We start from the raw sequence: 144,179 nt of genomic DNA, 5'->3' as shown, positions 1-144,179 counted from the left end.
CTGTTTGTCCCGGCTAAAGTCTGGCAATAAAAGATTTAAAACAATTTTTAAATAAAAGAGCTCTATGCTTAGAAGTTAGTTAATTAAAAGATGCTATCTAAGCTATACATATACTTAAAAGGCTGTTATGTTTTTTCTCTTCTTGGATCTTTTTTGAAAAAGAAAGTATATATATATATATATATGTAGATATATATTTTTTTATTCTCAGTTGACTGAATTGTTTATCCATTTACTTCTGTCCATCTTCTTGTCTCCCTCAAGTCTACATGAGAGGAACGAAGGTAATTTTTACAGCCTTGGGAAAAACAGAGGAGGTCCCCAAAGCCCAATTTTGGGAGAAAACTCTGTTTTCCTCATGGAACACAAATAATTTTAAGTCGACAGATCCCTTTTAAAATCGAAGGCTCTGCTCTGTCTTGCATTGTGTTACCTAACCTCTTTGACTTTTGTGGGCATCAGAAATTACTTTGCAAAATTAAAAAAAGAAACATTAATGTGTAATAGCTAAATAAGAGATATACTTTTAAAAATGTGTAATGGCAACCATTTATAGTGAGTAGCTACTACTACAAGTTGGTACTCCTTTCTTTGTGCATTGAGATAAGAAAAACATGCTCTTGAGCTAGAAGGTATGGAATGGGGAATGGGCTGATTACAGTGTGGCCAGATTGGAGCTGGGTTGCCCACCAGCCTTGAAGAAATGTCATTACAATAAAACACTGAAAGTGTTGCACTGTCTTGTCGTATAGTATTTCCCTTTTTGGGGACCCAAGATTTGGTGTAAAAACGGGATTCTTAAAAATCTCCATGCATAGGGGTATGTGCTTTTCCTGGCTATCTCATCTGAACTTTTACTCACACCGTATTTTCTTGGCTTAAAATAGAAATACTCTATTTCACCTAAGAGTTGTCCCTTTAGATGTACAAATTGAAGTTGCCTCTCTGACAATTTTTTAGGACAGGGAACAGGTGGTCAAGAGACCAATCATCCTACATGGAAAGCAAATAAAAGATTTTTGTTTGTCTTTTAAATAGCTACAGAAAAAAGGGAGAGAGGAAAATGGTCTCATGCTGTCTTTATTGGGTCTTACTGTTTGGAAAGCTGAGTATCCCCTCTATCAATGAGTAAAGGATTTGCCTTACGTTTCTTTTAGAATTATCATTTTGTCCAAATAAATGGCTTATAGTAGCCTGGGATTCTATTTTGTTTTATCAAGTGTTTTAAACCTTTTGATATCCAACAAACCTTTCAAAATCAAATTAAACATTTGGGCTTTTAGGTCCAAAAGAGATATATTTGACTCATTTGGTATGTTACACCCATACAAGAAACATGTGTTAACATGTATTTGAAAATTATATGAGATTCCTATAATTCTGATATGCCTTAGTATATGTTATCAATAATTGTAATTGTTATGTTAAATTATTGTGTGCCACAGAGATTACCAGATTTTTTTGTTGATTATGTTGTTAGTTATGTCTATCATAAGACTTTTCTGATCCACGGTCAAGTGTTATCTTGTTTTGATTATTTTCAAAAGGCAGTTTGGGACTCTGACAGGTGGTCTTGAAAGCAGGTCTCTGATAACTTTGGAGGTTGGACTATTAGAGGAAAAAACTTCTAAGATTTGCCTGGAGATGTTATGTGTTAATAAGTATTGAGTGGAACAAGAACTGCATGAACTAAACTAATAGAAAATTGAAATAATCTTTTTATAAATTTCTGAAATTCTGCTGATCTTTTTTTCCTGTTGAACTAGTTATAGCTTTTAACAATTGAGTACAATATACTCCTATAAGTAAAATTTGGAGCATGTTTCTTTCCTTCTGCCTGATTTCTCCATAATTTGGAAAGTATTTGTGTCTATTCTTAACTTATAGCAATGTAGTTATTCGCATACGTTCAATAAGAATCTGTTTTCTTTTGTAACAGAACACAACTGGGGACACTGGTTATTTTACTAGTGTTTTGACTGAAATAGCGTGCTTTCAAAAACTGAGGTTGACTTGTAAAGCTGATAAAAAACCCCTTGGAGAAACTGACCTCATACTTTTTCTATGCAGTCCCTGTATAGGGTTTCTGACCTGTGCTAAGTAAAAAAATGTCACTTTCCAACAGGTTCTGGAACTCCAAGTTATGTTGGGACCTTGAGAGGGGAGGAATTTACAAAATTCAGCAAGTATTTGTAGGCACAGGTAAATCAGTGGCTAGGCTCAAGGCTTTAAAATGTCTAAGCTAAGGTTCCTTATAGAACCAAGTTGCAACAAAGCCAAAAACAACAACAAATGAGTCTATATGACAAATAATTATTCTTGCTATAGTTTATGCAAATAAGTAAGGCTAAAACTTATTTGCAAACAAATCAGTATTACCATGATTTGTCTTTGATAAAAATGAGAGACTGGAGACAAAAGAACTATAACACATCTGTTGTTAGATTCTAGTCTTGTCCATTTTTACTGAGTTTTTAACTATTACTTTCCATAATATTTTTTATAAAAAGTATCCAAACTAACATTTAAAAAATTTTTTTCTACTTTTCTGAACTAAACACAATAAAATTGCTAGTCTCTCTTTTCTAAGGCCCTGCAGACTGAAGTTTATTTTTTACAACACAGGCAAGAAAAATGTGTCAGATTGCCAGCATCTTCCTTCTCTGTAACTAACAATGCTTTGAGTCTAACATCTGCATAGATAATGCCCATGATTAATGTTTGGTTTTCTTCTGTTTCCATATAAATGTCTCTTATTTAGTCTGTCTTATATTCTGACAACAGGAGGGTGGTTTTCCAGCCTATTCACTTACATTTAAAATGGCATCTGATCTTTCTTATAAGCACTGTTAAACTGAATTTAAGCATTTTATTAATCATTGGGTGTTATTTGATTTTTAAAATCATTGTTTTATTAAACAGGGATGCAGATAATTAAAGTTTATGTGTTCAGGCTTTAACAATTCCAAGTCATGCTTCTGAACATCCAAGGAGTCCAACCCTTACCATTGCAGGAGGATCCTAGTCCCTATTGATCTTTAGAACAGTCAGTGAAAAATTTCCATACCCTCCAAGGTTAGGCAGGGATGACAATCCTATTCAGTAGGAAGTAGCTTCAGAAGATGAGATCTTTGACCCTAAGAATAAGGAGAATAAAATCTCTCCGGGGGTTATTGAGATAGAATAGGAGTTGGATGTGGCTCCCTCTTTCACATATTTTTTCTTTTTTATTCTCTTTACAAAATCCACAGCACTATCTTGCTGATGTTATATCCATGAATCCTGAGGTTCTAGTCACATATAGAAAATAGCCATTCTTCTGTGCTCTCATAATGTTTAACCATGCTTTTTATTTAAAAAATTCTAAAAGTTGGCCTTAGAAAATCTTAACACTGAACCACAGTTGCAGCGTGTCCCACCTCAGGAAAGAATGCTGAACAGTTGATTTATAGCCTTGTTGTTGCTAGTCAGACCATCAGGTGACCCATTACTCAAGATAACCATAGCAACAAGATGTACTGACCTGCATACCTTACCCATCATGTGCTTTGCCCAGCTCAGCTTGCATACCTTACCCCTGATGTCAATTCCTCTGATTTGCCTAATCAAGCAAACAAAAAACACTACTGGCTTTTGTTAAGGAGGCAGACAGAAAATTCTTATACCTCACTTCTGCTGTCTCCCTTGCACTTGAGCACAAGTCCCAAAATAAAAGGTTTGTCTGGGAATCTGCTTGGCTTCATGTTAATTTCCATTACAGGGGAAGCCAAAGATCCTGGGATCTATAACTCCATGATAAACAAATAAATAAAACTGGAATGCATCCAATGCCACTGAGAAATTAGTAATCATTTCACTTAATCATTTAATTAGTCTCACCACACCTTATTTCTTCAGCCATAAAATAGGGTTACATTATGTATCTACTTTGTAGGGCTGTTGAAGGCAGTAAAAATATGTATAAGATGCCTAGATTTGTGCTCACACGCAGTAAATGCTTAATAAATGTTGACATTAAACATATGAAGAATGTTTTGATTTTCATTTTTTTAAAATACTTTTTACTTCTTCAGTTTTCTACAATGAGAAGAATTACATTATAATCAGTCAGCAAAACAAAGCATAAAGAGCTTTAGAAAAATCTCTGGATAATATTAATATAATATTGAGCTCCAGACAAATATAAAGTTCTATAGAACGGAAGTTGAGTTTCAAACTTTTTTGTAGCTTAGAATAAGGGCCTGTCAGGCTGGGCATGGTGGCTCATGCTTGTAATCTCAGCACTCTGGGAGGCTGAGGCAGACGGATCAGCTGAGGTCAGGAGTCCAAGACTAGGCTGACCAATATGGTGAAACCCCGTTCCTACTGAAAATACAAAAAATTAGCCAGGTGTGGCATGCATCTGGGATCCCAGCTACTCGAGAGGCTGAGGCAGGAGAATTGCTTGAACCTGGGAGGCAGCAAGCTGAGATTGATCACACCACTGTACTCCAGCCTGGGTGACAGAATGAGACTACATCCCCGCCGCCCCCCACCAAAAAAAAGAGAAAGAAATAGGGTCTGTCAGAATAACTTTATATACAACTTGAAATATTTTATCAATATTCTTTAAATATTTTGTTTAATATTAAATATTAATAGCAATAATGGATCTTCATGGTAAAATGTATCTTTGTGCTCATCTACATATCCTTGACTAAATTTATGTACCTTAAAATTGCCACAAAACCCCACCTCCTAAAGGCTACAGTGTTTCTGGATGGGTGGTTCACGAAATATCCAGTTGAACTTGTCTAAGATTTTTCTGAGCATATGGTGAAGAGGTGGGAGATGATGCTTTCAGTTACTTATACTCACTGGCTTTGCCTGGGCTGACATATTTCTGGAACTTTAATATTATTCAAAATAAAGTAGAGAATTCAGCACAAGGTATTTGATTATTTCTGACTGTTGGTCTCCGGTGTTGATAGGAGTCTGGCAATAATAACATAGCAATACAGTCTGATGGCTTTGGATTCTTGTTTTAAGTCGTTTTGTAACTCGAAGATGGATGTTCCAGTTTCAGTTTCACTACTGACTACCTGTCTATTATTATCACATGGTCCTGTTTTTCTGAAGCATAAAATGGGATTTTAATGCTGACCTTTTGTTTCTCTTTCAGTGTTTTTGTTTCAAAATTATTTAAGGCATAGTGTCAGAATGCATATAATATGTCCAGATAAATTAAAAATATATAACCAAGAAAATAATGGAGGAGATGTCTTGAAATGAGAAAAATAAAATAAACCTAGAAGTGAGTAGCAAATTGCCTGCCAAGAGAGAACATGTGCTTATTGGATATAGGCCATGATTTCAACTCAGTTTGCTTTAGCATACACAACTCAGAGGGTCAATAAGATTAAATTGACCATGTCAATAGGCACAAAATCAAAACAAAGAAGTTAGTCCAGAGAAACTATGTTACTGGTAATTTCTCCACAGTAAATATATTGGTACTTTTCATAGGGCAATTTCTTGTATTATTCTTTAAATTGGACCAATAAATGAACACTAAAACATAATTTTGTAAAACATAATTAATCTGTATGGGACCTGAACACTACATAATCACGTGCAAGATTTTTGATAATCTGGCTTATCCCATGCATTCACGCTGAAGCTCCTAGAGAGACTTAGAAGGTTTGGATATCTTTTAGGCAGTCCTCAATTGATTATGCATCTTTAAAGTGCACCTTGTTAAGAGGTAGATTGCAACTATAATGTGTTGCCAGTTAGATTTCAAGTTAACTCACAGTTAAGTTTCAATGGACTGAAAAGGAAAATTGAATTCTTGTGAAAAATTGAGTTTAAGAAGAACAGAAAGCTATTCAATCTCTTCATTCAGATGGCGTAGAAGTCACTGGTGGGCAGGGCAGGGCAGGGCCAGGAATCTCATCTTGACTATTAGTCATGGAATCAGGTTGTTCAACAAAAGAGGAAACTAACAATAATCATCTGGACACCGTGGCTTATGCCTACAATCCCAGCACCATGAGAACCTAGGAATCATAGTGAGATCCCTGTGTCTACAACAACACAAAAATTAGCTGGGTGTAGTTACTTTTGGGAGGCTGAGGTAGGAGAATCACTTGAGTTCAAGAAGTCAAGGGCAACAGAACAAGAAACTGTCAAAATATAATAAAACCAAACAGAAACTAAAAATATTAAATTGAAAACAGACATTTAAAGAGATGAGTCTAAAGAGAAAACAGAAATAAAATATAATTTAAGGTAAAGTTTATTCTAAAAATAAAATATTAATTTTAAAATACATAAAAAGCAATTAAGTTTAGAAAATAAGTTTGAAAATACACAGGTGCAATATAAAAAGCTAGATCTAAAAAGTAAAGTTATAAATGAGATTATTAAGACTAAAAGTAATTTCTAAGAATGTACAAATAAAATTAAATACTTTTTTATTAAAAATGTAGGAGACAGCATTTAAGTTACAGAAAAATAAGAAAGGCAGAAAATCCAGAATATAAGAATAAAATTAGAATAAAAATTAGGAGTACATGTTATGTAAGTTAATAATAAATTTTAAGTCAATGTTGAGGTGATGAACCATAGAAATCAATGTTTAATAAAGACAGAAAACTTAACCACAGTGTAGGTAGGCTATTGGGAGACCTTAAGAAAGATTTTGGTTGGAGGTGGCTTGAAGGTACATTCTTCCTTAAGGAGCAGAACTATGGAAATCCTCTAGCCTGTGTCTTAAGTAAAGGCCCTCACTCTTCTCAAAATGTTCACAATTATAAGTAAAACTGTGATTAAACACTTATATTCTTATATCTTTGCAATTCTTTAAAGAAAATAGTTCTGAAAGTGTAGTTGGCTAAATTATATACATATTTTTAAAAGATTTTTGATGCTGTATAAAGCCAATTTGTCCTTCTGTAACTAGTAACAATTTATATTTAAACCAAAAGTGCACGAAATGTCTATTTCACTTCCCCCTTGTCTAACCTGGGTATTGAGGGACTGTGTTAACTTCTCTTCCCACAAGGAGCCATACCTCTAGCCACCTCTCCATCCAGGAGCCTTTGTCTAACTTTCCCATGCACAAAGGTAGACAGCCCAGGTGAGCTTCTTTTGTTTAAAAAGACCACCAAAAGCCTTGGAAGGAGGGGCTCTATTGCAAGCCAGGCAACCAATCCAGCCTCAGAGTTGAAGATCAATCACTCCAGAGGAAGTTTGGAAAAGCTCCTCTCATTGGACGAGAACTTGAATGGGGTGGGAGTAACTATGGGGTTAAATTCCCCCTACTCCCTTACCTATACGATTTTCCTCTCTCGGATCCCCTCCCATGGCAGCGTGGGTGCCTTTCTCTCTCTCTCTCTCCCTCTCTCTCTCTCTCCCTCTCTCTCTCTCTCTCCCTCTCTCTCTCTCTCTCTCTCTCTCTCTCTCTCTCTCTCCATATAGATATACATATATATAAATATATATCTCTCTCCATATATATATATATATATATATATCCATCCACAGAGGCAGGGTATACACACACACACACACACACACACACACACACACACACACTCCTCTGTGGACTCCATTGCTGAATCGCCTCCCACAACAGTGTGGGAGCTCTCTCTCTTTTTCTTTCTCTCTGCCTAATAATTCACTTTTCTGCAAAGCTCTTTGGGTCCCATATTTACTCAAACAATATCACTGCATTGCCTGGGTCTCCTCCCCATTCTTGGGTGAGTAAGAGCCCAAGGACCTGGAAAAAACATATCCGATAGGGGAAGAGTGAGCATCATTGGAATGCCCCCCGCAGCCCTGCTCCTGTCCTCCAGTTACAGTATTATACCATTTTCTTTGCTAATGATAATTGAAAAATATCTTATTTCAAATTGTTTCTTTGATTGGTATTGGGATTGAACCAATACTCATTAAAGAAATATTTGTTTATTCAGAACTCTTCCTCTTTTCTTTGTTAATCTTCATATAAACAGACAAGAATAATTCTCACAAGGCAGATATATATGTCATTGGAAAATGACTTTGGTCTAGTCATCACATACAAAACATGTTTGTCCATATCTCTTTTGTTAAGCAGGCCTTTTCTAAGCCTCCTGATTACTAGCTAGCTTTCAAACCTGTCTTGATTACTAAGACAATGGAAACATGATGAATTAATGATAGTTATTTAAATTACCAAGTTTATTTGGTGACATAAAACATGCTAAGATGACTCACAAACTTCCAGTTTAACTAAAATTAAAATGAAGTAAGTTAAACTCAAACTGATCTAATGAATAATCAAGAACAGATGTTAGGTGGGTACAGTGGTTCATACCTGCAAACCCAGCACTGTGGGAGACAACTGCTTGAGCCCAGGAGTTTGAGACCAGCCTGGGCAACATGGAGACTCTTTGTCTCAAAAAAAAAAAAGAAAAAAATCAAAAAATTAGCTGGGCATGGTGGTGTGTGTCTGTGGTCTCAGCTACGTGAGATGCTGAGGTGGGAGAATTGCGTGAGCTTAGAAAGTCAAGGCTGCAGTGACCAATGATGTACCAATCTGTGGGTAACAAAGTGAGAATCCGTTTTAAAAAAAAGTCTACATAGCAATGGATGGTTTAGAATTGTAGAATTATCTAATTATTGTTTCTTTTTGTACATCAGAACTCAAAAATGAAAGCAAAGTGATATAAAATTAATATTATATTTAAATTGTAACATTCTATGCAATTCAAATTTTATTTTCTGATACAATTTATGGACTACACATTTATGTTCTTGTCTAATGCATAGTAAGTCTTCTTTGGCTGGCGTTTAAAATGATTTTTTTACTGTCCATTTACAGCATATTCTGAAGATAGGGTCAATGGCTTCTATGCTCTAAATCAGTGAACTATAAAATAACGTCTGTACATTAAGAAATATTCACATCCTCACAAATATAGTTTAAATACTGAAAAGGGAAGAGTGATATTCTCACATTTTAACATTAGATTTCAGATTATAACAGGAAAGTTTTAAAATTTCTTAGAAATCAAAAATATAAAGCATTTAGTCACAAATCTTAAGTAATTTGTACTTTAATGGCAATTGTTCAAAATGTATAAAACTGTCTGAAAGCTAGAAAATCTAAGACAGACATTTCTTTAGATACTATTTTAGGATTGTTTTTCTTGCTTTTAATAGAGTTAATTAAGGATAATTTTTCAACAAGCAAAGAGACATTAAACATGTAAATGTAAAACTTATATTTTAGGAAAATGGTTGACTAGCTGAGTAGATAAACCCATCCCAGCATTCGATGTCTGAAGTAATAGATTAAAAATGAAAACCTTTTCAAAAGTCATGGTAAATATGGTAAATCAAGAAAAACCATCAGAGGACAGAACTGACAAGAAAACACAAATCCAAAATAGATGAGGTTGAAGTCAGTGTTTGCTGTTTACCTGGAGGGCATCTGCCAATAGTTGGCTCAAAGTTATACCTGAGCCTGAATTTTAATGTTGCCTGCATCCATGGAAGCTGGAAGGAAAGCACCTATAGTATGAGCCTGAGTTCCATAGAAGGCTGGATTAGAGATAACCTCAATAATATGAGAGTGCTCTTCCTGGAGAACAAACACTCTTAGTGACTGAACTTGTGGGAAAACCCTCTTGCAGAGGAAATGTTAATACTTGTCTGTCTTCTTGCAATATTATGCATTTTTGTATTTTATTATGCTTTGACATCTTGGGGTCTTGCTGATCTTGGACAGACTGTCCCTTCAAAGGCTAGCTAATTGCTAGAGATAACAAACAACTTGCCTATGAGCACACCTTTCATATACAAGCCAAACAATCCTGAGTCTACCTTCAGCCACCTCCTTTATTAACTCTCACAAATTATAACAGTATTCTTCCTGCTCTAAATCACCAACCAGGTATCAGGTAACTAGAGTCCACTGCTATAGGCCAAGGCCTGCTGAAATTTAGTAATTTTTATTTATTAATTTTGAAACAGACTCTTACTCGGGCACCAGGCTAGAGTCAGTGGTGCGATCTTGGCTCACTGTACCTCCACCTCCCAGGTTCAAGCAATTCTCCTGCTTCAGCCTCCCGAGTAGCTGGGACTACAGGCACACGCCACCATGCCCAGCTAATTTTTGTATTTTAGTAGAGATGGGGTTTCACTATGTTGGCCAGGATGGTCTCGATCACTTGACTTCATGATCCACCTGCCTCAGCCTCCCAAAGTGCTGGGATTACAAGCATGAGCCACCACAACCAGCTGGCCTGCTGACATTTTAAAAACAATTTTGATCGTATACTTGCTCAACTTGCCTAACCTGCCTCTCCCTTTGTTCCTGAAAACAAACAAATAACACAATCACAGCTTTTGCCCATGATTTCTCTTTGTCCCTTTTGTCCCCTAATTGACCCTGGTGCTTCCCCAAGTGGCTTTGCATGGTGTGGCATACTCCATCCTCTGGAGTAACGTGAGCAACAAACTCTTCTTTCAGGCAGTTATCTCCATGTCTGTCATCTTGCCATATCTGATTAAAACAAATCCCAGGTATATATTAAAACATCTTGGCTTTGGGTGAAACACAATGTAAAATTAAAAACAAGTACAAAAACAATGAAAATCCTTTAAATTCCTAACCAGAAGCACTTACATACTTAGCTACGAGCCAAGAATCACATTGCCATGGGACTTCAAAACCTAAGTCAATAATTAAGTTAAAGTGATTCTGGATTGGTAATGGCCCCAAGAGCTTGGCAAAAGGAGACACAAATCTGCTATGGGGGAAATAACTTAAAAACTATTTCCAGGAAATTTTTAGAGTTCCAATGAATATCATCTCACAACAAAATACTATTAAAAACATGAAGAAATAAGTCATAAACAAAGTTAGCAGGAACAAAACATTAAGAACTGTATCTGTAAAACCTATAGAAATTATAATTAGAAAAAATATGAATCCTTCTTAAATCTTTAAGGAAAGAAAACAGAGAATCAAAAACACAAAGGCCAAGATATTACTGGTTAAGGACCAAAGAGTAGTTCTAAAAATTAAAATATAAAATTAAGCTAAAAAATCTGATTGGTAAATAAAATAGCCTGTTTCACAGTTGAAGAAAGCATTACTAAATGTAAGATGGAAGAAAAGAAATTATCCAGGATGTAGCAAACAGAGAAGGAAATAAAATTTCTAAAGGGAAGACAGAGGGAAGACTTTCCAGATATACCAAATGATGATTCCAGAACAATAAAACAGAAGAGATGGTGAAAAGGATATTCAAAGAGGTAATTGCCATTTAAAATGTTATGAAAGCACCAATATCAAATTTAAAAAACTTAGTGGATCCCAAAGAGGTAAAAAAAAAAAAACAAATATGTACCTATAGATAGTTGAAGTAAGACATTAAAGAGGAGATATGTAAGACATCAGACAGTAAAAGCAGATTAATCATCACAGAAGAACAATGAGATTAACAGTTGAATTCTCAACAGCAGCAACTGAAGCCAGAAAACAGTAGAATAATATATCCTAAGTATTAACAGAAAACAACTGTTATCATATAATTATAAATTAAGCAGAATCTTTCAAAACATTTCATTTTGAAATGCCTATTTATGAAATGTAAATAAGTATTTCTCACATAAAAATACCAGTAGCTGCTAGTTAATATGCAGTCGTGTCTTTTTTAGAATTTAAGTCTTGAAATCAAATTAAATTCTCCTTTCCTCAGGTTCCAGTGGCCTGGAACTTCTGCTTATGGTGGGGGTAGAGAAACAATGGATCACAACATTGTTCCTTTTCCGGGACTTAGTTCTCTGGTGTTGGGGTGGAAAGGGAGAAGGGTCAAAAAGGTGTTTCCATACGCAACTGCCCATAGTGATTAGCTGATGTTTATTTTGTTCGTTGAAACTGCTCTTCTATTACTTAAGCAAATCCACCATGAGGTGGATTACTCATCCTTTTCCGTTTTTTGCAGCCACACTTCTATGGTAAGCATTCAACTGCTGGTTTCTAAAGAGTAGATGTTCGTTGGTTCTCTGAAGGGTTCTAAGGGAGCCTTACCCTTTATAGTTCTCTAGCTTGGGAGAGTCAGCTGAGGCTTAGCCACTTACTGAACCCACTCATTTCTGCTATGGGAGGAGTATTCTATTACCTCGTGTTAGGGAATTTTCTGTTCTAGTAACTCTTGGGGTGAATTAATTTATCTTACTGATTAATTTCTAACCAACCCCAAGGTGATTGTCAGAAATATCTGTATCCTTGCCATACAACAGAGCAAGGATACAGGTTACCTCCCCACCTTCTCCTTTCGGTTTTTTCTCTTCATCACCTTTCTTTTCTCTCGTCAGCAGCTATAAGTCTAGGGCACCAGATATACTGCCGGCTAGGTAGTTCAGAAATTTTCACACAAGGGATGATCAGCAGTCATAACTTAGTGAAAGGGGTAATGGTTTTGGCATCCTCCATCTTCTAGGATGAAAGAGAATATATTGAATGCTTGATACCAATGGGAGGAATAAGAGAAGCTTCTCCACAAATTTTCATTCCTGTTAATAATGACTTCCAGCCTGCCTTTATTTTACATAGTCTAGAGAAAGTCAGGAAGTAAAGGATTGGAATGATGAAGAGCTTCAGCTGTGCTGAAATAGTGCCCCTTAGCAAGCCTCTCTTGAATGTGATTGAGCCCACAGCTGGTAGTTTTTTGACTTTAGAATTTGACATTACTTAACATTAGACTGTGGATTCTTGGCATCAACTTGGGGACAGTAAGAAAATACATTTGCATTATTTGACTTTAGACTGTGGATTTCAGGCATTAATTCTGGGACAATAAGAAAGTTTTCTACCAGAATTCTACAACAATGCTATAGTGACATAACCAAAGAACAAAAATTTTCATTTGCATAAATATTAGCATATAACTAACATCATTGAATTCTCTGTACCATATTAAAACTAATGTTCGTAATGAAACAATTTAAGTTTCATAATATGGGAAACTGGTTGTTGGAGATATATCAAAATATAAATAATATTAGAAATAAACCATAAAGGTTAAGCTTGTGCAGTTAAATATGGGTATATTAGTCTGTTCTTATGCTGCTAATAAAGACATACCCAAGGTTGGGTAATTTATAAAGGAAAAAGGTTTAATTGACTCACAATCATGGCAAAAAGAAAACAAGATACATCTTACATGGCAGTAGACAAAGGAGCTTTTGCAGGGAAACTCCCCCTTATAAACCCATCAACTCTCGTGAAACTCCTTCACTACCACGAGAAATGTATGGAGGAAATGGCCCTCATGATTCAATTATCTCCACTTGGCCCTGCCCTTGACAAGTGGAATTATTACAATCAAGGTGAGATTTACTCTTACCCATACAAATGGGTAAGAGCATTATTCTAGCTGCACAATTGTTCTGAATGAGTTGTTAAGAGAGTTATTCAACCTGAAAGATTCTGAGGTGTTAATTTCCTTTATAAACTCAATTTTATGCTTCTGAGATGTATCCTATTCTAAACTACATTGAACTTAGAGGAAAAATTCTTTTTAATTTTTCATTTCTAGTATATTTCTTAACCAGATTAGTATAATAATACAAATTTTGGGTAGCTATGCAAAGTATTGTAATCTAGTCTTTCTATATATTAGTGTAAGAAAATGGCAAGTTACTTCCACATAGAATATTGATCCAAAAGTATAATTAAGTAAAAAAATCAATTTCAGTTCTTGCTTTCTCATCTGATGACCAAAATTTAGTAAGATTTGTTTTTACTTAATGTTTATTTGTTCATGATTCTTACTGATTTCATACTAAATTAATTTCAGACTTTTGTCTTTTAAGATTGATGTATAGATGAACTACTCAAACTCATGTCAAGCCCTGTATCTTTTGAAACAATTATATTTCTTTAGAAAACAGAAAGAAATTGAGAAATTCTACTTTAAAATTATGAAAACAGCCTTATCCATTGACAAAATTCTCAATTATTGAAAAGCAAAGAGTAGTTAGAACAAAGTGAAGATTGACTTTGATGTAATGCTCAGTATATATCTATGAATGAATTTACTAAATATGTAGTTGCTGTAATTGGGAAAAACAATAGCTCTTGAAAACACAGCTAAGGTTTATGAATGACTCTTGCCTGATGCAACATCTTAATGAGCTCTCTGGGAAAGGTTTTTCACAAACATCTGTATCATATAAATTGCTTCCAGCTGGATTAGTAATATTTGGTCTGTCCCTGAAGTTTCCAGATGAAGTTAAAACAAAAGGCAATACTTTTCACAATTTCCCAAAGCCACACCCTGAAAAAGAGAAATCATTTTTAAAAGTTTTAGTTTGTGGAAGAAATGTGTCTTCCGGATATATTCCCAGAACTTTATTTTGAAAATACCTGTTATTTTATGTATTATTCAGAAGCAAACATTCATGAAACTCTTTTCAAATTACTTTGACCTTTTACTTTTCCCCTGGCTATTTGGCCAGATAATTGATGTGACAGAGGCTTAGATTTTAACTGTTGTGTAGTGATAAAACACAAGGGATATTAATTATGACCACAGAATTTTAGATTGTCACCTAAGATCTTGGCTCCCTCAATTATTAGTTTTGTGTTTTTTTCTAAAGTAATTAACTGATTAAAATGCATAGGAAATAATAGACTCCCTGACCTCTTTCTTAACCCACCTATTTAAAAACCTATCATTCATGGAAAGAAACAAATCTTAAAGTTCCTCAAGCTGCATTATTCAGGTTTGAATATATAAAAGAAGAATGCAGAATTCTTTTTTGGCAAACACTATTGTTAACCGATTTTCTATTCTTTTTTTCCAGAAAACTCTAGTGAATATGTATGATTTATATCAATATGCTAAAAAACATTACTGTCCTAAAATTTTACTTTTGTTCATTTTTATTGTTTTGGAAAAGCTAAAATATTGTACATCATTATGTTATTTGTGAACATACTTTCCTATTCCAGTGTTCAACATGCTTTAACAATTGAAGCAGACACTTCTTTGATCATCTGCTGTCCCTCTTCCTGCCATCTGTAGTCACATGGACCAGTTTAATGTATGAGCTAATGTCAATATCATGGTTTCTCGTATTCTTCATTCCTAAAACACCAGGGTTTCTTGAAGTATAGCTGACTTCATGTTTTAAGATCAGGCTTGAAATATCTTGACATTATCAAAACCAAGAAAACCTTCAGAAATATCTGAGATGATATAGAAAAGGGCAAGGCATGGGGAGAGGCCCTAGTCTGTGAGAAGGCTTCTCAGGGACCAGTGTATAATGTAACATCAAAAAAGAAAATAAAAATGCTTAGGTTAAATTCTAACAACTTTTCTGTTAAAGCAGACATGATTCCTTTATAAAACTGTATTAGTCAAGGCACTGGGGCTTACGCCTGTAATCCTAACACTTTGGGAGGCTGAGGCAGGTGGATCACCTGAGGTCAGGAGTTCGAGACCAGCCTGGCCAACATGGTGAAAACCTGTCTCTACTAAAAATACAAAAAATTAGCTGGCGGCTGGTGGGTGCCTGCAAACCCTACTTGAGAGGCTGACACAAGAGGATTCCTTGAACATGGGAGGCAGAGGTTGCAGTAGCCGAGATTGTACCATTGCACTCTGGTGTGGGCAAAAAGAGCAAAACTTCATCTCAAAAAAAACCAAAAAAACAAACTGTATTGGTTTGCCCTTTATACTGCTATGAAGAATTACCCCAAACTGGATAATATATTAAGGTAAGAGGTTTAATTGAGTCACAGTTCTGTAGGCCTGGGAGGCCTCAGGAAACTTACAATCATGGAGGAAGGGAAAGCAAATAGTCCTTCTTCACATGGCAGCAGTAAGGAGAAGTGCAGAGCCTTTTATAAAGCTATCAGATCTCATGAGAATTCACTCACTATCATGAGAATGGCATGGAGGGAACTGTCCCCATGATTCAGTTACTTCCCACTTGGTTCCTTCCACAACATATGGGGATTATGGGAACTATAAGATGAGATTTAGGTGGAGACCCAGGCAAACCATATAAAAAACGGAAAAAGCTCAAGTTAAAAAGTGGTTGGAATGCTCATGTATGTTTCCAGTGTTGATATATAAATGCAACATACTGACCAATCTAAATTATTTGAGATAAACCCTGAGGTTTTGATCAATTATAGATATTTTAAATTATAGAAGTTGATTTATCTTTTTTAATGGAAATGATAATTTTGACATAGGCATATGTAAATGATGAGAAAAAAATATGACTTTCAAGTGAGAGATATATCTGAATTAGTTAAGAAAAATAAAATGTCAGCAAACCAAAGTAAAAGAGGATAGATTTACAATATCTCATAAAAAAAAGGCAAAATAAGATGAGAGAAACTGCAGAATGTTTACGTTTTCATAACACAAAAGTGAGATTATCTGAGACGATAGAGTAAATCTGACCAGGTAGTGTTAGGTTTTTAGGAAGTGAATTGTGCATTTAGATTTTCCTGGCAACAAGGGTATCTTCTTATGCTGACATCATAATTGGAAAAACTACTTGAAAATTAAGTAAACTGTAATTAGAGGTGGCTCAATCTCCCTTGTAGATAGGATTGAAAAAGGTTTGGGGCAGGTTTATGCCATCCACAAAAAAGAAGTCATGAGATACAACATTTGAGTTGTGCTTAAAAGAGATAAGTTGGGCCTTATACTCAAGGGTGTCTGAATATGGGACAAATCTTTTGCTTTTTCTCCCACTGATTTCAGTTGAAGTTGGGAAAAATAGATTGCGTAGATGTATGTTTATATTGTCTCAACTGCTGTATATCAGTTAGACTCACGGCTGGGATGGAACCTTGGAAATGGAGACAGTGGGAGCTCACTTTTTTCTGGTTGCTTGTGTAAGGTGACGTTTGACTCAACATCTCACAGCAGTCTGTGCTGTCACTGCTTTCCCAGCTATTATTAGTACGTGGAGACTGTATATGTTCCAGGCATACAATGATTCTACTTCCATTATTTCCTTTCAGCATGAGGACACATCGTCTTCAGAGGTCACCACTGAAAGCTGCACTTTTGCTAGAAAATTATTTCTTATTCTGAGCTGAAACTTGTCTCCCAATAATTTTAATTGATTAGAGTCACCTGTAGCAGTTTTAAATACATTTTAATCTACACACGAGCTTTAACGACTTTAAGCTAATGCCTCTTATATAGTAATGTGTTTAGCATGATAGAAATTCAAATATGTCTGTTAGTAATTGTACTTGTATTATTAATTATGATAAATAAGAATAATCTATTCCTATTACAAGCAATAATATTCTATCATTATTTGCACTTATGTACTTATCACTTTATAGTTTTATAAACACATAGATACAGGAACTTACCTGGTTTTGAGTCTCTCCAGGCTGGAGAGTAAGTGTGAGGTATTGAGAGGAGAGAAGTGAGGTTGCACTCATCATTTGATTGATTTCAGGCTTTTTATTCTTTGTTGCTCTGTTAACCACTTACAGCAAAAGGAAGAGGTTAGACGCAGGTGGAACTCAGAAGGGATTCATCAAGCTTGAGGGGATGAGTGACATCTATTTTTAAACATTATGATTTGTGAAAAATCAATTTTGCCTTTTGCTGCCTTGCTTTAATTTAGACCAACTCTCTCTTTTGTAGAAAAGTAAGCCTCTGTACAAATGGCTGGTCTAAGAACACCACAGCTTTCCTACAAAGTTATCATTTTTCCCATCTTAAAAAAAACCCAGAAAAACCTGATCTGGCCAACAAAACATTTGTGTTTGGTCATTGTCCTGTTTCTCTATAGAAAATACACATCAGCAACGTGAAACCACTAGCTACCTATTTTTGTTTCTCTCATATGTCAAGATGGCCTGTTTGACCCAGAGAAAGGGAGAAAAATAAATGAAATGAAGCTATTGATGTTTTTATGTAATTGAAATTTTCTCCTTTTTCACATACAATTATATGGAGTTCATTCTGTAATACTGGCCTAATCCCTGCTACTAGAGAATTTCAAAGACAACTCATGCTGTGAATGTGAGGCGAGAGCTAGGTGAATGATTAAAATAGGGCAAATTGAACCCTATTGCTATTATTTATAAAAGCTACAGTAGAATCATATCTTGAAGGATACTTCAAAGTTTTCTAAAGAAAAATAAATAATAATACAAACACTACTAACAGTACATTTTCTAGGATAAAGGGATGTTAGCTCATTTAAGAATCGTTAATTGAAATGACAGACTTTAGAAATCAGGTTTCAGAAATGTGTGTTTTGCATGCAAATAGTATAGACCACACTTTTTAGTGTAAGAGAAAAGACAGCAACTACCAGGAAAATTTTGAAGGATTTACTTAGCAGTATTTCATGAGCATGTACAGCATCCAAATAAGCTAATAAAATTGAAGTTGAAGCCAACTTGGTAAACAGCTGCTTACAGAGGGATTTTAAAGATAAATGTCAAAAGAGAAAGATGCTTTAAAGGGTACATAAATTATGGAGTAAATGAGCATTAATAACAAGTTATAAGGAAAATAGAACATTTTTCAATGTTCACTGTTTCATAATGAACATTGTTCACAACAAATAAATCTTGATAAAAGCAAGATTTATTTATGAATTGTAAAGAAAACAAAATAATTTATAGTAGAAATAATGGTCAAAAGGTCATTAGAAGGAAAAGGAGAACTTTGGTATATAAATAAATGAAGTTTATTAAAATTTTTACTTTGTTTTTAATAAGAATGAGTAGGTGAAATTTACAAGTGAAGGTAGATAACAAAACAGCTATTGCTTCTTCAGTTATTTAAGATGATTAAAAATAATTCAAAATATATGTTACAAAAATTCTCCCATAACACAGTGTTAACTAAGTAATATGACAAATGCATCAACACCTTAAAATTAGTAGAATATGATTTAATAAACTACTTTTTGCTTGAAAGAATGAGTGTAGTTTAATAGAAAACAGTGCTACATGTCTTTATTCACAAGTATTTAAATTAAATTTTATATTAATTTTACTTACAAAAAGATTATATATATAAAATGTGGAATGCAGGTAATCAAAAAATGATATCACTAATATAACTTGTAATCCACAAAGCACAACTTTGTATATTATTTTATTGTGCACAATTATTTTATTGTGCAGAATTCACTTAAAGTGCATCCTGTCAGTATAGGCCTTTTTCGCTGGGAAATATGAGACATATGTTTGAGCTGCAAACACATTTTCTTATTTAATAGCCATTAATAGCCACAATTAGTTCTGGAAACCATAATTCAATCAAGTGTGCTTGTAATTAAACATATACACACAAAGATAATTATCAATCTTTCTGGCAATAGTAACTAAAGTTATCTATGGTTGAAATATTATCACTATTTTTGACTATAGGTAAAAGTATTAATTTCTGATCAACAGTCATTTTTATTCTTAGACTAGGCTGGAATACAAGTGGCTATGTGGAAATATGCATCCTTGTATAAAAGTTTGCCCAAGATTTTTTAAAGATAGGTACACAGACTCGAATTTGTTGAATTTCAACATATAAGTTCGGTCAATTTTTAAAAAAATGCTAAAGAGATCATAATTACTGAAAAAGGGAGAAGGAAAATTAAGGATGACAAAGAGAAGAGAGCCAGAGAAGCAGGTAGAGATGAGCAGGCAGAGGAAATAGTGGTGAGGTGGAGTGGGCAATGCAGAGAAATACAGTAGTCACTGCAAAGATAAGAACAATAGAGAAGAATTCAAGGGGAATCATGATCTCAGTAGAGGACCCTATTATGATAAAGCCATAAATATGGGACCCACTATATTTTAATTTGAATTATTTGATAGGAATTGAGGTTAGACTGTAATACTGCGCATGACTCAATTGTGAATTAAATGCATATGCAGATTTTATTGCACTTACCATTTAATATGATTAGTCACATCACCTTTGTTTCATAATTTAATTTTAAAGGAACTGGATTTGAACTACTAAAAATTATAAAATTAATTACATTCAGCTTCAACCTGTGGAAACAAATCTGCTAGCATGACCCCTGGTGGCAGTTATCTATAATATATATTGGGGCTGGATATTTAGGTCCTAAGAATTTCTGCATGCTAGTTAATATGGTTTTAAAAAAATGATAGAAACATCAGTTGAGTAAATTAGGCCTTTTGTTTTGTGTTTCATGTTAATTGAATACTACAGTGTGCAAGACACTCTGCTAGGCATGTATTAGTTTTATTCCTGGATTTGGGTAAATATCTGGGAGTGGAATTGCTGTTATAGTGTGTATTAGTTAAGTTTCAGTGGAGAAACAGAACCAATGAGATAGATGAATGGATAAATAGACATAGACAGATCTAGATATAGATTTAGATATTTATATAGGTATATGAGAGGGGATTTATTTGCTCACATGATTATGGTGGCTGAGAAGTCCACAATAGGCCATCTGCAATATGGAGAACCAGGGAGGCCACAGCATGGCTCAGTCCAAGTCTGAAGGTCTCAGAACCAGAGAAGCCACTGGTGCAAGTCCCAGAGTTCAAAACCTGGAGAGCCTGAAGTTCTGATGTCCCAGCTCCACGTGAGAGAGAGAGAGCAAATTCACCCTTTTTCTGCATGTTTGTTCTATACAGGGCCCAAGACCATTGGATGATGCCTGCCCACACTGAGGCAGTGGGTTGTCCAAAATCAGTCCAAGGACTCAAGTATCAATCTCCTCTAGAAACAACCTTATAGACGCACCCAGAAATAATCCCTTACGAGTTATCTAGGTATTCTGTAGCACAGTCAAGTTGACTTCTAAAATGAACTATCATAAAGCATAAACAGAGTAGATATGACTGCTATATGTACAGTAGACTCCAGTAGTGGTGAGAAGTATAAGAAATGCAGGAAAGTACATAAACTCTAGCTATATAGCTGGATAAATTTTAGAAAGCTGAACATTAACCCATAAGCACTGCAGATATAAAAATATTGGCAGAACCCCAGAAGCCCCACTTGTGCCCCTTCTAGTAACCCTCCAACATGTCCTCTTCAATAGTATAGCATTCCATTATATGAGCATACCACAGTTTTTTGTTTTTTGTTTTTTTTTTTTTTTTGAGACGGAGTTTCACTCTTGTTACCCAGGCTGGAGTGTAATGGCACGATCTCGGCTCACCGCAACCTCCACCTCCTGGGTTCAGGCAATTTTCCTGCCTCAGCCTCCTGAGTAGTTGGGATTACAGGCACGCGCCACCATGCCCAGCTAATTTGTTGTATTTTTACTAGAGATGGGGTTTCACCATGTTGAGCAGGATGGTCTCGATCTCTTGACCTCGTGATCCTCTCTCCTCGGCCTCCCAAAGTGCTGGGATTACTCCTCGGCCTCCCAAAGTGCTGGGATTACAGGCTTGAGCCACTGTGCCCGGCCCAGCACAATTTATTTATTCATTCTCTTGCTGAAGGATACTTAAGGGTGCTTTTCAGTGTTAGGATACTATAAATAGTGCTTCTATAAATTACACCTTTACATGACTTTTTGTGAATATCTATACAAGCATTTCTTCAGGGTATATTCCTAGGAGTGAAATTTCTGGGTCATAGGGATGTAAATGTTAAACTTTCATTGATACAGCCAAAAAGTCTTCTGATGTGGTTATATTAGTTTATACTCTCACCAACACTTTCACTCAGTTGTTCCACATACTTACCAACACTTGGTATTATCCTTTTCATTTTAGCCTTTCTAATGTAAATACAGTGGCATAGCATTATGATTTTAATTTACATTCCTCTAAAGCCTAATAATTTTGAGCACATTTTCATATATTTATTGTGGATTTGTGTATCATCTTTTGTGAGGATCCTTTCCATTATTTTCTCTTATTGACTTATAGGAGTTCATTATATATTCTGGACACTGACTTTTTGTTGTTACATTTATCATGAATAATTATTCTAGTGAGTCTTGGGCATTTAGTAGCTTTTTTGAGGAATTATTTACATACCATATTAGTTTCCCATTGTTAAGTAAACAGGTTTTTTTTAACAGTGATTTTTTTTTTCTAGTACATTATGCAGGTATACAACCGTTCCTACAATTCAGTTTTAAAGTACCTCCACCCTAAAGTTTCCTCATACCTGTTTTCTGTCAGTCCCTGCTCCAGCTTCCATCTTCAACCACTGATCTCTGTCAGAAAGTGAATATTCTCATATTTCTGCATAGTTAGGACCTTCTAACAAATGTTACTGGCACCTGGGTTAAAGGAAAAGCCTTGGAAGTTAAAGAGTGTTAGAGAATTATCTGCTCTTACAGAGTAATAAAACTGATCTCTGTCAGAGCCAACTGCTTGCATTTTTGGGTACTTTCCCCTCTCTTTTCTTCAGAAAATTTATTTACAGTCCAAGGGACTGTAAAAGACCAGGGAGCAAATGTTTCTCTTTCTCTCTCAGGAAGGGAGGAGGGGGAGGGCAGCTGTCCTGTTCCTATATAAAATTCCAGATTTATAATTTTAGGGCTCCTCTCCTATGATGCAACCCTTATACATGTAATCCTAAACATGTGCCTTTCCTTGCATCACCTGTGTGACCCTGCTGCAGTTATTGTTGTAATAAATATGATGACTCTGAGCTTCAGAAACTTCATGGTTGCATTCACGATAACAAGAATAAATACAGATCATAAAAACATACCAAGTTTACTGACAAGAATGGGATCCTGTTTGAAACGTGGTTTCCTGATAGAGATAGAGGATGGCCCCCAGCCTAACTAACAGGATTTGAAAGAAGACAGCAAGAGCCAACAGCAGACAGATAGATTAAATGAATTGGAAGACAGTTGTTGGTCGAAGGCTAGCGGTAGGATTGGAACAAGCAGCCTAAATGGTTTTAGTTTTTAGAGAAGGCTTTTAGTTTTTCCCCTCTCTTCCAAGCGAGAGAAGAAAGGGTCCAGTAATTCCCACCGTTGGGCTTTGGGTGGGTGGGTAGAGAATGTTAGAAATCTATGTTCTTCTCTCCTCTATGTAAGAGGAGAAGGAATACCCAAAGATAGGCTTTGGATATGTCCTAAATAAAAGTTACCTTCTTCACTGCTCTCTCCTCTGGGCAGAAAGAGAAAGCATCAATTAGTTTCCGAAGCTGAAGCAGGTTTTGGGCATTGCAGCTGCTAGACTGCTGGGACCTGAAGGGAGAGGTACCTCACTTAACGCAGGTGGGAACACTTTGTTGGCTTCCTGACCGCTCACTCCTACTCTCATCTCAGCTCCTTGAAGGTTTAGGGATGGAGCTCAGGTCTCCTTGTCCCCAGAAGGCGGAGATAGCTTTCCACACTCATACCTTTGTACTGGGAGAAGAACTTTGGAGGGAAGAGATTCACTTGTTGATACTTCTGTTGGACATAGGTATAATGTGCCTACTTCTGCGGCAGAAACGGATGTGGGATTCGGGCATGGAGAAGGATGCCAAGAACTTATAAAGCGGAGTCATGGTTGCATGTGAGTTCAGCGGCCGCATAAAAAGATAAGAGGAAAAGATAAGATAAACCTCTCCACCCACCCACCGCAACTAGTCTCCACTGCCACTGCAGCCGCCACTGCTCCCAGCTGGGAGCGAACAGGATACCTCGGCAGCAGTGACCTTAATCTCTGAAACACTATGTTAAACTGTTAGGACTTTGATCAAAACTTGAAACAAAAGTTTATGCTGTATTGTTCTGTTGCTATTAATGTCTGTCCATATAGTGGAAATAATTGCAGGACTTTTTATGCTTGTAATTCCCCACCTAGTTGCTAGAAGGGATTATTTGAGTTAGGAATCGCTAAAAATAGAGAAGTTTTAGTGGGATCTGCCTTGGAGACAGAATAACTCTCTGACTGAGGACTTAGGCTACTTGCCGAAAGGGAGCCTGTGGAAATTCTGGTGATGATGACATTTAAAAAATATGATTTCAGATACTAAATTAAATCGAGGTTTTTTTTTAAACCTTGGTTATAAAAAAGTTTTTTTTTCTTTTTTCTTTTTTTTTAATCACAGTTGTTTAGGATTTAGAAGGTCAGCTAAAGGTATTCCCTGTTCATAATTATCCAAGTTGAAGAAACTTTCATTCTTCAAGCATTGTTTCTAGAGAGATTACTATGATTAAAGTGTAAAAATTACTTGTGGATTTTTATACTGAAAGAATAATTTTACTTTTATTTGATGATGCTATAAGATACTCCCTACATAGAATTACAGGCTGAAGAATTTCTACAAAGAGTGGAGGGGTAGACATTTCTAATAAGCCTTTGTTATTCTCCTGTGTCTTTTTCAATTATTGGGATTGATTTTATCTAAAATTGCATAAACCAACTGACAAAAAATGATATAAATTGTAGTAAATTTGAGTATAATACAATTTTAAATCATAGATATGAAATTTAAAGTTAGGTAAATATGTTCAAATCTACCTAATCCCCAAAGGCCACATTCTGGTTCTGTGTTTTAAATAATGCCATATTTAATCAATGAATCAACCAAATTCATAGAGATGCTATGACTAGTAAAATGTTTAAGAAAAATATATCTTTAAAAAAGTAAAATTTCTGCTCTTCCGAATTGGAGAGCTTTGTAATAAAATCCCCAAGGATGTGAAGTATATTCCATTGGGCCTCATAGAGGTTTATTTGCTATGAAGACATAGAGGTTTATTTGCTAATTATATTTTTTCTTTCTTAATTTGGTGCAAAAAGTTATTCACAATTTAAGCCCCCATCTCTTTTTTTCTGGGAACTCATTTAAGCTAATATATTCTGTAATATTCCAAGTAATGTTAGAATAATCCATGTTCTATCCTGTTATGTAATAAAGATGATAGATAAAATTTGCTCTCAATTTTGTGTAATTTTTACTTCACTTTTGCTGTAACACCATGTTCCTATAACTATACATTATTAGAGTTAGTTTTTTATAGTGTTAGAAATTTCTGCATTTCATATGATTGCTGCTAAAGGTATTAAGGATGATTAGTTCTATTTTTCTAACAATGAAATACCTGTACCAGAAATAGAAAGTGGAAACTTAGGCAAATGTGGCTGAACAAATGGATAAATGTGACTATTTTATTTATTCGCTCAAAAACATTGAGTGCTAAATATGAGTAGGACATCGTTTTGTATACTGGCCTTGCAGATGTAAACAGAACTTACAGAAATTGCTTTTCTTAAGAAGCTTATATCTAGGGGAATGAGACAGACAATGAGGAAAACTTGTGGGCAAAATCTGAAGTGTATTGAATGCTAAGGAGAAAGATTAAGCAGGGAAGAGGGGTAGCTGTGGTAGAAGGATAGCAGAGATGAGGTGTTTGGTTATTGGGTTTATGGCTGCATCTTCTGGTAGAATGTACATTACCAGAAGGCAGGGGCACTACCTGAAAGCAAGGACTCTGCCTGATGTTGTTTACCAACGTGCACCATGTGGCACTTAAGAATGCTGAATGAATGGATAGACAAACTTGGTGTAGAGTGAATCCTCCCCTTATCCTGATCTACTCTTTTTTCACACTACTTTATATACTGTATAATGTTATAATTAGTTATTCTTTTTATTTAGTGTCTGCTTAACACAGCTAGAAGATAACCTGCCCAAGGGTAAGAATATTTGTTTATTTCGTACACTGATATATCCCAAGCTCCTAGAACATTGCCAGAGAAGGTAAGACTCAGTAAGTGGCCGGGTGCGGTGGCTCAAGCCTGTAGTCCCAGCACTTTGGGAGGCCGAGGAGAGTGGATCACGAGGTCGGCAGATCGAGACCATCCTGGTCAACATGGTGAAACCCCGTCTCTACTAAAAACTACAAAAAATTAGCTGGGCATGGTGGCGTGTGCCTGTAATCCCAGCTACTCAGGAGGCTGAGGCAGGAGAATTGCCTGAACCCAGGGAGCAGAGGTTGCGGTGAGCCAAGATGGCACCATTGCACTCCAGCCTGGGTAACAAGAGAGAAACTCCGTCTCAAAAAAAAAAAAAAAAAAGACTCAGTAAGTATTTGTTGAATGAATGAATGAATCTATGAAGTCCTTGTCCCTGAGGAAACAATGTAGCTATTAGTTTACCATAGAGGAATTGTACTGCTTTTGGCAAGGAACTTTTTTTTTTTTTGCCAACATCACACATTCTGACTGCTACTGACAAATTCATAATTTATGTGTTTAAAAATGGTATGAATAAAATGCTTAGGAAGCTGATCGTGATGCAAATTCTTCTGCCTTAGAAAATTAAGACACACTTGCACATGGAAATACATAGCATAGTCATACTAGCTTAAACCTGGACACAACCCAAGTGTCCATTAACATGTGAAAGGATTTAAAAAATGGTATATCTATATAATAAAATACTATTCAATAATATAAAGAAATAATGTGGAGGCATGCACACTAATATGGTATATTCTCACAGAGGAATGTTGAAAGTACAAAAAAAATAATTATTCGATTCTCAATGAGAGTGTGCCTCTATTCTTCATTATTTTCAAAGGGGCCCTATCAAAAAAACAAAAATATCCACTCAGTTTTTAGAAAAATGAAGAAAGAGTGTGCAAATACAGATGAAAGAAGTTCTTTAGTTAGATTTGACAGTTGACAGACGTGGGGTAGATGTTTTCACTGGCTGAAAGGTACTACAAATGTTTTTGTTGTGGATGTTTTTATTTGAAGAAAATGTTTTTATATCCCTTCTCAATCCAGAAACATAGCCATATTCAAAAATTATTTTCTGACAAAGCTAATGAGAGTTTCTTTTGAATCCTAAGGAAGATCAGAGGCTTAAAAGAGGTGCAGTTTACACTTGAAAGAACCACAGGCAGCCTAGAAACACATCCTGAAGATCAATGTTTAGGAAACTAACACCTGAAAATGAATGCCCTGTACGAACATGACATTACTGATTAGGGCACAAAACTCAAGCACACAATATGTTCCTTTCTGGCCATCTTGAAATTCCTAGTGACTTTCTGACAGCATTTTGGAAACATTTTTTTCATGATTTATACATGATTATTAGAATAGATTTTAATTTCTTGAGGGCAAGACACTGAGACTTCTGGTAAACCACATCCTGCCTAGTGCCATGGGCAGGTGGCAGGTACTCTCTAAAACAGTGATCAACATCCATGAAGCCATTTCCAGTAGAACACTGTGAGCTAAATTATTTTCACTGAGAAGATTATAATCCTTTATTGAGAATTTAGAATTACATCACAATAGGTAATACCTACTGGTATTTCATAATCCTAATTGGCCTCTTTGCTTCTTTTTGTCTTTCTAGGAGCTTATAGAAGATTCTATGTTTACACTATGTTGCCAATAACAGTACAGTTTCTCAGAACCCTAGTACTGTGTACTGTGCCACAGAGAACAGTTTTGTGGTGGAATGAGTTATGAAATGCTGTGTCACTTTTTCCTTCTATGAGAGTTACAATACAAGCTAAGGTTTTAAAAACTTGAAGAAAATCTGTAATAAAGTGACTCCTTTACTTTGTTGAACCCAGCATCTCCCCAACTTACTCTTCTCAGAACTCTTTTTTAGTGTAAAGATGTCTATTTTTTTAAAATGTATAAAATACCATCTATTTTAAGACACACTATTTATGTGCCAACAGGAAAGGAAAACATGAACAATATGCCTTTATTTTTAAGACTTATTTAAAAGATAATGTCAACAAAACACAAACTTTAGGATATATAAGTTTACACTAGAAAATAAAATGGAGCCATATATTGTAGAAATAAAATATTGAAATCCTTTCAATCATCTTATCCAATTTAATAATTTCAGTACTAGATTACAGATTATTTTATACATGTACACAAACTGTGAGTTGTGATATAAGTGTATTATATCACAGGCCTCTGAGCTGTGATATAAATATATTTAATGGTATGCTGTCATACCACCACACACATTTTCTTATCACTGCTATAACTTCAAAGATCACCATTCTAGCTATCTGTGACTTTTCAAGTGTATACTGTGAGGCTTAGAGGCCTCTGCATTAGGAGAGGACACTTCAAGAAAAACTCCAGGGCCTACAGGAACCATACCAACCTATGCTCATTGATGACCCATGATAAACTTTACTAATGATAATACTCCTTTATTCTCTTCATCACATTTGCATGTGGGATTTCCAAACAAGCTTACTTACTCCAGGTAGGATCTGTATCTTCCATTTCTCTGTGTCTCCCCAGTGTCCACTTTGTATAAGAGTAAGGTTATTACCTTTAATGGCAAAAACCACAACTACTTTTGCACCAACCTAATATAAATATTATTTATTATATGGGAACATGTTTCTCCATGCTGTAGCCAAGTGGAAGCATCTCTCTGTAAAAGCATATTATATTACTGTGGTTCTTAACAAACCATTCCTTCAATTGCCTATTAATAAAGATTTTTGTTTGTTAGGATGAATGATAGAATTTTATCTAGAAGTTAGATCAAAAAAGCCACACTAAATTTTCTAGTGTCATAAAATAAATCATTTTAATAATTAAGATACATAAATAGTTTATGATAGAAACAATAAAGTTGTCTAAACTCTGCACAAACATTGAATTTCCAAGTAATTTGTAAGGAATATATTCATCTTACTACATTCAAAATCATGGTTGAACAATGATGATTATAATGTTTTATGAATGATGTTTTTCATAGTGTATGAAGTCACACAGTATTACAGTATAGTATTACAGTGCTTGGTAATTTGAAGAAATGAAATAAAATTCTTCTGATGGTATGCAGGAAAGAAAAAAATAAAAGTCATTTGCATAACTTTTTACAAAAACAAAATATTATTTTTCTGTAAAAATAAGTTAGATCTTTTATACTCACATGTTCTTCTCTTAAAGTGTTTAGAAAATAGTTACATTCATTGTGGGCAGTGTGCTCAAACATTCTTATTTGCCATTCTCTCATACATGATAAAATGAGGTGCAAGCTGTTCATATGTGAGAAAAACAGCTTATTTTTCACAGGCAAAGAAACATATATATATATATATATATATAATAGAATTAATTTAAAAACCCAAGTGTCATATGACAGAGATAGAAAAATTCACCAAAAAAAAAATTCTTCAAGGCCTTTGAGGTGACACATTCTTTAACTGCAATTTACTAAAGGTAGTTTTAATCATGCTACCCTGTAACTTCCATCAAATTAGCATGCTTGTGGATGGTAGGTTATTATTCTCCTCCTATAATTTAAAGTAGTGTTTGGTCAATTGACTGAAGCACAGCAGTAGAACTCAAGACAGACCATGTGTTATAAAGGAGCAAGAGAAATAAATAACTCCATTCTCTCTAAGTGTGGCTTGCAAGACTAGCTCCTTCGGCACTGAGCAGAGCAGTTTTTGGTGTGGCTTCCAGGTGGCAGAAGTCTCTGGAGTGGCACAGCATGAAAACAAGCCTAATGCTTATGGCAGTGACATTATTGAGCCAAATTTTCCTGGCTTACCTAGGAAACAGATGAAAGATAAGAACTGATTTAAGTCTAACCAAACAGGAAATAATGTGTGCTTATCCACAAGGAACACCTGAATGGCAAGTTGAACCTGAGCCTGCTTTCTGCTGTTTCTTCTTCTTTATTTTGCTTTTCTTTTGCTTTTTCTTAGCCTGATTTTTGCTTGGCTTATTTTTCTTGGTTTCCTCTTTATACCATGGTCCCCAGACCCCTCCATTGAGCCGAGGGTTACTTCTGGGGTCTTTGGGGGGGTACCTGACTGGTACTGCCGTTTTGTTGAACTGTGAGAGCCTCCGTAGGAGCTTCTTCACAATTCCGGGATACCTGTTAGATAGGTCCACCCTCTCATATGGGTCGGCTGTGATGTTGAAAAGCCATACACTTTTGCCAGTTGACAAGGTAATCCGTTCATTGTGCCACCGGTTCGGCCCCAGATTGCTGAAAGACTGAGGGGGGACCCAGTCGCTGTAGCCAGGATTTCCCGTAAGCAATTTCCAGTGCTGCACCCTGATGGCCGACTGGATGGCGGTGTTCCAGATCCCATAGCCTGCTGCCCACGAGCCATTTTTTGCCTTGGTGTATATGGGGTCAATGTTATGCAAAATATCTACTCGGGGTGAGCGAAGACCCTCGCTTATGGTCTCCCAGATGTCATAGCCATCTATTTGAATGTCCTCATCGATCTGTCCTTCAGCCAGTGAAATCAGAGTGGGATACCAGTCAGTGATGTGCACAAGTTCCTTACACACTGTTCCCTTGTTCTTCAGAAGTGGGCTATGCACAAAGCCAACAGCCCGGATCCCTCCTTCCCAATATGTTCCTTTGCTACCTCTGAGAGGCCAGTTACTCCCTCCTGCCGTAGGCTGGCCACCATTATCTGAAGAGTAAATGATAATGCTGTTGTTATAGAAACCATATGTCTTTAGAGCCAATGTCACGTTGTTGATTGCTTCATCTAGGCAGGAAAGCATGGCGGCATATCTCCTCCTGTTTATGTTGATAATGGATCGGTAGTGTTCAAAGTACCTGCCAGGAGCTTGCAGTGGTGAATGAACAGCTTGGTAGGCAATATATAAAAATATAGGCTTTGTGGGGTTATGGGAAGCTAATATTTTCTGCACCCTCTGAGTGTACATCTGTGTGGAGTATATGCCATTGTCATAGTCCCAGGCAGCATTGTCGTTTTCATACAAGTCATAGCCACACATACCAGGACTGTCACATTTGTAGTGTGTATAGTAATCCCCACTTCCCAAAAGGGAACCAAAAAAGGTGTCAAATCCTCTTTTGGTTGGCATGCATTCTTTTCTGTAAAAACCCAAGTGCCATTTTCCGACCATATGCGTTGAATATCCAACCTCTTTCAGTTTCTGAGGTAGGGTGGCATTGTCCAGAGGTAAACAGTTGGGTTGGGTAGGTCTTATGATAGAATGTTGAAGTCCGGTGTGTATCTGATACCTTAAGAAAAGAGCAAAAATTTTGTTATCAGGGCAGGATAAAAGAGATATTCTACATAAAACAGTGATTCCTAAATTAAATAATGTTTCTATGGGGATGATTGTTAAATTATAATTGACCCCAATGATAAATGACCAATTCAGCATTTCTACTCTTTACTCACAAGTCTTAATCTAATTAGCTTCCTATTTAACATTGAAATACATTTCGATCTAAACCAGCACTTTTGAAACTAAGGTTTTCCCACTTATCTCAGTCTTTTTGAGACAGAGTCTCATTCTGTCACCCAGGTTGGAGTGCAGTGACGTGATCTCGGCTGACTGCAACCTCCACCACCCGGGTTCAAGCACTTCTCCTGCCTCAGCCTCCTCAGTAGCCCACGCCACCATGCCCAGCTAATTGTTTGTATTATTGGTAGAGACAGGGTTTCACTACGTTGGTCAAGCTGTTCTCAAATTTCTGACCTCAAGTGATCTGCCCAACTTGGCCTCCGAAAGTGCTGGGATTACAGGCTCGAAGCCACCGTGCCCAGCCTCAAAGTCTTTTTAAAGTTCTTATAATAGAATTAATTTAAATAAACTTTAATCTCTTAATTATATGACTAAAAACTGACAAGATAAGAAAAGATATATAGAATCAGATTATTATTATTATTGCTTTTAACTGAGGGACCTTCTAAATCATTAGCTTTTAAATAGTTTCCTGAGATTATTTATTTCAAGCTAACTCTGAAGAACTAAAAATACATGCAAAAATTAGAGAAAAATCTCCTGTTTGTCAAACATTCTGAATCTCCAATCTGTTAGATCTCTGAAACAAGAGAGAGGTTTCTGACTACACAATACATTATTGCTTAAAAATCATTTTAGAATAAAAGTTTTAGCTAGTGCTACAAATTATTTTTCCAAAAATAACAGGTAATAAGTCTTTATGTATGTTTCCCACGGTGTCTCCTTTTTAAAAAAGTGTAATCACTTATAGGATAGTCTAAGAAAACATAACACTTTCTAATATGTTAAAAATTAAGTGAATGTTAGTTTCTTGCATTTTTCTCTTTCCAGTGATATTTTGCCAAGGGTGTTTTCCAAGAAGGGGTATTATTACACAAGTGTATGAATTTTCACTTGGGCCAAGATATATCAGTTAGTTTATGGCATTTTAAAACTGATTGGTTCTATAGTTATAAGTTCAAAAACACTTTAAAAATAGAAAATACAAATTTTTTTCAAAAATTAAGGTTGCAGAAAATTGTCCGGGTAAATATGTAGGTAGTCTTGGAATCAAATTACAAAAAAAAAATATTGAGGTCAAAAGCGACTTTTTCACAGTGATTTAACCTGAAAGGCCAACATGTTATACGTGCCTTGGGTGAATAGTTCAATTTATTTTAATGTTTTAATGTTACCATGATGAAACTATGAGTTTTTGAAGTGTTACTTGCAGCCACATACTGATGTTTCTGTGGGCACTGAAGTGATATCTGATCACTCCTGCAAAGCAGCCTTCACATAGACTCTATTTACTCTGCTCATCATTTAGCTGTCAGTTTTGCAATGGTCATGGTTGTAGTAATTTAACATGTAAGAAACTCCCAAAGAAATAAACATTATATGTACCAAGTTTAGAAGGCATTGTTACTGGGTTTTTATTGGTTTGGGTTTTGTTTTTGTTTTTGTTTTCTTGTTTTTGAGATGGAGTCTTGTTCTTGTTGCCCAGGCTGGAGTGCAATGGCTGGAGTGCAATCTTGGCTCACCACAACCCTGCCTCCCAGATTCAAGCAATTGTCCTGCTTCAACCTCCCAGTTAGCTGACCTCAAGTGATCCACCTGCCCCGACCTCCTAAAGTGCTGGGATTACAGGTGTGTGTGACTGCACCTGGCCTTTTCTTGATCCAGTCCAGGATACAAAACATTCAGTTGTGAAAATTTATTTTTTAACAAAATAATCTAATTATTAATAAAATAATTATATTATGCAGAATATGGACTTGAGGGGAATGTATATTTAATTCATCAAATGGTAAACCAATTAAGCATTTCTAATTAAGTCGGTTAATTTCTCAACTAGTGGCAAAGACAACAAGAATAGACACTTACGAAAAACATAAAATGCAGAAAATAAAGAGAAGGCAAGAAGAGGTTTGCTGCTTTCAGAAAATGATGTAGCATTTGCAGATAAATAAGAGTTCGAAGCTATTAATTAACTATGAGGTTTTTGTCTTCTCTAGAAACTACAATTGTTTTTAAATTGGAAAATTTAGAACCAGCAACATGAAAGTTTGACAGCAGCTTATAACAGGGAAGAGGTTTTCAGGGCACCTCCTGCTTAAATGAGTTCCAGCCTCTATGGTGGAATAGGAGGAAATTTCAGGTAATTTGGCGTGTGGGTTAAGAGTGTAGGTTTTGGAATCAAACAGACCTGGGTTTCAATTTGCTCCACTGCTTATTATCTGTGTGGCTTTGGGAAGTGCTTAATCCCTCTGATCCTCAGTTTCCTCATCTGTAAAATAGGGATAATAATACATGTTGGGTTGCTGCAAGCATTGGAAAAGAGCAGAGTCTAGTAAGAAGAGTATATTTAATCAGTGATAGCTTTAGCAGTTATTATCCCAGAGGGCTGAATCAGGTGTCAGTAACATTTGCATAAAGCTTTATAATTTATAGATTTTTTTCATATGTATTATTGCATTTAAGTCTTACTAAACAGTGAGAAGTCAGATTACTTAAGTTCCTTTCATGGACAGGAAAATAGAGATGTAAAGAAGTCGTGGTTTTCTCCCCAACACCCTCAACCTGCTCCACCAGGCTGTGAAACTGATTCTCGATCAGCAGTGGCAAAGTCTGATGCTCTCTCTATTCTTGTTTAAGAGTTAATATCTGTATTCATTGGAAAATCAAGGAGCAGAGGAAAGATGCCAGAAGTCTTGAGAAGCAAATCTGTTCCAACTTTCCAATTAAAGAAAGGATGGATTTGTAAACTGGATAGTGAGGCTTATGTTGATCCCTGAAAAATTTGAAAATTATTTTTTTTAAAGTACATGATTTGTGAGCATTTCAAAAATAACAAATGAGACAAGTCAAAAAAGAAAAGTTCTACCAAGTTTGCTTCATTGTCTTTTTTAAAAAAGGATCGGCATTAGGTAAATAGCTTAGGAATGATTTAGCATTTGAAAGAACTGCCCCGGATTCTTTTTTAATAAAATAATGAAAAATGTTTGTTAGCACTGCAGTTGGGGATAAGAATGACAATCTTACATATTAATGACAGTTAATATCATAAAAATTTTTTTAAATTTCTATGCTTCTCTGTGGAGCACATAGGGGAGTTTCATTTAAGTGAGAAAAAGAAAAGAAAAGAAAGAAAAACAACCTAGAAAATAAGTCCTCACAGCACTATTCACTATAGCAAGACCTGGAGTCAACCTGAATCCCCATAAATAGGAGACTGCATAAAGAAAATATGGTACATACAACTGACAGAATACTATGCAGCCATAAAAAAGAACAAAATCATGTCCTTTGAAGTAACATGGATGTAGCTGAAGGCTGTTATCCTAAGTGAATTAATGCAGGAACAGAAAATCAAATACCACATATTCTCACTTATAAGTGAGTGCTAAATTCTGATTGCACAGGAACACAAAGAAGGGAACAAAAGACATCAGGGCACGCTCAAGGGTGATAGGTGGAAGAAGGGGTGGATTGAAAAACTACCCATTGGGTACTATGCTCACTACCTGGGTGATGAAATAATCTGTACACCAAACCTCTATGACATGAATTTACACATGTAACAAACTGCACATGAACCCCTTGAACCTAAGATAAAAGCTAGAAGATAAAAAAAGAAAGGGACTAAGGAGGCATAACAATTAAATGCAATATGTGGTTTTGAATTGGAATAGTTTCAATAAAGAACATATTTAGATAACTGGCGAAATTTAAATGGGATCTTAGGATTGAAATGGAATAACAATATTTTCTGAGTTTGATGTTTCTTTGTGGCTAATACTGGCTAATACGCATCTGTAGGAAATACTAAAGTACTGATAGGGCATCATGTTGGCTCTTAATTCTCAATTCGGGAAGTGCTATTTGTGCTGTACTTGCAATTTTTCCATAAGTATAAGATTGTTTCAAAATTTAAAACAAGATATAAGAAAAATCTAACTGGGATAAATAAAAGATCTTTTAGTTAAAAAATAAATTTTTTGCCTTGTTAGCTATATAAGACTATATAAATGGATCTGAGAAATTCAGTATATTAGCCTACAAATTTAATAAAAAGCAAAAGTGACAAATGAGAACTATAATTGTAGTTAATCTTTACATCATATAAAGGAGTGTGCAAATTCTGGCGAGTAATAATTCTATTATGTTCATTAGAACATATCTGAAAATAGTATTTAATATTTAAGCATCTATTCCTAATATATTTATATTTACTTATTTATAAATTACACTCATGCATATTGTATTAATTTAGGAACATTATAAAACTTACACAGAATAGAAATAGGAAAGGATAAGATAAAAATAAATGTAAGTAGAATTTCTTATATTTCTTTTTGAATCCTAATGAATCATATTACATTACTTTTTTGTGTATATACTTTTAGAGTATATACACAATTTGGAGACCACTGGTATAGAAAGTGGATTTTAGAAAGATAAGAACTGAAACACAGAGATTGTTTAGAAGGCTACTACAGTAGTCTAGGTCAGAGATGATGGTGGCTTGGACTACCATCTAGTGGCAGTAAAAATGGAAAGAAGTGAATGGATGAAATGTATATTTGGATTTAGAACTGATAGGACTAAATCAGTGAGAGAAGGATGGAAGGAGTGGAAAAGGAAGGAATTAGGAATGATTTATAGATATGTTGCTTTTATAACCTGGTGAGTGGTGGATGGTTTAACTCCTCTCTGTTTTATTTCAAAGCATGGAATTAGGACTAATGGGCAATATTATAAGGAGGCTGACTTCAGCTCAATGTGAAAAAGAACATTCTAAAAAATGTAAACAAAAAATAGTAAACAGGCTCAATAAGCATTTGCCAAATATTCTGTAAAAGAGATTCCTGAATTGGAAATGAAGTACTAGATAGCCTCTGATATGGGGTTTGGGTGTGTCCCCAGCCAAATCTCATCTGAATTTTAGTTCCTATAATCCCCACATGTTATGGGAGGGACCTGGTGGCAGGTGATTGAATCATGGGGACAGTTTCCCCCATGCTATTCTCATGATAGTGAGTAAGTTCTCACGAGATCCCATGGTTTCATAAGGAGCTTCCCCCTTCTCTTCACTCTCATTTCTCTTTCCTACCTGTGAAGAAGGATGTGTTTGCTTTCTCTTCTGCCATGATTGTAAGTTTCCTCAGGCCTCCCCAGCCTTGTGAAACTGTGAGTTAATTAAACCACTTTTCCTCATAAATTACCCAGTCTCAGATATATCCTTATAGCAGCATGGGAACAAAGTACTACACCTCTAAGTTTATTTCTAACTATAATAAACCACCAGTCAAAGACTGTTGCTCAATTTGTCAATGAAGGATCTCCAGTTAAAATCAGAACAACTTCACAGTATCAAGTTTATAATATAATTTACAGGTATTTCATAGGTAAGATTCCACAAACATCAATATATATTTAACATTTCTTTTAAAGTATGAAATTAGTTTAAAAATAGATTTTTCATATAATGTATTCCAAATGCTTCTATTATCTTGGCTAAAAAGTAAAATAATTTTGAAATTTACTAGATTTTTTGTCACAGTCTGGCTACTTATGTGAAGAAAACTTCATATGAACAACAGAAAACCTAGAGTTGTTGCCAAATTTGTTAAAGGCAATAGCCATCATTCTCACTTTACTGCCAACTTAAAAGAAAAGTGCTAAGTAGACCTTTTAGCTAGGCATTAGAATATATGAAAGTTTATAGCTTTTTACATTAATATCTATTACTGGGTGCTGGATACTATAGACTGTGAATTCTTCTATGTCTGAAAATATTGTCTAGGATAATATTGTTTTAACCTAATTACATATTTAAGATACTCTTGTAAGTGGGATAAAATATGAATACTAATAGTTTCATGCAGACTAACATTCAGAATGATTAGAGAGTGCAAAATAGGCCAATAGTGGAGTAAAAAGTCATATTTTGAAGGGAAGGAAATAAATGGAAGAGACTATAGTTTACAAATCAAATATCACTCAGATATTTATGTAGGAAGAATATAGCTAGATTTCCATATTCTGAAAAGATGTTTGCTTATCACTGCCTTCCAAAAGACTCTCTTGTCTATAGCAAAATTCTATTTACAGGCCTTAATTTTATCTTTTGGTTAATTATATCTTCTGGCAAGGAGTGGAAGTGGGGAGGGCTGTGGCAACAAATCTATGCCTTGGTTTTTAATCTCATGAATGAGCGATTGAATTGCTTAACACTTCTTCTCCTATACTGTGCTAGCTTTGGGGATTATGACAGGTGAATAAGATGGTCTTTGCTCTCAAGGAATGCAGTGTAAGTGGATAAACAGACAAGCAATTAGAAGGTTATGATGATGGGAGTAAGTGTTAGAGAACAACAACATTTTATGAGTGCTCATAGTAGAGTCAGGAAACCTCTCAGAAGGCGCCATGTTTCATCTGAGTTTTAGTGCATTAGGAGTGTCTGGGTGAATGTGGAATGAAAGCAGGTAGTGCAAGCAGCTGAAACAACTGTACAAAATCACATTCACAAGGGAAGGTGAATCTAAGATGATTTTTGCAGGAGAAGGAGCCATCAGGTCAAGAGCTGAAGGGAAGACAAAGAGAATGTTCGAGTAAGAGGAGCAGAATGTTTGAATGCAAAAAGCTAGAGAAAGAGTTTGAGTCTCTGCAGATCAACAATTTAGAATATTAGAATATAAGGGCAGAGATTCAGACATGTCTTGATGGGGAATTAGTCTAGAGAGGCAAATGGCTACTCAATGACAGAGTGCTGTATTAGAGCATAGAGCTGTACTAAGCTCTTCTTACTTAATGTGAAGGTCACAGGAGATCACAGAGTACTTTTGAAAAGAGAATGACACAATTGAAGCTTTGTGTTGGAAAAATCAGATCTGATTCTATTGTGAAGAATGGATTGGAGTGGAACAAGATGTAGGTAGGGAGATGTGTCCTAATCTAAGAGTTAAAGGATGATAGCCAAGACTGAGATTCATTATAGTGAAGATGCAGTAAAGAGAAGATTAAGTATTATAAAGAGAGACATTTGATAAGGTTACAGACTATATGTGGGAAGCATGGGAGAAGGAAATGTTAAAGATGTATCCAGAGTGTCTGGTCTGGGTGGCTGGGCAAAAGGAAATCTTTTCATTGAGTTAAGAAATCCAGGAAAAGAGGGGGGACTCAAGATGGCGCTGTGAGAACAACCCAGGATTGAAGCTCTCAGTTAATCCGCAGAGAGGTGAGTCAGAGCTGCATTTTCAGACCGATCTTTGTTGCCCACAGAATGGGGAAATTCCCAAGTATAAAGGAGACACGGGACACCAGGCTCTGCTTGGAGAAGCCAGCAGCCAGGGTGGCGGCAGCCGGGCTTACCCAGCGCTCGCCACAGGGCGCGCTTGTCTGGGTGCCCAGCTGAACCGGCAACCTGAGACTTGAGAGGGCTGAACTTGAGACTAAAGGGGACTTGGACAGTGGGCAAGCCCAGGGGATTGCAGGGACACAGCATTAGGGGTAGTGCAGTGGGACAGACAAAACGGCGATTCCAAACGCTCACCGTGGATACAGTCACTGAGACGCTCCGTGGGAGAGGCATCCACCATTACCGAGGCAACCCGCCCTGACTGAGATACACGCCCACTGCTGATGCAGCCTGCTGTTGCCGAGGCAACCCGCTACAACAGAGAGACTCTGCCGCAGGGCGTAGCCCGTGGCAGAGACCACAGCAGAAGAGCAAAAGCCTGCAGCAACAGGGCGAACCTCACAACAGCAGGGCGGAGGCTCGGCAGTCAAAAAGTGACTAGACTGCCTCCTAGCTGGGCAGGACACCTCAACAGACATCCAAAAACAAAGCCCCAACCCCCCGAGACAGAGCATTTGAGAAAAAAAGGGTTTTTTAATGACTTCTGTTGCAGCAGAATCAAACATAGCAGCCTAACAGCCCTGAATGAACAACAGAGCTCACAGCTCAGCAATTGAGCTCCTATAAAGTACAGACTGTCTCCTCAAGCAGCTCCCTGACCCCTCTATATCCAAAAGACTGACATTTGGCAGGCATCATCCTGGGACAAAGATAGCAGAAAAAGAAACGGGTAGCATCCCTCACTGTTCCACAGCTGCTAGAGGTGCACCCCAGACAAGCAGGGCCTGGAGTGGACCTCAGCAGTCATACAGCAAAGGGGCTAGACTGGTAGAAGGAAAACCAAGTAACAGAAATACTTCATCATCAACAATCCGAGTGTCCACTAAGAGACCCAATCGAAAAGTCAGCAACTACGCAGATGACAAGTGGATAAATCCACAAAGATGGGAAGAAACCAGTGCAAAAAGGAGGAAAACACCCGAAACCAGAACACGTCACCTCCTAGAAAGGACAAAAACTCCTCAACAGCAAGGGAACAAAGCTGGATGGAGAATGACTGTGACGAAATGATGGAATTAGACTTCAGAAGGTGGATAATGAGAAACTTTTGTGAGCTAAAAGAACATGTATTAAATCAATGCAAAGAAACTAAGAACCTTGAAAAGAGATATGAAAAAAGATTTGAGGAAATGATAACAAGAATGGATAACTTAGAGAGGAATATGAATGAATTAAAGGAGCTGAAAAACACAATACGAGAACTTCGCGAAGCATGCACAAGTTTCAATAGCCGAATTGACCAAGCAGAAGAAAGAATATCTGAAGTCGAAGATCAACTCAACGAAATAAAACGAGAAACCAAGATCAGAGAAAAAAGCGCAAAAAGGAATGAACAAAGTCTCCAAGAAATGTGGGACTATGTGAAAAGACCTAACCTACGTTTGATAGGTGTACCAGAAGGGGAAACCCTACAAGCCAGAAGAGAGTGGGGGCCAATATTCAACATCCTTAAAGAAAAGAACTTTCAACCCAGAATTTCATATCCAGCCAAACTGAGCTTCATAAGTGAAGGAAGAATAAAATCCTTTGCAAACAAGCAAGTACTCAGAGATTTTGTCACCACCAGGACTGCTTTACAAGAGCTCCTAAAGGAGGCACTACACATAGAAAGGAACAACCAGTACCAGCCATTCCAAAATCACACTAAATGCTAAAGAGCTTCAACATAATGAAGAATCTACAACAACTAACAGGAAAAACGGCCACTTAGCATCAAAATGGCAGTATCAAATTCACACATAACAATATTAACCCTAAATGTAAATGGACTAAATGCACTAATCATAAGACACAGACTGGCAAATTGGATAAAAATCCAAAACCCATCAATGTGCTGTATCCAGGAAACCCATCTCACATGCAAGGATACACAAAGGCTCAAAATAAAGGGATGAAGGAAGATTTACCAAGCAAATGGAGAGCAAAAAAAAAGCAGGAGTTGCAATTCTCAGCTCTGATAAAAAAGACTCTAAAGCAACAAAGATCAAAAGAGATAAAGAAGGCCATTACATAATGGTAAATACAAGAAGAGCTAACGATCCTAAACATATATGGACCCAACACAGGAGCACCCAGATATATAAGGCAAGTTCTTAATGACTTACAAAGAGACTTAGACTCCCACACAATAATAGTGGGAGACTTTAACACTCCACTGTCAATATTAGACAGATCAACCAGACAGAAAATCAACAAGGATATCCAGGGCTTGAACTCAGACCTGGAGCAAGCAAACCTGATAGACATTTACAGAACTCTCCACCCCAAATCCACAGAACATACATTCTTCTCAGCACCACATCACACCTACTCTAAAATTGACCACATAATTGGAAGTAAAGCACTCCTCAGCAAATGCAAAACAACTGAAATCATAACAAACAGCCTCTCAGACCATAGTGCAATCAAGCTAGAACTCAGAATTCAGAAACCAACCCAGAACTGCACAGCTTCATGGAAACTGAACAACTGGCTCTTGAATGTTGACTGGGTAAACAATGAAATGAAGGCAGAAATAAAGAAGTTCTTCGAAACCAATGAAAATGAAGACACAACATGCCAGAATCTCTGGGACACATTTAAAGCAGTCTCTAGAGGAAGGTATATAGCAATAAGTGCCCATATGAGGAGAATGGAGAGATCCAAAATTGACACCCTATCATCAAAATGGAAAGAGCTAGAGAAGCAAGATCAAAAAAACTCAAAACCCAGCAGAAGACAAGAAATAACTAAGATCAGAGCTGAACTGAAGGAGATAAAGACACAAAAAACCCTCCAAAAAATCAATAAATCCAAGAGCTGGTTTTTTGAAAAGATCAACAAAATAGACAGACCACTAGCCAGATTGATTAAAAATAAAAGAGAAAAAACCAAATAGATGCAATAAAAAAATGATAAAGGGGAAATCACCACAGACTCCACAGAAATTCAAACCATCATCAGATAATATTACAAACAACTCTTTGCATATAAACTAGTAAACCTTGAAGAAATGGATAAATTCCTGGACTCCTGTGTCCTCCCAAGCCTAAACCAGAAGGAAGCTGAAACTATGAATAGACCAATAAAAAGGTTAGAAGTCGAGGCAGCAATTAAGAGCCTACCACACAAAAAAAGCCCAGGTCCAGACGGGTTCACAGCCGAATTCTACCAGACACACAAAGAGGAGCTGGTACCATTCCTTCTAAAACTATTCCAAATAATCCAAAAAGAGGGAATTCTTCCCAAATCATTTTATGAGACCAACATCATCCTGATACCAAAACCCGGCAGAGACCCAACAAGAAAAGAAAACTTCCGGCCAATATCCATGGTGAACATAGATGAAAAATCTTCAATAAAATATTGGCAAGCCGATTGCAACAGCAAATCAAAAAACTTATTCATCATGATCAAGTAGGATTCATCCCGGGGATGCAAGGCTGGTTCAACATATGCAAGTTTATAAACGTAATTCACCACATAAACAGAACCAAAAACAAAAACCACATGATTATCTCAATTGATGCAGAGAAGGCATTTGACAAAATTCAACAGCCCTTTATGCTAAAAACCCTCAATAAACTCGGTATTGATGGAACATATCTCAAAGTAATAAAAGCTATTTATGACAAACCAACAGCCAATATCATACTGAATGGGCAAAAACTGGAAGCATTCCCTTTGAAATCCGGCACTAGACAAGGATGCCCTCTCTCACCACTCCTATTCAATATAGTACTGAAAGTTCTAGCCAGAACAATCAGGCAAGAAAAAGAAATAAAGGGTATTCAAATAGGAAAGGTGGAAGCCAAATTGTCTCTATTTGCAGACGACATGATAGTATACCTAGAAGACCCCATCGCCTCAGCCCAAAAACTCCTGAAACTGATAAACAACTTCAGCAAAGTCTCAGGATATAAAATCAATGTGCAAAAATCACAGGCATTCCTCTACACCAATAACAGACTTAAAGAAAGCCAAATCAAGAACGAACTGCCATTCACAATTGCTACAAAAAGAATAAAATACTTTGGAATACAACTCACAAGGAACGTAAGGGACCTCTTCAAGGAGAAATACAAACCACTGCTCAACGAAATCAGAGAGGACACAAACAGATGGAGAAACATTTCATGTTCATGGTTAGGAAGAATTAATATCGTGAAAATGGCTATACTGCCCAAAGTAATTTACAGAATCAATGCTATCCCCATCAAGCTACCATTGACTTTTTTCACAGAACTGGAAAAAACCACCATGAACTTCATATGGAACCAAAAGAGAGCCCGCATAGCCAAGTCAATTCTAAGCAAAAAGAACACAGCGGGGGGCATCACACTACCAGATTTCAAACTATACTACAAGGCTACAGTAATCAAAACAGCATGGTACTGGTACCAAAACAGAGATATAGACCAATGGAACAAAACAGAGGCACCGGAGGCAACACAACATATCTAAAACTATACAATTTTTGACAAACCTGACAAAAGCAATGGGGAAAGGATTCCCTGTTTAACAAATGGTGTTGGGAAAACTGGCTAGCCATGTGCAGAAAGCAGAAACTGGACCCCTTCCTGACACCTTACACTAAAATTAACTCCAGATGGATTAAAGACTTAAACATAAGACCTGGCACCATAAAAACCCTAGAAGGAAATCTAGGCAAAACTATCCAGGACATAGGAGTAGGCAAGGACTTCATGAACAAAACACCAAAAGCATTGGCAACAAAAGCCAAAATAGACAAATGGGACCTAATGAAACCCCACAGCTTCTGCACGGCAAAAGAAACAGTCACTAGAGTGAATCGGCAACCAACAGAATGGAAAAACATTTGCAGTTTACCCATCTGACAAAGGGCTGATATCCAGAATTTACAAAGAACTCAAACAGATTTACAGGAAAAAAACAAACAAGCCCATTCAAAAGTGGGCAAAGGATATGAACAGATACTTTACGAAAGAAGACATATATGAGGCCAACAATCATATGAAAAAATGCTCATCGTCACTGGTCATCAGAGAGATGCAAATCAAAACCACAATGAGATACCATCTCACGCCAGTTAGAATGGCGATCATTAAAAAATCTGGAGACAACAGATGCTGGAGAGGATGTGGAGAAATAGGAACACTTTTACACTGTTGGTGGGAGTGTAAATTAGTCCAACCATTGTGGAAGACAGTGTGGCGATTCCTCAAGGCCTTAGAAATAAAAATTCCATTTGACCCAGCAATCCCATTACTGGGTATATACCCAAAGGACTATAAATCGTTCTACTCTAAGGACACATGCACACGAATGTTCATTGCAGCACTGTTTACAATAGCAAAGACCTGAAATCAACCCAAATGCCCATTGATGATAGACTGGATTGGGAAAATATGGCACATATACACCATGGAATATTATGCAGCAATCAGAAATGATGAGTTCGTGTCATTTGTAGGGACATGGATGAATCTGGAGAACGTCATTCTCAGCAAACTGACACAAGAACAGAAAATGAAACACCGCATATTCTCACTCATAGGCGGGTGATGAAAAATGAGAACACATGGACACAGAGAGGGGAGCACTAAACAGTGGGGTCTATTGGGGGGAAAAGGGGAGGGCCAGTGGGAGGGGGAGGTGGGGAGGGATAGCCTGGGGAGAAATGCCAAATGTGGGTGAAGGGGAGAAAGCAAACAAAACACACTGCCATGTGTGTACCTATGCAACTGTATTGCATGCTTTGCACATGTACCCCAAATCCTAAAATGCAATTTAAAAAAAAAAAGGAAATCCAGGAAAAGAGATAGGAATAAATAGAAAGACAATGATTCCTGCCCTGCATTTAGCTAGAGGTATCTGTAGTATATTCACCTGCAGATGCATAGGAGAAAATAAAATAAATATTTGAGAAATATATATTAGCTGCTTCTGCCACACACATGCACAAATGGCTAACTGTGTGAGATGATGAGTGTGTTAATTTGCTTTACCACAGTAACTATTTTACTAGTTTTGGATAGCCCGTTACATATATACTGTGCACCTTAAATATACACAATAAAATGTATTTAAAAGAAAAGAGTGGTATGCTACCCAAATCAGGTCACCATAATGCTTTTCACATGTTTTAAGTTAAGATGATACATATTTCTTAATGAAAAATAGTGGAAAGTAATGTTATAATAAAATACAGTTAATTTAATTATAAAATAGATATTTGAGACTCAGTACCTTTTAGGTGGCAAGTTAATTCATGGAAATGCATGTCATCATCTAAAGACAAAATGGAGAAGGCCAAAGATGAAGCCCACGAAATGCCATCATTTAGAAGAAAAGCAAGAAGCGGCATTAAAAGAGTCTGAGGTAAATCAGATACCCTGTGAACTAGAGTAGGGAGAAGAATTTTAGAGTCAACTGCATCACTTACTATAGAGAGAAGCCAGGGAAAGAGAATTGCAAAGCATCAACTGAATTCGGCAATACGCATGTAGACCTTATAAGCTATTTTTAGTAGAATGGTGTGGGAAGAATCCCAGATTATAGTAGATTGAGACATGAATGGAAAGTGAAAAAGTATAGATGGTGAGTGTATACTATTTCAAGATATGTAGATGGAAGAAAAAGAATATGGTAGGACTATAAGTGCTGATGTGAAAAAGTGTTTATGATGTATTATTAAGTAAAAGACTATCTGACTGTAGCAGAATATCTATTGTATTATTACATTTTACAATAAAAATAGATAGGTTCCACAAGGGCAGGGACTTTGTTCACTGGTATATTCACACCACCTGAAACAATACATAGCTTATAACAGCACATCAATAAATATTTGTTGAATAAATGAATGAGAATATGTGTGTATGTATATGTGTGTTCATAAAAAGAGAAAAATAAAGAAAAAATATAAACATATATACCAAACTGTTGAACATGATTATTTCTGGGAACATAATAATTGTGGAAAGAGAGAAGCTTTCAATTTGTTGTATAAATTTCTATATAAATAAAATTTAGATGACTAGGTTTCAAAAAAACTAGCTTACTCTACTCAGACTAATTATATCAAGGCAACTAATTAATTTGAAATAAAGAAATTAAATCTAAATGCCAAAAGAATGGACGCACTCATTCATCTCCTGTCCTGCCCAGCAGGGACATCTACTCAGGAGATTACCTTTAGACTAGACAAAAGGGATGAAATGAACTAAATAAATTCTGTAATTACCCCTCAAAGCCAGAGAAAATGTCTCCTTTCACTACATGAGGAAGCAAATGAGGAAACTTGTCATGTAACTTTTAACATTTCTGACTTTGGATAATCTTTCCCAGTCTTCAGAATCTGCTATTTGTCCTTGCAGTTGTCTTACTCATCTATGGTGGGTTAACCTTCAGGACACCAAAGCTTTTTCTAAATTGATTTCAATTTTCCTTGTCTCTTTGGAAACATAACTAAAAATAACATGTTAAGTGATTCCTTTCCGGAAATAGTGTTCATCTGAAAGTAAGTTTCTTTCCTATTAGATGGTCTTTTCTCTGATCTTCTTATCCCATGTTCTTTCCCTTTTTTGTAATCATTTATTTGAAGATCCTTACTTCAAAGAAAATAAGATTTAATATACAAATTACAGACCACCAAATACCTATTGAAATGAATGTTCACTTAGGTAATTAATGAACCTCTCATTTATAAAATTACTTACAGAATAAAATTTAAGAGGGAACTCCAGGGGTACGTTTTAAAATTATCTAATTTATAGAGACTATTCCAAGGATACATACACACCATGAAGCAAGTGTACCCATACTGCAAAAATAATATTTATATTATTCTTGCTATTTTCAATATGACCTCAGAATAATGTAAAATTTATTTTTAAAGAAATGTACAAGTTTTCATCTCCTCTATTCTAAGCTGAAAATGCACTTAGATGTGTAGACTAGGGAATAGCTTAAATTAACTAAACTATTCCTTATACTACCAACTTTGCCTTATAGACAGGATGTGTAAAGGAAATATCCTTAATATTAGTTAGAATCCTCAAAGTAAGATATAGACTGCTTAAAAAGAATTTAGAATCCTTTCATTTTTAAATTTTTATTTTTTTATTTATTTTGAGACAGGTCTCTCTCTGTCACTCAGGCTGGAGTGCAATGGTGCCATCTCAGCTCAACGTCACCTCCACCTACAAGGTTCAGGCCAATCTCCTGCCTCAGCCTCCCCAGTAGCTGGGATTACAGGTGCCCACCACCATGTCTGGCTAATTTTTGTATTTTTAGTAAAGATGGGGTTTCGTCATGTTGGCCAGGCTGGTATCGAACTCCTAACCTTGTGATCCGCCTGCCTCAGCCTTCCAAAATGCTGGGATTACAGGCTTGAGCCATCGTGCCTGGACTAAAATCCTTTCAATATTTTGAAAATATAATCTCTCACTCTGCTTTACATTAATCGATCCATTAACATTTAGTTATTCCCATAGGGTAGGACTGCCATATTTAAGAAGTTTAACATTTTTTTGTACCTTTGACTTTGAAGAAAGAAAAATTATGAAGAGTGTCACATTTATGTTCACTAGGTGTCTTTTCCAGAACAGTCCGACAAAAAAGTGGTAATGCTCTTTCATTCTTGAGCAGAATTGCTTTCTTTTAGCCATGGTTAGGAAATATCTGTCAAATAACTGAATGTCTTTGTACCTGCAATAAGCCACATGTAGTTGAAAGTACTTTAAGTCAAACTCATGCACACATCAGTGTTTTAGCTGCAAGCCATGTGACAACAAACTGAACTTCAAGGTGACCTAGTGGAGAAAATGAGGCAGTCTCCAGAAAAATAATCACAAATTTATTATGTACTGACACTATTACAGGCACTGTACTGTAGAGAAACATAAAGAATAGTGAGAGTTTATGAGAAATATACTTTATATCCAAAGTAGAGAATTATTGTTATAATTTAGAGAAAGTTGAGAAGAGAATATATTTGCTTATTCCTCAAATCAGTTGAGTTTACTATACTTTCAGTTCATTATTTATAAAGGGCATTTACAATTCTGTGTTATAAAGCAGTTTCAGCTAAAAATAAAGAGAATTATTGAGTAAATACTGCATTAATTTGGTATGACCAGACTCTCAAGGCTAGAGGCCTGCAATTTCATACAGGTATCATTAAATATGGTACATAAGCCCATATCCTTCACTACTTTTGAATAGGTTTGTTTTTTTCTTGTAAATCTGTTTTAGCTCTTTGTAGATTCCGGATATTAGCCCTTTGTCAGATGGGTAGATTGCAAAAATTTTTCTCATTCTGTTGGTTGCCAGTTCCCTGTAATGATTGTTTCTTTTGCTGTACAGAAGCTCTGAAGTTTAATTAGCTTCCATTTGTCTACTTTGGCTTTTGTTGTCATTGCTTTTGGTGTTTTAGTCATGAAGTCCTTGTCTATGCCTATGTCCTGAATGGTTTTGCCTAGGTTTTCTTCTAGGGTTTTTATGGTGTTAGGTCTTATATTTAAATCTTTAATCCGCCTGGGGTTAATTTTAGTGTAAGGTGTCTGGAAGGGGTCTAGTTTCTGCTTTTCGCACACTGCTAGCCAATTCTCCCAACACCATTTATTAAACAAGAAATCCTTTCCCCATTGCTTGTTTTTGTCAGGTTTGTCAACGATCAGATGGTTGTAGATGTGTGGACTTTTCAAAAGAAGACATATATGAGACCAACAAACATGAAAAAATGCTCATCATCACTGGTCATTAGAGAAATGCAAATCAAAACCACATTGAGATACCATCTCACACCAGTTAGAATGATGATCGTTAAAAAATCGGGAGACAGCAGATGCTGGAGAGGATGTGGAGAAACAGGAACACTTTTACACTGTTGGTGGAAGTGTAAATTAGTTCAACCATTGTGGAGACAGTGTGGCAATTCCTCAAGGATCTAGAAATAGAAATTCCATTTGACCCAGCAATCCCATTACTGGGTATATACCCAAAGGATTATAAATAAATCATTCTATTATAAAGACACATGCACACATATGTTCATTGTGGTATTGTTTACAATAGCGAAGACCTGGAACCAACCCAAATGCTCATCAATGATAGACTGGACAAAGAAAATGTGGCACATATACACCATGGAATACTGTGCAGCCATAAAAAACAGATGAGTTCATGTCCTTTGTAGGGACATGGATGAATCTGGAAACCATCATTCTCAGCAAACTGACAGAACAGAAAATCAAACACTGTATGTTCTCACTCATAGGCAGGTGTTGAACAATGAGAACACATGGACACAGGGAGGGGAGCATCACACACTGGGATCTGTTGGTGGGGCAGCTATGGGAGAGAGCAGTGGGTGGGGAGGTTGGGGAGGGATAACATGAGGAGAAAAGCCAGAGGTGATGACGGATGGAGGCAGGAAACCACCTTGCCTTGTATGTACCTGTGCAACAATCCTGCATGATCTGCACATGTACCCCAAATCTAATGTACAAGAAAAAGATAGTACATAAGCGCAATTAGCAGGTATTAGATATTTCCCCCTAAAACATAAATTTCTGAACTAATCTATCGGTGACTTTGCCCTTTTATTAGCATATTTTGTAAATTCCAACAGTAATGGTTATTGGCTCTGTATCTAATGCAGATATTGAGCTATATTGAAAAGCTTAGGATTTATTATTAATAGCAATATTATTAAGCAATTAGTCCTGGCGGATCAAGATATGAAATTAACATTTTATATTCTGAAGTGAACTTTATAAGTAGCTTTAAATGAGTGTAAGAAAATGAGCAAATTAAAATGAACCCCTTGCTCTGATATTTATTATAGATCATCTTTCCCCCTCTATTACATGTGCAGTAGCATGGTTATAGCTGACTTGATTTTGTATAATTCTTTCATTTATCTTTCTCCTTTATGTAGAAAAATACCCGGATTTTTTGTTTGAAATACATTGTAGGGATAAAAATTTCTAAAACCAGAAATAAAAATGCAAATAAATATGCTCTGAAGATCTCTAATAAATAAAACTTGTTGCCTGGGAACACCTCCAGGATGAAGTTCTCCCCACTCTACTTCTGGATCAGAACATCTTTATCAAAGTTATCCTTCATCTGCTGCAGGTAAAATACTTCCCTCATTTGTGTTATCATGGAATATAAAAGCAGATGGTCCGCAATCTTTCTACAACAACAGAGATTATATTTTTGCTTCCAGAAAAGATAACCCAAAATTACAGGTAAAGTGAAAGTGATCACTGCCTAGGCAGACCGTTTCCCTCCAATGAGGGTTCACTGCTTACAGACTGGAAAGGACACGAACTGGAAAGCTCTCAGTTTCAATCTCACATGCTCTCTGGCAACTCTCTTATTTTCTGCAACAAGTTGGCCCCTCATATTCAGGGTTAGATCCACAGTCCAATGTCTCACAGGGTATTTTCTGGGTGGTATGTGAGAAAATGAATATTTTACATTTGTTATAAATCAGGTGGGTGGAGCGATTGGTAGAGGGCTTACTTTATCTCTAGACATTCTGCCTAATGGCTTGACAGTACAGGAATTTCTCCAGCATGTATTGATGAAACAATCCGGCCTACCTTTTCTATTGAGAGAACCCACAATATTAGAAATCAAAATGCCTGGATTTGAATTCTGCCCTTAAAGGCCCTGCAACCTTCAGCATGCTGCTTAACCTGAACCTCAGTCTTTTCACTTATAAAGGAGAGATTAGTGATAGCAACACACCAATGCCACAGGATTTTTTTTTTTCTTTTTTTGGTGGAAGTAGGGTGGGGTGGTGAGGTATAGAATACAATGAAATAAAATATGTTAAGCATATTGCAAATTGTAAAATTGTATAAGTATGCTAGTCATAACTAATTGTTACTACATGTTTTCTCTCTTTTTTTTTTTTTTTTTTTTTTTTGCCCTCTGGTCCATCATCTCTTCAACTCCACTCCTTCCTCCCGCTCTCTGTTGTGTGCAAGTGGTGAAACCCAAAGGTCTTATGAAATACTATCTTGCCCACTGTCTTTCTATTTCCTGGTAGTCAGATTGGAATTTGCAATTGTCAAACTGAAGTCCAACGCAAGGAATTGCTGTTTTTCCTTTTATTTGAGAAATGTGTCAGTGTCAGTTCTTCAAATATCTATGGAGGAATGCAAAGAAATAATTTACAATGCTCTGTAGGGAGACAGAAGTTACTTGCCAATTAACTTTAATTTTACAAAACAATAAATATGTGGAACAGAAACATTTTGTAGTAAGGAGGAGAGGTGCTGAATCTAAAGGAATATTCATGGTATGCTGAATATTCACAATAAATCTCAGCTTAGATATTTCATCCATTTTTTTTCTTTACTAATATCATAAGAGATAAGTCTCCAAAATATTATACAAATACTGCATCTATTACTCTGGGAAAGAGTACCCATTTTTGACCACAGGTTTCTCAGCTGATTGTATCCTGGGATATAAATTAAAATTCACTGCAGTCAAACCTGTTCTTTACAGTGTTGCTTCTCTTAGTGTCTGTTATCCCCTTTCCTGTACCAGTGAGAGGAATTGTGTGTCCTTATGCTATGCCTTGTCTGCCACCTCCTTTCAAAATTTGTGTTATAACATCCAAAACTGTCACCTCCATGTTCTTGAGCTTTTGCAGTCCTGAAAAGCAAAATGTTGTGTTAGCTTTCTTTTTACTAAGATACAAGATACAGATTCTCAAAGTTAATTTAAGGATATTTTATAATAATATAAGTGAAAATGCACATAAAAGTGCAATGATTAGCTAAAAAATTATATTCAGAAGCCATATTAATGCAGTTCTTACATGTCTTACTCAGAAAAAAATTATATTAGGGACACAAGCTAAAAATATTCATCACAATATAGTTACAGGAATATTAAGAGACTAATAAGTGATTTGACCTCCTAAAGGAGAATTACATTGTTTCCCTTTGAAATCTACCAGTATATTATTAGAATCTTCAATATGATATATACTTACCAATAACTCTGAAGTTCTATTATGCATTCTTTTCATGAGGTTTATTTTACTTTGAATTGTTATCCTGTAAAACAATACAACTGAAAACCAAAATGGCAAATCCACACCGAAGAATTTCTATGCCTCAGTTTCTTAATTGGTATGAAACAAGATGAATAATAACAGCCTTCTCAGTTATCATGAGGCTTAAATGAGGTATGGTTATATGTGAGGTATGCAGAACAATGTCTAACACTAGAAACACAATATAAAAAAGTTACGGAGTTCAATATGGTTGTTAGAATTTTATCAGCCTCGCATTTCCTAACCTATTAGTTATCGTCTGGTCTTACCTAACCAATAAATAATAAGAATCTCTAATAAACTGCCACTTGTCAACTTTTGGTGCAGTAACAAAGAAGAATATCACAATTATCAGAAAACATGACTTAGGCACATCTTCCTTTTCCAACTATGTATCTCCACAAGGCTGAATTGTCCTCATATACTTCAACAGAAAGAACAAATAGTAACAAGAAAGCCAGTTATCTTCTATTAGAGCAGACATTAGTTTTGCAAAAATGACAAATAATGCTACTTTTTTTAGTACTCATCTTTTATTTTGTAGAATATATTTATATTCATAAAATATGTATGTTATGTGTAATAGGCCTTGTTACTACTTTTGAATGAATAAATATGTATTTTTGAAAATTCTCAGTTTTATTTTCTATTATGGTAAAAACCAATAAAAGCAAAAGCTATTTGGTGTCTTTAGTGATTTGTAGGAATACAAAAGGGTTCTGAGGCCAAAAAGCTTGAGAACTACTATTGTCTAAATTTCTTTACATTATTTTATGGTTAAAATTTTCTGAAGAGATATATTAATCAATGCCAATATGCCAAACATTCTTTCTTTAAATTTCAAAAATTTCACATTACAAAACCTAAATAAAAAATGATTTTATGATACATGTTTTGTAGAAATAAGAATATGAGATTTGGATTTTAAAATCCAATACTGAATTCAGTACTAATGCTGTAGTAAGATGAAAAATTATTATTATTCTGAGACAGGGTCTCATTTCATCACCCAGGCTGGAGTACAGTGGGTTGATCACAGTTCACTGCAGCCTCAATCTCCTGGGCTCAAGCGATCTTCCCACCTCAGCCTCCTGAGTAGCTGGGACTACAGATGCACGTTACCATGCCCAGAAGTGTTTTCCTTAAATTATCTTTAATGCCAAAACATTAGGCTGATCCTGGCCTAATTCATGTCAGTGGTGACATTTTTCTATATTGCTTTCTTCAACTTCTAGAGTAGTTGGCTTTGGTTTTTACAAAATGTAATAAATGAATAAATATATGAATACATTTTTTTCCTAAATTTCACTGAAGCTGAGAGATGTGTAGTCCTAGACTAGAAGATGAGATTCAGCTGAGATCAAGGGCTCAGCTGCAGAAAGAGGTGACCACGAGGCTGTGAAATCCTAATAATAAACAGAAATCCCTGAAAGACTATTGTACTACAAGAAATTAAAATAAGTCTTATATAGTGAAATCTCAAAGAAAAGTCTAAACCAAGGTGACAGCAAACTTACACCATAGACTTAGGTCAGTCACTTCTCTATATATTCACATCTGAATATGTAAAGGAACAATACATAATGGAATACATAGCAGAACAATAATACTTACCTCACAGGGTTATTTTAAAAGATCACATGTGTTAATGTAAATTAAATGTCTATATAAATTATAATGTGCTCAATAAACTGTTATTATTGATATTGTGAAAGTAACCAAAGGAACCCCAAATCCGTAGTCAGACCATATGACTTTCAGGTCATGTTCCATCATTTGGCTCCTTCGCTTATCCTTTCTAAACCTAGATTTCTCTACCCATATAAGGTAGAAGGGACATGTGTGATGATATGGGCTTTGGGATGGGGCAGTGTGTGAGGTGGGGAGCCAGAGAGATGGCAGAAGCTTGTTGCTATGCAACATAACCCCATGCTTTTAGAAAAATTAATAATGTCTTAGAAAAGCACTGTGAATCTTCTGGAGAAATAAGAGGCTCACTTAGCATGACAAGGAGAGGAACCTGAAAGATGGGTAAATGCAGGAGGACAGCCTGAAAAAGACCAAGAAATGATGGGTGTTGAAGTAGTTCTGTATCTAGTGGGAATCCTGCTTGTAAAGTGAGTATGGTCAAATTTTATTAAGGGTCTTTCCTTCCTTCCTTCCTTCCTTCCTTCCTTCCTTCCTTCCTTCCTTCCTTCCTTCCTTCCTTCCTTCCTTTCTTTCTTTCTTTCTTTCTTTCTTTCTTTCTTTCTTCTTTCTTTCTTTCTTTCTTTTGAGCTAGAAACAAGCTGCTCCTATAGAAAGAAAGTGTTTCGTTTTTGTTTATGGTATACCATGCTCTCTACTCCTCCCCATTTTAATAAAGGAAAGGACTGATTAGTATTCCTTCATATATTTGTTGGCATAGAACCTTAGATAGCTATAGTTTCTGAGAGTTAAAAAATTAAAAATCTTGTTCTGCCAAAGATCATAGTTATTCTCTAACTCTTATACAAGATGGTTTTGGTGAGGATGAAAAGGTTTCCACAGAATATTTACGTTTGCATGAGTGTTCAAATGTAAGATGTTCTATAGAAAAACATTCAGTAACTAATAGGTACAGATGAGCAGACTTAACACACACATTTATAAAATATAACGGTAAAGGTAAAAATTATCCAGATCACTTTGCAACATCCCTATACACTGTGTACGATAATATGTTTGCAGAAACAAGTCCAAATAACTATTGGTGATACCATAAAGAAACACACTAGTCGACATTAAGAAAACTCTCCAAAACACTAACAATATTTCTTCTATTAAATAAGGAGTCTGAAATTAGGTAGCCTCGGGAGTTTTTGGTTCTAGCATTCTGTAAATCAATAACTTTTATTAGCCACTAAAGCTGAACTATAGACTAAATTCTTCTAAAATGAAACCTTTGTTTAAAAGGATAAATCATAAATATTACAGAGCGCTGCATGTCTCTTTGGAGGCTGACAGAAGTGTGGCACATAGTTATCATCAAAGTCCATGAGGAGACAAGAGTTCTGAGCATTCTCTATTTTGAGTGTCAACTATGAGAAAGTCAATCTCACAAGCATTTTACATACATCATCCCATTTTAGAGTAAAATGAAGTTTTAGAAGTTTTAAATAGCAGTGAGGTCCAGGAAACCTCAAATGTCACATTCATATTCTTGAACAATTTAATCTGAACCACTGACAAGCATTAGAAGACATTAAATAAAGAGCAATGTCACTCATAATAACAGACTGGAACATTAAAGCTAGGCTTGCTACATAACACGAAATGGCTGAACTGTATAGGCGCTGCATGGAGCTGATTTAGATTCATCTAATGAAGAGAGAATGCAGTATATTGTTTATAATTCCCTAAACAGACACACACACACACACATCAAGTGACCATAACTATGAAACCAAAATAAAGAACTAAAAATTATAAGCTTCAAACTTAAATGAAAATACAGGTCATAAAGAATTGATTACAAGCCTTGAGAGAAAAGAATCTTGCTGACATAAGTACTTTGCAACTTTCATAAACTGTGCGGAGTATTACTCATTTTAGTAACAGAAGGAAGAGTACAAAAAACAGGTCTGTTAGGACTTTGGGGTGGGATGTGTTTTAGTAAAAGACTTGGGTAAGATTCTTTTTGTTTATATAAGCCTCTTTTTCTTATTATCTTGGATGATAGCTTTTCTGTTTAATGTTGATTGAGAAGGGGCAAATGCCCTCAAGTTATTCACTTGAAACTTCAAAATTTGTTTAAAAGCATCAGGAATGCAACTTTTAACCAAGGTTCTGGGCTTTAGATATCACAAAGCTGATTAGATTAAATGGCTTGTTATAGGGAATTTTGTTCATCCAGGCTATAAATGAAGCCACCAGCTTAGTTGGTATTAACTCATCACTTTAGGAATCATTTCACTGGCCTTGTGTTAATTCAATTTGTCACACAGCCTAGCTTCTCTTCTTAGTCAGAATGCTGCTGCACTTTGAGGCCTGCTTTCTTTTTCGAAAACTACTGAAATAAAGACCATACCCAGCAGTTTCTGATCCAAATATCACATAAAATTTCATCTTTCCCAATAACCACATGCAGGCAACCTGGGTACAACAACCAAGTATGGTGAAAACTGCAGGTGGACAATGAGTCTAAATAAATGGGCAAATAGTTCAGACTATTTGTAAGGAATTCTCAAATAGTTCTAAGAAGAAATCAAGTAATAGCCATCATGCTTGGACAACATGGACAGGGTAGTTTTTTCTTTACCTTGCGATCCACCTTCCCGATATAAATATGAAAGAGAGCAGTACCAACATCGTAGTTTGTGAGGAAGGTGAAGTAATGTCTACTACAAGAAATAACATTTTAAAAATCGAGGAAGTATCTCTGTCTCTAATTCTCTTCTCAAGGAACATCTTCTGATTAAGTAAAACCTCATGCCTTAGTCAAAGATGTTATGTTAGAAAAATACTGTGCTGAAATTTGTGGTGTGAAATTACAAACCAGCACAAATCAAATATTGTTATTCAATTTTAAATAGTGTCAATTACTAGGAGTTTGTAATAAACAAAGAAATGTAATTTAACACTTAATTTTCATATTTTATATGTAAACAGGAGGATTACTAACAAATATTCTAATTATCCTTTCATGATTAACTATTGTTCCATGTTTAATTATGAAATGTGTAACATGATATCATCCCATCAGCTGTATTGCTATGCAATATTTTTCCCCCACATATATTAGACATGTCTGTGGTTGATGGAAGTAATGGTAGATTCGACTCTGATCAATCACTGTTATATTTTCACTACCTGGAAATGATAATATTTAGAGCATGCTTTTACTCATACATTATAGAAAACAATAAAGTACTATTTGATAATAACGAGATAGCATCAAAGATACTTAGAGTAATATGAAACAATGTAACGATTATGCTCTATCTGGTGATTTGTTAAACAGGACAATTTTACTTGGTTATATGAAAGCAATTTTCTTTAGGATGAGTCAGATTCTTTCCAGTGTTCACCATGGAACAGTGCAGTTTGTTGTACTGCCTACAGAAATGTTAAACGATCTATGTAAAGTTTAATCTTATATGTCAACTTGGCTAGGATATGGTAACCAGATAGTTGGTCAAACAGTATTCTAGATGTTTCTGCAAGTATTTTTAAAGATGAGATTATCATTTAAGTCAATTGACTTTGAGTAAAACAGATTACCGTCCATAATGTGGATGGGCCTTTCTGAATTAGTGAAAAGACTTAATTAAAAAAAAGACTGATATCTCCTGAAGAAGATGGAATTCTGCCTCTCTGGCGTCTCTAGCCTGCTGGCCTCCCCTAGAGATTTTGGGCTTGCTAGTCTCCATGGCTGCCTGAGCCCATTCCTTAAAATAAATTTCTTTCTGTCTGTATACATATATATCCTGTTCTATCTCTGGAAAAAGCTGACTAATACAAACTATTTCTTGGAATAACAAAAGATGCCTTTAAAGTGTCTTAGAAATCCATTATTCTTGAAGGCCTTTGATATTTCTTGAACTTTCAGAGAATAAAAAATAATATAGAAGCAAAATTTTGAGGAAAATGGCTTTTAAGTTGCAGCCTATGTAGATCAGAGTAAACTGAATTCCACTTATTCTTCAAAAGAAAATATTAGTCAAAAATTAAGAAAGAGGTAAAAATTTTTATTTTACATTGAAAGTTGTAAACAAGTTTCTCCAGTGGTAGATTTTCTCTATTGCTCAATAAAATGGTAAACAGGAAAGTTTTCATTCTTTAGTTTTTTTTTTAAATTTTCTTAGTAAACAAATATTGCCAATGGTGTATACATTTCCAGCATCATTTCCAACACCCTATTTGCACTGTCATTGTCCATGTTGAAGAGTAAGGGAGGTGGTAGACTGCAGTGATTTAGAATTAGGCTGCAGAGCTGCACTGTCCAACAGGGGAGCCACTAGCTACAAGCAGCTATTTACATTAAAAGTCATTTAAGGGGAAATCACCACAGATTCCACAGAAATTCAAACCATCATCAGAGAATATTACAAACAACTATATGCACATAAACTAGTAAACCTGGAAGAAATGGATAAATTCCTGGACTCCTGTGTCCTCCCAAGCCTAAACCAGGAGGAAGCTGAAACTATGAATAGACCAATAACAAGGTCTGAAGTTGAGGCAGCAATTAAGAGCCTACCTCACAAAAAAAGCCCAGGTCCAGACGGGTTCACAGCCGAATTCTACCAGACACACAAGGAGGAGCTGGTACCATTCCTTCTAAAACTATTTCAAACAATCCAAAAAGAGGGAATCCTTCCCAAATCATTTTATGAGACCAACATCATCCTGATACCAAAACCCGGCAGAGACCCAACGAGAAAAGAAAACTTCAGGCCAATATCCATGATGAACATAGATGCAAAAATCTTCAATAAAATATTGGCAAGCCGATTGCAACAGCAAATCAAAAAACTTATTCATCATGATCAAGTAGGATTCATCCCAGGGATGCAAGGCTGGTTCAACATACGCAAGTCTATCAACGTAATTCACCACATAAACAGAACCAAAAACAAAAACCACATGATTATCTCAATTGACGCAGAGAAGGCATTTGACAAAATTCAACAGCCCTTTATGCTAAAAACCCTCAATAAACTCGGTATCGATGGAACGTATCTCAAAGTAATAAAAGCTATTTATGACAAACCAACAGCCAATATCATACTGAATGGGCAAAAACTGGAAGCATTCCCTTTGAAATCTGGTACTAGACAAGGATGCCCTCTCTCACCACTCCTATTCAATATAGTACTGGAAGTTCTAGCCAGAGCAATCAGGCAAGAAAAAGAAATAAAGGGTATTCAAATAGGAAAGGTGGAAGCCAAATTGTCTCTATTTGCAGACGACATGATAGTATACCTAGAAGACCCCATCGCCTCAGCCCAAAAACTCCTGAAACTGATAAACAACTTCAGCAAAGTCTCAGGATATAAAATCAATGTGCAAAAATCACAAGCATTCGTCTACCTCAATAACAGACTTAAAGAAAGCCAAATCAAGAGCGAACTGCCATTCGCAATTGCTACAAAAAGAATAAAATACCTTGGAATACAACTCACAAGGAACGTAAGGGACCTCTTCAAGGAGAACTACAAACCACTGCTCAACAAAATCAGAGAGGACACAAACAGATGGAGAAACATTCCATGTTCATGGTTAGGAAGAATTAATATCGTGAAAATGGCTATACTGCCCAAAGTAATTTACAGAATCAATGCTATCCCCATCAAGCTACCATTGACTTTCTTCACAGAACTGGAAAAAACCACCATGAACTTCATATGGAACCAAAAGAGAGCCCGCATAGCCAAGTCAATTCTAAGCAAAAAGAACACAGCGGGGGGCATCACACTACCGGATTTCAAACTGTACTATAAGGCTACAGTAATCAAAACAGCATGGTACTGGTACCAAAACAGAGATATAGACCAATGGAACAAAATAGAGGCACCGGAGGCAACACAACATACATACAACTATACAATCTTTGATAAACCTGACAAAAACAAGCAATGGGGCAAGGATTCCATGTTTAACAAATGGTGTTGGGAAAACTGGCTAGCCATGTGCAGAAAGCAGAAACTGGACCCCTTCCTGACACCTTACACTAAAATTAACTCCAGATGGATTAAAGACTTAAACATAAGACCTGGCACCATAAAAACCCTAGAAGGAAATCTAGGCAAAACTATCCAGGACATAGGAGTAGGCAAGGACTTCATGAACAAAACACCAAGAGCATTGGCAACAAAAGCCAAAATAGACAAATGGGACCTAATGAAACTCCACAGCTTCTGCACGGCAAAAGAAACAGTCACTAGAGTGGATCGGCAACCAACAGAATGGGAAAAAATTTTCGCAGTCTACCCATCTGACAAAGGGCTGATATCCAGAATTTACAAACAACTCAAGCAGATTTACAGGAAAAAAACAAACAAGCCCATTCAAAAGTGGGCAAAGGATATGAACAGATACTTTACGAAAGAAGACATATATGAGGCCAACAATCATATGAAAAAATGCTCATCGTCACTGGTCATCAGAGAGATGCAAATCAAAACCACATTGAGATACCATCTCACGCCAGTTAGAATGGCGATCATTAAAAAATCTGGAGACAACAGATGCTGGAGAGGATGTGGAGAAAAAGGAACACTTTTACACTGTTGGTGGGAGTGTAAATTAGTTCAGCCATTGTGGAAGAAAGTGTGGCGATTCCTCAAGGCCTTAGAAATAGAAATTCCATTTGACCCAGCAATCCCATTACTGGGTATATATCCAAAAGACTATAAATCATTCTACTATAAGGACACATGAACACGAATGTTCATTGCAGCACTGTTTACAATAGCAAAGACCTGGAATCAACCCAAATGCCCATTGATAATAGACTGGATTGGAAAAATGTGGCACATATACACCATGGAATATTATGCAGCAATCAGAAATGATGAGTTCGTGTCGTTTGTAGGGACATGGATGAATCTGGAAAACATCATCCTCAGCAAACTGACACAAGAGCAGAAAATGAAACACCGCATATTCTCACTCATAGGTGGGTGATGAAAAATGAGAACACATGGACACAGAAAGGGGAGTACTAAACACTGGGGTCTATTGGGGGGAAAAGGGGAGGGCCAGTGGGAGGGGGAGGTGGGGAGGGATAGCCTGGGGAGAAATGCCAAATGTGGGTGAAGGGGAGAAGAAAAGCAAAGCACACTGCCATGTGTGTACCTACGCAACTGTCTTGCATGCTCTGCTCATGTACCCCAAAACCTATAATCCAATAAAAAATTAAAAAAATAAATAAAATAAAAAAAATAAAAAAATAAAAAAAAAGAATAATAAATATATATATAAAATTAAAAAAAAATAAGTCATTTAAATAAAATGAAAATTCAGTTTCCTCGTTATATTAGCCATATTTCAGGTGTTCAATAGCCACGTGTGGCTAGTGGCTACTGCATTGGATAGTGAAGATGTAGAACATTCCTGTCACTAAATAAAGGTGCTATTGGACTGCATTGCTCTAGCACAAGACTGCATGGGTTCAAATTTTAGTTCTGGAGCTATCAAAGTGAATTTGTCTTCTCTGTACTTTAATTTCCTCATAAATTATATAATAATAGAATCTATTACCATGGATCATCTTGAGAGTTAAGTTTTATAATATATGTAAAGCACTTGACATTTTGTAAGTGTTTAGAGTTCTCTACGGGGACAGAACTAATAGGATATGTAGATGTGTGTGTGTGTGTGTGTGTGTGTGTGTGTGTGTGTGTGCGTGAGTTTAAGTATTAACTTACACAATCCAATCACAAGGTCTCACAATAGCCTGTCTGTAAGCTGAGGAGTAAGGAGAGCCAATCATAGTCCCAAAACTGGAGAACTTGGAGTCTGATGATCGAAAGCAGGAAGCATCCAGCACGGGAGAAAGATGTAGGCTGAGAGCCTAGGCCAGTCTCTTTTTTTCACGTTTTTCTGCCTGCTTTATATTTGCTGCAGCTGATTAGATTGTGTCCACCAGATTATGGGTGGGTTGGTCTTCCCCAGCTCACTGACTCAAGTGTTAATCTCCTTAGGCAACACCCTTACAGACACACCCAGGATTAATACTTTGTATCCTTCAATCCAATCAAGTGGACAGTATTAACCATCACAAGTCCACCCCTTGTCAACATGAACTCATACACATGTCCTGAAATCATACGTAATTTTCAAATAAAGATAATAATAAGGTTATAGTTATACCTAACATAATACGACTATCCTTCATACAACCAGAAGTGCACCATTCTCCAACCCAAATATTATCACATAATGTTAACAATACTTAAATGATGTATGAAGTCAATAAATCTTATGTCACAAGATAAAGGAAAAGAAAATAAAATGAAGATATTTTCTTATCACAAGTGTTATACGTGAAAACATGTTCTTAACAGAAGAAGGAGGAAATACTCATGACAGTTACAGTCCTCATTTCTGCAGGTGGTCACGTGGTCGTAGCTGGCATTAATAGCTACCTCCTACTACCCATTCTGTATTACCTTTGCCCTCAGCAAGCACCTCAGCAGGTCATGTTTTATTTTCCTGTTGGAATGACCCAAACCTTCATTCCCAAGGGGTCTGGAATATTTGTAGTCCTGCCTGGATTGGGCTGTTGTAGTTTCCCATTTACCTTAATCACAGGGCACGATAATACTAAGAGACACCCTAATGGATCTCCTGTACCTATGCATACTCTTCCTTACCTCTGTTACAGAGTGGTAGACTGATGTCATCTTGATAGTCTTGGTCAATCACCCCAGCCAACCCTACAACTCCCTTTTTAGCCTGTTAACTTAAAGGTAGGAGAAGCCCAAAGTGTCCAGGTGGCAATCATAGCTTCCAGTTTAATGGAATCATTGTGCCTTCTGGTGGCAGTGTTCCTCCTTCTGGAAGTAAGACCTCTAGACCAGAAGAACACAATGTCACAGGAATAGGAAGCACAAATTTTGCCAGTGGATCACGAGGGGTGATGGTAAGTGGTAACTATTCCACTTCCACCCCTTGATTCCTGGACCCATGAACCCATGGCTAGGGCAGAAACAGTACCATATATTGGATGATAATTCAGAGCATACATGGCCTTCTGGAGGACTTTGCCCCAGCCCTGCAAAGTATCGTCACCTAGTTAGTGTTGTAATTGTGACTTTGAAAGGCCATTTCACTGTTCTATCAATCCAGCAGCTTCAGGATGATGGGGAAACAGAGTAAGACTTATGAATTCCATGAGCGTGAGCCCACTGCCACACTAGTTTAGCCATAAAGTGAGTTCCTTGGTCAGGGACAGTGCTGTGTGGAATACCATGATGGTGGATGAGGCATCCCGTGAGTCCACAGATGGTAGTCTTGGCAGAAACATTGCGTACAGGATAGGCAAAACCATATATGGAGTAAATATCTATTCCAGCGAGGACAAACCTCTGAACTTTCCATGTTCGGAGAGGTCCAATATAATCAACCTGCCACCAGGAAGCTGGCTGATCATATAGAGGGCTCAGTGTTGGTCTCTGCTGCTGGCACACTGGGCACTCAGCAGTGGCCATAACCATGTCAGCTTTGGTGGAAACCCATGTTGCTAAGCCCATGTGTAACCTCCATTCCTGCCACCATGGCTACTTTGTTCATGGGTTCATTGGGCAATGGAAGGGATGGCTGGGGAAGGAGGCTGAGTGTTGTCTACAGAACAGGTCATCCTATCCACTTGATTATTAAAATCCTCCTCTGCTGAAGACACCTGTTGGTGAATGCTCACATGGAATACAAATATCTTCACAGCTTTTGACCACTCAGAGAGGTCTATCCACATACCCCTTCCTCAAATTTCTTTGTCACCAATTTTCTAATCATGCTTCTTCCCAGTCCCTTACCATCCAGCCAAACCACTGGCTACAGCTCATGAATAAGTATATAATTGCACATTTGGCCATTTCTCCTTCCATGCAAAGTGCACAGCCAAGTGCACTGTTCAAAGTTCTTCCCACTAGAAGACTTCCCTTCATCTCTGTCCTTCAGTGATATCCTAGAAACGGGCTGTAGTGCTACAACTCTCTACTTTCGAGTGGTCCCTGCATATCATGCAGAACCATCTGTGAACCTGGCCCTAGTCTTTTCTTCCTTTATCAACGGATCATAGGGAACTCCCCATAAGGCCGTTGGTGCATGCTGGGGGAGAGAGAAGGCAGGGTGGCAGGAGTGAAGACCATGGGCATTTGAACCACTTCCTCATATAACTTACTTGTGCCTGGAGCCAATAATGTATATACCACCATATTCCATTTGATGCTGAAATGCTGCTGTGCACAACCCACTTTATGGTTAAATGGGTCAGAATGCACCCAGTTCGTGATAGTCAGTTCAGGTCACATAGTGACTTGACAACCCATAGTCAAACATTCAGTTTCCACCAAAGCCAATAACCGGCCAAGAACTCTCTCAAAAGAGTAGTTTTCTGCAGAAGATGGCAGGGCTCTGCTCCAAAATCCTAGAGGCCTCCACTGTGATTCACATATGGGACCTGTCAAGGTTCCAAACAGCATCCTTATCTGCCACTGACACCTCAAGCACCATTGTATCTGCTGGGTCATAGGGCCCAAGTGGCAGAGCAGCTTGCACAGCAGCCTGGACCTGTTGCTAAGCCTTCTCCTGTTCTGGACCTCACTCAAAACTGGCAGCTTTTTGGGTCACTGAATAAAAGGGCCAGAGTAACACCCAAAAGAAGAATGTGTTGCCTCCAAAATCCAAATTGGCCCACTGGGCATTGTGTTTCCTTCTTGGTTGTCGGAGGGGCCAAATGCAGCAACTTATCCTTCACCTTAGAAGGAATATCTTGACAGGCCCACACCCAGTGGTGTGGTCCAGTACCCATATCAATTTTACTGAGGTAGAAGACCTCTAAAGTTTAGTTGGATTTATTTCCCAACCTCTGGCATGCAACTGTCTCACCAATATGTCCAGTGTGTTTGCTACTTTTTGCTCTCTGGATCCAGTCAGCATAATGTTATCCATATAATGGACCAGTGTGATATCTTGTGGAAGTGAGAAGTGATCAAGGTCTCTCTGAATAAGATGATGACACAAAGCTGGAGAGTTGATATACCCCTGAGGTAGGACAGTAAAGGCATATTGCTGGCCTTGCTAGTTAAAGGCATATTGCTTCTGGGGGTCCCTCTGGACAGGAATGGAGAAAAAGGCATTTGCCAAGTCAATGCCTGCATACCAGGTATCAGGAGATATGTTAATGTGTTCAAGCAATGAAACCACATCTGGTACAGCAGCTGCAAATGGAGTCACCACTTGTTTAAGCTTGGGAGAATCCACTGTTATTCTCCAAGATCATCTGCCTTCTGCACAGGACAAATGGAAAAGTTGAATGGCGATGTGGTGGGAATCACCACCCCGTGTCTTTCAAATCCTTGATGGTGGCACTAATCTCTGCAATCCCTCAGATACGCAATATTGTTTTTGATGCACTATTTTTTTAGGTAGTCAGCTCTCATGGCCTTTTCCACCATAATAGCCCTCACCCTACCAGTCAGGAAGCCAATGTGGGGCTTCTGCCAGCTGCTAAGAATGTTTATGCTGATTATGCACTCTAGCAGTAGGGAAATGATGACAGGATGAGTCCAAGGACACATTGGGCCCACTGTAAGTCAGACCTGAGCTAAAATTGTTCTATTAATTATCTGACCTCCATAAGCCCCTACTTTAACTGGAGAACCACAGTGATGTTTTGGGTTCCCTGGAATTAATGTCAGCTCAGAGCCAGTGTCCAGTAGTCCCCAAAATGTTGATTATTTCCCTTTATTCAATGCACAATTAACCTGGTTAAAGGATGGAGGTCTTCTTGGGGAAGAATAAGAGGAAGACTCATTGCATAAATTGTCAATAATGTAATGGGGTCCTTCCTCAAGAGGAACCAACCTCCCTTCATTCAAGGGAGGTTCTGGTTCTATAAATTGGGTCAAGTCTGAAAACTGATTAAGGGGCTATGATTCTCTATTTTTATAATTGAAATTAGTCTTTTGTCTATTTAACTCAGGAGTATTTTCCTTATATAAATTAAGTAGGAATGCAGTAGGCTTCCTGTCAATTTCATTTCTAGGAACACTGTGTAATTAGCCAATGCTAGAGCGCTGCACAAGCCAGACCATTCTGATTGCTGCTTTGTTTCTGCTGTCCATTATGGCACCTATGCTCACCTTGCCTTTGATGGTTGAGTGCCATCACTTGGCCCCTGCCAACTTGGGATCCAGTTATTCTCATTGTATTTAAATTTTGTAGTTGAGTGACTGGTTCCCACTTTTAGATCTGGCATACAGGGAAGAACAATTACAGGGCTATTCAAAGATGCAGGTGCTGCCCTTACAAATCTGTTTTGGAAGGCATTGGTCACTGGAACCTCCCAGCTGGGATGAGTAGGTCTAAAGTGACTAATCCACTCTACCATCCCAATCTCCCTAAGCCTTTGGATCCCTTCCTCTATATTAAACCAAAGGAGATCAGGCATTTCCAACTTGCTCACAGTGGGCCATCTTTTAATCCATATTTCAGCGAACCAAGCAAATAAACTACTAGAACCTTTTTTGACTCCTCCAGCTACAACGTTAAAAACAGAGTCCCTACTTAGTGGGCCCAAATAAATAAATTTAGCTGATCCAACTCTATGTTCCTTCCACCACTATCCAATACCCTTAATATCCATTCCCATGCCTGTTCCCCAGATCGCTGTTTATATAAATTAGAGAACTCAAACACTTCTTTTCAAGCATAGCACATCTCCTCATGGGTCACATTCTCAGTCTCACCTCTAGGGGCCCACCAGACTTTAGTCTAGTTCTAGATCTAGAAGCAAAAAGGGATATGGGGGTGGCTTCCAAGGAGAATCAACATTATCTTGCCTGGCAACTACCTCAAGAGAGGCTGTCACTGTTGCCTCAGGCAGCACAGGATTTATCTCCTCAGACAAAGGTGGAAAGGCTGATGGCAGCATGAGCTGGCAAGGCGGATATTGCCACTACCGGGGTTAGGGAAGCTGTTCCTTCTGACAAAAATGTTTCATCAGAGTTTACAAACTCAGTGCCCCAGCTTCATCAGGGTCCTCCCATATGTCCCCATTCCAAGTTGCAGCATCCTATTCTTTTCCAATCAATGCCCTAAGTTTAATAGTAGACACCTGGTGACGCTGTGCATGTACCTTTTGTTGCAGGTCTGCCACTCTCATGATAAAAGATTGTGTCTGTTTTTCCATAATTTCAGCTCTTTCTCTACAGGAGATAAGACTCTCATTCAGGGCAATCTTAGGTGATTTGAGCCTCAGTATCTCTTTCTGAAGCTGGGAGACAGAATCCCTTAGTTCATCATTTTCTTTCTTCAGTTCGTCAACTGAACTTAGGAATAACCAACCAGCTTTATTATGTTCCTTAGTGCTTCACATATAGTTAAAGATATTATGTATAGAGTCACTAAACTTCTTGCCTCTTGCAAGTGGTAAATGAATAAGGAGTGTCAAATAAATTTATTTTGCATAACTCTCTAAACAGTTCATGCCAAGAACTATCAGTATTCTCCATGCTATTAGAAGTAGAGTCCTTAGTGTTTTCAGGTATAATAATATTAATCAGCCAACTCCTGAAACCCCAAAACCAATGAAAGAACTCTGTCCTTAATATTTCTATTACTTTAGAGCCATCCCTGGTACCAAAATCTGTATTAGTCAGGGTTCTCTAGAGGGACAGAACAAAGAGGATATTAGTTTTAATATATAACTAATAGAATATTAGTTCTAATGAGATAAGCAAAACATAAAGGGTGGAGAAGAAGAAGGCTAATTGAGCTATGAAAGAAGTAGCCATTGTTTCCACCTTCTTACAATAGAGTAAAGCCACCCTTAACAACAAAGAGATGTAATCTCCCATTACTCCATGCCTCATTTTATGTAACTAGTATTTCTATAAAAGTAAAGGTCTTCAAAAAACTATTTTTACCTAGTTATAATTAAAAATATATTTTAGATTGTTTCAGAATCAGGAGAGGTTAAATATGTTACTCCTCTGAGCAAGCCTTATGTGCAGGCAGGAACTCATGTTAAGGAGCTCAGTGTATTTGCAAGAATAAAGTAATCATTGAAGACCAAATAAATAATAACAATTAAAAATAACAATAACAATTAGAATCAAATGGAAATGCAAGAAATAGCTTGATACAGGAGACATCTAAATATAATTTTAATACCTGAATCAAAATAAACCAAAATGTGAACACAGGTGCAATGAAATAGTCTCAATCAGTAAAGAATGACAATAATTCATAACAAATAAACAAATTACAAGTGGAACTGTATACTTCCATGCTACTTACAAGAAACCATGACTTCAACTATAATGACTTATATAGACTGAAAAGTAAAGGAGTGGAAAAAGATATTCCATGCAACTAGAATAAAAAAAGACCAGGAGTAGTTATATATACTTATATCAGATAAAATAGACTACAAATCAAAGACAATAAAAACAGACAAGAAAGGTCACCATGTAATGTTAAAGTGGTCAATTAAGCAAGAGACTACAACTGTAAATATCTATGCACTGAACACCAGAGCTTCCAGGCATGTAAAACAAATATTAGTAGATCTAAAGCCAACAATGAACTGCAATGTAATCATAGTAGGAAACTTCAACATCCCACTCTCAGTAATAGACAAATTATTGAGATACAAAATCAACAGCAGAAAAATCAAAGCTAAACTAGACATTAGATTAATAGTCCTAATTGACATATACAGAATGTTTAACACAACTGCTGCAGAATACATGTTCTTTTCATCAGAAAATGAAACATTTTCTGGAATAGGCCATATCTTAGGCAACACAAGTCTCCATAAATTCAATAAAGTAGAAATCATATCAAATATGTTTTCTGACTATAATGGAACAAAACTAGAAATCAATTACAAGAGGAACCTTGGAAACTGCACAAACACATGGAAATTAGACATGCTCCTGAAAGACCAGTGGGTCAAAGAAGAAATTAAGAAGAAAATTTAAAATTTTCTCAAAACAAATGAAAATTGATATATATCATACCAAAATCTATGAAATACTGCAAAAAAATATGAAGAGGAAAGTTTACAGCAATAAATGCCAATGTCAAAAAAGTAGAAAGGCTTCAAATAAACAATATATTGATGTGTCTCAAGGAATAAAAAAGCAAGAACAAATTAAACCCAACATTAATAGAAGGAAAGAAATAAGAGAGGTCAGATTCTAAGTAACTAAAATTGAACTAAAAAAAATAATACAGAAGATCACTTAAGGAAAAGTTGTTTTTTTTTTTGAAGCAATAAACAGAATTGACAAATTTTTAAGCTAGACCAACTAAAAAGAAAACAGATAAGATGTAAATAAATAAAATCAGAAACAAAATAGAAGACATAACAACTGAGACCACAGAAATGCAAAGAATCTTTAGAGAGTATTACCAACAACTTTATGCCAACAAGTTAGAAAACCTAAATAAATGGATAAATCTGCCAAAACAGAACCATGAAGAAACAGAATCTCCGCAAACCAATAGGCAATGAGATTGAAACTGTAGTAAAATGTCTGTCATCTGAGAAAAGCCCAATATCTCATGGCTTCACTGCTGAATTTTATCAAACATTTAAATAAAACTATTACCAATTCTACCAAAAATCTTCACAAAAATGGAAGAAAAGGGAATACATTAAAACTCATGCTACGAGGCCAGCTTTACTCTGATACCAAAACCAGAAAAAGACACACCAAAAAAGGAAAACTACAGGTCAATTTCAGTGATGAACAGAGGTGCAAAAATTATCCACAAAATCCTGGTAAACTCAATTCAACTCCACATTAAAAAGGTTTATCACTAGTATTAAGTGGGATTTATCCTAGGGATGCACAGATGGCTCAAAATAAGTAAATCAGTAAATTACTTATTGTATTAACAGAACAGTTATCACAATAAATTATTTTACATTAACAGAAGCAAGGAAAAAAACCCATATGAAAATTTTAACAGACGCTGGAAAACTTCCAATAAAATTTAACACATGACAAAAATCCTTCCCCAAACTAGGTATGAAGGAACATAATTTAAAATAATAAAGGCTATTTATATGATAAACCCATGGTCAACATCATACTGAACAGGGAAAAATTAAAAGCTTTTCCTCTAAGATCTGAAACAGCACAAGGAAGGATTCCTGTTTTTGGCATTTTTATAGTATTATGTATATTCAACATAACAGTGGAAGTCCTGGCCAGAGCAATTAGGCAAGAGAAAGAAAGAAGGGACATCTAAATTGGCAAGAAAAAAATTGACCTTGTATTCAGACAGCATGGTCTCTATTTAGTAATGCCTGAAGACTTTTCCAAAAAAACTGCTAGAATTGATAAAGGAATTCAGTAAAGTTGCAAGACACAAAATCAAGAAACAAAAATCAATAGCATTTATATATGAAAAGAGTGAACAATCTTAAAAAGAAAACAATCTCATTTAAATAGCTACAAAAAACATAAAATACCTAGGAATCAATTTCACCAGAGAAGTGAACAATCTGTACATAAAAAAATCACAAAACACTGATGAAATGAAGAGGATACACAAAGAAATGGAAGGTTATTCCATGCTCATGGATTAGAAGAACTAATATGATGAAAATGACAATACTATCCCAGAAAAACGTACAAATTCAATGCAATCCTTATCAATATATCAATGTCATTCTTTACAGAAAGCAAAAAAAAAAAAAAAAAAAAAAGTCTTAAAATTTTTGTGGAACCACAAAAGACCCTGAATAGCCAAGGGAATTTTGAGAAAAAAGAACAAAACTAGAGGTATTACACTGCCTGACATTAAATGTAGTACAAAGCCATCATAACCAAATCAACATGGTACTGGCATATAAACGCATGAACCAATGGAACAGAATGGAGTACTCAGCTATACATTCATGCACTTACAGCTGTCTAATTTTCAATAAAGGTGCTAAAAATATACAATGGGGAAAAGATAGTCAGTTCAATAAATGATGCTGGGAAAATTGCATAACTATATTCAAAAGAATGAATATCTCTTGCCCCTATCTCTTGCCATATACAAAAATCAAATTAAAATGGATTAAAAGGTTGGGTGTGGTGGTTCACAACTGTATTCCCAGCACTTTGGGAGGCTGAAGCAGGAGGATTGGTTGAGGTCATGAGTTTGAGACTAGCCTGGGCAATAGAGAGAGACTTTCATCTCTACAAAAAAAAAAAAATATGGTGCACATCTGCAATCCTAGCTACTCAGGATGCTGTGGGAGGAGGTTCCCTTGAGCCCAAGAGATAGAGGCTGTCATGAGCTATGATTATACTGCTGCACCACTGCACTTCATCCCGGGCAGCAGAGTGAGAGCATGTCTCAAAAAAAGAAAAAAAGAAAAGAAATATTTATATCTATGACCTAAAACTATGAAACTATTAGTAGAAGACTTTGACTTTGGGCAAACACTGTAGGACAATGTTCTGAGCAAAGATTTTTTCGTGGAAGACCTCAAAAGCACAGGCAACAAAAGTAAAAATAGACAAATGGTATACAAGAAACTAAAATGCTCTGCTCAGCAAAAGAAAGCATTAACAAAGTGAAAAGAAAAATCACAGAAGGGAAGAAAATACAGGCCAGCTATCCATCTGACAAGGCATTAATAACAACAATATATAAAGAGCACATGCAATTCAATAGCAAGAAAAATTGATTTAAAAATGGGCAAAAGATATGAATAGACATTTCTCTAAAGGAGACATGCAGATGGCCAAAAGGTATATGCAACAATGCTCAATATTGCTATTCATCACAGAAATGTATATCAAAACCACTATGCAATTTCATCACACCCCAATTAAAATGACTTATATCAAAAAAACAATAAATAGCAGATGCTGGCAAGGATGTGGAGAAAGGAAACCTTGTACACTGTTGGTGAAAATATAAATTGGTGCAGCCACTATGGAAAATAGTATGGAGGTTTTCCAAATAACTAAAAATAGAGCTACCATGTTATCCAGCAGTTCCACTGCTGAGTGTACACCCACTATATTGAAGATTCATCAGCACTCCCATGTTTATTGCGTCAATATTTGTAATAATCAACATATGAAATCAATCTGTGTTCATTAATAGATAAAAAAATGTGGTATACACACACACACACACACACACACACAATGGAATATTATTCAACAATAAATAAGAATTAACTCCTGCCATTCACAGCAACATGGATGGAACTGGAGGTCTTTATATTAAGTGAAAGAGGTCAACCACAGAAAGACAAATATTGCATGGTTTTAGTCATATAAGAGAACTAAAAAAGTGGATCTCATGAAGATTGAGAGTAGATTGGTGATCACCAGTGGTGAAGAAGGATAGGGTAGAGCACGGAGATGAAGAGAAGTTGAGAAATGGGTATAAATACATGCTTAGCTAAAAGAAGAACTGGAGTTTGACAGATCAGTAAGATGACTATAGTCAATATTAATAGATTGTACATTTCCAAATAGTTAGAACAGAATAATTTGGAAGTTCCTATTATGAGGAAAAGATGAATATTTAAGATGAATATCCCATTTTCTTTGATTGGATTATAGGAGTATATTTCATTGATACCTATTAGATGTACATGTTTTCAGGGTACATGTGAAATTATATCAAATTATTACATGTAGCCTGAAAATATGTACATCTACTAGGTATCAACAAAAAACTTAATAATTTAAAATTGTATATTCTAAACATTGGGATTTATCCTTTAGTACACTGGAATATGAATTGACCCAAGAAGTAAAAGAAAATCAAACCATTTTTCCAGTGAAAATCTAAATTAGGAATTAATCAATTTTCTTAATTTGATTGATGGGTCAATCATTCCTTTACTTTCCCATTTAGCCTAAAGTCTCAAACTTTCCTTAACATAAGAATTAGCAATGTCTTGATTTCAAATTACTTTCCTTCTGAAAGCCATTCTGTATAAAAATTTAAAATCTATTATAAAGATTCTTTTGACACTGAAGTAATTAACTAAGGATAGCTAGAGGGAAATTAAATGTCAAATAAAACCAAATCATCAGAGAAGGTGCTGTCTGTTATATCCTCATAATAATTTGCAATGTAAATAAATGCAAAATAGGATGCTGTAACCTATAAAAAGTACTGTAATCATATGGGCACCAGCTCTTAATTTGATCTTTTTCTCATTCATACAGTAAACATTTATTGAGTGACTTCCGTGAGTAAGGCACAGCTTTTGATGTAGTGAGGAATATCAAGATACATAAAAAGATCTAAGTAAGAAAGACAAGACGTAGAAATGTACATGAGACAGAAAATCCTTTGGGTGTTCTAAAGCAGAGGAAGCTGACTGGAAAGAAAAATAAGGAAAGGGTTCATGTCATGTAGCTTATAAGTTAGTAAAGGGTAGTATCTGAGTCTTACCATTGTGGCTGTCCTCTTTGTACATGCATTCTGAAATAAAGTTATCACTTAAAAGGTTATTGAATGAATGAGTGAATGAGTAAATGAATGTATTTTGCATGTATGTGTATCCACAGAACAGGCTGCCATTTGAAAGGAAAAGGACATATCTACTACCTGCCAGTAAAGGACATTTGCATGTAGCAGTAACCAGAAGTGGGTTGGATGTATTCCAATGGGGAATCAGGTTTAGCCAGTAAAATATGAAATGAAGACTATTTGAAAAATGCATGTATGACTTCCATTAGATAGCTGCTTCCCACACTTCATATATAGGCACCTGGATTTGTAATTTCTGTTGAACATAATAGGTATTTAACAAATACCTGTATAAATACATGCAGAAGTGAAGGTTGAATGTTAAATAATATTTGCTATCAAATTAGCCTGTTCATTTCCATTTTAGCATATTCTAAAATGATCATACTGTTGTCACTTGCCCCACATTTGCTGCCCACTAGAATGTCAGGCTCTATACAGGCAGAGCCTTTTTGGCATCTTTATCATTGTATTGTTGATGTACTGTACAGTGCTTGATACATAGTGTAACTTAAAGAGTGTAGCATGAGTAGAAGCAATAATGTAGAAGCACAGCAGAGCAGATAGTAAAAATTGAAAACAAGAAAATTTGCCTTGAAAAACAGACTCATCATTGACAAGTAGTATTTGTTGAATTTTCATGGTTTATGTTCCATTGGGAGGGATACTAAATGAGATTTAAGTACTAAAATCCAAAGAATATAAAAAAGTATTGATTTTGTTTATAACTCATGTTCATAAAATGAACACAATATAATCTTCTCCACTATAACCCATCAACACAGAAAATTATTTTTTCATTAAATATTTTGATTTGACTACAGAATGTTGCTATATAAAGAAGACAAATTTTTAACAGCTTGAATGAAAAATCATGTACTAAGTTTTAAAAAATAATTTTGTTCTACTTTTTGTTCTACACTGAAATAATCTAACCACAAAATTGGTTATTAAAAAAAATTAAAAGGCAGCATGCATCCCTGTCATCCAGAATCAGATTCATTATAGGATTTCCTTAATCTAAAAATAATTAGAAGGGCACTGTCATGAATCATAGGGGTGAGGCTACTTTATCATAGCTCAAATACCAAACTATTTTTATTTTGGAACTCATAAAAGCAGAATAATAATGAAGGAAAACGTAAAAATTCACCTCTGAGAATACAGTAAGCATTTGGTTATTTCAAATAAAATATTAATGTGTCTTTAACATCTGTTCATATGTTCACATCCTTGCTTTTAGTTATATTGTACTGAGTCTGAGAACACAAGAACATTACCGTAGCTAAGAGCATGCAATCTTGTAAAATTCAACAATGACACAAAACTATTTTCAAATGAAATTAACCAACATAGAAAACGATATGCCATCATTTGTTAATAAATAACTATGTTCGCTCAATGAATAATATTCACTGATTATGAACATGTTCTGGATGTAATTTCAGTGGTAATGGGAAGATTCTACAATATTTGCTGTATGCAAGGGGTAGAGATTCTCAGTGTTCACACATTATTTTGATTATACTTTTTCCACTACTCCTGACCACCCAGTAGATGTTCAAATCATGCTAATAATCCTGTAGTGACACACAAGAACACTAACCTTTGGGAAGAATTAGATCCCGCTGGATCAAAGCCACAGGAAAGTCCCACAGAAAAGCCTAGAAAATATGGATAATAAACTAGGTATTGGTGGAACATACCTCAAAATAGTAAAAGCCATTTATGATAAACCCACAGCCAATATCACACTGATTTGGCAAAAGCTGGAAGGATTCTCCTTGAAAACAGCCACAAGAAAAGGATGCCCTCTCTCACCACTCCTATTTAACATAGTATTGGAGGTTCTGGCCAGGGCAATCAGGCAAGAGAAAGAAATAAAGTGTATTCAAATACAAACAGAGGAAGTCAAGTTGTGTCTATTTGCAGATGATCCTATATCTAGAAAACGCCATCATCTCAGCCTAAAAGCTACTTAAGCTTATAAGTAACTTAGCAAAGTCTTAGGACATAAAATCAATGTGCAAAAATCACAAGCATTTCTATATTCTGGCAACAGACAAGCAGAGAGTCAAATCATGAATGAAACCCCATTCTCAATTGCTACAAAGATAATAAAATATCTAAGAATACAGCTAATAAGAGAAGTGAAAGACCTCTTTAAGGAGAACTACAAACCACTGCTCAAGGACATCAGAAAGGATAAAAACAAATCAAAAAACATTCCATGCTCATGGCTATGCAAAATCAATATGGAAATGGCCATACTGATCAAAGTAATTTATAGTTTCAATGCTATTCCCATTAAATTATCATTGACATTTTTCACAGAATTTGAAAAAAAAACTACTTTAAAATTCACATGTAACCAAAAAAGAGCCTGTATAGCACAATACAAGTAAAAGGAACAAAGCTAGAAGCATCATATTACTTGACTTCAAATTATACTACAAGGATGCATCATGCTACCTGACTTCAAACTATACTACAAGAATACTGTAACCAAAACAGCATGGTACTGGTACAAAAACAGACACATATAACAATGGAACAGAGTAGAGAACTCAGAAATAAGACCACACATCAACAACCATCTAATCTTCAACAAACCTGACAAAGACAAACAATGGGGAAAGGATTTCCTATTTAGTAAATGGAACTGGGAGAAGTGGCTAGCCATATGCAGAAAGTTAAAATTGGACCCCTTCCTTACACCTTATACAAAAATGAACTCAAGATGGATTAAAGACTTAAATCATGCTAATAAAAACCCTGAAAGAAAATTTAGGCAATACCATTCAGGAAATAGGCCCAGGCAAAGATTTCAAGATGAAAACGTCAAAAGCAATTGCAACAAAAGCAAAAATTGACAAATGGAATCTAATTAAACTAAAGAGCTTCTGCACAGCAAAAGTGACTATCATCAGAGTGAACAGACAACCTACAGAATGTGACAAAATTTTTGCAATCTGTCCATTTGTAATGATGTAATATTCAGAATCTACAATGGTAGATTATAGAGGTATCTGGAATTGACAAAGAATTTAAACAAATTTACAAGAAAGCAAACAAACAAACAAACAAAAAATGACTCCATTAAAAATCGGGCAAAGGATATGAACAAACATTTCTCAAAAGAAGACATTTGTGTGACCACAAACACATGAAGAGAAGCTCAACATCACTGATCATTAGAGAAATGTAAATCAAAACCACAATGAGATACCATCTCATGTCAGTCAGAATGGCTATAATTAAAACATGAAGAAACAACAGATGCTGGTGAGGATGTGGAGAATTAAGAACACTTTTACACTGCTGGTGGGTTCAACCATTGTAGAAGACAGTATGGTGATTCCTCAAAGACTGAGAACCAAAAATACCATTTGCTCCAGCAATCCCATTGCTGAGTATATACCCAAAGGGATATAAATCCTTCTGTTATAAAGATACATGCATGCATATGTTTATTGCAGCACTGTTCACAATAGCAAACACATGGAATCAGCCCAAATGCCCATCAATGACAGACTGGATAAGGAAAATGTGATACATATATACCATGGAATACTATGCAGCCTTAAAAAGGAATAAGATCATATCTTTTTTAGGGACATGGAAGAAGCTGGAAACCATTATCCTCAGCAAACTAATGCAGGAACAGAAAACCAAATGGTGCATGTTCTCACTTAAAGTGGGAGCTGAACAACAGGAACGCATGAACACAGGGAGGCAAACAACACACACTGGGGACTGTAGAAGGTAGGGAAATAACAAGAAAAATAGCTAATACATGCTGGGCTTAATATTTAGGTGATGGTTTGACAGGTGCAGCAAACCACAATGGCATAGGTTTACCTATGTAACAAACCTGCACATCCTGTACATGTACTCCGGAACTTAAAAAAAAAATGTGATAAAGACAGAGTATCCAAAGAAGGAGGCAGAACCACTGAAGACAGATTTTGTCCATTTTAAAACTATGTCTAGAACTGGCTCTAAAACAAGTTACATTAAAGAGTAAATTCAAAATTGATTAAAAATTTAAAATCAGATAAGTATTTTTCATTTCAAATTCAAATATTTTTACAGGCCACATGCATACTAGTTGAGACCGGGCATATATGTTAAGGCAAATTACTCCTGGGGTAAAGTCTCAGGGGCCTTTTACAGAACCGATTTCTTTGTTCTCTTCCAGTTTCTTCAATGTCCTCTCTGAAGTAAACCTCCAAAATACAGAGAAAAAGAGGGTAGTTAGGTTGCCGAGTAGCCTTCAAAGAGTTATCACAGAGAGCAAATAGATCTTTTTATTTGGTTTTATATCTAAACTTCGGCACTCCTCACAGAGCTGGGAACATTGTAGAGGCTACAAATATATTTCTAGAAAGGGTGAATGAATTCTTTCTAAATGTAAATGTGATATACGCAGCAACATGAGAACACACTCTGTATTCTTTAAATATAATGCACTTTTCAGAGTTTCTAAGGATATTACAAAGTTGCAAAACAAACATTTTACAGTTACATAAATGAACACTCCAAAGTATAGTTGTGTTTTTGGTGTCTCCAGTCATTTTAAAAAATGCAAGAGTGACTTTTTAATATTCGTGTTTTGTTTCAGAAAATGCTTATTTGGTTTCTACCACATGGAAGAAAATCTACTAGGAACTTAATAGGATAATGTAAAGATGAGAAGGCATAGCCTGTATGCCCTCAAACAACTTCTGTCTGGTATCAGTATGTTGCCAAGAAGCCTCCCCAAAATCATAACTTAATAACATTGTAGAAGACTTAAGAACATTATCCAAATCATAATTTAAGATAGATGTGTTGATAAAAATTACAAAATGTCATTTAATTGAAATTCAAATCATGAATTAAATATATAATGTGTAAGGCACCAAACTAAAACTCTGTGGTAGAAACAAAAAATAAACATACAATTTCCAATATTAATTAAATTATGATCTAGAGAAATATATGTACAAATTACTGTCAGGAAGATAAAATGCTAAATTAATACTGTCAAGTGAATATGTAACAATTCAAAACAAGAATGCTTAAAAATCTTTTCATTCATTATCTACTTTAGCAGAATTCTGAGGCAGATACCATTAATTATTACAGATTAGAAATTAAAATTTTAGAGAATAAAGACATGTAAGAACATGTTTCCAGAAAGCAGAGGCACAGGGGTAGAGGAAGGAGCAGGTTACAGATGTATCAACAACTTGAAATCCTTGAAGTATGACTAGACTGTTTAGAATGTTGAGATGCCTAGGAAGGCAGACTGGATTCCAGTTGCAAGGAATCTTGTTAAGTAAATGAGGTGGATTTGAAGAGTCCAAGAGCATAAGAACAGTCAGGTTTCACTGGAATGTAAAGAATGCGTAGTGAGTGATAAAGGTTGGAAAAACAAAGAAAGGTCAGATCCTGACAGGACTTGAAGATGTAAACTTCCTTAGTAGCCTCTAAATTTATGTGTCCACTCCTGCTTCTCATTTTTCATGTCCTTCTTTTCAAATTAATTTAACAAACAACTTCTGGATCAATATTTTGTAAGTAAAGCCCAATGATATAATCTTACTGCTAAATAAAACCAGTTAACCTACAAAGTACCCGAAGTATAGATCTCTCAGAATACTAAGCTTTGAAATTATGGCTGCAACCTTTCACAAACTCAAGTCACAAATACCTATTTCCTCTCTATTACAAATAAACACAAAACAATATCACTCCTAGGACTTTAGTTGGAATGATCTTTGTTCTCGAACCACTTTCATATTTAAAGGCTCACTTTGAATGCCATCTCTGTCTGTCCTGGATGTTCCCTTCTCCTTTAAGTGGAAGGTAGAATACAATCAACAAGAACTTGGAATGTTCTTCAATTTCAGCATGCAGTGGTTATCCGTGATCTTTCCAGATTTTCATTTTAACTTGGCATATGCACAAGAAATAGTGCTGCTAGAATTTTTGAGGTTTTTCTTAAAATGGAAAAGTGATTTTAAAAATATGAAGAAAATTTACCACATTTTAAAAAACATCACTAAATAGGACCCATGGTATATTTTCTATTATAACGTGGAATAATTGTTACCCCTTTGGTGCAGCTAGTAGAAACATGTGAATAAAATATCTTGCCTTGTGAGACAGAAATTTACCTAGCTGTTAAAAAGAAGGAAAAACTAGCAGTGCAAAGCATCTTTCTATTAAGAATTCCAAGATATTTATTCATTAAGGTAGAGTTTGTATCTCTTTAGTGGATCCCAATACATCTCCTCAAACCCAATCAGTGCCAGGGTTCATATGGAAGCCACTAACCTCCTTTTGGTCAAAGTGCATCACTGTGGGCTCAAGCTTGCTTAGACAAATTTGAAAGTTAACAGGAGCCAACATGTGCCACAGGCTCAAATTCCAACCCTCCTTGCTCTTGTTTTTCTCTTGGGGATCATATGGTTTTGAATCAGTGCTTCAGATCTTAGCTCACATCTTAAGACTTGGCTTGTGTCTCCTACGCCTACATTATCTGCCACAGCCCTGTGCAGGAATCCTTGCCATGCTTCTTGCTCTTCTATAACATGGGAGCCTAGGATCATCACTGCCCTGAGTACCATTCTGTGATGTTCCATCACATGATAGGAAGCAGTTCGGATTCCCCAACTGAGCAGAATTCTTCTGTAAATATCTGAAATATGTATTCCTGGGATTGACCTCTTCTTTCTTTTAAAAAATATTAAGTGAACCCTACTTTGAGCCAGGTACAAGTATATATAACACAGGGCTTCTCACTTTCCACACAGGGAGCCGGAAGATGACAAATTAAACCACTTTGAAACCAAGAAAATTCAGGTAGTGATAACTGCTATGGGAAAAAGCAAAATTAGCTAATAGCAGAGAAAGACAGAGGGCAGTCACATTAAATAAGATGGAAAGGGAGACTTCTTTGAGGGTGTAGCTTTTGAGCTGACACCTTAATAATGAGATGGAGCCAGTCAAGTACACATACGGGAAAAGTCATTCAAGCAGAAGAAACGGTAGACGTAAGGATCCTGAGCTGGGAATCAGATCAGTATGTTCACGAACAGAGAGAAAGACAAGCTGGAGCACAGAACTAGGGAAGATGGCAGGAAATAAGGCCAGGGAGGTAGGCAGGGATCAGAGTATGTCATGCCTTGTAGGCCACATCATGCAATTTGGATTTTATTCTCACTGAAATGGCAAAGACATTGAAAATTTTGGGGAGAAATGCGATCTAATTTAAGTTTTCCAAATCTTTCTGGCTGACTTATAGAGAATGGAATTTTGGTAGCAAAGAGGAAACAATATGAATGCTGGTGCAAAAGCAAGTGATGTTTGTGGTTTGGGCTGTGGCTCTGAACCAGGAGACTCTGAGAAGTGATCTTTAGGAAACAATTTGCAGGGAGATGTGACTGGGCTAGATAAGGGATGCATGTGTACATGTGTATGTTTATTTATGAAGCTGTATGGATCCGTACAAGAGGCAGGATGACACATAGGATTCAGGTTTAAACAGCACAGCCAGTGACGGAAAAAAAAGACAGAAATGAATAGCTCTCTTAAAAGTTCGAGACTACTACATTAATCTCATAGTTCCCTGTCAGGTAGTCAGGTATCTTAGGTTTCCTCAAGAAACATGATCTCATGATTTTAGAGTCATCTAGTTACTAAAAGGGATCCATTAACTAAAGTAAAATTAGTTAAAACAACATGTTAAATAAAATTATATGCAGTGCTGAGGACATATTGTCCAAGATCTTGAACCGAGCAAAAGAGATAACTGGGTATCCTTTTAGGAAAATGCCAGGAGGTAGAGTGTTCCAGCAGATCCCAGGGGATCAATCAAATCTATATGGGTATGAGTTTTATGATTGGCTAGACTATTTTACAGCTTAATAGGTGTAGAAGTTAAGTGGCAGATGATTGAGAGTAATACAAATGACTTTTGCCATAGCAACGTAAATGAATTTTGCTCAGTAGAGGTACAGTTGATTTCTGCCTTCTAGAAAAGATGAGTCCTAACGTTATATTTTGTTGCCTATGAATATTAATGTTTTGTAATTAACACATTTATTTTAACATCCTTGATTGCACATACATAGATATATATGTATCTGTGTATCTATCTATCTTCAAATTTCCATTTGAATTTGTATTGACATTTTAATTGTTCTGTCCTTAATTAATGACTTAAATAAATAAAATCTTGGACATGTTTATATTTGAATAAGAATAATATTTTTAGCTTTTGAAGTTACACTTTAACAAGAGTAAAAATAGAGCAGACATTTTTGAAGTCCAAATAGAAACTCATAGGCTCTTTGTTGGTGTCTCTTTAAAAAAAAAATTTATACACACACACACGCACACACACACACACATATAGATATTTTAAGAGACAGGGTCTTACTCTGTCACCCAGGCTGGAGTGCAATGACAAAATCACAGCTTACTGCAATCTTGACCTCCTGGGTTCAAGGAATCCTCCTACCTCAGCCTTCCTAGAAGCTGAAACTACAGGTGTGTGCCACCACACCCAGCTAATTGTTTGTAGTTTTTGTAGAGATGGGGGTCCCACTATGGGAGCCAGGCTGGTATCCAATTCCTGGGCTCAAGTGATCCTACTACATTGGCCTCCAAAAGTGCTGGAATTTCAGGTGAGAGCCACCATGTCTGGCCCTTTTGTGGTGTCTCTTCAAATGCTAATTTTTGACAATGACACAGAGAGGACAGAAGTAAACTTTTAATAGTTAGGATCATAATTGGTAGGGTTATGGATAATATTTGGTACAAATAGAATTGATGTTAAGACATTCATGCTATAGGGAAATTTTTTTGAGAGAGCTCTCTATTTCAAAAACGGCACTATAAACAACTCTGAGAAAACCAGATTAGGTCCTATCATAAATTCCACGGCTACATTTACATATGAAAATTCTGAGTGTGGTTTACTTTTATGTATCTGACATTTATACAGACAGATACAGCACCCATTGTTTAGAAGTACCCTCTATACTTGCATTTTGTATGTTCTTTAATTTCTTCTTACTTTCTCCCTGATGAAAAGAAAAATAATTCTCCTAAGTAATTCCACACAACTTATTTTCTAATTTGAACCAACAATCCTGTTGTTGACAGGATTCTCAGGGGCTTATAAATGTCAGTTTGTTCATAGTTTTAGGCAGAGTGATCCAGGAAAGCAAATTCTCATAAAACACTTTTCTTCTCTTTAAACTTTTTTTTCCTTAAGAATTACTTTTTCTTCTTGGCTTAAAAATAATTTCCTTTGTGGTGATTGGGATGATGTGAATCACTTCTATAGGTCACTTTTAGCTATGTTTCCCTGGCTGGGAGAAACAAAGTAAAAAGAAAGCCAGAGTTTATCCCTTCATCGTTTTCTAGTTGTCTTTTTCTTTATCATCTGCCTGCTTTATGCTTTTCTTAAACTGTCAACAACAGGGGCTGTGCTTGCTCTCCAAAATTAAAGTGAAAAAAAATCGTAAATGTAGCCACCATGTTTTAATGACTTGCAAATCATTATGCATGAATACAATGATGCAGGCATACATTAAAATTTCACACCAAGAAGGCTCCTTTGCACACCAAGTAGCATTTTTAGGAGCATAAAAAATTGTGCCTAAAGCAAAAGAATGTTAAGATCTTAAAGAGGGCAGCCAGAGAGAAAGGTCAGGTTACCCACAAAGGGAAGCCTATCAGACTCACAGCAGATCTCTCAGCAGAAACCCTACAAGCCAGAAGAGAGTGGGGGCCAATATTCAACATCCTTAAAGAAAAGAACTTTCAACCCAGAATTTCATATCCAGCCAAACTAAGCTTCATAAGTGAAGGAAAAGTAAATTTTTTTGCGAACAAGCAAGTACTCAGAGATTTCATCACCACCAGGCCTATTTTACAAGAGCTTCTGAAAGAAGCATTACACACAGAAAGGAACAACCAGTATCAGCCATTCCAAAACATACCAAAAGGTAAAGAGCATCAACATAATGAAGAATCTACATCAACTAATGGGCAAAACAGCCAGCTAGCCTTAAATGGCAGTATTAAACTCACATATATCAATATCAATCCTAAATTTAAATGGACTAAATGCCCCAATCAAAAGACACAGACAGGCAAATTAGATAAAAAGCCAAAACCCATCGGTATGCTACATCCAGACCCATCTCACATGCAAGGATACACAAAGACTCAAAACAAAGATGTGGAGGAAGATTTACTAAACAAATGGAGAGTTTAAAATAAAAAAACAGGAGTTGCAATTCTCATCTCTGATAAAATAGACTTTAAAGCAACAAAGATCAAAAGAGACAAAGTAGGACATTACATAATTGTATAAGGATCAATGCAACAAGAAGAGCTAACGATCCTAAATATATATGTACCCAATATAGGAGCACCCAGATACATAAGGCAAGTTCTTAATGACTTACAAAGAGACTTAGATTCCCACACAATAATAGTGGGAGACTTTAACATTACATTGTCAATATTAGACAGATCAACGAGACAGAAAATTAACAAGAATATCCAGAACTTGAACTCAGACCTGGAACAAGTAAACTTAATAAACATTTAGAGAACTCTCCACCCCAAATCCACAAAACATACATTTTTCTCGGTATCACATCACACCTATCCTAAAAATGACCACATAATGGGAATTAAATCACTCCTCAGCAATTGCATAGCATTTCACAGGTTTAAGTGAAATATTGGTTGGCTGCTTGTTTGTTATTTTCCTCCCTTATTCCTTCCTGTCTCCATTGTTAAGCACATTAATTGGCATAAAAGAGGTTTTTAATACCAATTTTTAGACTGCATTCTAGCCTGGGCAATGGAGCAAGATTCCCATTCTCTCTCCCTCTTTCTCTTCCTCTTTCTTTCTCTCTTTTGTTCTTTTTTTCTTCTTTTCTTTCTTTTTCTTCCTTTCTTTCTTTTTTGTCTCTCAGAAAAAAAAAAGATCTTAAAGATAATTTTAGAATATGTTTTAGAATGAATCAGGGACTCAAATTTTGCACATTGTCTCCAATGAGCATTTCAAAGTAAAAATAAATCAATAAAAGTGGTTTACACATACACCATACACACACACATCAGTAAATATGATATATATATTTGATATGCCAAACTTTCCAAGTTCTATTTTAATTTACATAAATCTACATTTCTTTTTGACCTCAATAATAATAATAATGAACCCATACTTTTTTGCATAAACTGTACAATTTATTTTTACACATTATTATAACTGAGATCAGTAGATGTTTCATGAGGAAACAAAGGCAGTATTAAACTTAGTTTGGTGACTTGAATTATGGCTGTTTTGCATTTCTGTATAGTAATTTCTAATTCCTTATTTTCTTTTCTAAAATTTGTTTACTTTTTCAATTATAAAAATGTTAAAGATATTGTAATAGTTCAAGGTTATGTATGTAATTTAGAAGTTATGATATTTAAATCTTCATACATTAGAGGAGAGGCATTAGCAAAATGAAGTAGTACCCAATATATCCAACATTTGATGATTCACTAAAAAATGATTGTGTTACCTTGTAGGAGACCTGTCAGGGTGGTGGGGAAAATTATAGGAAAGACACAAACCTTCTTGGAAGGCTGGAAGGCTTTGCAAAAGCTCTGGGAAGGGTTATGGCTGAAGGTAGCCTAATCCTCTTACCTTGAGCTGATAGTAAAAAGCAGACAACAAGAGAGTGCAAAGGAATTTATCTAGATGGGTTTGTTTACCTATTTCTCCCAGAAACTGACCTTTAGTCATTTGCACCCAGGACTGCTCTCTACTCGGGGGTCAGCAATGTTAATTACTCATAAATGATGTTTGCTCGAGACCTTTGTCATTAAATCTGTTCTAAAATAAGTATGAGCGTCTCTGGCATATCGGGGCTGCATGGCTGGACTCCCTTTTTGGGGTCTGTAAGCCTTGAGGCTCCCTAGCAGTGATCTCACAGGCAAAACACCTGTGTCTGTGAACATCCGTTGCTTGGCCAGAGTCTGTGGGCCAGACTTGGCATTACCGCTCATCAATTCCATAAACTAGGTGAAAACCATTAGATTAAGTTTTTGTCAATAAGATATTTTGTACAAATAGACATATATATTCAAATATTTCAAGTTGTGATATTTAAGTCCCCCAGAGGAATTTAAAATTGAAAAATAGGCCACTTGTGGTGGCTCAGACCTGTAATCCCAGAACTTTGGGAAACCAAGGGAGGAGGATAACTTAAACCCAGGAGTTGGAGACCAGCCTGGGTAACATGACAAAACCCTGTTTCTACTAAAAATACAAAATATAGCTGTGTATGGTGATGTGCACCTGTGGTCCCAGCTACACAGGAGGTTGAGGCACGAGAATTGCTTGAACTTGGGAGGTGGAGGTTGCAGTGAGCCAAGATTGTGTAGCTGTACTTCAGCCTGGGCGACAGAGTAAGATTCTGTTTCAAGGAAAGAAAGAAAGAGAGAAATAGAGAAAGAGAAGAAGGAAGGGAGGGAGGGAAAGAGAAAGAAAGAAAGAAAGAAAGAAAGAAAGAAAGAAAGAAAGAAAGAAAGAAAGAAAGAAAGAAAGAAAGAAAGAAAGAAGGAAAGAGAAAGAAAGAAAGAAAAAAGAAAAAAGTAAGAAAGAAAAGAAAGAAAGAAAAAGGAGGGAGGGAGGAAAGAGAGAGGGGAAAAAAAGGGAAGAAGGAAGGAAGGAGAAAAAATTAAAAAATAACTTTTATCTTTATTGGTTAGAGACTACTCTGCCTGAGCATTAAATTTTAAAAAGTATGTGGACTGTATTTTACAAGCTATTTTGTAAATTTTGCCTTTTTTAGGTCTGTTTAGCTTGAGAAATTTTATACTTTTGTAAGTGTAATATGGTAAAAGATATTATATAATTTGTCTGAATACAGATATTTTCTTTAATTATGGCATTTTCAAAAGTAAGTCTTTAAATGTTTAATCAAAATACATTGGCCAGGCATGGTGGCTCAGGCCTACAGTCCCAGCATTTTGGGAGGCCAAGGCGGGTGAATTACTTGAGGCCAAGAGTTCATGACCAGCCTGGGCAACACAGTGAAACCTCGCCTCTAATAAAAATACAAAAATGAGCAAAGTATGGTGCACATGTGTAGTCCCAGATACATGGGAGTCTGAGGCACGAGAATCACTTGAACACAGGAGGTGGAGGTTGCAGTGAGCTGAGATTGCACCACTGCACTCCAGCCTGGGTGACAGAGCAAGATTCTTGCCACTGCACTCCAACCTAGGTGACAGCGTGAGATTCTGTCTTAAAAAAAATTAATACAGTATTTTGTTTATTATATTAGGAAGTAATAACCCACAAGTAGGCTTGTCGGTTATTTAAAGCATCAACACACTGTCTTATTTATATGAGCCTGAGTAGGAAATTACCTGTTGAAATTTACATTCTATTATAACTATAGGTCAGTAAAGGAAATGGTGTACTGACTCAAGAGGAAATTTGAATCAGGAAAAACTTTAAAATTGTTATTTATTTTTTTCTTCAGAAACTTCCTTAGAGTTCACAAATATTTGAGTATTCTCTGGAACCCTGAAGGTATATTAAATGTCATATTTTACAGTATCTAAGCAGCTTTATGTATTTCAAAACTAAACCACTTATCCTGAATAATAGTTGCAGGTAAGCCATATTCTAGAACTTTTTCAAGACATATTGTCAATACTATCCTTAGCCTTGAGTTATTTATTATGCTTCACTGACTTTAGCTGTATGTGTATGTCTAAGTGGTCATATTTTAGAACCAAGCTTCATAGCACATATTGGAAAAGCTAGCAATTACATTAGTGCAGGAGCTTAAAGGAAACAGTGCAGCACTGTGACATGGAGGAGCTGGCTGTAGCCATCTAGGCCTCTTGGTATCTGGCTTTGTTCTTGGAATTTTCTGTATCTCTTCATTGCAACAAGAGCTTATTAAAGTCCACTTTTAAGAAATGTACTACATCCTATTCACAATAGCAAAGACTTGGAACCAACTCAAAAGCCCATCAGCGATAGACTGGACAGAGAAAATGTGGCACATATACACCATGGAATACTATGCAGCCATAAAAAGAATTAGTTCATGTCTTTTGCAGGGACATGGATGAAACTGGAAACCATCATTCTCAGCAAATGTACACAGGAACAGAAAACTAAACACTGCATGTTCTCACCTATAAATGAGAGTTGAACAATGAGAACACATGGACACAGGGAGGGAAACATCACACACAGGGGCCTGTCTGTCAGGGGTGGGAACCAAGGGGTGGGATAGCATTAGAAGGAATACCTAATGTAGATGACAGGTTAATGGGTGCAGCAAACCACCATGGCACATGTATGCCTATGTAACAAACCTACATGTTCTGCACATGTATCCCAGAACTTAAAGTATATAAAAAACAAACAAAAAAAAAAAAAAACAAAAAAAAAACCCAGAAGTATTCTGCATCTTCTCTAGCACTTTTTTTCTGGCTAGAATTGAAGATCTGACGAGTCCCAGAGACCATCTCTTTTTTTTATGCTTGACTTTCATCTAAGGAGGTAAAAAAGGCTCAATAACACAACTTGAGGTGGGGCACACTAGACCCTGCCATTTCCAAAAGAATTTCAAGAATCTGCACCCAGTGAACAAGGAATGGCCTTTCATCATCCCATAGGTATTTACTGATAGCTCCCTTAAGGTCCAACTTAAATGTCGACAGAGATGATGTTACTAGCTGAGTGTCATTGAGGATTTAGTCCATGCCAGTCCCTGTACTAAGGACTTCACCTCCCTTTCCGTGTTTGCTCCTCATTGTCCCATGGGATAGATATATTAGTGTCATTTAAATATGAAGAAACAAAGGCAAAAAAGTGAAAACTGATGATCTCATCACTGTTAATGCACTTTTGAAATCTGTATTATTCCACTCCAAGTATATTTTATTAAATCCTTATGTCTTCCAACACCCTAGAGAAGTAGAAGGGCATTGCTATAGCACAGTTTGTCCTCTTCTTAATTTCAAGTTCTTTGATGGACAAAAAGGAGATGTGGGAGATTTTCTTTCCTCTAGTTTCCCCCACTTTGAATCTGGAAATGGAGGCAGACACTGTAGAAGGCCAGGCTCTGGGGGTTTGTAGAGGTACATGCTATACAGATGTAAACTACATGTTCTTGGAAACTAGAATGAAGTTCTGATAAAATGTACTGAAAAGTGATTACATGGCACTAATAACATGGAACTGTTGGAAACAGTTCCAACAGCTTTGAAATGATTTCAGCTGTCTAGAGCTTTCCTGAAAGAAATCCATCATAGGGAAGAAAGAATATTTCTATTCTGACCCTCCCCATTCCTCTTAGGCTCTCCTAATACCTGCCCCCTACTGCAACCTTATCATTGCTTTACGGCTGGCTGGTGAAGGGAAAAGCTATTCCTAGCACAGCAGATGTAGGAAGCACCAGCCAGATGAGCCCTGGAGGTGGCAGTAGGTTTGGTTTGGTAATAAAGAAACAGCTCAGAAGAAGCATGGGAAAGGGACATTGAATTATTCACTGAGAAACATTATCCAACAGTTGTGAGATAAATCTTGAGGGAGAGAGAAAGAGGGAAAAAGGGTCAATTTGACATGAGGAAAAGGGAAAAAAAGAGAGGGAGAGGAAGAGGGAAGAGATAGTAATTTTGCTTCAAAAGGCCTGAAAATTCTGGAGGTATATAAATTCAATTTGGTTTTGTAATGTGTATATTAAACACATCAGCTCCTTAAACTTATGGTAAAGTGACTGTATTCTGTTTATTTGTATAGCTATTGATTATCAAGTCTTGCACATGAAGACAGCATGCTTTCCTGATTATACCGGCACGAGGCATAGGAATGGGAATTGTTTTCTCTGGAGCTTGTTATGCGACACCACCCTATTCTTAAGGAAATCTGCATACAGTTGAAGCACTGGGATACTGATGTGCTGTCCTGAAATTCTGTTTATGGCACTAAACACTGCCAACTCTGTCCAAGAATAAGAATTGGGAGGAAGGATTGGGAATAAAAGATAATAAATGAAAATTTTTAAAAAGTTTGAAGAAAAAAATGTAAAAGAGGGAAAGAAACCAAAATCATAAAAGATAAAGATTTATGAGAAAAGCATTAGAAACCCAGAACACTACAGAAATAAAGAGCCATACTTGTTACTACTACAGCTGTCCAAAATGCTTCCAGTGGGGGGAAGTTTAACGTCTCATCAGACAGCTCATTTTATTTCTAAAGAGTTTACTAATAGAAGGTTCTCATTTGGATTAATCTGGACTCCTCTTGTCTGGAAACTTAATCAATGTGGAATCTCTTCTATGTTAACATGCTTCAAATATGTGAAGACAGTCACCACGTTTCTGAGTTGTCTCAGTTATTTCAGCCAATCCTCATGCTCTCTGGTTGCCAGATCTCCTCCTCAGCACACATTTCAGGTGTTGGTGCTCCTCTTACAATCTGGCACTTTGAATGAACATAATCCTTCAGATGTGGTCTGGACAGTGCAAAGTTCAATGGGACTACTCCCTTTCTTGATTTGAAGTCGACACTTCATTAAGACTCACATGAGCTGATTTGGCAGCATGTCACCTGTTGGCACCATGGTGAACTTCTAGGCAGCTAAAACCCCGAGTTATTTTTTTTCCATATTCACTCTTCTTAAGCCAGTTGTCCTGCATCTTGGAGAAGAGCAGTTTATTTTATGAATCTACGCAGAGAATGTTTTGTTTCTCTTTGCTTTCTCTCATTCTTCCTGCTCTTTAAAGATCTAGATGATAGTTGATTTTGTCATCCAGTATATTAGCTAGTGCTCTTGTTAATTTTGGTAAATATGTTGTCTTCATCTGAATCATGGGTTCAAGAGTTTGAGGGGACAGACTAACTCAGAATAAAGCCTTATAAATTGTTACTGAATAACTGCCTTTAGGTTAACTTTGATTTGTTACTCAATTCACCCTGAATGGCATGTTCAACTTTTTACTTACCATTCAGTTTATTTTTTTTTCTAATTAAAAGGATTGTATTTTCTACAAGCCTTATTGGAACTGAGTTATAGCATATGTATAAGCTCCCCAGATTTTGCATGCTGGAAGAAATTTACTTTTTTTTTTTTTTTTTTTTTTTAAGAGACAGGGTCTCACTATATTGCTTAAGCTGGAGTGCAGAGACCATTCTTCACAGGCGCATTAGTAGTGTTTTGCAGCCTCAAATTTCTGGTCTCAAGCAATCCTCTCGGCTCAGCCACTCAGGTAGCTGGGACTATAGGCATGCACCACTGCAAGAAATTTAAATGATATAGTTTGGGCATAAATTATTTTTCAACAATGTAAGGCCACTTCTAATGATCACCAATTCCTGTAGTAACTTACTGAATAAAATCAATTTCCCAGCCAACTTGATTTTTTTAAAATCAGGGAACCATAATCAACCTATTAGTTTTATTTCTAAAAATCCAGACTTTTCTCTTTTTGACACTGAGATACTACATGTCTTCAGTATTCTGATATCCTTGCTTGTTATGAGTCTTCAATGAATGCTTTTAAATATTTTCATACACATATCGATATTTAAAATATGACATGTAATGTGATGCACTCTGGATTCTCAATTTAGCTAACTGTTCTTAAAATCTGTTAACCCGTGAAACCAAGCCGCTTCCATACAAGGTTAATCCCCAGGGTGAGGTAATGCTGAAAGCAGTCACCAGAGGGCAATAGAGGGCTGAGAAATAGATACAGGACCGGTCGACCCCCTGTTAGAAGGACCAAGAGAATGGTAGGCTGGAGGAGACGAATTCTCTGTAGAAGAGGCAACTCTCGGGTTTACCTCAAAATTCAACTTTAGATATGGTTCACATAAGAACTGGGATAGAACTGGGACTCAATCAAGACAGATCAGCCAGTCTGCACTCACTTGGAAGACACATCAACAATATATTTAGGCTGTTTGATATCAATGCCAGTAAAAGATGTTGAAGCAGGAGTCTTGGTGTCATGGTTGAAGCCTGCAGTCAAAGCTAAGATCATAATGATGTAAATTCAGCAAGAATCGCTACAATTTATTGAGTGTCTACTATATGTCTAGCATTGAGCCAATTCTATCTTCCATTCTTGGAACAAGCTTTGGAAAGTAATATTTCCCCATTTCACAAAAAGGAAACTGAAGGACAGGATTTAAGAAATTTAAGTGGCAGAACTGGGATCTCCACAGAGATTAGTTGAGCTGCAAGGCATGTACTCACTATGCTAAAAGGCTACACAATACTGTATCCTGATTCAATAATTAGAACTCTGGGAAGAGATCGTATTTCATCAGTCCTTCACAGATTTGAAGTCCATTCTGCTTTTTTAGGACCACACAAACAAAATATATCATATTAATACATTTCATTTTCTTTAAAGTCAAGGCAAATGGATACTTCATAAATATAATGTCTGGCTTTTAAAAAGTTATATGTATTTAATACAAACTTAGTACAGTGAAGATTCTCAGTAACAATTTGAATTTCCAATAGGATCTGCACCTTTTGGCCCAAATATTGGCCACATAAACGTGGCATCAGATCTATCTGGTAAAACTGCATATTAAGTAGTTAAGGGAGCAAATGTTTATGGGGGGGTAAAAGAATTTTTGGTTTTAGCATTTGTAAAGCCAATATGAGGTCAACAGGTAACTGAATTTGAGATAAAATGATCAGTAGCAGCATGATAAAAGGATTTTAAAAGCACTGACTCTTATTAAATAACTTAACGGAGGAAAAAGTTCAAAAAATGATTTGAAGGATAGCTCAAGCAATAAGGTCCCTGATTTCAAAGATGTATACATATGTTCGAATAAAATTGTTTCAAGAAATCTGAGATTCCAAAGGCCATATTTCTAAACAAACTGGAAACATTCTAAGACAAGCTATAGTACTATAGTAACAAGCATGGTTCTTTATTGTTTCCCTGTTCTGGGTTTCTAAAGCTTTTCTCAAGACAGAAGCAATTAAAATAATATATTACCGGCCAGGCGCGGTGGCTCACGCCTGTAATCCCAGCACATTGGGAGGCCGAGGCGGGTAGATTGTGAGGTCAATAGATCGAGACCATCCTGGCCAACATGGTGAAACCCTGCCTCTACTAAAAATACAAAAATTAGCTGGGTGTAGTGGCGTGCCCCTGTAGTTCCAGCTACTCCGGAGGCTGAGTCAGGAGAATTGCTTGATCCCAGGAGGTGGAGGTTACAGTAAGCCGAGATTGCACCACTGCACCCCAACCTGGCGACAGAGCAAGACTCTGCCTCAAAAAAAAAAAAAAAAAAGATTACCTGTCTGTCTTGTCTTATTTTGGTTTGGTTCCTTCTGTCCCCTCAGTAAACAGAGGTATGTTTTTTCTCCCTCTTAATTTCATATCTTTTCCTTTTTAAAAAACTTTTTGCGTATATGAGTATACAGCATCTGTTTTCAAGCCTGTGCCACATGGATGAAAATAATTACTGGAGGAATCTGAGAAAAGGAAGATCAAGGCACTTTTAACATCAGTATAAGATAATGAAAGGGTAGAACGAAAACGGAAAACCAGAGACACTGTCAGGAGTAAAGTAATGCCACTTTTCAGAGTTTCAACAGATCCAATGGCACTGCCATAAATCTAGATTGAGAAAGTCCATGAGCAGTTATTGCAGATACACTTGCCTTCTCCTCACCCCAAATTCTAAATAACATATATCAAAGTAAATGGACAGATTGGCTATTATTTAAATATTAACCCAATTTACCAGCTTCTTTTAGGTCATAAATTTACATGGATTCATGGTAATCCAAAGGACTGTATAATCCATCAGGATATTCAGAAAAAAAAAAAAATCAATGGCAATACTCAAGCCCAGGTCCATGCCATCTGCAGGGGCTGTGCCATAGTTTCTATTATGAAAGAAACTACCATTAGGATGCAGTCAGACTGGTTTTTCCAAGCACCAAATTCATATGGGTAGAACTCAATAAATACCACCAAATAATAATGACTAACATCTGTAGAGTTCTTTCCGGTCTACATATTGCTTTGTTTAACCTTCATAGCTGTTATAATCCTCCTTTATAGCTCAGGAAACCAAAGCTTAGGGAGGTAAAGTGATCTAGTTAATATCGCATAGCAAAAAACAGTGTTTAAACCATAAATCTCAACTCTAAAATGAAATTTTTTATCCAAATCCAGAGCTTCTCCTACCTTGTGCTTCTCTGAAAATATGTTTAATGACAATAATGTTGTGAGTCTACCTTTTAATGTAATTTTTAGAAAATGTTGCCCTTTAGTGTCACCCAGCCATGGCAGCCAATATTCTATGACGTCATGTTTCTGAGTTATTTGGAGTATAAAACTGAACATTTGAAAACATTTTTGAAATATATTTAAAAATGTTATTTGGTTCACTTGTGATCAAAAATAATTTTTCCAAGTACTGAAGCTTGTAATGCTCTACACAATCGGCTAGCAAGCCACAGCGGATGCATTGCCTGAGGAAAAGGAGCACGGGTTCCAACCAAAACGTGTTAAGAAAGTAAGGTTTCAAAGCACACACGCAGACCACTTATGCATAAGGCGCTTTCCCAATGATCAGTGTTGTTGAATAAAACATAAAGGACATATACTCTATATTAAATAGATGAGGGAAAAATAGACACCATGTCTTTAATTATACAATGCAGTCTTTGAGAGATACTTAACATGTTCTCATGTTAGGCATGCTGAATGCATGCTTTCTTTTCTTTTTTTTTTTTTTCTTTTGAGATGGAGTTTCGCTCTTGTTACCCAGGCTGGAGTGCAATGGCACAGTCTCGGCTCACCGCAACCTCTGCCCCCTGGGTTCAGGCAATTCTCCTGCCTCAGCCTCCTGAGTAGCTGGGATTACAGGCACGCGCCACCGTGCCCAGCTTATTTTTTGTAATTTTTAGTAGAGACGGGGTTTCACTATGTTGACCAGGATGGTCTCGATCTGTTGACCTCGTGATCCACCCGCCTCGGCCTCCCAAAGTGCTGGGATTACAGGCTTGAGCCACCGCGCCCGGCCGCATGCTTTCTTTAAAAAAGAAGCCTGGAATTAATCCTTTATACTGGGAATACTCAAGAAAAGTTAAAGAAAATTCTCAAGTGTTAATGAAAGTATATTCACTCTTGTTTGGGAAAAACATAAAAATATTTAGTTGAAGTAGAGAATAGTGTACAAAGTTTGAGTAGTTAAAATAAGAATATCGTTTTTTAAAGATTGCAAAATGTCAATTTTGAATTTTTAACAGAAACAAAGAATACAATTCAAGTTTCCATTTACAGATTTTAATCTTGCCCCATGCCAAAATAAAATGACTCTTTAGTCCCCATAAAAGCCTTGATGACAGGGTATAGACATCTCAGTGAAGGGCCGTAAATGACCCACAAGCTGCCTATATCTGAGGCTGCTCTACCTCCACTAAACTGTTCCTCTGGTGGGCTGGGATCAGTGACAAAACCCCGTAGCGGTGTAGCTGAGTAGAATTAGGTAAATAAGCTACAGAGGTGCTTGGAGCCTGCAACTAGGTGTAGTAGGTGTTCCCTGTTTCTGAACATTTGGGTTGGGTTTGGTTGGGGCAGGATTGGGAAGCCTGGACATGGACGCATGGAGAGGCAGGCTGTGCATTTGTGCAGGTGCACCAAATTCACATATTTGAACGAATGCTTGTCTGGGGTCACCTTTAGCTTTTGTGGACCAGCTCCCTTCCAGCCAGCTCAGTATTCAAGTGGCTATGAATAGATAAAGCAAATTCCATTCTACTTGGAGAGATACTCCCTTTATTTTGTAAGATGGTAGCCCTCTGTTTCATACAGAGATAACCGAGGTTTCAGGCTAGAAAAATCACTCAGGAATGTAAGTTATATTATGTCACATCTATGCTGAAAATCTTCCAGGGATGTTCCATCACATTTGGGAAGAGTTTCAAACCCCTCACCATGGGTTGCAAGAACATCTAGGGTCTGGCCCCTAGCTTTGTCTCTGTTTTCATCTCCTACCGCACTCTGCTTATTCAAGCCACACCAGCCTCCTGACCATTTCTCAAATAAGCCAAGTCAGCTCTAATCCCAGGATCTGTTACTGCTGCTGTTTCAGCCTGAACCAGCTCTGGCTTAGCTTGTTCTTCATTTCATTCAGGTCTCAAATGGTTCCTCTTCACAGACACCTTCCCTGAGTGTCTTATAGAAAATGGCAATTCCTCTCATTCACCTTTTTCTTAAATTGCTTTATATTTTTCTTCCTAATATTTACCACCTCTTGACATTGTATCACATTTTTATTAACATACATTTACGTACAAAAGTTTCATTTTTTATAGGTTATAAAAACAAATACAGGAATTTAAATGCTAGTCTAAGATGTGCATGCAACTTATCTATCTTAATTGATGTAGGCTTTCTTTAGGTGAAAAAAAATTCAAAAAAATTTCTATTAAAAAGAATGCAACACTGGTTGAATTATTCTTTTCTCTTTTGTCTATTCTATTTTATCCTGTTTATTTATAAGCCAGGAAATTAGCTATTGTTACATTTTCTTTTTGTACCACAAAATTGCAATGTATTAAGTACCCACTATAATATAAATAAATAAAATCATTATATAGTTTATAAAAACTCGTGTTTCATTAATATTTATTTCATATTAAGCTCTTATTCCATGTGTAATGCAAACATGGCAAACATGGTAAAACAGAAAAACCCTTCACAAAGATGAAGGCTCAAGAAAATAAAGGCTAAGGAATGAATTAAAGTGTAAGATAGGAAAGTAATGGCTCATGGCATGTGTGCTAATCTCACTGAGTATGAGGAAGGACAGAAGAAGCCCCACTGGAATTTAAAACTTGTTATGAAGACAACCTTCCTGATTATGTGGTTGAAAATCCTTGTGATTTGTTTACATCGGAAAAGACTAGGGAATATTCTTCTCTACACGTTTTCAATGAAAATTACCTTTTGGGGATTATTTAGCTATCATGTAACTCCAACTAACCATGAGCAAATGGACCATGTCCAGAGCTGCCACAGAAGGAAATAAAACTAATTCCCTGGTTGTTCTAAAATAACAGCATATCATCTTAGTTATGAGAAGACAAAGGAGATAATGCAACCTCTGTTTACTGTTGAATCAGAGTACTAATATGTTAACGTAACATGGCAAATACAAATTCTTTCCATTTATAACAAGTAAAATAACGGGTTTCACTTAGTAAGGAAACCCAACTCTACGACTTTAAAATATGTGATGTGAAATTTATGGAAGATAGCGATATAACTTTTTCCACAATATTTGTTAGTGATCAAGCGCAAATGGATATAAAACATCTGGAAAATGCACAGTGTATATTTATCCTTCCAATCCAACTATGCTTAGATGGAGCTGCTTGACCTACAGTCTGCTGATAATTTCTATTCTTATCTTTCCCTTTTCCTCATTTTGTATTTCTAACTGACTTGACTTAGGCTACTCTCTAATTACCTGGAAAAAAATGCAATTTAAACAATAAGTAAGTATTCATTGAGCCTCATCTATTAACTGAAACTGGATAAGTGGTAGATGGGACAAGTTAACAAAACCATGAATTGGAATACATTAAGTTTTCAAACTAGCATTCAGAAAGTTGATCATTCAATAAAAAAAAAGTTGATTATTTATTGAGTTATATACCCAAACTAAAGGACATTTTAAAATATCCTTATTTTAAACATGCACCACTTATTTAACTCCTTTGTCTAAAAAAATATAAGAATAATATTGTGGAGGATAGAGGTTGTAGTAATTTTTTATGCAGAAGACATCTTTATTTTTAGTTTTTGGCTGTATATATTAGGTATATATATTTATGGGGTACGTCTGACATTTTGATACAGGCATACAATGTGGAATAATCACATCAGGGTAAATGGGGTATCGATTACCTCAAACATTTATCCTCTCTTTGTGTTACAAAAAATTCCAATTGTACTCTTTTAGTTATTTAAAAATGTACAGTAAGTTATTGTTGAATAGTCACCCTTTCATATAGCCAAATACTAGATCATACTCTTTCTATCTAACTATATTTTTGTATCTCTCCCCCACCCCAACCCAACACCCTTCTCAGCCTCTGGTAAGCATGGCTTCACTCTCTATCTTCATAAGTTCAATTGTTTTAATTTTTAGCTTCCACAAATAAGTGAGAAAATTTGAAGTTTGTCTTTCTGTGCCTGGCTTATTTCATTTAGCATAATGACCTCTAGATCCATCCATGTTGATGCAAATGACAAGATATCATTCTTTATGGCGGAATAGTGCTCCATTCTGTATACGAAGCACATTTTTTTTTTTTTTTTTTTTTTGAGAGGGAGTTTCTCTCTTGTTACCCAGGCTGGAGTGCAATGGCGCGATCTCGGCTCACCACAACCTCTGCCTCCTGGGTTCAGGCAATTCTCCTGCCTCAGCCTCCCAAGTACCTGGGATTATAGGCACACGCCACCATGCCTAGCTAATTTTTTGTATTTTTAGTAGAGACGGGGTTTCACCATGTTGACCAGGATGGTCTCGATCTCTTGACCTCATGATCCACCCGCCTCAGCCTCCCAAAGTGCTGGGATTACAGGCTTGAGCCCCGCGCCCGGCCACGAAGCACATTTAAAAAAATCTGTTTGTCTATTGGTGGACACTTAGGTTGCTTCCAAATCTTGGCTATTGTGAATAGCACTGCAATAAACATAATAAACATAAGAATGCAGATATCTCTTTGATATATGGGTTTCCTTTCTTTTGGGTATATATCTAGCAATGAGAATGTTGAATTATATGGTTTTTTTGTTTTTTTTTTTGAGACAGAGTCTTGCTCTGTTGCCCACGCTGGAGTGTAGTGGTGCGATCTCTCAGCTCACTGCAGTCGAAACCTGCTTGGCTGAAGTGATCCTCCTACCTTAGCCTCCTGAGTAGCTGAAACTAAAGACATGCACCACCATGCCTTTTTAGTTTCTCTAGAGACAAGTTTTTGTCATGTTGCCCAGGCTGTTCTCGAAGAGTTTGTAGTGAGTTTGAAAGCAAGCTAGATAAAAACTGCTTGATGAAACATGTGCCCAGAATAAAATAGATTAGAATTTAAATCTATAATAATAAAGAAGCCACCTCTCCTTATAGGGTATATTTAATATATTTACCCTAGAACATAAAGAGTTAATTGTTAATCACTTCACAGGAAGAATAGGAGAAGGGGATCTAAGACACTAAAAGCAAAAATGTGAAGAAATATTATAAATATACTAGAAAGCAGTGGGATCATACATTCACTTAATAAATATTTACTGGCCATTTACTATATATCATATAATGCCAAATATTTGGGAAAATTTAAATTTTAAATGACAAAGCCTATTGTTTTGAAGAGCTCAAAGTACAATGGAGAATAAAGCAATGACCAAAATGTTTGAATTAAGAAGGAGAATCTTGTCTTTAGGAATAAGCAAAGGAAGTAAAATTAGATTTGAGTTTTGAAGGATAAATTGTGTCTTCACAGGATGAGAAATGGATAAAATGCATATGAAAAGGAGCAGCCCGTGCAGTGGCATAGAAGTATGAGAAAGCAAGTAAGTTCGTGACATGACCACTGCAAGCAGATTACAGGGTACTTGAAGGAGTGGTGAGAAAGGAGTCTGAAAGACTGCAGGGGCCAATTTGTGAGGGGTCTTTCATGACATGATGAGGTGTAGTCACTTGGCAGGCTCTAGGGTGCCAATAGCCTTATGCTTTTCAGGCAGGCAATAGCACTGTGGGATGTGCAATTTAGAAAGACAATTCCAGTGGCTTCATGGGGAAAGAGACCGGTGGCAATGCAGCATTTCACAGGCTGTTGCAGTAGTAGCAGCAAGATGGACATATAGAATTACGTATATTGTCCTAAATTAGAGGGTGCATTCTCCTTTGGAATAATCAATGCCATTAATAATTGTGGGCAGTTCATAATATAAAATGTTTTCAAGCAAGGGTAGGTTTGGGGAGGAAGGCCTTGAGGAAGATTCATTATATAGTAAGCTAATAGGACTAAAAGCTTCAATGTGATGTTTGATGTCTTGGGATGGTGACATTTCTTTTAGTTTTAGCTCACCAGAAGGTATTTCCACCATTTTATTTAATTATCTCTATTAGCATCCTTAAATATTAGGGATTTCTTCTTCTTTTAAAAAAGTTAATTTAAGATACCTCTCTTGAGAAAAAATAGAAAGATAAACCCTTTATGCTTGTTAAGCTAATCAATACATTGTATTGGGAAACAAAATATAAAAATAAGTAGAGAACTATTTACTTAATGGAAATGAGGCTTTAAAATCATTTTTCTGCAACAAATGTGGTCTTTTTAACACTGAGAGGAAGAATCTTATATCAATCTTACCAGGATAGAACATTAAAAAGCAAAATCCACCAATTCTGAGCTGTATCTCTACCATTGAGCACAAAACAAAAATTACAAATGCACATTTGCTTTCAAAGTTCATGGCGACTGATTTTTTGTGTATTGAACACAACAATTTGCTTCCTTTGTGCTTCTTAAATAAAAGTAACATTTACTTGCAAAAAAGACTCCAAATTGCTTATGTGGGGAAAAGCTTAAAAGTGAGACAGAATTTCATCTTCAAGGCTTAAAAACATCTCTTAACTGTTATGATGTAATGGAAGTCTAAAAATTTTTATCAATAAACAACAAAGCAGTCAAGCACACAGACCTTGTGAGACATCTTGTCTTGGGTAACATCTTCAAAGTTAGGACTCACTGATTACCAGTTTACGTTCTATGCTAAGGTGGTCAAGAAAAACAACTTCACATTGAGTGACATATACAAGTGCAGCAAATCTTTTTAAATTTGCATGTTGTTTTGGTAACCTTTTTAAAGAAGCTGTAAGCCAGCATATGGAAAGTTATAGATGCAGCCCAAGTTTGCCTGGAATCTAATTCGAGATGCCTTCCAGCTGTTGCCACTGCTTGGAGCCTCTATTTCCTCTTACTCTCTCCTTCCAAACAAACCATGGAAAAGCAAGCTGAACACGAGTTCTCCTGCCTGATGCAACATGAACTGAATTAGGCAGTCTGGCAAAAAGGAGATGAAAAATTGGCCACCTTATTAAATGTTGTTGTCCATAAAGTGTACAATGAAAATTCAGTCAAAATAAGGAGAAAGGTATTGAAACAAAATTAATGTCAAAAAATTTAAGTGCATTACCAGCAGCATAAAAGGCATTATCAATATTACTAGAGACAACATGTTGTCTAACGTTCACTTATTTATGGAAAAATGAAAGAATCCATTAATTTATTTTCTATTCACACTATGTTCTCCAAACTAGACACCTGTGATGATCAAAAAAGGTCTTTGAACCCCTAGCTTTGATAAAGATTAGGCTCCTACATCATAGATTGATTATTTTTTTCTCTATGGATATTAACCTGCATATTTTGACTTCAGTTGAACATATATGCAAATGGATACATAACAGAGCTTAAGGCGTGGAAGGTTGAGAGAAGAACATGGCATTGGTGTAGCCTTTGAAGAGAAATAAAATTTCAAATAGGCTGAGAGGAGGTCACTTGTGTTATAAATTTACCTCTCCCATTTCTTTAATCGTTTACTTTCCACTAATTTCCTTCCCTTTCTCCTCAGTCTTCACCTTCAAGAATGTGTCTCTATCTTAAAAATATCCTTTCTTTGAACCTGCTATGTTTTAAATTGCCACAACATTTCTCTTTCCTTTGTTGCAAGGCTACACCCACTCTTGCCATTTCTACTCTACCAACCCTTTTAATAACCTCTCCAGAATCAAACCATTTGTGTTTTGGGAGCCGGGTGGGGATGGGAAGATAAAAGTGGTGTCTTTCTTCTTAAAATAGCAATTTAAATGCACAATAAAATTTAAATAATAACTACAGCTGTCTGAAGGGAACACTTCTTTTCAGGCAAATATGAAATAAATAATCTGTCTATGTTGTGGTAGACACTTTCCTGAATGGCTCACACAGAACGTAAACCTCAAAAGCCAACAGTATACTATGTGGGAAATGATTTCTGTTTACCCTCAGTTCAGTGCTCTGTCCTGTTAACAGCCCTGCCTCTAAATATGCATGACATTTCCTTTCAAAAATCTTCTGTTTAATGTTTGAAATACACACACTAGATCTGACTTAGTCAACCAATTCCCTAATAATGAATCATCTGGTCAAGCATGAGTCAGAGTAATAAAGATCTCTGAGACACTTCACTGTTTGAACTTTTGGGACATACATAAACCTGTGAACAATTTCACAGCCTCAAAAAAGAATTTTTAGCTGTTATGAGAGGCTGGTTAAGAGAGAACTAGCACTTGCCCGTTTTCATGTCTTATCTTTTCTGATTTTGTTACATTTATTAGGGGAAACTCTGTCCTATCATTTTTTATTTACAGGGATTGCAATTATCATGTGTAGCACTGAAATACAAATTTCACAGTCAGTATGTTTTACTTTATGTATATTAAACATTTTTTCTTGAACAGTTGGCAACTATAATCAACATAATTTCAACTGTTTCATCAGCATATGTTTATATGGTTGCATATTAGCAAATAGAATTTGGTTTCTGAAAAATGGAATGAAAGTATGGAGTCAAATGGCAGAGTTAAAAGTCAGAATATTCCCTACCTTGTATTTTAGTTAATTTTACTATGATCTAACACCCACCTAAATAGATTTTTTTTTCCTGAAAGTCTTCTCGTTTCTCTTGTCTTCAAACCTGTGTTCCTTGGGGCATTAAGCAATTTTCCTTCTATCACTGCTTGTCTCGTGAATTATTGCTCTCTTTTCTGTTCTTACTGTTATCACTATGTTTTTTTCAGTATTATATTTCTCATCCAGACAGCGTCCTATTGCTTTTCCTGTTTTAGAGTTAGAGAAGTAATAATGAGATACTGATAAAATAACAATTAGGCAATGATAAAATGATAAGAAAATGAGGCATTGACAATGATTTGTATTACGCATTTTATAAAACACACATTGATGGAGAATAAATTTTATGTGTAGTTCCCTATACCTGTTCTGGTATGCTTAACTACAACTTCATTATCGAATAATAGTTTCTCACTACTGGGCCGTTAAATTTCATGACAAGTGAAAAATGTGAGAGTTCAATATCATCTGCAAAAGCTTCTCTACCGACATTGCTGTTGTATTATTATTTTCTGTATACCTCCTGTATGCTGGCTTGTATGTTAAGGTATTTCATGCCCACCTCCATGGTAGTGTTATAATACCACAGGTTTATTAGTGAATTGCCTCAACTTTGATAGCTATAATTGATTCTGGTGTATTCATCAAAATGACAGCTATAGTTTGTAGAAAAAAGAAACCAAAACATAGTCTTACGAAAGGTATGTTTAATAGATCTGTAGCTCTTTATTGTTGCTGCTGCTGAGTCATTATTCTTACATTTTATAACTTGATGCTGGTACTTCTTGAGAATTATTGCCTTATCAATATATTACTTATTTGTAGCGTTAAGTCAGTAACTTATTTTCTTGATATGTTAAGAAATTTCCCCCAGGGTAGATTGAATAGGCCCGTGTATTTCAAAAAATAACCCAGGAGCCCTGGAGATTGGCAGAATTGCCCTGAGCCTGCCTTAGAAAGAAGGGGTTGAGGCTGAAACTTGCACCAGCAGCTCTACTTTTCTTTTGTTTTATATGCTGGACTTATTTTCCATCAAGAAATTGACTGAAAACTTCCACAGTGAAAAAGAGTTTGAAAATTACAGAGTAAGTTTCATGTCCAACAAGGAAATAAACCAATGTACTCATGGCAAACACAGGTAATGTGAACTGGGCAGCTCCTCTAGGTGAAACATAAGCAACAGGAGAGAGACTACAGTGCAGATCCTGAGCAGACACCAGGGAGATATGACACACACACTCTACTCACACCCGGGGGAGGCATCCAGCACTTGGGGAGTGAAGTAGCACTTATCCCAAAACACAACCTGGTTTGCCTAAAGTTTTACACTTTAAGATTTAAAATAAAGGGAGTTAGAGGAGGGATTTGAACTTGTAAAAGATTCCTAGATTCTGCAATCTTTAGAAAATAAAAAAATATATATTCTTTTGCAGGAGATGTCCTATAGTGCTTGTTCCTAAAATCTAAGAAAGGGACTGTTTGGACTAACATGTTACATCAGATGGAGTTTGGACTTTTTGATTTCAATACTGTGTGTGGTAACTAAGGTGATTGCATTAAAACAACATTCCTCTCAATGAAATCTTTCTCAGTGTCTGCACAGCTGTTAAGTCTTTGGCCCAGAAAACCACAGCAAAAGCCAGCAATAATGCAACTTATTCAGGTTGACCCATAAACTGTTTAGTGAGTACTTTGTTTTAGAGAACAAAGAGCTCTCCTATGTGGAAAAGTGGTAATAAATGACTGTGTTCTCTAAATTAAAGCAAATGACCTATTTTTAGCCATTTTTAAGATAAGAAACAAAATAGGTGGACTTCAAGTTTTAACAAAAATCTTGGCAGATGTAAATCCTTAAAAATGATATTTCTAAAAATGTAAGTGCAGAACCACCAACGACTGCTCAGACTCTTTTACCTTGACATTAATCCAAGAGAAAGGGAAAAACATGTATGTGTCTGTGTATTTCTCTCTCTCTCTCTCTCTCTCTCTCTCTGTGTGTGTGTGCTTGTGTATCTGTAAACACTTGATACGTGATGCGATCAGTACTCTGAAGTAGCAACACTCATTTTGATGAAAATAGAGATGGATGTTGAATTCATACATTGGCTCTTCATGTAGGTTCCTTTTTATCACCAACCATCTGACCATATGGATGCAGTAATAATGTGCAGAGTTTTGGCTACAAGTCCGAAGTAGTAAAGTAAGGGAGAATGGTGAATTTACCCAGTTCATTCTACTCTGCAACAGCCATGAGGCTAGACAGGTATGCTTGCCTAATGTAGCACCCTCCCTCCACATTTACCTTGCTGCTTTTTCTTTCTTTTGAAATATTAGTAAGTGGTTGAGTCAGAACTCAGATGCAGACTTTCTGACACCATCTACTATGATAAGTGAAAAAAAAAATCTGTAACTGCAAACCTTCAAAATATAAAACCTAACGGAGTCAGGAAAACAAGGGAGAAACAAAGACTACTATTTATTGGTAGGCTTTGAAATGTGGAATGTAATTGTCAAAGAGATTCCTGTAACTTGTGATACATGCCTGCTTGAGCAAGCACTTGTTTTTTTTTATAATAGTTGAATGAATAAACTTGAATTTGTCCCTGAATCCTCCCTTTCTTCCTGTTGCATTTTTAGTTCATTAAAAAATCTTGTCTGCTCTACCTGCAGAATATACTCAGAATCCACCGCTTTCCATCACACCTCCCTCCTCCCCAGTATCTCTCACACAGGTTAATGCTATGGTCTCTTTAACAGATCCACCTGCTGTCCATCCGACCTGCATGATGTATTCTCAACACAGCCACTGAAGCAGTTCTATTAAAAACTAAGTTAGATCAGGTTCTTCTTCTGCTCTGAGCCTCCCAGTGGCTCCCATTTCAGTTGAGTGGAAGTCAGTGCCCCTGCCTGGGCATACATCACACTGTAGGATCTGTCTTCTTTGACTGCTTTGACCCCATTTCCTCTTACTCTCCTGATCTATCTCTGAACTAGCTTAGTGGATCTGTCCTGTAATGGTACTTGGACATACCAGGGGTGCTCCTTTTGTAAGATGTATGCATTCACTCTTCTTTCTGCCTGGAGAAGCTACATACAATGCTTCCTTTCTTGCCTCCCTTCTTATCCAAGACTTCTATGACCTTTGTTATATTGTCCTCTCAATCTCTGTGACTCCGAATCCTCTTTATTGCTTTATCTTCCTTCTTAGAGCATGTCATCCTCTAACATATAGTTTTCTTATTTGTGTCTTCTTGCACTAAAATATAAACACCATGAAAACAGGGATTTTTATAGGTTTGTCAACTGATGTGTTTCCCAGTGTATTAGTCCATCCTCGTGTTGTTATAAAGGACTTCCCAAGACTAGGTAATCTATAAAGGAAAGAGGTTTAATTGACTCACAGTTCCACCGGGCTGGAGAGGCCTCAGGAAACTTATAGTGGAAGGGGAAGCAAACACCTCCTTCTTCATCTGATGGCAGGAAGAAGTGCCAAGCAAAAGTGGGGAAAAGCCCCTATGAAACCATCAGATCTCATGAGAATTCACTCACTATCATGAGAACAGCAACATGCAGGGCAACCTCCCTGATTCAATTACCTCCCTCGGGGTCCCTCCCAGGACACTTAGGGATTGTGAGAAGTAAAACTCAAGATGAGATTTGGGTGGGAACAAAGCCAAAACATAAGCACTCAGTGTCTAGAGCAGCACCTGGCAAAGAGTAGATTTTTAATATTGAATGAATGGATTAATGAATGATGGATGAATTTCAGGGAAATAAAAATGACACCAATTTAATCAAGGGCCATTACTTAATGAACCATTAGCTGTTAATGGAGTGTCATGAGGGTTACAAATTAGTCGCTGAATAGTTTTCTCCCTTTCAGAATTTCTAAAGACATGCATTTAACCTTGGGAGTTTCCTTTATATAATTGAGAAATAAACACACTCAACTATGTCATAGGTTTGAGGTGAGGATTAAGTGACATAATCCAGTGTATTAACATTGATCTTAAAATACTATTAAAATTTTTAAAAATTATTTTGACATCTGGAATCATTCAGAGACACAGGAAAAAAAAAAGATCTAAAAAGCTCTATTCTTGGAAACAAACCATTGAATTATTTTAATTTAGCAAATCTCAGACTATTGATCCAATTGACCTAATTTTCTTTTAGAGGTAATTAATGATAATTAATTCCCTAGCTAAGATGGCTATAATACTTCAGAATATTGTGATATATTGTACATGCACATACTCTGAAATTGATGAAAACTAGATAAAATTCATAGCTTCCTGATTTAAACAACATGCTGAAATAAGCATCCATTTTCTTCAAGTTTGCACCATGGTAGAAAAGGAGCACATAAAAAAGAACAATATTCCCAAATGTTTACATCTCTTAGTATCTTTAATTTCATGATTCAGTTCACAGAAACTCATTATTCAGCTTTCAGTTTCTTTTTGCTCCTTTATGTCACTTATTTTGTGGCAGAACAGATACACATTAATAGAGATGTTTCTTCCAAGAGTCAACTACATGAGACCTTAAACAAGGTTTCAATTTCCGACTATAGGATGAAAAACACAAGTCAACTGACTTGGTTTCAAGATAGTATTTAAATTAAATAGTCATATGCATATAGCAGGTGTTAAATAAATGGTGGGGAGAAAAAAAAGACGCAAAGATGGTAATAAATCACCATGGATCATTAAAGATCAAAACTCTACTGCCATGTTATTCAATATGGTTCCCAAACCAGCGACTTCACCTTCACAGGGAAACTTACTGGAAATGCAGAGCCAAGACCCCCACTCTAGCCCTTCTGAAATAATATTAGGGTAGAGCCAGAGGAATAATGTTTTAACAAGTTCTCTGTGTCTTAAACATTGCTTTATTATATACATCTTACGGTCCTAAATACCTAATTATTAATATTTGAGAGGTTGTTAGGATCAACAATATATGTAGAAAAATTATAAAAACTTTTCACAATCAAGTTTAGCAAACAGTTTGTATAGTGATTAGATAGTTGTTACTTCAAAACACAGTGACAAAAATAGAACTGGATTATACTTTAAGTGTCTTGTGGCATCTACAGTTAATGAATATTTAAACTCTTCATTTCATCTCTCAATAAGATAAAGCATAGTTTGATAAATAGGTTAGGTATTCTTAGAAATTCTGAAAGGTAATACTGACATCATTAATTTATATATGAAACCAATAAAAAACAAGAACTTCTTTCACCATCCCAAAACTGTATGAGAAAGCAGTTTGACAATGAGTTTCTGGTTTTTAGAAGAACTATATCTACTTAGGCTGGGGTTTCTTTAGTTTGAAAACAAGACACTTATTGATTTCTACTCTAAAGAAAGCTGGGCAGAGATAACAAACCCATCCTGTCAGCCATCTGAATAATTTGGTGGGAAAATCACAGTGTTGGAATTGGAATCCTAGCCTCATTACTTACATGGGACCTTGGCCAAGACCTTACTTCTCTGAGCTTGATTTCTTCAAATGTAAAATGTGGATAATAAATACTCTAGAGTTATGAGATTTGTAGGATATGTAAAAGAGATATAGGTGTAGATATATGTATATAGAGAGATAGATGTATTTTTTTGGAGATAGATATACTAAGAATATATATTAGAGGGTAATTTACATAAGATATATTCCTTAGCACGTACATGCCAAATAAATGTTAAATTGCCATTAACAAGATTTTATGCTCAAATAAATCTTTTAGTTAGAAAAAATGTATGATTAAACTATAGAGTTACAGAGATAGCCAAACTAGGAGCAAATTAAAACACTGATTTCAAGTGTTTGAGTTTATATTTTCAAGTATGTAAAAAATATCTAAACCAAATTAAATTTTAATTTGAGTCTGAATCACTCTGCTCACATACATTCATTATGGCCTTACCCTGTGCAAGAACCTGGTGTGTTCAAAGGTTATAATACAGTCTTTAACCTCATAATGTTCATCCCCAGAGATAATTTTTAAAAGTCTGATAAAACAATGTAAAAATTCTTTCATTTCATATTTGAGATTAGGGAATGTATTTTAAATAAATTTCTAATAAATTATAAATTTATTTTAAAAATTTTAATATAGTATAGATTATAGTAGATATGAATTAGTATAGTACAGGCATGCTATCAAAATTATAGTATATTAATATATTATAGGTTAAAAATTGAAATGGAATTAGTATATATGTTTTTCATTAATTTTTTTTCTAGGTAGAAGTGAAGAAAAATTGAGTCAAGTAAATTGTGTACTTTGTTTTGATTTGTTTTTAAATAGAAGAAACTTAAACTTATTTATGTGATAGTAGAAATGCTTTAGCAGAGATTTTAAGAAATGACAAAGAAAGAATGTAAAATTGTGAAAACTAAGTCCTTGAGGAGGAAGGCATGGGTCTTTGACTGATCCATGTGCCTCAATGTCTCCTGAAAAAGGCAGGCAGCACATGTATTGCCAGTGCTGGGAAGTTAGTCAATTTGGTGTTGGTAATGAAAGGGCTAATTTATTACTGCTTCTAATTCTCAGTGGAATTTAGAAGTAAGGTAGTGAGCTGATAAAAGGATATTAGCAGTTTGAGATTAAAAATTTAGAAGTAGTAGATCTGAAGAATGTGACACATAATATAGAAAGGACACATAATATAGAAAGGTGAAAAAAGACTGCTGGCATTTTTAGTGCCTATTTTAGATTTGTGGTTATCAATTTAATTTAATCAAGTGTTGATTGCCACCCAAATTCTTGCTGCTGTGTCCATCTGCTGGCTGGACCTTCTTGGGCACTGAATGTTGCCAAACCGTGCCTATCAAGCATGTTTGGGCTTTGTGCATGGAAAAATTCAGCACTCTTCTTAGATTAAGAAGGTCTACAGGCTTTAAGTCAGTTTCCACAGCTTCTTTATTATCCGTGGCTGGTTGTTACCCTCTCTACCAAGCTTGAGAACAACCAACTTTCAAGAAAAGCATATTATAGTATCTCCTCAGGAAGGGGACAATGACCTAATGATTATTTCGTGGCATGTCTCCCTATGAGGCCCAGTTGGTTGGTAGATTTAATGTTGGTGATACGATAGAGAAATTTTATTATTCATTCAATTCAGTTAATTAGGAGAGAGAATTCATTGTTATAAAATGAAGGTTTTGGGAAAAATAATATTCAATACCTCTTTGAGCTCTACAAATTCTATCACTTTATGTTGGCTGCCACATCTTATTATAACCAAGAAAAAATGTGTAAAGCTTACATAAAGTAAACCTAAAAGGTTCATAGATATGCTGTCATTTCTGATATGGATTCTATATATGCCCATTTGGAGCAAAATTTATAGGGGTAGTTGAGACTTTGGAAATTTTTTTTATTTATATTCAAAATAAATTCACTGATAATTCCATAAAATCTAAAACTAAGAATGTATTGAGCATTTATTATATGTCAGGTAATTCTCTATGTACTTTCACCCATATGGTCTTAATAAGATACACATACCAGAAAGAATGGTCTGTTAAATTCCTACTACTCTCATTTGATTAAGAAGATCTAAAGGCTTTAAATAACCTAAGGTTTCCCTTGAACTGTAGAGATGGGGTTTAGACATAGGTATCCAATCCTATGCCTACTGCTTCTCAAATAACTTCCACTTAACATAACTGCTTTCTCCGAATATGAGAAAATTTAAAATTATACTTGAACAATTAGGGGTTGCTTCCAATCTGAATATCTATGTTCATCCAACTCTATCAAACATGGATCATATCTCAGTTGATGAGCAATGGTGCTATGACATTAACAATTTTTAAATCAAAACATTCCTCTTAAATTTTAAGCTGTTGTACTAACAGATGAAAAATACGAAAGCTCCTAAAATTCAGAACGAATATAAAATGTCATTCTGACATTTTCAATGTCAGTCATAAAACACTTAACATAATTTTGGAATATTTTTTCATTTAGAGCTTTTCACTTGGTTTAATTATTGCATAAATGTTTATTGAAAGTCTGCTTATCAGCAAACATTCATTAAATATTTATGGTCTAACTTAAAGTTTCCCAGCCTGGAAGTAACAAATATTATCAAGGTTATATGGATTTCTATGTGGCAGGCCCTGTTCTAAATGCTTCAGGTACACAATCCTACTTAATTCTCATAATAAACCCCATGAGGTAGAATAATAATCATCCCCATTTTTCCATGAGAAAACTGATAGTTTAAGTTATATGGCTGAAGTCACAGAAGTTCTTTCCTTTTAATTGCATATATGTATGTATATACATATATTTATGTGTTTTTTAAAATTAGACTATGTGAATGAAATTTATAATTTAGTGTATTCTTGTACATTAAAAGTTTAAGAGGAAAGAGGTAATTATAAAAACTGAAACAGCAGCATAAAGAAAAGACTGTAGGAACAGAGAAGAATGCACTTCACTCTGCCTGAGGTGGGGTGAGAGAATGACCAAAAAAGCATTGGTGAGGAGACGAGGGTGCTAGAGAGTCTAGAAAGATGCAATGATGTTTTCCCAGAGGAGAATGCAGAACATTCTAGCATGGAAGCCCTGCTTAGAAGGAAACAGGCTGATATGGGGATGATGCTCTTGTGGGAAAGTACAGATACTCTGGCACTGATAATCCAAAGAAGATCTAAATGGGAAACTGTGGGGATATTGCAACAGAACCTTAGCAGAGGCCAGATTTTAAAGGTCTTTATATGAAATGCTTAAAAATTATGCTTTAGTCTCCAAGTTGCAGAAACTTCTAAAAATTTTAAGCAGGAAAGTATCATAATTTGGGCTATTGTAGGAATTTTACTCAGGTCTTATTGTAGAGGTGGATTCAGATGCTGTAAACAATATAATCATTTAGGAGGTTATTGAAATAGTGATCAGAGAGCACAGATGTTCCACTCCCTATGAAACCTAAAAGAATATATTAATTCAAATCTATTGTGTACCTTCTGAGTGGTAGTCCCAGGGATGAACTGGAATTCAAAGCTGGATAAGACATATTAATAATATTTAATAAAATGTCTTGACCTTTTTGTTGATTGAAGGAATTTGAAGTAATTAATCACTGGACCTTCCAATACCCTATTTTCAATTTCTTATTTAGTGTTATACTTTTAACGCCACTGTTTAAATATACATTTGCTCTTGCTTGTCACAGGCTTAGCCAAGGTTAGATTCTGCCAACCATGACAACCAACAACAACTAAAACAGTTTGCCAGTGCAGAGACTTTAAAAATTACACCCCAGTCACCTCGGTGGACATCTCAGAACTAACAATGTCATGCAGAGTACCTTACCAGATAAAATATATTAAAATTAAAATATATGGGGTATAATTTCAACCCTTTTCTTTAATCAACAGATTGAAACTGGAAGAAAGACTAAAGCCCATTCTTGTAAGGTTTGTATATACTTAAAATTATGGAGACATAACTTTAAATTTAAAGGAATGTTTATTTTTAAATTATCTAATATGTAAAATTCTCAAAGTACTTTCATGTATGTTATGTCAATTGAAGAGCAGAATAACTTTTAAGATTGATAAGTAAATAATATCATTGCTACAATTCTCTATATGAAAACAATATGTCTTAGAAATATTAAAAAATTTATTGTCAGTAATTTGTTGAATCAGCACTGTAACTCAGATTTCCTTATAAAAATTCTATGCTATTTCTTCTCCATCACATTACCTGCCAGGGGGAAATAAATAATCATTTATACATTCATTCATTCATTCTTCACACATTTACTTAGTGCCTATTAGTACAAAGCACTGGACGGGGTGCTGTGAGAATTTATGGAGATTATAAATCAGCTTTGCTGCTCAGGGGACCAGCAAGGGAAGTAAGGGGTTCAGTAATAGCTGTGAAGGAGTGGAAAATCATGCCTAATGAGACAGTTACAGAAAGGAATATGAAAGGTCATCATTTAGATAAATTATTTCTGGCTAAGGAATCATGGAAAGCTGTGTAAGTGAAGTGGTATTTTAGGTGAGTCTTAATGAGTGGTTGGCATTTGGGCAAAGAGAGATAGGGTGTAAATTCCAAGGAGTGAAAACAGAATGAGCCAAAGAAGAGAGGAAGTCAAGATGTTCTTGAGAAACTGTGAATCATGCATTTCTTTGGAGTAGAGTTTGAAGGTAAAAAGATAAATACAAGGTTAAAAATATTGTCTAAAGACTGGATTGAGGTGCTTATAATTATCATAGGAGGCAGAATGGGATGATGAAAAATAATAAGGGTTTAGCTAAAGTCACACGAGTTCAGGTTCATGTAGCTGTGCTGCTTAAGAAGCCGTGTGACCATGACCAATTTATATAATTTCTCTAAAACTTTCATATGCCATCCATAAAATGTGGACATTTGTGAAGTATTTTAGAGATATTTTTCAAATAAAAACTATTTTACCTTCAGTGTGAATGAGAAGATCAAACAACAGAATGTCGGAAAAAACAACTGACACAAGAAGGCCTTCAGTATAAAATTACTTCTTTTCTTTACAATAAATAAAAGAATATAATTATTTCTATTCTTTGGTAGTCAGTGGGGAACTAGGGAGGGCATTTGCCGAGGTTGGTGAATGTCATGAGAGTCTATTTTAGTAAAGCAAATGTATTGGGTAAATTAAAAGAGAGAGTGGCTGGGCAAGGTGGCTCATTCCTGTAGTTCCAGCACTTTGGGATGGCGAGGTGGGTGGATCGCTTAAGCCCAGGAGTTAAGAGACCAGCTTGGGCAACATGGCAAAACCCTGTCTCTACAAAAAATGCAAAACTTAGCCAGGCATGGTGGTGCACATGTGTAGTCCCAGGTATTTGGGAGGCTAAAGCAGGAGGATGACTTGAACCTGGGAGGTTGAGACTGCAGTAAACCATGATTTTGCCACTGCACTCCAGCCTGAGCAACACAGTGGGACTGTATCTCAAAAAACATTAAAAAATAAAAAAGAAGAGAGAGAGATTAAAAGATTATAAGCAGAAGTCTTTTACTTATTTATTTTTTTTTTTGCAGTAGGGATGAAAAAATACCTCAATAAGGTAACACTACTGGGAATATATCTAGAATTATAAAAGAACACTGAAACAAACTCTAATTATATCAAGATAAAGTACTTACAAAAAAGATGAAACCAAAACTAATTTTAGAATGTTGCTATAGGAAAAAACTGAATGAAACCAAAATTTGAAATAAAACAACTTTTAAACTGAGCTCATATTAAAAGGGGCAAGGGCTCTAGGTCTTTGGGTCCTCCTATCTTTGATTTCTAAGAGAGGTCATTTGGATGACACAGGATATTGTCAGCCTCCAGTACCTGGATAAATTTCCACGTTGAAGAACAGCTATTTAGGAAACTCAGCAGAATTACCTGAACAGGGATTCACTTCAAGGGCTTTTCTTTTTCTTGACTTCAATATGAGTACTTCTTCTTCTTTTTTTTATTATACTTTATATTCTAGGGTACATGTGCAGATCATGCAGGAGTGTTGCATAGGTACATACATGGCAACGTGGTTTGCTGCCTCCATCTCCCATCATATATATCTGGCACTTCTCCCCATGTCATGCCTTCCCAACCTCCCCACCCCCTGCTGTCCCTCCCCTCCCCCCCAACAGACCCCCAATGTGTGATGCTCCCCTCCCTGTGTCCATGTGTTCTCATTGTTCAACACCCGCCTTTGAGTGAGAACATGTGATGTTTGATTTTCTGTTCTTGTGTCAGTTTGCTTAGAATGATGGCTCCCAGATTCATCCCTGTCTCTACAAAGGACATGAACTCATCATTTTTTATGGCTGTATAGTATTCCATGGTGTATATGTGCTACATTTTCCTTGTCCAATCTATCATTGATGGGCATTTGGGTTGGTTCCAGGTCTTTGCTATTGTAAACAGTGCTTTAATGAACATAAATATATGTGCATGTGTCTTTATAATTGAACAATTTATAATCATTTGGGTATACACCTCATGCTAGTTAGAATGGCAATTATTAAAAATTCTGGAGACAACAGATGCTGGAGAAGATGTAGATAAACAGGAACTTTTTACACTGTTGGTGAGTTAAACCATTGTGGAAGACAGTGTGGTGCTTCTTCCAGGACCTAGAAACAGAAATTCCATTTGACCCAGCAATGGCTATTTTTAAGACTCTTTAAAATTATAGGCTTTGATCTTAAGAGTGTGCCAATAGTTGACTTGACCATAATTCTACTATCAGAAAACCCATATGGTCAAATAGGAATACGCAGCTATTTGTCAAATGGTTTGACTATTGAGCCATTCTTTTTGAAATGGATATGTGAGGCATCAAAGCCACTCTCTCCGCTTGTTATATTCATTTTTCAGAGTCAAAGTAAGGCTTGAAGGAAACTCTGGTTTCTCCTGAACTTCTAACAGTAAACATGTAAATTTTTCTAAATGTTTAAGTATCAACTAAATATCAAATAAATAATAAAATATATTTAAGTATCAACTAAAAATAACTAAGTTATTAGAGTTTGTTTCAGTGTTCTTTTATAATTCTAGATATATTCCCAGTAGTGTTACCTCACTGAGATATTTTTTCATGTCCTACTGTAAAAAAATATTTTCTAAGTGTTTAAGTATCAACTAATATATGAGAAAGTAATGACTGAACTCATATAACTGATGTAACTGATTATTGAGTATTGTCTTGGTGTAACATGCTGCTTAAAACTAGGCCTTGAATAAAAGAAATGGATGGAAGATGAAGCATGCGTGACCAGGCCTTTTACAATAAGCTAATGGGAAATAAGTGTATGTGTACACACATGCCTATAAAATAAAATAATCAAACTCTATTCCTCTAAGCATACTTAACTCTTTCTCCTATCAGAGTGGCTGAAAGAATTCAGTTACCTTTCAGGGTTTCCAACACTAGGACAATTCTAACTTGAAAATTTAATATCTAAAAGCAATATTTTATAAACTGGAAGACACGTTCTTTTGCCACGACAGCCCATTGCCATCCACAGAGGAGGCCTATCTGAATCCTGTCTTTCTAGACCAAATTGGGCCTGCAGAGCTCTCGACTTTATACAGTGCAGTTGTAGCTGGCAAGGCCCAGCTAAGTCAATCTCCAGAAAGAGGCTATAATTAATACCCAACACTCACCACTATCTAAGAGATTATCTGGGAAAAAAATATCCCGCCATATTTTTCATCCCTGTTTATTTAATTCTTTACCAAGTCTCCAAACTTGCCAATTATCTGCTTTCATTCAGATTCTAATATCTCTATATGTATGTCCCTCCTCTACTCTCACTCAGTCTTTTCCCTATCCTAACTCTCTAACACTTTCCAATATGCCCTCTGCTATTTAGCAAAATCCTCCTTAAAACTTTTGTTTTCTACGAGATGGGGTCTTGCTCTGTTACCCAGGCTGGAGTGCAGTGGCCCAATAATGGCTCTTTGCAGCCTCAAATTCCTGTGCTCAAGGAATCCTCTCACCTCAGCCTCCCTAGTAGCTGGGACTACAGGTGCATGCCACCACACACAATTAATTATTTTTACTTTTTAGAGACAGAGTCTCACTCTGTTGTCCAGTCTAGACTCAAAGCAAAATCCTCTTTAACCTCATCTCTTCCTTGGACAGTCCCTGTACCTTTTTGCTGTAACTGACTCCTGGCTGTCCCTGCCACACTTTCAAGGTGGGCTGGGCTTTTACTTACATCCCAATATTCATAAAGCCTGGAGCAGGTATAAGTGCCCTCTCAGTTTCTCACTGGCACTTCTAGACAATTTTGGCTCTTGTCTCCCTTTAAAAGCTCAACTCCTTTGAAAAGTAAGGCAACAGACAATAGACTCATTATCTTTCCTGTTAGAGTCCTTCGTCCAATTTCACGCATTTCCGGAACCTGACCCCTCATTCATAGATGATCCCAGCACTGGCTCACTGTCCTCTTTGCTACTATTTCTTTTTGTTCTCAATGATTTCTCAGTGGATAACCATGGGGGTGATTATTCAACACTCTGTCCTTCAAATGCTTTGCCTTCCTTACTTCCAAAGATGTTTTCTTCCATTTGACCTTAGCGCTCATTACCCTATAATTTTCAAAACCTGTGCTATATAACTAAATTTTGATCCCAGGAATACGCCTTCCCAATCACTATTATCTGTTTTTTGGGCTTTCTGAGTTTACTGTAGTGTTATCAATTCAACTGCATCCAGATAGTTAATTTATTAACTCCAGCATTTTTTAAGAGAAAATATACTCCCATATTATTCCCCCTTTCTTTGCAAAGCTCAGAGTCCATGATCTACCATGTTATTCATTTGGCAAATCCCAAAACCTAGTTAGTTCCATCTCTTCAAATGTACTTCTGCACACAAGCACCAGAACAGGGTGGGTGAAAAACACACAAAAATGTCTGGTGTCTGTGAAAATTTATGACCACAAATCTCAAGTGGGCTCTCATTACTGCCAGAATTTTTACTTCATTTCTTTACCCAATTCACTTTTTCACTCTCCTAGCAGATAGTTTGTGTCTCTCTCTCTCATTAATCCTTCAGATCTTCATTCTCAACTAATTTCCTCATTTACTATTTTACTTAGAAAGTAGATAATTCAAAAAAGAACTACTTCAGAGTCAGAAAACCAAATCTTCCAAGCTATTTGCGTCTGTACATCTATACTCTTTCTTCTTTCCTATGAAGATTAATGAACTGGTAAAAAAATAGCTGAGGCAATTTTGAAGAACAAGCAGGAGGATTTACATTCAAGATATTAATATTTATTATAAAGCTGTAGTAGTTAAGAAAACATAGCATTGACACAACAAATAGACAAAAAGAACAACGAGAATTGGAATGGAATACTGCAGAAACAGACCAAACATGAGCATTCATCTGATTTATGAAAAGGTGATGCTGCAGTGTAATGGAGATGGTATGGTCTTTTTAATAAACAGTGTGGGTCAGATGGATATACACATGGAAAAAACAATCTTCAACTCTCATTTACACCATACTAAAAATTAATTTCAGAGAAATTGTCATCTAAATATAAAAATAAAACAATAAAACTCTTGGGTGATAAAAGACTATGGTCATGATCTTGGGGTAGGGAGAATATCTTAAATAGGACATAAAAAGAAGAAGATTATAATGTGGATTAAAAGAAAATTAAAACGTCCTGTTAATTAAAAAACCAAAACCAAAAACAAGAAACCACTAAAAAACCCAAACATGCCAAAACCAGTAAAACAACAAACAAACAAAACAAACAAAAAAACCGAAACACTGTTGAGGAGAGTGAAGAAGCAAGCCGCAGTATGGGAAAAGAGATCTGCACTACTAACGTCTAACAAACGAACGGAATATACAAATAACTGCCACAAATTAATAAGGCAAAAACAATCATCTAAAGAAAAAAATTGGCAAAATACTTAAATAAATAGCTCTTTAAAGAGGATATAAAATTTATCCATACAAATGTGAAAAGATGCTCAACTTTATTAGTTGTCCAGAAAACACAAATTTAAACCATAATGATGTAGCAGTGCATAATGACCAGACTGACCGAAATGAAAAAGATAATACTAAATGTTGGCAATGATGTGAAGCAAGTAGAACTTCCCATACGATTACTGCTGAGAGTATAAACTGGTAGAATCACTCTGGGAAACTTAAGCAATATCTACCAAAACTAAACATAAACATCCCATTAACCCAGATTTCCATTTCTGGACAGATATTCAAGAGAAATGCATACCTATGTTCACCCAAAACATATACAAGTATTTTTATGGTAGCACTGTTCATAATAACCCAAGATTGAAAACAACCTAAATGTCTATTAACAGTAGAATGGGTAAATAAATTATAATATGCTTATGCAAAGAAACACTATTCAATGATAGAGAATAAATTATATCTACAGGCAACAACATGGAAAAATCTTACAAACATTATGCTAAAAGAAGCTAGACATAGAAGAATACCCTCTCTGTAAGTCCTTTTGTATAAAGTTCAAAACTAAGCAAAATTAATTTAAGGCATAAGAAATTGGGAGAGTGATTATCTTTGGTGAGGATACCATTTGGGTAGTGAGTTGTTTTAAGCACAGTGGATTTATCAAGTATCCTATTAGATATAAGCATTATTTGAGTTACCTTTGCATTTCTTAACAGTGATCTTCATGGTATTTCAAGTGGGATAAATGAGTAACAAAATAGTAAAAGCCCAAAATTATTATCAAAGATATGAATTCAATTCAGATTGTCAACCTTTCCTCCTCTAAACATGTCTAAATTTTGCAAAACTTATAATTCTTTTTGAGGCCTTCACAATATTTTCTGTTAAGAAAAAATGATGTTTTTAATCCATATATTTATTTGCAAAACTTTTTAAAAAATGTGTGTAAATTACTTTGAAATAAACACAGGCAGCTACTTTCCCAATCAACCTTTTATCTTATCAGGACAACTGTGAACACCTAGAATGCTGTTTCTCAAAGGCCAGTGCATAGAATCCCTGCATCACTACCCTTCTTGGAATCTGTTGCCACATCAGTATAAAATGGGTATAACAATAGCAACTACATAAAGTTGTTGCAAGGATTAAATGAGACAATGCATACAAAATGCATTATCCTGGAACACAGTGACGGCTCAGCAGTAGCAACCATTTAATACTAACAGTGTTAATTTATTTTTGATAATGTAATTATCATAATAATCTGACATGCTCATTAAATCACTATTGATTTCTAGAGTCAACCGCCCCCCAGACCTACCGTAGCTGAAGAGCCCAGAAATCTGCATTTTAACTAGCATTTGGGCTGACATTTTTGCACAAAACAATTTGAAATCTACTATCCAGAGATTAGGAATTACTTGTTTCTTCTTCATAGCTGCAGTGCAGGGGTCTGTACACATGAATGTTTATTGACAGGCTGACTGATATTCAGTATTGCCAGACTAGTATAATGTAAATTGTTAAAGGAATCTGCGATTTGCTGTAGATTTGTGTGGTAAATGGAAATAGATTTTTACATTTGTTACTCCAGAAAAATATAAAGGGAGTGTTGTTTTGTTAATAGTAGGAAAAGTAACTTCAGCTTCAATTATGTAAACTCTTTGTCATGTGAAGATATTTGAATCATGTCACATTTCACATAACCCATTTTCCCTTAAAATAGTTTAGTTCATTTCAGTTTTTTTTATGGCTTCCTTTTTTAATTTAGAAGATTCAGAAGGCATAGACATGTATTCATGGAGAGGATAAATGGCACATTCTCTGAAACCTGCATTAATAACTCATTTATGCCTAGTGTTCCATTATTGGAACCCTCAGCATGTGGGAATTATTTATATCCTACTGCTCAAGGTCATCGCCAGGGTCTGATTGTAAAAATTAAAAAAAATCACAAAAATGGGTTAATATTAAGTCCAGAACTGGGCTTCCATAACCACTTTCTTTCTTACATCTGTGTTCATTTAAAGGAAGTTTCCAGCAATTTGTCTAAAAGGAGAATTGCAAGTGAAAAGGTCTTCAAATTTTTAATTCAAATAGAAATTTAAATCAAATCACAGTAGGTATTTGTACTTTTTGTCTATAAAACAGTTATACAACCTGTTGCACTGAATAAAAAATTTTAATGAGAAAAAATTCATCAGATGTCTGATTGCATTGAAAGTACAGAGGAGTCAATCTTTGACCAAAGAGAAAAATTAGGAAATATTTCCAGCTTAGTTTCTGTTTCATTTTATTAAGTAAACATAATGGCTAAAAGATAAAACCTACATATTGTTTCAGTGCAAGATAATGTTTAAGAACAAATTTTCTTGTTTGGTGAAAAGCCTTGAACATATGCTTTACTGTGAAAAATAAATTCCTATAGTTCAATTACATATTTTCAACCACCGTTGGCTATCTGCACAAATCTAAATTCTATAAGTTAGTTGAGGATGTCCAGTGAGGCTTTGTGAGACATTTATTTCATAAGCCAAATATAAGGGTGTTTGAGATTAGACATGAAGAACTTGACCTCCAGGCCACCAGATGGACTTATGATTTTCCAACCCAAATCTGCTGTTTTATAAATATCAAATACCCCTGATTCTCTGATGCCACAATTAACCTTTAAAATGACTCTGATGTACAGTGAGACTTTTCTCATTCTCAGGAGAGGGAAGGATATTAATTTTTTCATTTTCTGGCAATGATGCTAAGTTCTGATGGTTTGCTAAGCAGTGGAAATCATGCTGTAAGCAAAAGTCTATGCAAGACAGAGATTCTTACAAAATAGTCTTAATTTTCCAATGGATACTGGCTACTTTTACAGGATTCAATTCCAAAAACAACTTCATGAAGGAAGGGTTCCCTGCCCTGCAACTGAAATCACAAGACATAGATTCAAACAGCTAAGGCTTTTCTTCTACCTCTGTCCAGCTTATTCCTGCCCCTCCTAGTTTATCTTTATTCCACAGGCTTAATTTGTACATCCACATTAATTGCTGTGGCCTATATTCTGACAGGATAGAGTAAAAATATGAAAATATGTGAACACTTTAAGTAGAAGCTTTAGCTATTTAGCAAAGCAGCAATATGAAAAACACTTTACTTAAGCATCTAGAAAGTCTGATTTCTGTTGGTTAGTCAGAAAATCCCAGACTGGTGAAGAGCAGCAAAAGACTGCAGATGAAGTTTGGAAAGTTTGACTCCTGCAGAGCACTCACTATTGAATTTTCTTGCATTTTGAGAACTGCTCTGGTACTTAAATATGGCTTTCACTAGTGATCTCGTGAGAGAAAATGACCCATCAAGGACCCAAGCAGTCATACATAAACTGGTCATATTTTACATCATCCTATATCTGTTTCATTGGCTCTTTTTCTCTCTGTTATGGATCTGTGGCTCTGATCATTCACTTCTGGTTTAAGAATGTATCAAGTGTCATAACTTTTTTTGATCTTTCTTATTAGTGATGGTGAGTGTGAATTCTGGTATGACATCTGAAACAAAATCTGAGCATGCTCAGAAGTAGAATAGATTTGGAATAGGAGACCATTTTTGGAAATCTCTAATTGGTGGGTGTTTATATGTTCTCATCTCATTTAAAAACTTACAATTGGCTCTGTGTAAAAGGAAAACTAGACTACACTAGTGACTAGAAGATTAAGATCATTAACATTGTATCTATTTTAACGCCATAACCCAATACCATTCATCATTCATTCATTCAGTTATTCCCCATACTTTCTGTTAGTCCCTTAAATTAGAAGCTGGATCTGAATTAAATGCTTAAGATTTCTCCAAGGAATAAATACAAGAAGTAGTAACACTTACTTTCCAGTAATAAACTGACTCCTGGATGGTGTGCAAATAGGCTGGACATAGTAGTTCTCCAGTTTAACTCCTTCAGCAGCGAGCTTGTCAAGAGTGGGTGTTTTAATCTCAGATCCATGGTAACCCACATCTCTAAATCCCTGATCATCCGCCAGGATGAAAATGAGATGGGGTTGGGAGGTGGAAGTTGTGCTGGGCTCTAGTCTCTCTCCAGTTTGAGCTAGTAAGGCCCCTTCCTCCTCCTCTTCTAAGCCCTGGCCCCAGGACAGGTAACCATAAGTGAGGAGGCAGAGGACCCAGAATCCTGCCAGCGCCCCCATGGCTAGCATTTTTCCAGGACAGACCCAGGCCTGTGGAGATGGTGGAGGCGGAGGCGGAGGCGGAGGCGGATGCCCCGCGCAGCCCCTAGAAGCCATTCACTGAGGTCCCAGATGAGACTCCACGCGGAGAATCACGCGCCCCACGTCGCTTCGGGCGCACACATGCATCCAGGAGGGGTATACCCGACAGACGGTGGAGACTCTCCACCTAGCAAGAAATCCTCCTCTCCTCTCGGCTGTCACCATGTCCGACAGCTTTAATCTTCCAAAAGTGATGGCTTAATGGGTGGGACTTCGGAAAGACTAGGAGAGCTCGCTCTTCTCCAGCATAGTTCACTCTCTCCTCCTCTCCACTCCCTAGAGCAGCTTCCACCAAGAAAAAAAAAGTTAATATCTTCACCAAAAATTTGTCTGGAGAAAAAAAAAACACGCAAGGAATTGAGAATCACACTGGACAGGAACTTTACTTGGCCAGAGCGCCCTCGACGTTGGGGAGCGAGGCTGACTGTCCCGGGAGTGCTGGCACAGAGGGCGGTAGGATCGGCCGTGTGTCCCGCGGTCCCCACATCTGGGAAGAACTGCGAAGTCGATCCTTCGCATCTGGCTGTCATCGGGCAGATCCACTGCCGCAGTGGACCGGCCTCCTGATCACCTTCTCCACTTTCCCAGGGCTCTCCATTTTTTCCCAGTACTTTCCTAGGCGTTTGCCAATCTCCCCGACGCTCACCAGGCGGCGAAGTGAGTAAAAAGCCGTTTCCTGATCTCCCTCCACCGCTACCACCCGCTATTCTGCAGAAACTCCGGGCTGCGATCCCTTCTCCCGGCTGCTGGGGAGCGTGGAGGCCAAAGCCGGGTCCCTAAAGCCGCAGCTGGTCCGCGCGGAGCCCGCCTGGTCTTCGCGGAGCTGGCGCACCCTGCGGAGGCGCTGCGAGCTGCGTGCGTTTTCTCAGCTAACTTATTTAGCTTTGGCACTCCGAGTCCTTTTGCCTCCTCCCTCTTTTCTCTCCAGTGAATCACAGAACGGTACTTTCTGCCTTCGCTTCCCGGGAAGAGGGGGAGGGGAAAGGCCAGTTTAGAGGCTCGATCTTTCCTTTTTCCGGGAGGTGGATGGCCAGGGCAGAGGAGGACCAGCTGCGCGTTGCTCGAGCCAGATGGGATTCCGGGGGATCCGCCTGGGCTACCGCGTCCCAAGAGTGTCGCCTCCTGCCCATCACCCCGCGAGGGGGAGAGGGCGGCGGCGCGAACCGGGATGGGTGAAGCGGGTGCTTCTCTTCGTGGGTCTGTAGGTGAAGAGCCCTGTCTCTCATCGCGAAAGCAGCGCTTGCAAACTTTTTAAGCTTCTGGAGTAAGAAAGGAGCAAGAGTAAAACATTTCGCAGGACACTCTTTCCAGTTTCCTTTTCAGGTTTTTCTTTAACTCTTCCCCGCCACCCCTCCCCCACTGTCATTTTCCTATTTCTTTTGTCCCCACCTCCTTTTTTTTTTTTTTTTTTTAACAGTTAACGATGACACATTTTTAAGTTTTATTTCCTCTCCTAATAGCTGGCTTTTACAGCCTGATTCTTCATTACCTTTTCCTTATGTGAACAAACTGGAATTGCCCGCTCTCTCTTACTTCTCCCCTAACTTACCCACAGGGTGTCTCCAGCCAAGAGCCTGGAGAGGAAGAGTTATGCATTTCTTCTAGAACCGCGAAGCCAGTCTGCATTCCTGCATTAAAGAAGCCAATGTTTCCCATCCAGTAATTCGGGGAGCTTCATCATTTTTTCTTTTACCGTGTGGAGTGAAAGCCTTGTAAAAACTCGTCTTGGTTGTGAATATACTCTTGATTTTACTAGAATCATAGAGATTTAAAGCCCTTCTCAAAGGCAGGAGAGGGTTGTATAGTAGTCTCTCTTCATAGAAGAGGCAATGAATGCCAAGAGCCACTGAGATATGTTTTTCTACTACCAAATTTATTCAACAGTTACTTACTGAATACCTACTGTGGGCTGGCACATACCATGTCAGATTCTCCCAATTGACTGAAACCTAAATCTAGGCTTCATTTACTCATTTATTTTTAATTCTCTCCTGTGGCTCAAGTTCCTGCTGAGTTCCCAGGCAAAATTTTGTGAAATGGGAACTTTGAAAGACACGATGGGGCTCCATGAAGTTAACCTTGCTAGCTGCTGTAGGCCTTCTAGTCAATGCTCTTCCTTGCAGCCCTTCTGGCTAATCTGGGCAGAGATGGTCCATTTTAGAAGACATGTTCGGAAATATGAGTTTAGCAATTCTGCAAATTAAGTCATCAAATATGTAATGGGAGTACTGAGTATGAGGGGATTGAAAAGCACTGAGGGGTAGGACTCTAGGCTTAATGAGCCTAGCCAGGTGCTTGAATAGGAAAGACACAAACATTCTGATCAATCCAGCCTTTTATTTGGGGGCATAGTCAGTGACTTCTTGTGACATAGCACAAGAAGTGTCCATGTTCTGTGAGAAGGAGGCACATTTTCAGTTCAGATTCCAGGCAATAACAATAAAACAATCAAAACGTAGGGAACATTTACAATGTGCTAACCATAGTACTCTATATACTGATACATATAACATGTACAGTCATATCTATCAGGGATTAGTTTCAGAACCCTCAGGAATACCAAAATTCATGAATGTTCAAGTTCTCATGTAAAATGGTGCAGTATGTGTATATAACCTACATATTAATATATATTGTAAGCTTTAAAACATCTCTAGATTACTTATAATACCTAATACAATGTAAATGTTATGCAAATAGTTGTTAGATGTATTGTCTTTATTGTTATATTGTTATTTTTTAGTTTTCTTCTTTTCTCATTTCCAATCTATAGTTGGCTGAATCCCATAATGTAAAACCTGCAAATACAGAGGCTGACTGGGTATTTTTGTTTATATAGTGCTGTATACAGTTTACTTATTTTCCTTTTACAGAAGAACAATAATCTTATGAGGTATTCTTTCCATCAACAAATATTTGGGGAGCTAGGCCAATGCTAGAGGATTGGAAGGTAATGGTGAAATAAAACAGTCTCTGCTCTGTTGGAATATACACCAGGGTGGAGAAGAAATACATTGATCAATGAATCACCCAACTCCAATAGTTACTTACTATATAAATGTTCTGAAAAAAAGGAACATTTTCAAAGAAGTGTTGAAACACAAAAAAACTTGCTTTAGATTGGGCACAATTACTAGGTGAGGTGGTTCAGGGAAGTGATCTTTAAACTGAGGGCATGTTATTTTGTTTGTCATCGCCTTTCTATAGAAAACTTAGACTTAGAAATCTATCTGGCTTCAAAGCCGATGCTTAACAAAAGATATTCTTCCTACAAATGGGCTTTAAAGTCCTTGCCAGACACATAGCACAGAGATAACACAGCTGCCAGAGTTAGAATTTTAATCCTCACATGAAGCATGCAGATACTGTACACTCAGGATAGAAGGACAGATTTCAGGCCCTAAAAGGCCATTTCTGGATTAAACAGCATTAACACTAAGGAAGACTAAGAACTACTTACAATTAGTAATAAGAGCCAAGAAACAAGAATGGCCATGCCACAGTAGACCAAATGAGATCTGACTCAAAGAGGAAAATCAAAGCCAGCTGAGTGCCCTACCCACAGTAGGTAAGACTTATTTAACATCCCTAAGGAAGTCATGGAGAATGACATCAGAGGCTATTGAATTCCCTAAGCTTTGTAATACATGGACTGGTATTATAAGTACATACACTTCGCATTTCTCATTATAGGATTGGGTTTCATGCACTCTAAGCAACAGTTTTAGCATTCTCATAAAGTCTCCAGTTAAAGACCCTCTATAATTTAGAATTAGCATTTTGGTATTCAGGCATCAGTTGCCCTTACTGAATTCCATCTTAGGTTTATTTCAGCTTGAATATGCTCATATTACACACAAAATCTAGTTGTGGAATGTTTATATAAAAAATTAAGCTGTTACTTGATTCAGTTTTAAAAAAAGGAAAGAAAAATTGAATTTTTTTTAGAAATGAAATCTGTATGGACAGAGTCTTCAAGTGAGAGTTAATCAGAAGGTGAGACAAAGCTATGCCTACTGTAAGTATGATAAAAATTTAGGAAGGAGGAGAGAAAGTTAAAGGAAGGACATTTCAGGTTAAAGAAAAGAGAAAACCAGTTCACTGAACGTGTTTGGATTGGAAGATTATGGAAAACAATGTTAGAAAGTTCAGATGACACCAGATTTGAGGGGCTTTGAAAAAGTATGAAGGGCTGGAAACTGCTTCTGAGGGCATTAGGAGGAATAAAATAATTTGGGCAGAACATAACCTGATACAATATTTTAGTGAGGTCATTTCTGGGATGGATTTATAGAGATAGACGTTACAAATGAACTGCTTCAGTCCATCAAAGTTTGAAGAGTTGTAACTTTACTCTGAGAGGACTAAACCTGTTGACTTTTTTTAAATTAGAGTAAGACATGATAAAAAAAATATATAGGAAAAGAATTCGTAGGGCATTTTCAGGGAGAGACTTGAGGGAGTAAAGACTAGAATCACAGAACTGCCATGGTGTATAAAATTCGTAAATATTTCTTAGGTTAAAAATATTCTTTAGGTTAATACTCCTTAGGTTAAAAAACTATGCTTTGGTTTTATTACCTGATGGGTAAAGGGCATTTATTAAAAACTTAGAAAGATTTAATCAACTAAGAGCAGGGAAAAAGGGACAAACGAATAAGGAACCCAAGATAGGACCTTGTTTGACTGGATAATAGAAAAGAATGAGTAGGTTAAATTGGGGGAATGACCACTACCAAAACAGGTTGGTATGAATAAGGCACCACAGGGTGCCTGGGTTTCCTCAAGGGAAAGACCAAGGGAACTGGATGCCCAGAGGTGGAGGGTAGAGTGAAGGAGTAGGTATGGGTACCCTATCAGTGAACACAGAAGCTAATAAAATCACAACCAAGCAGTAAAGCAGGTAGTTAAACAGTATTTCTTTGAAACATCCATGTTAAATCTTACCATTAAAATAATATTTCTCATAGCCTCCCACTATACATAGACTGAATAGCTTACTAATTTCTTATATGTAAAAAAGTATTTGAAGGGATGCCTAGTAGGGCAGCATGAAGTGTAGGTTTAAAAAATTGTGAAAACAGCCAATTCAGAGATGTACAGACTATTACAAAGATTTAAAACCTAATTGCTTCTTGGTTCCGTTTATAAGTACATTGAATACTTAAAAATGAAAGAATGTCACCATGCTTAAATTAATATACAAATAGCCTGAAAATGTTTGCCCTAATGTGATCATTTTGACATGGATGACATATAATAAACTCCTTATTAAATAGTATTAACTCTTTATTAGGTTATGGAACTTAGGCTGCTTTGAGCCATTAAGTTATCACAAGCAACACTCACTTTTTGAATAAGACCAAGTAGGATGGGTAACTTGCTGGTTTAGTAAATGTTAAGTTGAGTTTGCTTCTGATGTGGTTTGGCTATGTCTCCATCCAAATTTCATCGTGAATTGTAGCTTTCATAATTCCTACTTGTCATGGGAGGGAAATGGTGGGAGATAACTGGATTATGGGGGCAGTTTCTTCCATACTGTTCTCATGACAGTGAATAGGACTCACAAGATCTGATGGTTTTATAAAGGGGAGTTCCCCTGCACACACTGTTTCCTGCTGTCATGTAAGACGTAACTTTGCTCCCCTTTGCCTTCCGTGACTGTGAGGCCTTCCCAGCCATGTGGAACTGTGAGACAATTAAACCTCTTTCATTTATAAATTACCTACTTTTAGGTATGTCTTTATTAGTAGCATGAGAACAGACCAGTATAGTAACTTGGCACTGGAAGAGTTGGGCACTGCTATAAAGATACCTGAAAACATGGAAGCCACTTTGGAACTGGGTAACACACAGAGGTTGGAGCAGTTGGGAGGGCTTAGAAGAAGACAAGAAAATGCAGAGAAGTTTGGAACTTCCTAGAGACTTGTTGAATGGTTTTGACCAAAATGCTGATGGTGATATGGACAAGGAAGTCCAGGTTGAGTTGTCTCAAATGAAGAGGAGGAACTTGTTGGGAATGGAGTAAATGTCACTTTTGCTATACAAAGATCCTGGCAGCACTTTGCCCCTACCCTAGAGATCTGTGAAACTTTGAACTTGAGAGAGATGATTTAGGATATCCAGGGGAAGAAATGTCTAAGTTATGAAGCATTCAAGAGGAAGCAGAGCACTAAAGTTTGGAAAATCTGAAGTCTATGCAATAGAAAAGTAAAACCCATTTTCTGGGGAGAAATTCAAGGCTGTTGTAGAAATTAGCATAAGTAACAAGAAGCATAATGTTAACCAACAAGACAATGGGGGAAATGTCTCTAGGACATGTCAGAGAACTCTGTGACAGCCCCTCACTTAACAGGCCTGGAGGCCTAGAAGGAAAAAATGGTTTCCTGGGCTAGGCTCAGGACCCCCTTGCTGTTTGCAGCTTCAGGACATGGTGCCCTATGTCCCAGCTGCATCAGCTCCAGCTGTGGCTAAAAGGGGCCAATGTATACCTCAAGCTGTTGCTACAGACAGTGCAAGCCTCAAGCCTTGGTGGTCTTCATGTGGTGTTGGGCCTTTGGGTGCATACAGGTCAAGAATTGAGCCTTGGGAACCTCCACCTATATTTCAGTGGATGTATGGAAATGCCTTGATGTCCAGGCAGAAGTTTGATGCAAGCACAGAGCCCTCAAGGAGAATCTTTTCTTTGTTCAAGCCCTCATGGAGAACCTTTTCCATACTAGGCAGTATGGAAGGGAAATATGGAGTTGGAGTCCACACACAAAGTCCCCACTGCCTAGTGGAGTTATAAAAAAAGGACCACCATCTTCCAGACCTCAGAACAGTAGATCTACCGGGAGCTTCCTCCATGTGCCTGGAAAAACTGCAGACACTCAGTGACAGCCTGTGAAAGCAGCCAGGAGGGGGACTGTACCCTGGAAAGCCACAGGAGTGGAGCTGCCCAAGGTCATGAGAGCCCAGCTCTTGCATCAACATGCTCTGGATGTGAGACATGGAGTCAAATGAGTTAATTTTGGAACTTTAAGACTGAATGACTGCCCTGTTGGATTTTGGACTTGCATTTACCCAATGCCTGTACCTCCATTGAATGCTGGAAATTACTAACTTGCTTTTGATTTTACAGACTCATAGGCAGAAGGGACTTGCCTTGTCTCAGATGAGACTTTGGAGTGTGAACTTTTGAGTTAATGCTGAAATGATTTAAGAGTTTTGGGGACTCTTGGGAAGGCATGATTGGTTTTCAAATGTGAAGACTTGAGATTTGGGAGGGGCCAGCATTGGAATGATATGGTTTGACTGTGTCTGCACCCAAATCTTATGTTGAATTATAGCTCCCATAATTCCCACATTTCATGGGAGGGACCTGGTGGGAGGTATTGAATCATGGGAATGTGTCTTTCCCATGCTGTTATTTCATGATAGTAAATAAGTCTCATGATCTCTGATAGTTTTATAAAAGGAAGTTCCTCTGAACACACTAGCTTGCCTGCCATCATGTAAGACATAACTTTGCTCCTCATTTACCTTCTGCCATGACTGTGGCCTACCCAGCTATGTGGAACTGAGTCCGTTAAGCCTTTTTCCTTTATGAATTACCCAGTCTTAGGTATGTCTTTATTAGCAGCATAAGAACAGATTAATACAGCTTCCTTTTTTCAGAAAGTCTGTGTTGAATAGTAACAGTAATAATTTGTCAAGAAAAGATGAATGATGTGGGAAACACTAAAGTAGTTAGTGTTTGTAGTACTTTTGGGTAGCTACATTTATAAAACACGTATAAATGTAGCTACCCAAAAGTAGCAAGGTTTTTGACATCAGAAACTCAGAAAATCTATACTGTCAAAAAGATCTTTCTTTCATTCAACAAACATCTTTTCCGTGAACCTCCCCGGTTCAAGTGATTCTCCTGGCTCAGCCTCCCAAGTAGCTTCCTTATAGGTGCCCATTACTGCACTCAGCTAATTTTTTGTATTTTTAGTAGAAACTTGGTTTCACTACACTGGCCAGGCTGGTCTCGAACTCCTGACCTCAGGTGAACTGCCCACCTTGGTTTCCCAAAGTGTCAGAGTCACAGGAGAGAGCCACCATGCCCAGCATAAGGATCTTTTTTTTTTTTAAGAAAAGAAAATTCCCAGACCCAAGGCCTAAATCAAAATATCCGTAGTCTGTGACTATGTTACATAAAGTCCTGCGGATGATCCTGTGTGTGTTGAGTTTTGAAAACCACTAATTTACAATCTAAATAATGAAAAACTTTTAACAGAATTGCTTACTTGGTAAAGTTGGAGTCATTTACCAAATACAAGATGGGAAACACAGCTGAAAAACAAATGGACAAGTCTAGAGTCAGAACATATGAGGGCTGAGCACCTAATTTCTGTCAGATGGCAGGAAGAAGCAAGGTTGAGATATGGCTAAGTCGCCAGCATCAAGAAAGGAAAAGAGAGACGTGAAAGCCTAAGTGGGTAGATGCCAGAAGCAACAGTTTATGAAGGCATTGCTGGATTCAGATACATTCAAACAAAAGACCAGGGAACGAGCTACATTTCTAAATCCAGCTCCTTCCAAGTTAAGTCTTTACACAAGATTCCTGGCATTCTCCTTGTGGCATGGGCCAGAGATGAGAAGCGCTGACCTCTGAGATTGGAGTGGCTGCTGTCTAGTTTCAGTGGGTCTAGAAAGATGTGGAATCCAAGGTCAGGCTGATCAATAAGAGTGAGTGCCTGATGTGGCATCCAGGAAACAGTAAAAAATAATGTGAATTAATAAGAAATCCAGTGGTAAAATCAACATAAGTTGGTGATTGGAGAATAAAAACGAGGGAGAATAGATTTTTTTTTTTTTTTTTTTTTTTTTATTTTTTTTTTATTTTTTTTTTATTTTTTTTTAATTTTTTATTGGATTATAGGTTTTGGGGTACATGAGCAGAGCATGCAAGACAGTTGCGTAGGTACACACATGGCAGTGTGCTTTGCTTTTCTTCTCCCCTTCACCCGCATTTGGCATTTCTCCCCAGGCTATCCCTCCCCACCTCCCCCTCCCACTGGCCCTCCCCTTTTCCCCCCAATAGACCCCAGTGTTTAGTACTCCCCTTTCTGTGTCCATGTGTTCTCATTTTTCATCACCCACCTATGAGTGAGAATATGCGGTGTTTCATTTTCTGCTCTTGTGTCAGTTTGCTGAGGATGATGTTTTCCAGATTCATCCATGTCCCTACAAACGACACGAACTCATCATTTCTGATTGCTGCATAATATTCCATGGTGTATATGTGCCACATCTTTCCAATCCAGTCTATTATCAATGGGCATTTGGGTTGATTCCAGGTCTTTGCTATTATAAACAGTGCTGCAATGAACATTCGTGTACATGTGTCCTTATAGTAGAACGATTTATAGTCTTTTGGATATATACCCAGTAATGGGATTGCTGGGTCAAATGGAATTTCTATTTCTAAGGCCTTGAGGAATCGCCACACTGTCTTCCACATTGGTTGAACTAATTTACACTCCCACCAACAGTGTAAAAGTGTTCCTTTTTCTCCACATCCTCTCCAGCATCTGTTGTCTCCAGATTTTTTAATGATCGCCATTCTAACTGGCGTGAGATGGTATCTCAATGTGGTTTTGATTTGCATCTCTCTGATGACCAGTGACGATGAGCATTTTTTCATATGATTGTTGGCCTCATATATGTCTTCTTTCGTAAAGTATCTGTTCATATCCTTTGCCCACTTTTGAATGGGCTTGTTTGTTTTTTTCCTGTAAATCTGCTTGAGTTCTTTGTAAATTCTGGATATCAGCCCTTTGTCAGATGGGTAGACTGCGAAAATTTTTTCCCATTCTGTTGGTTGCCGATCCACTCTAGTGACTGTTTCTTTTGCCGTGCAGAAGCTGTGGAGTTTCATTAGGTCCCATTTGTCTATTTTGGCTTTTGTTGCCAATGCTCTTGGTGTTTTGTTCATGAAGTCCTTGCCTACTCCTATGTCCTGGATAGTTTTGCCTAGATTTCCTTCTAGGGTTTTTATGGTGCCAGGTCTTATGTTTAAGTCTTTAATCCATCTGGAGTTAATTTTAGTGTAAGGTGTCAGGAAGGGGTCCAGTTTCTGCTTTCTGCACATGGCTAGCCAGTTTTCCCAACACCATTTGTTAAACATGGAATCCTTGCCCCATTGCTTGTTTTTGTCAGGTTTATCAAAGATTGTATAGTTGTATGTATGTTGTGTTGCCTCCGGTGCCTCTGTTTTGTTCCATTGGTCTATATCTCTGTTTTGGTACCAGTACCATGCTGTTTTGATTACTGTAGCCTTGTAGTACAGTTTGAAATCCGGTAGTGTGATGCCCCCCGCTGTGTTCTTTTTGCTTAGAATTGACTTGGCTATGCGGGCTCTCTTTTGGTTCCATATGAAGTTCATGGTGGTTTTTTCCAGTTCTGTGAAGAAAGTCAATGGTAGCTTGATGGGGATAGCGTTGATTCTGTAAATTACTTTGGGCAGTATAGCCATTTTCACGATATTAATTCTTCCTAACCATGAACATGGAATGTTTCTCCATCTGTTTGTGTCCTCTCTGATTTCGTTGAGCAGTGGTTTGTAGTTCTCCTTGAAGAGGTCCCTTACGTTCCTTGTGAGTTGTATTCCAAGGTATTTTATTCTTTTTGTAGCAATTGCGAATGGCAGTTCGCTCTTGATTTGGCTTTCTTTAAGTCTGTTATTGGTGTAGACGAATGCTTGTGATTTTTGCACATTGATTTTATATCCTGAGACTTTGCTGAAGTTGTTTATCAGTTTCAGGAGTTTTTGGGCTGAGGCGATGGGGTCTTCTAGGTATACTATCATGTCGTCTGCAAATAGAGACAATTTGGCTTCCACCTTTCCTATTTGAATACCCTTTATTTCTTTTTCTTGCCTGATTGCTCTGGCTAGAACTTCCAGTACTATATTGAATAGGAGTGGTGAGAGAGGGCATCCTTGTCTAGTACCAGATTTCAAAGGGAATGCTTCCAGTTTTTGCCCATTCAGTATGATATTGGCTGTTGGTTTGTCATAAATAGCTTCTATTACTTTGAGATACGTTCCATCGATACCGAGTTTATTGAGGGTTTTTAGCATAAAGGGCTGTTGAATTTTGTCAAATGCCTTCTCTGCGTCAATTGAGATAATCATGTGGTTTTTGGTTTTGGTTCTGTTTATGTGGTGAATTACGTTGATAGACTTGCGTATGTTGAACCAGCCTTGCATCCCTGGGATGAATCCTACTTGATCATGAGAATAAGTTTTTTGATTTGCTGTTGCAATCTGCTTGCCAATATTTTATTGAAGATTTTTGCATCTATGTTCATCATGGATATTGGCCTGAAGTTTTCTTTTCTGGTTGGGTCTCTGCCGGGTTTTGGTATCAGGATGATGTTGGTCTCATAAAATGATTTGGGAAGGATTCCCTCTTTTTGGATTGTTTGAAATAGTTTTAGAAGGAATGGTACCAGCTCCTCCTTGTGTGTCTGGTAGAATTCGGCTGTGAACCCATCTGGACCTGGGCTTTTTTTGTGAGGTAGGCTCTTAATTGCTGCCTCAACTTCAGACCTTGTTATTGGTCTATTCATAGTTTCAGCTTCCTCCTGGTTTAGGCTTGGGAGGACACAGGAGTCCAGGAATTTATCCATTTCTTCCAGGTTTACTAGTTTATGTGCATAGAGTTGTTTGTAATATTCTCTGATGATGGTTTGAATTTCTGTGGAATCTGTGGTGATTTCCCCTTTATCATTTTTTATTGCATCTATTTGGTTGTTCTCTCTTTTATTTTTAATCAATCTGGCTAGTGGTCTGTCTATTTTGTTGATCTTTTCAAAAAACCAGCTCTTGGATTTATTGATTTTTTGAAGGGTTTTTCGTGTCTCAATCTCCTTCAGCTCAGCTCTGATCTTAGTAATTTCTTGTCTTCTGCTGGGTTTTGAGTTTTTTTGATCTTGCTCCTCTAGCTCTTTCAATTTTGACGATAGAGTGTCAATTTTGGATCTCTCCATTCTCCTCATATGGGCACTTATTGCTATATACTTTCCTTTAGAGACTGCTTTAAATGTGTCCCAGAGGTTCTGGCACGTTGTTTCTTCGTTCTCATTGGTTTCGAAGAACTTCTTTATTTCTGCCTTCATTTCGTTGTTTACCCAGTCAACATTCAAGAGCCAGTTGTTCAGTTTCCATGAAGCCGTGCGGTTCTGGGTCGGTTTCTGAATTCTGAGTTCTAACTTGATTGCACTATGGTCTGAGAGGCTGTTTGTTATGATTTCAGTTGTTTTGCATTTGTTGAGCAGTGCTTTACTTCCAATTATGTGGTCAATTTTAGAGTAGGTGTGATGTGGTGCTGAGAAGAATGTGTATTCTGTGGATTTGGGGTGGAGAGTTCTGTAAATGTCCACCAGGTTTGCTTGCTCCAGGTCTGAGTTCAAGCCCTGGGTATCCTTGTTGATTTTCTGTCTGGTTGATCTGTCTAGTATTGACAGTGGAGTGTTAAAGTCTCCCACTATTATTGTGTGGGAGTCTAAGTCCTTCTGTAAGTCATTAAGAACTTGCCTTATGTATCTGGGTGCTCCTGTGTTGGGTCCATATATGTTTAGGATCGTTAGCTCTTCTTGTTGTATCGATCCTTTTACCATTATGTAATGGCCTTCTTTGTCTCTTTTGATCTTTGTTGCTTTAAAGTCTATTTTATCAGAGATGAGAATTGCAACTCCTGCTTTTTTTTGCTTTCCATTAGCTTGGTAAATCTTCCTCCATCCCTTTATTTTGAGCCTTTGTGTATCCTTGCATGTGAGATGGGTTTCCTGGATACAGCACACTGATGGGTTTTGGATTTTTATCCAATTTGCCAGTCTGTGTCTTTTGATTGGTGCATTTAGTCCATTTACATTTAGGGTTAATATTGTTATGTGTGAATTTGATACTGCCATTTTGATTCTAAGTGGCTGTTTTGCCTGTTAGTTGTTGTAGATTCTTCATTATGTTGAAGCTCTTTAGCATTCAGTGTGATTTTGGAATGGCTGGTACTGATTGATCCTTTCTATGTGTAGTGCCTCTTTTAGGAGCTCTTGTAAAGCAGGCCTGGTGGTGACAAAATCTCTGAGTACTTGCTTGTTCGCAAAGGATTTTATTCTTCCTTCACTTCTGAAGCTCAGTTTGGCTGGATATGAAATTCTGGGTTGAAAGTTCTTTTCTTTAAGAATGTTGAATATTGGCCCCCACTCTCTTCTGGCTTGTAGTGTTTCTGCCGAGAGATTTGCTGTGAGTCTGATGGGCTTCCCTTTGTGGGTGAGCCGACCTTTCTCTCTGGCTGCCCTTACTATTCTCTCCTTTATTTCAACCCTGTTGAATCTGACGATTATGTGCCTTGGGGTTGCTCTTCTTGCGGAATATCTTTGTGGTGTTCTCTGTATTTCCTGCAATTGAGTGTTGGCTTGTCTTGCTAGGTGGGGGAAATTTTCCTGGATGATGTCCTGAAGAGTATTTTCCAGCTGGGATTCATTCTCTTCGTCCCCTTCTGGTACACCTATCAAACGTAGGTTAGGTCTTTTCACATAGTCCCACATTTCTTGGAGACTTTGTTCATTCCTTTTTGCGCTTTTTTCTCTGATCTTGGTTTCTCGTTTTATTTCATTGAGTTGGTCTTCGACTTCAGATATTCTTTCTTCTGCTTGGTCAATTCGGCTATTGAAACTTGCGTTTGCTTCGCGAAGTTCTCGTATTGTGTTTTTCAGCTCCTTTAATTCATTCATATTCCTCTCTAAGTTATCCATTCTTGTTATCATTTCCTCGAATCTTTTTTCAAATCTTTTTTCAAGGTTCTTAGTTTCTTTGCATTGATTTAATACATGATCTTTTAGCTCACAAAAGTTTCTCATTATCCATCTTCTGAAGTCTAATTCCGTCATTTCGTCACAGTCATTCTCCGTCCAGCTTTGTTCCCTTGCTGGTGAGGAGTTTTGGTCCTTTCTAGGAGGCGATGTGTTCTGGTTTCGGGTGTTTTCCTCCTTTTTGCGCTGGTTTCTTCCCATCTTTGTGGATTTGTCCGCTGGTCGTCTGCGTAGTTGCTGACTTTTCGTTTGGGTCTCTGAGTGGACACCCAGAATGTTGATGATGAAGTATTTCTGTTGCTTGGTTTTCCTTCTACCAGTCTAGCCCCTTCGCTGAACGACTGTTGAGGTCCGCTCCAGACCCTGCTTGTCTGGGGTGCACCTCTAGTAGCCGTGGTACAGCGAGGGATGCTACCAGTTTCTTTTTCTGCTCTCTTTGTCCCAGGATGATGCCTGCCTAATGACAGTCTTTTGGATATAGAGGGGTCAGGGAGCTGCTTGAGGAGACAGTTTGTACTTTATAGGGGTTTAATTGCTGAGCTGTGCACTCTGTTGTTCATTCAGGGCTGTTAGGCTGCTATGTTTGATTCTGCTGCAACACAGCTCATTAAACAACCCTTTTTTTTTTTCTCAAATGCTCTGTGTTGAGGGGTTTGGGCTTTATTTTTGGATGTCCGATCAGGTGTCCTGCCCAGCTCGAAGGCAGACTAGCCACTGTTTGGCTGCCGAGGCTCCGCCCTGCTGTTGTGTGATTCGCGCTGTTCCTGCCGGCTCTGCTGTGGTCTCCGCCACGCCCTGCGGCGGAGTCTCTTTGTTGTAGCGTGTTGCCTCAGCAACGGCAGGCTGCGTCAGCAGTGGGCGTGTATCTCAGTAGGGACGGGTTGCCTCGGCAACGGCTGGCTGCGTCAGCAGTGGGCGTGTATATCAGTTGGGGCAGGTTGCCTCCGTAGTGGTGGACGCCCCTCCCCCACAGAGCGTCTCGGACCGTCTGCCCGGGATAGTTTGAAATCGCGGTTTTGTTCGTCCCACTGGGTATCCCAAACGATCTGTCCCTGCAATCCCCTGGGCTGGGCTACTGTGCAAGTCTCGTTCAGTCTCAAGTCCAGCCCTCTCAAGTCTCAGGTTGCCGGTTCAACAAGGCACCCGGACAAGCGCGCCCTGTGGGGATTGCTGGGTAGGGCCGGCCGCCGCCGCCCCGGCTGCCGGCTTCGCCAGGCAGACCTACTGCCTGGCGTCCCGTGTCTTTTTATACTTGGGAGTTTCCCCGTTCTGTGGGCAACAAAGATCAGTCTGGAAATGCAGCACTGACTCACCGTTTGCGAATTCAACGCGGGCTCCAATCCTGGGTTGTTCTCACAGCGCCATCTTGAGTCCCCTCTCCGAGAATAGATTATTATATTTAGTTTCAGTTTTGGGGTAACTGACTGAATTGTGGTACCATCTATTATGGTAGAAATTCTGAAGGAATTTAGCAGGTTTGGTGAATAAATGGGAAAAAATTTCTTTTATTTTGAGATCTATGAAGCATCCCAATAGAGGAGTGCAGTAGGGAGGTGTATATTTGGGCCTTCACCCCAGGGGAAGAGAGCAGGATGAGAAATTCCACTGGCCTCTAGATATGGTAGATAAAATTTCCAGGGAAAGGTGGAGAATAAGTAGTGATAATGGGGTCTGGGAGAGAACTCGTTAAGGATAGGGAAGATGACATGAGGTCATAAGGAGACGAGAAGTCGTGAGAGAAACACAACTGTAAAGACAGCAGCATTTATTGAGCATGACTTAGTAATGGTATGGTTTCAAACTGTGCTAAGTGGTTTTACATGAACTATTTCCATGCTCTTTGTAACCACCCTATGCAGGTAGGTGCATGTGAGGAAATCAAGGTTGAGTTACACCAGATGGCTGCACAAAGAGTAGGAGGCAGAAAAGGAACATCCTAAGAGAGCAGGATATCATACAGCCAAAGGCCGGTAAACCAGCACACCAGGCAGTGGGAGAGGTCGATGGAGTCAAGAGTAACCAAGGAGGCCAGTGCCATAAGACAATATTCTAGCAGATTTTAGTTTACTTTAAGATAAAGTCTCTGTAAATAGCTAACTAATGGTTTTATTAAAATTTGTGAGTTCACTGGCATTGACAAAAATAGAGTTCTAAAGTGTTAAAGTATTAATAAATGAAATGATCTTGAAAAGAAAACAGGGGTTTACCCTGAAATCTATAAAAAATTAATAAAAATAAACTAATTAAAATAAACTAGGTGAGGCATGAGGTTTCATGGCGTAGCTCTTCCTTTTATGTCTTTGAGATATAGGGCAATACACTTAACTTTTCTGAGCTTCAGTGATCTCAAATTTAATATGTATTTCATAAAAGTATATATTTATATCAGGAGATGAAATAATTTGAATAAATGTTTGAATAAACTTTTTTGTTCAAAACCAAGGACTAAATATTATATTAAAGATGGTCAAGAGCATAGACTCTGGAGTCATTCTGTGAACTTGCTAGTTAAATGCCTTAGCCTCTCTTTGCTTCGTTTGTCTCATCTGTAAAATAGGGATAATAGTATATTCTTTGTAGTGTGACACACTTGTTAGCTATTGTCAGACAATGATGCTTAGCAAATCATCCCCAAACTCAAAGCAACAATAATTTATTCTTACAAATCTAAGTATTGGGCCAGCTCAAAGTGTTTGCCATGTCCTCCTGGAATCAGTGAGGTAGACACTTGTCCTTTCACGGAAATAGCTGAAGTACAAGAGAACATGTCCCATCAACGAAGCACATATCAGACTCAGAGTATCTGCTTACATTCCATTGGCCAAAAGACTCAGAGTATCTTCTTACATTCCATTGGCCAATGCAAATTACATAACCAAGCCCAGAATCAAGAGATGGGAAATGCATACCTTCCAGGAAAAGGCTATAACAAAGCTGTGGATGTAGAAAACAGTGAAGAATTTGGACTCATAATTAAATCTACCATGGCTGTTTTGAGAATTATATGAGTTAATATGTGAAAATTACATAGAACAGTGCTAGGTCCATTGTAAGCACTATTAATATTTGTTTTAATTTGCTTTTTCTATTATAATTTTTCATAAATTAATTTATAGCTTAATGTCATTTACATCAAAACCTCAACCTGATGACAATAATTTGGAACGTAGCATATGGTAATCTCAAAGCAGTAACAAAAAGGCCTCAACCTTATTATGTGGTAGAGCATAATATTACACAAAAATAATAAATATTGGTTAATGAAAGGAAGGAGAGACAAAAAATGAATCTCATGCCGTAAGAAAACATTATATGAAAATAAACTTTTTGAAATGAAATAAAGTGTAAGCATTATGAGTAATTAACACAACATTTGAATAAATGTGTTGATGTATGTTGCATAATTGTGTAGATTTCAGGGTAAAACCCTGTTTTTTTTTAAGCTCATTTGTATTTACCAATACTTTGACACTTTAGAACTGTATCTTTGTTAATACCAGTGAATTCACAGGTAAGAAAAAAGTGTTAGTTAGCAATTCCCAGGGGCCTTATCCTAAAAAAATTGATCCACATCTTATAGCACATGGCAAAAGAAAAAACAGATGTAGTTGAAATTGGAAAGCTAAATGAAAAAATATTAAATTATAGAAACCCAACAGAAAATTTCATTGAAAGATATGTGGGTAAACTATACTATGTTCAGTTTTTAAATGATACAGAAATTTCAAAAGCACATGATTGATTATAAAATACATTGAACAGACTATTAAGCTAGAAGTTTTAAGCAAGGTGCCAAGATTCAACGCTGTGATTTTCCAAAGAAGTGTGCCAGAACAAGATGCCAATTTTCAAACATTATTAAAAACCAGCTGGACAACTCTTAAAATTCCTACCCATATCAAGGTAATAAAAGGGTAACATCACAGAGGATTTGTGAAGAGACATTTTTTGAAAGTTGATGTGCCCTGAGTACACCTATACCTGCCCATATAATCCAAGATGAGAGGTGCTGATCTGACCCATGAAATTCAAGTGGCATCTGGCTTCTGCCTAGGAAAGCCTAAGGACTGTCTCCTGCTAAAGCACAGTAAGAAAAGAGGTTATAGAAGCTGGCTAGCTTTCCACGAATTTGTCAGGGCAAAGAATGCTTGAATGTTTCCTGGAAACCAGGTATGGGCCACATGTGAAAAAACTGGCCTGGGTTGCCTTCGGTCCTGTGAAGAATGGCTTCTTGTAGGCTTGAACAGACCTCTGTAAAGAGAATCAGGGTATTTCTCTACTCTAAGGGGTTGACTCCATAGAATATGCTTGGAGATGCCTTGTCTCATTTCAAGCGAACTGTAGAGTGGAGAGGCTCAGAGGTTGGTGGGGAGCCTGTATTTAAAAGTGTGCCAGAACAAGTTTCTGGCACCCACCATCCCAGAGTGCACTGTATTGGTCATTTAAGAACTTATTTGATGCCCTTATCTTTTGTCTTTGTCTGCACATTGATCCTGGAGAAGAAGTTGAGGTTAACAAGCTAGGAAATACTAGGAAAGCCTTAGGATTGGCTGTTGATAAACTGGGGAAGAGAGAGGAAGTTACAGAAGCTGACTGGCTCTCCATGAGGTTGTCGAGCTAGGGAAGGAGGAGAAGAAATACCAGATAGAGAAATGGAGACATATTCTAGTTTTCCACACTGAAGTAGTACTGACCTGGGGAAAGGTTCTGTGATGTTCAGTACCCATGAGATCATTTGTTAGTTAAGAGTGACTCCAGAAGTCTCAGAGGTCAGAGAAGTCAAGCCCACAGAACTTAGTGTGACAATGAGAAATAAAAATGAAGTTTCTTGAATAACTGATTGTACTTATTCAGTGTAACATTAGATATACAATTTTTAGTTGTATGAAAACTAATTAAAAGAACTAAACCTAGAAAGGGAAATAAAACTGGAAAATCATTTCTAGGAAATTAACAAAAAGTTTTATATGTATTTCATAAAAAGAGTTTATTCAAATTTATTAAAAAGATCTTGACCACCAATAATAAATACGTAAATAGCTTGAGCAAACAATTAATGCAAATAGAAATGGATAAAAAAATAAAAATATTTATCTTATTATAAATAATTATAAGCAAATTTATGGCACATACTTATATTGAGTAAGTTAGGAGAAACAATGGTATATGATATTTAATACTGTTAATATTGGAGTGAAACTAATAATTAACTGAGAGAATTGATTTGATACAGTCCTTTTAAAAATGCCAATAATCACAAATAATACAAACATCTCTACACATTAGCTCAGTAATAACATTCTTTGACATTTACCTGAAGAAAATGATTCAGCAGAATTAAAAGGTATATTCATGAATGGGGTCATGATTGTACCTTCTATAATAGAAAAATATAAAAATAACCTTAATATTTGGTAAAGATTAAGATGGAATAAAAAGAAGTAATCTTGATATTAAGTAATAGAAAATGAATTAATTTGATGTGATGCTATGACCATTAGAAGTGGTCGTTTTGGATATAATAAGCCTAAAATATGCTTATAATGTAACATATATAGAAACTGAAAAAGATATGCTAACTATATAAGACATATGTATTTATTGCTCCAGAAGATATACATAGTTTCAAACTGGTAATTTTGAATAATTGGCAGAGGCAGTGTTGAACAGAATAGGGGATGATATGAAAGTAAGGAAAAAACAATAAAATTCGATGGATGGGTGAGGTCTGTTTCACAGGACACAGAGAAAAGGGAAACCTGAGAATTCTAATCTGATGTGGTTTCATCGCCCAGCTCTTTGTTTTATGTCTTTGAGATATAGAGCAATTCATTTAACTTTTCTGAGCTTCAGAGACCTCAAGTAAATATAAAGAGTTACTGAATTCCAGCCCTAGATTTACATTCTTTGATTTCCTTTTATATTCCTTTTCTCTCTCCTTAATTAAACAAAGTGCAGGATTTCTAGGGCAGAAGCCAGTTGGACTCCAGTTACATTGATGAAGTCAGAGAGATTTCAAACAAAAGCCAACTGAGAAATTGGTCTTTTCAAAGTCTAACACACCATAGTCTCATGGTAAAACTATATATATGTATTCACTTACATTTATATACCTTGTTTGTTAACAAAAACCTTCACTTTTTGTAAAGCTATTACTTATTTCCTTAACTGAAAAATAAAAGTGTTGTTGAAGACCAGGTTCAAATTCTAGTTTGAATTAGATGGTATATTTAGAAGAAAGGGAAGGTATATTTTCCTTCAGAATGACCTGGAGGCTTGGTTCAAGATTCGAATCCTGGACTTGCTGGAGTTTCACATCATGAGTGGTAGTTCGGGTGGTTGATCAAAGCCCATGCTCACTTCTTTTGCCTTCTGTCCCTGCTCTGCATCTCCCGAGGCCTTTGGATCCCAGGGCATACATAACCTAGACCATATCCAAACTTTCCCGCCACCCCACAATCCCTAACCCAGACAGTTCCCTCTTGTGCTCTTCTAGATCCAGGGAGCAGACACTAGCTGCATTTGTCCTTCCTCCTAGAAGGACAGACCTGAAAAAGAGAACTGTGTATAAAATACTGGAGTCTTAGATATTAAAAATGTGATCTAGAAGGCAGCATATTTACTCTGTGCTCCTTGCCTTCTGGGGAGAAAACAGGACTGGAGGAAGGACAGAAAGTAGCCCCTCTATAGGGTGGGACAGGGGGCAAGTGTTCCTCTTGCCCAAGTCTAAAGTACTGTTCCTGATCCTTAATTGATTAACCTCTTCAATTGCTTAACCTCCTACTTAGCTCCAGTTTAACCACCCTTAGGCTCAGTGTGTCTTTGGGCCGCCTAATTCCTCAAAATGGAAAATATTTGCTTATGCCTTTCCTCTACCTTCATTCCTATGAAACCAGAGAACGATCATTTCCTTTATTAACTTATGCACGCAGGCCTTTCTGCTACTCACTCACCCAACTCAGCCACAACCTCCCCAAACCTTCTCAATCAATTTCTGAAATATGCTCTGTCTCCACTTTGTTCTTTTCTTCCTCCTGCCTTGCCCTTGCCCTTCACTCCACTGTTTCCTATTTAAGGTCCACCATGAGTCAGTGATTAGAGATAAATACAGCAGGGCGTAAGACAGACATGGCCCATGACTTCATGGAGATTATAGTTTACTAGGGGAATGGATATTGGGTGATTAGTTACAATTGTGATGAGTGCTGTGAAGGTGATGTATATAGTTCTATGAGAGTCTAAAGCAGGGTCCTAACAGAGTGTGGGAGCAATTGCACCCCAACTTTAGCTAAACAACTCTATTTTCTTTACTTTGGCTTCCATGCTGCTTCATATTCCTTGATTTGATGTTAATGCTACTCAGTCACAGCTGGGTCTTCCTTGCTACTTAATGATTTTGAAGTTTCGCTCTCACAGCTTTTGAAAGAACTAAAGAAAGGCTAAAATGTAATCAATGTAAAATAGGCTGTGATGTAATTCATGCTTACATGCATGTGGTAATCTCATACCAAAAGGATATAGCTAAATTTAATACAGGGAACATGCAGACTTGTTTTTCTCTTCATTTTAGAGCCCTGCTACTCTCAGCTTTTATCAATGCCTGATGAAATATCTCCTAAGAATCATCACATCTATTTGCCTTGATTTCTTTCATATAAATTGACCTTTCATTAGCATTCATAGTACAAGGAAAACAAAAAGTATATTAGTCTGTTCTCACACTGCTATAAGGAAATACCCAGGACTGGGTAATTTATAAAGGAAAGAGGTTTAATTGACTCACATGGCTGGGGAGGCCTCAGGAAACTTACAATCACGGTGGAAGGCAAAGGAGAAGGAAGGACCTTCTTCACATGGTGGCAAGAGAGAGAAGAGTGAAGGGAAAGGAACCCCTGATAAAACCATCAGATCTTATGAGAACTCACTCACTATCACGAGAACAGCATGGGGAAACCACTCCCATCATCCAGTCACCTCCCACCAGGTCTCTTCCAAGACACATGGGGATTATGGGGATTACAATTCAAGATGGGATTTGTGTGGGGACACAGCAAAACCGTATCAAATAGCAAGTGCAATCTGCCTGGAGACTGAAAACATATATCCATTACCACATAATAAATTGGCATTCTGATTCATTTTTGTTTTTTAGAGACAGAATCTCACTCTGTTACTCATGCTGGAAAGCAATGGCACAATCATAGCTCACTGAAACCTGGAAATCCGGGGCCCAGGTGATCCTCCCACCTTGGCCTTCAGAAGCATTGGGATTACAGGCACAAGCCACTACACCTGGCCCCACTGTGATTTTAAAAATCACTTTCCTACAGTTTAAGTTAGTGTAAATTGCTTACACATAGTTTTTTTACCTGCTCATGCTTATATGAAATAATACAATAGGGCTAGAACTTCTGACCTTAAAATGCTAAGAACGTATCATGGATTCCTGTTAATATTACTGACCTATAAAACTAGCGTGAAGTATTAAGTTTTAGGTTGCTCTGAAACTGCTTCTTCTAAACTGTGTGAATTACAGATACTACGGAACAAGAGGATGAGGAGTGGGGAGGAGGATGGAAAAGATGAGAAGAAAGCAGAGAATAAGGGAGAAGAGAAGGAGAATAAAAGAAAGTTCATAAGTAATGAAAAGAAGTTGATGCCTAACTTTGCCTCATGTGTAACTTAAAACATCCAGATACCATGCCATCATAAGTATGAGGAAATTCAACTAAGTACTGATTTTTCCATTATACCCATTTTAATGCTTTTTTGAAATATCAAAAATATCATTTTCCGTTCAAGATTTATAACATCTTATCTTTTTTTTAGCTTTGTCTCCTGGGAAAACTGGTTATAAATTCTTCCCATCTCTGTGTGCAGCCCCTTTGCAAAACTTCTCCTGTCAGTAGATGTCATTTATTTTTCCCATTCTTGAATCTGGGCTTGACCATTTGACTCACTTTGG

At 36.8% G+C, this 144,179-nt stretch overlaps 1 protein-coding gene across 2 annotated transcripts; it reads right to left on the bottom strand.

Annotated features, from left to right (window-relative positions):
- Window positions 1-29,413: 29,413 nt before the first annotated feature.
- Window positions 29,414-122,236, bottom strand: ARSJ (arylsulfatase family member J). 2 transcript variants are annotated; one of them, XM_002745456.7, is made up of 3 exons: window positions 121,756-122,236; window positions 120,969-121,654; window positions 29,414-30,962 (listed from the first exon to the last, which is right to left on the bottom strand). In XM_002745456.7, exons 2-3 carry the CDS (start codon window positions 121,382-121,384, stop codon window positions 29,561-29,563), a joined length of 1,818 nt encoding a protein of 605 aa, XP_002745502.1. In that variant the 5' UTR covers window positions 121,385-121,654; window positions 121,756-122,236; the 3' UTR covers window positions 29,414-29,560. The 2 variants fall into 2 exon arrangements, with proteins under 2 accessions (XP_002745502.1, XP_054108937.1); XM_054252962.2 differs by having other exon boundaries at window positions 120,969-122,236.
- Window positions 122,237-144,179: the final 21,943 nt, after the last annotated feature.

This window comes from Callithrix jacchus, chromosome 3, assembly GCF_049354715.1.
Source record: "Callithrix jacchus isolate 240 chromosome 3, calJac240_pri, whole genome shotgun sequence".
Classification (NCBI taxonomy): Eukaryota; Metazoa; Chordata; class Mammalia; order Primates; family Cebidae; genus Callithrix; species Callithrix jacchus.
This window is presented reverse-complemented; position numbering and strand designations above follow the sequence as displayed.

Bases quoted from the DNA above. Each gene is read 5' to 3' on its own strand.
- ARSJ (XM_054252962.2), bottom strand. From the start codon at position 121,384: ATGGCTTCTAGGGGCTGCGCGGGGCATCCGCCTCCGCCTCCGCCTCCG. The intron at 30,963-120,968 runs GTAAGTGTTACT...TCTTTTCTTAAG, and splicing joins AGTCAGTTTATTACTGGAAA to GTATCAGATACACACCGGAC.